We start from the raw sequence: 125,095 nt of genomic DNA, 5'->3' as shown, positions 1-125,095 counted from the left end.
CATGTACTTTTAACTTGATGGTAAATAATAAGGCTTCTCTCAACCACACGGCAATGACATAGCACATTATATAGATCATATGGGCTTCCCAGTACGTTCTTACTTTCCTTGTGAAGATAGATACGTTACATACTTCTGACGGAGAGTCTTCGGTAAACGGCCGATCAACTTGGATAACGTATCCGACGGCTCAGATTTCACCACATACGCCGTGCACATTCACCCTCCGTGTACTGAAGAATTTTTGTACTTCTGAGCAACTATTTAGCTAGGATTCTGGATGCATTGATCATCATCGAATCATATGAAAAATTAGTTGCGTGTGTTAATTTGAAATAGCATAGCGACGAACATGAAATCTTTCAAAGAAATGTAGACATATATGAGGTCGATTCACCAATTATACAATACGCTAAAATGTCCACGAGTCCATCGTGCTTGTCCTAGTAGTACTCTCTTATATCTGTAATCTAGAAAGTAAAACAACAACCCAACAGTTTTATTGAACAGCAAAAGCATTCGATTTTTTCCCACTGTGCATCAATTATTTCTGTACTATCCCACATCACCCAACCCTATAATCTCTTTCCATTTTATAGTGTAATAATTGACGGTCGAGATATACAGGATCGATGTTGGAGCCTAGCTGCCTCTAATGAATAATTGTAGTTAGTATAGTAAGTTAACAGACTACTTTGAAGGTGCAGAGATCTAGCTATATGCCATTTTCATGAATGGTTCAGTCTTGCTAAAGAACAGATATCAATGAAATCATCCATGGCTGTTTGTTTGTGTTTGTCATGTTCGATCGCATCAGATGCCTGATAATTGGAATCCGATTCTCTCTGTTTGATCTGATGGAACACACAACTAGCTAGCTTGTCCTGCCAGTCACCATCTTTCAAATTATAACCACCGGCCTTTCAAATATCCTATAAATTGTTCCACTTAATTGTCATTTTCGATTAATTGATAACACCAATACCTCAAGCAACTCTTGATTCTGAACACAACGACCACTGTAAACCGAGCAGATAGGCACACAAGACCAATGGATATATAGAACCAGAATGAAACGGATCAATAAGTCACCTCTCTTACAAAAGCAAGTTTGGAAAGCAAAACAAAGAGAGAATCCCGAATGTATGAAGTTTCTTGTGAAGACAATCCCAGAGACAATAACAGTCTTCATCCTTGTTTACTAGAGATATAGCTTGTATACAATCAGACTCAATGATAAGAGGAAAATCTAGAGCAAATTTCTGATAGCGAAGAACCTAGTTGCTAAGACCAATAATAATACTCCAATATGCGGGAAGTACCAAGTTGCGAACTAGAGATTATGCTCCTTAGACAAAAGATAAGAAACAAAGGGGTTTTATAGGTAACCTGTAGGCCTAGGAGTAAAAAGAAAACTCCGGCCCAAACAAGGGGGGCTCATGGACATCACCAATTTCTAAAGGCTGCCCAGCCGAGGAGCAATAAATAAGTAGTAGGCGGCACAGAAGATAAATCTAGGGTTAGGTTTTGGAAGGATGGGTGGAGCAGCAAGGTTTCGGGCGAGGGCGAAGAAGAGGGCGGAAAAAGAAGGGGAGAGTAGTAGGAAAGCCTATGAGGCCCGGGAAAGGAAGAAACCCGACGAGGCTGAATCATTGCTGTATCTATGCACTTCCGAGATCTACGACCATAAAGGTTTAGCTGGATACCGTGTCCAGGTCATCAGATTGAGCGACTTGTTCATTCCTTCCGATACTCCCATCACCATATTTGGCCCCAAATCCAACTCCAACGAGGTGCTACAACAAGTTGCTTATTTAGACGGCGAACACGTTCCCGGCCATATGGGTTTTGGTGTCTTGGGCTCTCGAATTGTTCTGGCCGGCGGCTGGTTTCTCAATCCGTGGATGAGACGCAGACCAAAACCAACCTATGTTTTGGAGACTGATCGAAGTGTGGAACCCAACCCCAGGTTCATCAGCACCAGAGGTACTCCTAATCCTAAACCCCCCTATATGATTCCGGAATTGGAACCGGAAAAACCTCGTCCGTGGATGCGGGAGGTCGACGGTAAGCTATACGCTCTCTCTGGCGATTACATGGAAGTTGCGGTTTTTGAGGTATTTGACCCCAAAACCAATCGTGTGTGGGCTCCTCTCCCCAGTCTTCCACTTGGGAATGATAGGCCTCCCTGGAAAGCGCTTTCTTCATCCTCCTGTGCAGTTGTAGGCACCAAGATCTTGGTCACACTTACGTTAGACTCTAGGGAGACAGTAGTGAAGATACTCTGCTTCGACGTGGCTCACCCTGAGAGATCATGGACTAGACTTGAACCTCCCTGGTGGCAGTTTCATAGTTCTTTCCCCGAATTTTACAACGAGGTTTTAGTGTTGGACTTGGAGGATGACGACTGTGAGAAGCTATTGTTTACTTATGATTTTGCTTATTGCCAAATACGAGTCTCCAGCATGAAGCTGTCCAATGAAGGTGAACCTAATTGTATTCAACCGCTAGATGAGATAGATTTGCCTGATGAGTTTAAGAACATGGATGATTTTTTAGCAACTTCATACAGCTGTGCCCATCTTGGAGGTCGAAGGGTATGCTTTTCATTTGTGCATTTGCTAACTCTTCTCGTGTTCGCTTTCGAATTTTCCTATCCGATTTCTGGATCATTCTCTGTCAAAGCCCTGGGTCATCACCTGTTCAAATACAACTCGAGTGAGGAACTTTCTTCTGTCAAATTGGGTGGTTGCTTTGTGCTGTAACTTCATCGCTTGGTAAGCCCTTTTATTTACTTAATCATAAGCATTCCATATTTCATGATTTCTAGTACTAAATTTGTTTCAAGGTATGTAGATTTCTTTTAATCAAGCTTTTACACACACACACACGCACAAACACATATAGATATACATATATATACACACATGTTATCAAGCACATGTAAGCATCTAGAGTGTAACAATGTCAATTTAGGCATACAGTTTTTAAATCCTATTGTCGTCCATGATCTTAAACTTGAGTTAAATGGACACTGATTGAGTCATCAATTTCAAACAGTATATCAATCATACCCATCAACTATAATACACCATCCTCTTCATTAGGGCCGTGTGTTAGGTAACTAAATTGAGCTTTTTGAGCTGCTATTGAACATTATGAAGATTGTTGGTGGAACAGAAGCTATCTGTGGTTTTTATTCTTAGATATCGGCATAGACCTTGTTGGTGCTGTGTGTGCCTGCTACTGCAGTAGATGTGGTTAGGATCGAAGAAAACAAGTTTGCTCTAAAGGGGATTAGTCAATTTAATTTAGATATATTGTTTCGCTGTCTAAATAAGCCCTAAAAGGGATTAGTCAATTTAATTTAGTCGCACTAGATTAAAGAATTCATCTACTCATCTGTGTTGATGTAAACATCTCTACTTGTTTGCTTATTCAATCAGTTTCGACCCTTCTTTCAAACAGTCTATGCATGGCTGTCAATGTGACTGTTATTTCTTTGTTATAATGGGAGTACGCCCTAAAGGATTAGCCCATTTAATTTTATGGGAACATAATTTTAGTGAAGAAGTGTGACATGGCGCTGATGTGCCTGACCTATTTCCGGCCGTTGGGGCAAGTGCCTAACCCTGATGGGCAGGAGGGCAGGGCTTTCGCCCCAAAAGCTGGGCCATGAGCCTTGTTGGGGCGGCTGTCTCTGCAGATCTTTGTGGTATTAGCATATGTTTAAATGTAAATTAGAATCTTGAAGGCTGAAGAGGGAAAAGGTTCCATGTAATTGTCTACCGAATACTTTCAATTGACATTTGTCTTGCTCACACTCCAATTGATACCTTTTGGAACTGTAGCATCCAAAGCACGACTTGAAATTTTTCATGTAAGTGTCAACAGAATAGTTCCAACTGACAAGTGTCTTGTCTCTCGGCCCGATAGCCCCTTTTCAAGATCTACATATATTTACAGATAAAGTGTAAAATCATTTTTTACAGATATTTCTTCACTTTATTGGGGATATATCCTAAAATTCTTCACTTTATCGGAGATATATCACAAATATCGTAGACCAACGAGCGACTTTCAACCACCTAGAGTATTTTTTTTTGTTTTTATAAACCTATTATAACTTGTGGTGTATAGGTTGAAGACAAAATAAAAAAATTAATTAAAAAAAAAAAACGAAGAAACAGACAAAAAAAAAAAAAATCTTTTATTTATTTATTTATTTATTTTTATCTTGAAATGACCATTTTAACCCTCAAAAGTCAGAGTTAACGTCTAATTTGGACGGAATATGAGAAATTGGACACGACTGATTGAAATTGGAAAGTTTGGGGGGTAAAAAATCAAAATTGAAAGTAAAGAGGGTGAAATGATGACACCCCCAAACCTCAGGGGGGTAAACTGTAATTAATCCATTTTATTACCATAATGAACTAAGTCTCCAACATAGAGCACTTCCCCTTCAAGCTTTTGTTTTTTTGATACGATTGCCCCTTCAAGCTCTTACATCATAATTTGCATCACATAACTTAGTGTTTTCCTAACCAAAATATGAGCAATTTGTTTTTCTTTCAAGACACAAATTCTAATTCCACCTTCAATTTCCCGGCGTCATCCATCCCGGCACCCACCTTCAATTTCTTTTTCCTTTTTCTTCTTAAGAATAATGGGAAGTTCCACTTTCAAAGCGGGCCCAATTTTACTCGAAAACAAAAAAAGAACAAGAAATCTTACCCATCTCCGAAGGAAAGAAGCAATTGGGAAAAAGAGCGTGAGCTGGAAATCGGGACAGTAAAATATAATAAATTATTTTTTAGATGTGAACTATTAGCACTTGTGGCCTAAGTCCAAGACAAGCCGAGGGTATTGAACAGCTTGTTCTGCTTTTGACATATACTTGCAACTTTTTTAACAAGTGAATACTGTTTCACCCTACTCAAACGAGTTTATATGCATTATTATTATTATTATTATTATTTTTAAAAGCAAATTGAAATCAGAGATGTCAAATCACTAAGTGCATTATTTGAGTCTATTCCCACAAATCTCCACTGTTATAAAACAGAGTCTTCAAACTACTCTAATCACCCAAAGTAGTTTGCAAGTGCTGTGCATCAAAGCGAATGCACAATAATGAATAATCACTCTGTATATCCTCTACGTTGAAACTTGAAAGCGACTTCTGTGTTTGTTAATTTTCGCATGTCACCGGCGCGCCTCGTCTCTTCTTTTGGTAGGTAGCCTAAGCATGCTACATAAATCCATAATTTGATCTATATATTTACCCTTCTTTAGCCTAAACCTGATTATTTAGAAAGCGTCGAGGACTAGGAGGTCTGGATGGAGCTGTTCAAAGAGCTAATGACCCCAACTACTCTTGTAGCAAAACACCGAGCTAGGGTGTGATACGAAAAATCCAAGGTTCACGGGTTCTTCTCCTCTGTCACTCAGCTCTCATCAATTATTGGCATGCCAACCTTCCATGCAGGCACACTTTGTTTCGGGTAATTTTTGGGGTGGGTGTAAAATCTCGTGAAACCCAATTTCTTGACCACATGCCCATAACTGCTCGAACAATCTCGACCCAAAAAACTTTTTGTGAATTTTCATAATAGAAAAGGAAGAACACTTGGAAGAAAACGTTTTGTTTTACATTTTGATGTTCCATGAGTTCATACACCTTCCATAAATCATGCTTAACACATAAAAACTTCTTTAATCCTTTTGCGGAAATTTTTAAGAGAAAAGTGTGTTCATTAGGTATGACATGGTTTTACACAGGGGCGGAACCAAATGGTGGGCTATCTAGGCTGCAGCCTCAAAAACCTCAAAATATATGTATATTTCCTTTCAGCCCATACCCAAAGGAGAAAAGAAAAAAAAAAACTATCTGGAGACTGGAGCTACTCGACTTGAACCCACAAACCCCCAAACCTTTTGTGATAAACCACACTCCCCAAATTTTTGAAATTTCAAACCGCCAGCTATCTTCACAGATCATCATCATCATCGTCCTCCTCACCTCTCTCTCTGTTTCTCTCTCTCACCATTTTCAATTTCTGTTTTTTTTTTTCAATTAATTTTGAAATTCCATCAGAACCAGCCAACGTGGAATTTCAATCTGGGAGAATGGAGGTGCCGAGGTGGTGGGTTTCCGTTTTTGATTCTTTGGATTTTTGTGGGGGGTGTAATGTGATGAACACCCAAAAGTTCCAAATCTTTGACTCTGTTCCTGCCTAGCTAGAGTGGAGGTGCAATTAGAGTTGCTTTTGTTTGTTTAATTGTTTGTTTGTTAGACTCTGGGCAGTGGCGGATTTTGATTACAGGACTTGACCTTTTGTGTTCTGGGTCATCGTTGTTCTTGCTGCTTTATACATTCCCAAAACTGGGTTTCAACTTTCAAGGTTAGCACAACTTTTGGAATTATTCTGTTTAGGTTCATATCTTTCATGATATATCGCATTGGCTTGAAGTTGTGAGTATATACCTAGGCACCTCTATACATTCAATTTTGTAAAGAGAGCTGTGAGCTGTCGTCATTGTACCAAAAAAAAATCTATAGAGAAATTAGTCTAATTTAACTGATTGTCTAATTAGCCTAGACAGGTTTTGGATTCTGGATCCGTCACTGGTTTTACACCTCATCAAACTCCAGTTTAGAATGGTTTGCATGAAGCACGCGAAATTGAGAAAATGTCTTGGAAATTGGAGGTTGATAGCAGATTTTGGGAGGCTTCCACCATTTCTCTAAGTCATCTCATCTCATATGAGTCTTTAATATTCAACATTTTAACAATAATGAGAAAGGAGTATGAGAGTATGAGACTCACTCGATGCGGTCAAAGTGAGTGAAATCATGTGATTTTGTGATGGTGTAAATGGGACACTGGGACCAATGTTAGCAGGGACTGGGTCAACACAAACTCGCCCACAAGTTTCTGGGTTAAACCATGTTATTGGTCATTAACTTTATCAAGGGCTCAAAGCCCACCATGACAAAAAACTGATTTAGCCATTTAGGTTCGTTTTCGGTCTAATTTAGGATAATTTAGCATAAATCGTAAAATAGTTGCAGCTTTTAAATTATAAAAACTGTTTTTTTTATCAATTTCTATAAATAACAACTTATATCAGTTGCTTTATTAATTTTACCAAACACATTTTTGTTACTTAACTTATAAATTAAGCTACTTTATGGTATGCCAAACTGGGTCGAAATCCTTTTGGTGACACTTTTCCACCTCCTTCTTCATTCATCATCTGCATCAAGTGATCAAACCATTCAACCTCTTCTGGCTTTTTATCGAACCCGTGAAAAGGATATAATAACCCGCACGCGCCTTGGCCAGCTTACCAACTGGACTACACAAGATTCTATGCATCGATGGGGAACTAAATTAATTATATTCATTTATACCTATATATACTCGAAACTCAAAGTCGGAGGCCTCCAATTTTCGGAGGCCTTGTGCGGTGGCTTACTACTTGCACACCCTCAGGGCCGCCCCTGCATGTGGCTAGTGTTGTACTTAATAGTGTCTGTTTTGTTTTCTTTTTAAAGCAGACACATTAATTTCATTAATAATGCAAGATTATATGATAACCGTCCGTTGCATGAACATAAAAATATATACATAAAAATCAATTTATCTTATTTGAGATTAGCTTAACAGAGTTGAGAATGTACATAAAATCAGAAAACGTACAAAAACATAATGATCCTTTTTTTTTTTAAGTGGACTTCTTCTTCTTCCCAAATTTGAATGATCAGAATCTGGAGCTTGCTTGAGACTGTTTTTAGAAAAGAAACGTAAAGGAACTTGATTGGTCCCATTCTCACTGAACTTTTAATTCTTCACACGTGTTCTTATTGTATAGTATACCCATGCGGCCATGTTGGAGTGTTATGGGCACTTGGGCAGGGCAGAGTTCGCCAGTTCGGGGCCACCCTGCAATGACTCAATATGTGTCAATTTTTTTTTTTGAGAATTAAATAAACCTTAAATAAATGTGGCACTTAACTAATGAAAAAACAATATTTACAAAAACACATATATATATAAATAATGAAAAAAAAAATTACTAAAAAGAAGAATATTAATAATTAAAAAAAATGAGATAAAACAACATAACGAAAGTCAAGTTTTAATTTATGCATAATTATGTAAATGGTGTTAGGCATCCCCGCAAATGCTTACAAGCTCAGTAGAGTAAAACAAAACTAAAAAAGAAAAAGCCCAAGTACATTATCGTAATCCCAATATCATCTGCAAGGAGTTCAAGCTCATTAGCGAAATCCTAGCCACAATCGCACCGTGCACCGTCCCCAAACTTACAAATTGATGTAGAGGAATTGAGAAGTTAACTTATTATTTTGTTATTTATCAAAGTATTTTTCGGATGTTAGAAACTATTGACATCCACGTTAAATGATAAAGTGAGTTTTATTATTGAGTATAAAAGTAAAGTCAGCATTTAATTTAAGCTCCCTTGTGCTATGATTTTTCTTTTTCTTTTGCCAAAGTTATTATAGTCAATTACAGCTTCACAGCCTTCACTGTATGGTGCACTGCAAATGTCGTTCAGGGAAGGAAACAAAATCCAATAATTCAGACTGGTTTTGTCGAAAAAAAATAATTCAGACTGGTTTGGCTTTATTGTAGAGAATTTCCAATCCTCACGGGAAGAGAATAGTACATGACATCAACTTAGGGGTAAAAGAGACAAAAAACTGTTTTACCTGACTAAATGATTGTAAGCCACGAAACTTACAATTATTTACCATTCTACTCTCAGCCTTCGATTTTAGATCCTATGGCGAAGTTCTTTAAAAGGGTAACTGTATAGCACAATACTTACTGTTTTGTGTTGTACCCAAATAAAATTTTTCTTTTTTCTATTGGTTCATCGTTGACATTGATGGCAAAGGCTACATACGGTGCTCTGGAAATACCTATATATATATACGAAAATTCTGCTATCCACCTAGGTGGTGCTCACCTGGTGACGTGGCAGAACGAGAGCCACTAATTTCATTTCGGTTTCTGGACTTCTCACGTAGGGTTCAGAATTTGCCGTTAGTCCATTATAGCCATTATTGGGTCAGGGTACTGCGCCGGCTTCGGGTCCAGCGGGTTGTTGGTGCTCCTTACGCCGTCGATTCGGATTTCTTGGAGACATTTGGGATTCATTGGATCTCCATGGCAATTTTTAAGATCTCTAGCGCCTTTAATAAGAGTTTCAATTAACTACCAGAAAACATGCTTTCTAAGGTCAACTTTGAGTTTAATTGATCTGTTTGAGACATTATTCTGCGAAATGAGATTATTCTGTTTTAGACATTGAAACTGAAAAGCACACATAAGATTAACAAAAGAAAGCACTCCATTTCATTCCATCCGACATTCGTCTAACTATGATAAACAGTCGAGGGAACCTTCCTTTCCTTTTAGCCCACAGAAAAAACGAGTTCCCAGTAAACATGAGGCATATGCCAGCAATGCTGCAACATTAAGAGTAAACCAGAGTCACTAGTAGAAACGGGAAAAAGAAAGAAAAAAAAGAAGTAAAAATCCCAATTATGGTATCTGGTATACAAAGAACAATAAAAACAATAAAACAATTAACCAATTAAACAAAGAAGTGTATTCTAGCAAGCCTTGAAGAAACCCAGAAACAGAAAGAAGAAAAGTCCCAAATAGGGAAAAAAACCCTAAATTTTGTAATTGAAAATCAAACAAATGAGAAAAGAGAGAGAACCCATACTCTAGATGTGCTTCTTTGCTTCCAAGTCTCCAACTTTTGACATGAAAACTTCAAGGGAGGATGAGACCATAAGAGAACTACAATTTTCATGAGAGGAAGAAAAAAAGAAAGCTTGGGTTGCAACAATCGTGCAACCTGAGACGAGTTTCTAGTATCAATAACGAGAAGACCTGGATTTTGGGTAGAGAACCAGACTTTGGTTGCATCGCTGGGAGTCGGGTTGGAGAACTGGATTTTGGTCGGAGCAGTCGAGACGAGAACTCTGGCTTTGTCATTGACTCAGAGGAGTCGGGTTGAAGCACAGAGCTATATATTTGACCCGCGATTGTTTGTGGAAAATCTCGATCTGAGCCGTTCAATTTCATTTAAAGCAATGGACGGCTGAGAATGACACAAAAGCAAGTAGTGTGTGTGTGTGTGTGTATATATATATATATATATATATATATATATATTTAAAAGAAACGCATAAGAGTGATGAGATCATCTTGTCACATGCATTGCTCAAAAGAAATAATACTCTTTCTTGCTCAGAAGCAAGTAAAATATCTATCTTCACATGAAAAGTAAGAACGTACTGGGAATCCCATATGCAAAGTAAGAAGACTCCTAATCTCAGAGACAATAACTCAATCAGCTGCTTAACAGTCCTCATTCTTGTTTACTAGAGATACAGGTTGTATGCAATCAGACTCAACGATAAGAGCAAAATCTAGAGCAAATTTCTGATAGTAAAGAACTCAGTTGCTAAGAGTCTAAGACCAATATGTGGTAAACCGTAAAGGGAAATATTGGAGTAATATGTGGGAAGTACGTACCAAGATACGAACTAAAGCTTATGCTCCTTAGACAAAAGATTTACCGTACCATATTTTAAAAGTATGGGTTGGGCTATTGTTAGTAGATCCGCCACTGATGTCGACTGTCGAGCATAAACGAAGGAGTTGCAGAGTACGTAGGTACAAGATAACCTAGGTAGACGGGGAGGATTGAAGATACTGAAATAAATAAATAGTGTGAAGCTGACAGTGCAGAGGTAACCTGTTGGGCTTAGAGTAACAAGAATATTTCTAAAGGCGGTCCAATTTAAGCCCGCCTAGGAGCTATAAATACTGAGCAGAAATCATAAGATAAATCTAGGGTTAGGGTTTCGAAGGATAGACGTACGGATGGGTGGAGCAGCAAGGTGTCGGGCGAGGGCGGAAAAAGAAGGGGAGGGTAGTAGGAAAGCCTACGAGGCTGAATCATTGCTGTATCTTTGATGATCTCTTGGATGCCAATGGAGTGAAGATTAAAATTGTACCATGTTTTAGCAAAGTTTCACTTACATTTTAGTTCTTGATCAAAAGCACCAAAATAACAAAAAATTATCCCACTTACCTCAGCAACAGTTTTTTCTTCCCACCTACACAATTTAACAACAAATGACTATTTTGCCCTAAACACAATTAATAAATTACAGCTTCACCACTCAATATCAGTCTCTCTGACTCTCTCTCCTCTCTCCCCCATCTCTCCCAACTGACCTCCGGTTCTCTCTCCTCTGGCTTCGGCGATCGACCCAGTCCTCTCTCTCCTCTGGCTCCGGCGCTCTACACGACCCTCTCTCTCTCTCCCCTCCAGCTCCGGTGACGACGCAGCAACTCGGAAATCGGAGGAATTCGGCTTCGTTTCTGGTTTCATGTGGTGTCGCCTTCCGTCCTCACCGCCCTCAGGGGCATCGCCGCGGACCTCAGCGCCGCCCTCAAAACGATGTCGTCTTACTCCAAAGGCAAAATCTTCGTCCTCATCCACTGCCTCTCCCTCTGCAAATCCCTCAACGAAAACACCGTCGCCGTCTCCGGCTGGCTGGCCCTCCTCGACTCCGCCGTCGAGGACCTCCTCGATCTCCGCAAAAAAAATCGCCGATCTCTCCAGAGACATGAAGCAAGCTCAATTCAAAGTAAGTGAAGTAATCCAAGCTCTGTAAATCAATTCCTCATTGTTGTTCGAAATTGAACCTCTCAGTATTGAAATTTAGGTCACAGAGAACAAAGAGAGAACTGATTTGGACCAGGCCGATCCCGTCACGGCAAGGCAGACGACCATCATCCACGGAGGACGTCAGCGACATGGAAATGAGTGAATTAGATCGGGTTTCGAGGAGGCTCTGGGCTCGAGCTCCCGGAGGACGTCAGCGACATCATCCACGATCTTTGCCTCGCCGGAAGACTACTTCCGGTCTCGGGTCTGCAGTTGGAAAGATGGGAGAAGATGACATGGGTGCCCAGATCATTTTCTGGTGCCCAATCAGTTTTTTTTTTTTTTTTTAAGTAACGGGATAGTGAAAGAAAAGAAAATTTTGAATGTCTATTGGGGGGCAATAGACGTTTTGAATTGATGTAATCTCCTCTTTTTTTTATAATCAAAGTTTTATTTGTCTAAATTTAGGGAGATTAATTCTTATTCTAGCGATTGAAAGTCCTATTGGAGGGCAATAGACGTCTATTGGGGAGCAATACATGGCTGATAGTCATCTATTGAGGGGCAATACATGGCTGATAGTAGTCTATTAGGGGGCAATAGAGGTCTATTGTCCCTCTATTGGGGGGCAATACATGGCTGATAGTCGTCTATTGCCCCTCTATTAGGGAGCAATAGAGGGGCAATAGATGTCTATTGGGGGCAAAAAAACTTTCCGGTGAGATTTTCAGCAAATTCCGGTGGGCGGTAGCCGGTGACTGGAATCCGGCGAAAGTTGACCGGAATCCGACGACCGTTGACCGGATTCCGGCGGCCGGTGACCGGGCTCCGACGAAGTCTCTCATGGTTTCTCTCTCTCTCTCTCTAAGTAATAAAGGGGTGAGGGTAAAATGGTATTAAAAAAAATTAAAAAACAAAAAAAAAATCTTAATGGGGTATTAGGGAAGACCTCCTTAGAGTGTTTTAGGTAAGAGGGAATTAAAAAAACTTAATGGGGTAAGTGGGAAAAAAATCTCTAAAAATGGTGTAAATGGACAAAAACCCAAAAATCAATCATTCTCATACAGGAGAAAAGATCCTATTCCTAAAAGAAATAAACTTCATATACATCGCATCCAATTGTGAAGACACCACGATCCCTTGTGAATAAAGGATTGATTAATTACTTGTGCGTCAAGTATAGGAGTGTGCCTATAAATAGGCAACAAACTTTGCATGTTCTGTCATTCTCAGAAACTCTCTCTCTTGTTCTCTTTCTCTCACCAAAAAAGCGCAAGTAATCAATTTTGGGATATATAAAATCAGAGCAGCCATGGCTTCATCGTCTGAGGAACCACCACAGCAGCCACAGTCAGTGAAGGACTGTCTTTACAAGACCAAGCTCATTCAATTCTTGGACCACACTGCCCCTATCGTCCTCCAGAACGACAATGGCCCCTGCCCTCTCCTCGCCATCTGTAATGTTCTCTCCCTGAGAAACAACCTGAACTTGAGTGCAGACACTACAGAAGTCTCTCAAGAAAAGTTACTCACACTCGTTGCTGAAAGATTAATTGATTCTATTGATAATAAAGATGCTGTTGCCGATGCTATCGATCTACTCCCTCGCCTTGCAACCGGAATCAACGTCAACATAAAATTCACAAGGATAAGTGATTTTGAGTCTACTCCAGAACGTGTAATATTTGATCTGCTAGACATCCCACTATATCATGGCTGGATAGTTGATCCCGTGCTAAATGAGACTGCTAATGCAATTGGGTCCAAGTCCTATAATACTCTTATGGGGGAGCTTGTTGCACTGGAAACACAAAATATGACTGCAACACTCGGTGTGCCTTCCCCAAGCCTTTCTAAAACTAGATCTTTTGTTAAGTCTCTACATTCAGCTTCTTCTGATGAACCAAAGGTAATTAAAGCAGGAGACCGTGAAGAAGAAGCAGCGTTGTTAATGGCCTTACAAATGTCTATGGGTGAGCTTTCAACTTCAGTGGGTGATCCTGAATGCAGTAATTCTCATCAGTCAGAACTGTCTGTACAACAAGGGGAATTGATCAGGACTTTTTTGAAGAACAATGCTAGTCAATTGACTTACTATGGCCTTTTCTGCTTACAAGATGGCCTTAAAGAGCAGGAGCTCTGTGTTTTCTTTCGAAACAACCACTTCAGTACCATGTTTAAGATCAATGGAGAACTTTATCTTTTGGCAACTGATCAGGGTTACCTCAATCAGCATGATTTGGTGTGGGAAAAGCTTAATGAGGTGAATGGAGATACATTGTTCATGACTGGCAATTTCAAGGAATTTAAAGTTGAAAACCAATCAAATGAAAATTGGACCACTGCCGACTACCTTGCCAGCATTGATAGTGCAGCTTCAGCAGGCTTCGATATAAATTCCGATCTGCAATTGGCAATTGCTCTGCAACAACAGGACTACTGTAGCGGAAATTCAACGAAGCTTGACGATGGAGAAAAGAGTGGTCTAGTTCTGACTCCTCCTCAAGTTCTTGAAGGGTCCAAGAAAAAAACTGTTCTTGTCAATTTCATGGAGTACTGTAGGGCTATGGTTAGGGAGCCGGATCATGTAATGAGTTTCATGCTTGCGGAATTGGACACGAGTGGATCGCTTGATGAACAGCTCAGGTTAGTTGTGAAGGGAAGATTTTTGCCAAAGAAGTTCGGAGCAATCTTGCGGAAATATGTCAATCAATATGTGATTTGCTTCGCATGCAAACGTACAGACACTCGACTTTCGAAAGAAAATCGGCCCAAGTACCATCTTATATGCGAGTGGTGTTGTGCTTCGCGATCAGTTGCTCCTATTAAAGCTGGTTTTGTTGCCAAAGTTGGAAAAAGGAACGGTGCGGCATGATATGTTCTGAGACTTGATTATACTAACCAATGGCTATTACTCTTAAATCAGTTAAGAGCGAAATTTGAGTTTGAGTGAGGATCTAGTTTTGGTGTTTAAGTTTTAGTAGATTAAACCTTTGTTTACCTATTGTTATTGATCAATAACATGCAAGTGTGCGAGTATCTTTCTAATTTTTAGCTTTCGGTAAATGTTGCTTTTCCAAACCTCTTTGGTTTGGTCACCCTCTTTGTATTTCTTGTTTTATTCTTGAATAAATTTTGAGAAATTATATTTGCACATAAGCTGAATTTTTGTTTCAAATGGTCATGGGATCATCATGATATTCTCTCTGTTCTGCCTGAATATAATTCAACTAGTCACTGCTCAACGAGTGCGTGGTCGAGATCAGTTGCATCTTTATAGTGGTAGGAAGGAGACTGCTGTTTATGCTACCGACGTAAATACTGGAGTTGTGATTCGGTGAGAAGTTTTTATTGAGAAACTTTCCAGAATCCAGATATTTCATAGTTCTGTTAAACTCGACTTAGATGGGCTTGCCACTCTTCAAGTCCGTGCCTTTGATAATGAAGAAAATGTGTTTTCGTCACTGGTGGGATTGCAATTCATGTGGCAGCTAGAAACCAATGAACCACTGCATCACCTTGTTCATGTTCCTCTTAAGGACTCTCCCCTGAGTGACTCTGGTGGATTGTGTGGAGACCTAGATGTCCAAATAAAACTTGAAGATAGTGGTGTATTCTCTGACATGTATGTTGTAAAAGGAATCGAAATTGGGCATGAGACTATTTCTGTGCATTTGCTTGAGCCACAATACAAGCACATGGCTGATAAGATTGACCTGACTGTACGTAGCAGAAGCCATGTCACTTGATCCTCCCTCACCTGTACTTGTCCTAGTTGGCGCTGCTGTTCGTTATAATCCGAAAGTTATTCGTGGGAACAAGGCTCAAGTGCTAACTTGGCCGTCTCCACATCATCAATGGTCTTCATCAAACTCTTCAGTTTCTCATGTTGACTCTATGAAGGGCTTGACAAACGCATTGATCCTAGGGGTAACAAATGCCATAGTTGAAGATACAAGGGTCAATGAAGCTGCTGTAACAATGAAAGCATCAGATGGTTCCTACTTTTATAGATGTGATGCACTCAGTTCCTTCATAAAGTGGAAAGTAGAGAGTGGGCCTTCCATCATTGTCAAAGGGGAGGCATCTGATTTACACATGTTAGGGAATGCTGAGTTCCATAGATCAAGTTATGGTTCTCCATGTTCATGGGCAGATTTATATGCTTCTGCTTCTGGTGGAGCTACTTTTCATGCTACATTGCCTAATGAATATCACAACTTTGAAAGCTCTTTTCATGGACCTATTATCTTAAAAGCATCTTCACTGATTGCGGCATATCCACCACTTAATGTTCGTCAGGCTGGTGATGAAAATCATTATGGTGGTTACTTTTTTTATTTGACTCTAACAGCTAGAAACTGATAATCCATTGGTAAAGTTGGATAAGATGTACCTTTTCCCTGGAAGGCATCTGTATGTCATGCTTCTTGGTGGTCTCGAACAGTGGGAAAATGGTGTTGAGTTTGTGGAAACTGTGGAGATCTTAAATAAAGAACATGGTCACATTGATGGTGCTTCTGTGCAACGGTTATCTGAGACCTATAGTAGTCTGTACAGAGTTTCATGTGAGATGCTTGGAAGTTGAAACCTATAGTATTGTTCGTGGTAATCTTGTTGGGGATGACCATCCTATGCCTGCAGTGGCTGACGTGTCGTTGTCTCTTACATGAAGCATTCCTACCTCAATTGCTTTGATAGCTGATGAACCAGTAAATCAACTTGAAGTTATAAGGACAGCAATTCAGGGAGAATTCGTGTCACTCCCATTACTGTGGCAAATGAGCGCACCATTAGATTAGCTGCAGTTGGCATTACTAGTAATGGAGAAGCTTTTGCAAACTCATCATCTCTTCATTTGCAGTGGGAACTTAGCATTTGTGATGGGATGGCCTATTGGGATGATGTTGATAATTTACAGAGATCAAAGTACAGTTCGGAAAAAATTTTGAGCCTGCAAAATGTACTTGTCGGGCCTGTGTATTGTTCGTGATACTGTTATTGGTTTCCACAATTCCATGGTCAACATAATACTATACCATTGCTTGAGAGTTCAGAGAATGTTCTTACAGATGCTATTCGTTTGCAGCTTGTTTCTACATTAAGGATTAGTCCAGAGCTTCATTTGGTAGTTTTTAATCCCAATGCTAAGGTGAATGGTGAAACTGATAATCTGATATATATGGTAAAACCGTAAAACTGATATGTGTGTGTGTGTGTGTGTGTTAAAGATGCACTCAAAAAAGTCTGTAGGCAGCAGCCAACATTGACCACTGTTTTCCTTTACTTCCAACATACACAATAGAAGCTTTCTTAAGACTCAAGCTAGGCAGTGAAGGCACTACGATTCCTTGTGAAAAAAGAATTAATTAATTACTTGTGCGTCAAGTATAGGAGTGCCTATAAATAGGCAACAAAATAAACAGAGCAAATTAGCAAAGCAAAATTGAAGCACATAACAAAACAATGATGAAAACAAATTAGAAGCACCAATATGCAGCAAAGCAGAGGCAGAGACATGCAGGGAGGCAAAGAGCACAGAGATGGCAGCATTGAGAGAGTTTTGTTCAAGATCAAACATGGAAGACAACCACAATCTGAGAGAGCTTTGTTTCAGATCAAACATGGGGGAAAACAATCTGAATGATAAGAAGGATAAGGTGGCTCAGGCTGCAGCCACCTTCGATCCTACAAAAAAGAAGAAAAAGAAGAAGGCAATTGCAATTGAGGAATCGAGTACTAGTACTGATGATTCCTCCATGAACAGCTCGACTTTGGAGAAGACAAAAACTGGCGAGGCTGACTACGAATATGAAGAACTTCTTGATAGGTTGCTGATGAAGCTTCGTGACAACAATCCGAAGCTTGCGGATGGAGAAAAGTGTGGTCTAGTTCTGAGTCCTCCTCAAGTTCTTCGTGAAGGGTCCAAAAAAACTGTTCTTGTCAATTTCATGGAGTACTGTAGGACTATGGTTAGGCAGCCGGATCACGTAATGAGTTTCATGCTTGCTGAATTGGGGACGAGTGGATCGCTTGATGGACAGCTGAGGTTAGTTGTGAAGGGAAGATTTTCGCCTAAGAATTTCGGAGCAATCTTAAGAAAATATGCCAATCAATATGTGATTTGCTTCGCGTGCAAACGTCCAGACACTCGACTTTCAAAAGAAAATCGGCTCAACTATCTTAGATGCGAGAGGTGTTGTGCTTCACGATCAGTTGCTCCTATTGAAGCTGGATTTCTTGCCAAAGTTGGAAAAAGAAACAGTGCGGCATGATCTGTTCTGAGACTTGATTATACTAGCTACTAGCTATTACTAGTAAATCAGTTAAGAGCGGAGTTTGAGTTTGAGTGAGGATCTAGTTTTGTTGTTTTAATTTTTGGCAGATTTATCCTTTGTTTACCTATTTTTATTGATCAATAACATTAAGTGTGCGAGTGTTTTCTGTACTTTTTTTTTTATTTTTTTTTAGAATGGAGTGTTTTCTCGTACTTGATACTTACATAGATGCAGAGATAAAATAATATTGTATCCAAAATGAGGATCTCCATCCACTCATAGATACAAGATTACAAGTGAAGTTGACGAACGTGAAAAAATTGTGCAGAATTGATCGCATGTGCACTATAAATTTCCTAACAAATTAATATCCCATAAATAGGTTTCCTTTGCTGCTCTGCAAATCTCATTGATGGGAGCAATGAGATTGATGATTTTCTCAGCAGTTTGATTATTAATATATTAAAAAGTTTGCACTGTCTTGTTGTGTGACTTGTGTCTGATATTCTTGGACTTGGTTTAATTGAGCTAGAAGACAAGGTGATATTCAATTGCTGTACTGCTTTTTCTCTCATAATGCAAAGTTTGGTAGTACTTGGATATGATGCTGCAAGGGCTCATTGGTTTAATTATGAAGCATGGCGATGGTGGCTCCTTTTACATGTTGCTGCATAGTCACCTATAAGTTCCTTGATTATATGGTGGACTTGTGACACTGGTGTAGTTTTTCAATCTCTTGGTTTGTTTCTTATGGCTAGTGCTAGCATATGCGGGTGTTATAACTGCTATAGCCACCCCACCCATACATCCTACTATAGCCTTGCTTTGCTTTTTCTGTTAGTTTTTCCTCAGCTTTTATTTCACCTCTCTGGGAGGGGTTTTGGTTGATGTCCCCCTCTCCCTTTTGTATTTTATGTTTTAATAAATTTTTAAATACAAAAAAAAAAAAAAAAAAATCCCATAGAACCACTGAAGTAGCCTCCTGCTGATTCTCATATTACTCATTTTGTTCTTAGAGCATTGAGAGGTCCAACATTTTGGGCTCTTGGCTCGCTCTTCTCTCCGGCGGGCCAAGTCCATAGATGAGCGAAATTCTACGACACAAGGTCTTGACATACGAAGACTTCATGAAAGGGATACAAAACAAAATGATCGATGATGATGATCCTTCGGTGGCGGTGTAGCAATTTGGCACTGACTATGACTTTGGGTCTTTGGCGCTTAATGGTCGAGTAGTCGACAAAGTAGTGCTAAATAATATACCACAAGATTTGATAATCCAGCGCCAGTCACAGAATGCCAACTCGAACATGTATTATTAGTTTATTACAGAGACCGGCCGGGCCAAAAGTTAAAGAATGGTGTACTACAAGCAGAAAAAACAAGACCATTATTTGGTGGAGAATTGATTTTGATCGATTGGGATTGAAAAGACGGAACAAATATTAACCAGCTTGTCTTTGTCGGGTGATGCGATAGGTATCAAACTGTCAACTCGTTCACGTTTCGATGGATCCGCGTGCAATGTGATGGAATCCAAGTGAGTCATCCCATGTTGAATAACAGCTACCACGAACTAATCTGGGTTTAGAATAATAATATGTGGTTGGTTGACTAGTTGCTATTTGCTAATTGATCGGGGATGACGTTCGATCTGTTGTCATTGTTTTTTGGTTCTTTTCTACTTGGATATATGATTGTTTACTCAACTGCTAATATGCTTTTACGCTTATTACCAATATTACGTGCGAAGGTAGATCGATACTATTTTTCTATGGCCAAAAACAAATGATCGAGCCACCTGTTTGGAAGGGTCCGACCTGCTTCTCAGTTCTCAAGCCTGAGGCAGGGCTCTCCTCATTGGGATATAAGAGCAAAAATCAGTAAAATGGAAAATTCTATACTCCGACCATATAAGTGAACTAACAAATTCAGCAGATTTCAGTAGCTGATGTTTATAAATATTTTTTTTTATAATAATAAAAAATATATACTTGAATCATTAATTTCTATTTATGCAAGTAAAGTGAATACTTTCTCTCATTAAAATTGCTAAGAAGAAGAAAGCTTGGTCCACTGAAGTTGATATATCCCATTACTCCTCCTTGATTACCCTAATTTTTTTTTTCTTTCATTCATTGAACTTGAAAAGCTGATGCTTGTTGTCACATCCATCTATCTATCAAAAGACATGTGTTTGTGGGAAAGTATTGATTATTACAGATTATTGTGTAAGATTTCATAAATTATTAGTGTTATTGTCACATTCACATGTATGACAGCGTGAAAAGTCATTGTTAGAGATGACTGTATGAATAAAAATTATTTTGCAAATTATAATTTTATTATTTTTGACAGATATCTGTTTATAAATAATATATATATATATATATATATATATATATATATATCAATGAAAATCAAAATTTTTGATACATATAGAAATTTGTGAGAAGATATAAGTGTGGCAAGTTCAGTGAATAATAGTGTGAGCATGTTTTTATGTACGACTGAGTAATTCAGTCCACACAAATGTCTGTATCTAACTTTTTTTTTTTTTTATGACACTGTATCTAACTATCTATAAATTTAAAATTTATTGATCATTTATCAGTGCAAAAGTATATATGTTAAAAATCTGTCGGTGTTGCTCATTTGGCTAATAGTGACCCTCAAATTTAAACAAAAATAGAAGTAACTATGCTCATTAATGAGCATTCATCATAAAATAATTAAACGACAATGTATGGTCTGCATGTTTAAGTTATTTTTCTGTTTTGGGAGGTGCATTTGGACTGGGCCCTTACTATATAATATGATGAAGACATATGGTACGTGCATCTTCTTTATATCTATCTTGGGCAGGACAATATCAAAATGATAACGGTGTGACATATGGTTTGCTTACTTTCCACATGCACATTAAAGGTACAGCTTTTCAAGAAAATATAATTATAAATTTGGTATTATGATTCTATACAAAGTTAGAAAACTAATAACAAACAGCATGTATAAAATTTGCTTCTCGCGATATTCAAATCAACAGATGATATTTCTGATAAAGTTACTAATCTACACTATGTTTAAAAGCATCGATTCTATTTTTTTTTTCTTGTTTGAGAATGAGAAACAACTTTTATTTAATAGACCGAACGAATATAAAATATAAAACAAAAAAATTGGTAGTGGAGAAAAGATCCCTAGCTTCCAATTATAGTTGATGCAATCCGTGAATTAATCGGGACCAATCTCAAGCCAACTATGACACTCATTCAATCAAGCTTTAAGTCAGCCTCCGGCCCCAAGCATCAATTCTGTTTGCCATAACGTAAAATGAGAAATATTATCAATACTTTTTTAATCGTGAATCATTAGCTTAGTTCCCGCTCGGAGTTCCGGTTAAACTTTGGAAAGAGGAAAGAGAATTAAAGAAAATGCGGTTTTCTTTTCCAACAATTGTACCTATTTCATTTATGACACGTGATTTGCCCCATTGGAAGGCGCACAGTAAAACCTGCGGGGCTGCAAATATAGAAGTTAGAAGAGAGAGAGACGTGAGCCATGACGCCATCTGACTCCGACTACGATCTTCATCGCTTTCAACCTCGTCCTCTGTTCCAGTCGGCTCAAATACTCTCACCTACTCTCTCTGCTCTCTTCAAACAACCAAAGAGAATGAAACTTCATCTTCATCACCTTCATCAACCTTCATCTTCTTAGAAATTAAAACAAACAAACCTAGCTAGACAAGAAAGGAACAAAGATTACAGATATTCTACATTCCTCTGTTTCCAAAGAAAGATTTGGTTGGTGAAGGCTTCGGGTTTCTTGGGATTCCTGGTCAGTCCCACACCCAATTTGTTTTGCTTCTTCTTTATTATTATACGCTGTGTATAAAAGTTGTTGGTATTGCTTTGAATGCCAGCCTCTGTTTTATTCATTGGTTTTGTTTATTAGTGCAGAACAAAAACGAGATTGTTTTCTTTCTCTTATTTTAAACGAAAGAAAAGCCGTATGGGATATTTGATTTAAGCTTTCACGTGTGTAATGTGGGGCTGCTTATAACTTGCCCATCTCTGTTTCTTTCTTTCTTTCACGTTCATTAGTATGGTTGAATTTCTCAGCTTCAACATTGCTGAGTGATGAATTGGGTTGCTTTGTAGGATCATAGTTTCTGCTTCTGTTGCTTTGTTTGAAGTTTTGAACTAGTTGAGCTTCTGGTTCTTATTAAGGTACATACCCTTTATTATTTTTTTTAGCTTATTTTGATATAAAGCTAATGTGTTTCTGCTTTTTTTGGGTTTTAATTATGACAAAGAATCTAGTTTTATGCCTCATCTGTAAAGTTCATTGCTTTTGTGTGGCCTTTTCAATTCCCACCCAAAAAGGCAAAAAGCTTATCTATGGGGTTCTTTGGTTATTATATGTTTGTTAAGGCAAATTTTCTTATTTTTTCTTCTTTAATTGCATGTCTTCTTAGAGAATTAGAAGGATGATGGAGGATTTGTGGGTTCTGTATTGTGGGGAATCTGCTCCTTCCAGTTTTGACTTTCTGGGCCATCCTTCTTCATGCACCAATCACTTGTTGATAATTTGCTTGGACATAGTTCTGTTAGTAATGCTCTTGTTCACTATGTTTCATAAGTCATCATCATCCAAATCAGCTCACATTCCAGCCCGGTTTCGAGGCTTTTCCAGTTTGCAAATAGTGTCTGCCATTGTCAATGGCTGTCTTGGATTTGTGTACTTGTGCTTGGGAACCTGGATTTTAGTACAGAAGCTGAGGGATTCAGGATCTGCTTTGCCTTTGAATTGGTGGTTACTTACTTTGTTTCAAGGGATAACATGGCTGTTGGTGAGTTTGAGTCTGAGCATCAGGGGAAAACTACTTGCAAGGCAACCTTCGAGACTGTTGTCTATCCTTGCATTCCTGTTTTCTGGAATTGTCTGTGCTCTATCGCTCTTCGCAGCCATTTTCGGAAAAGAAATATCTGTGAAGATAGTTCTAGATATCCTATCTTTTCCAGGAGCAGCATTGTTACTGTTATGTGTTTATAAGGGTTATATACATGAAGAGGGTGATGAGAGCCTCAATGGAAATGGCCTTTATACTCCTCTTTATGGTGAGTCCAATGTCACTAGTAAAGGTGAAGATCATGTTACTCCATTTGCCAAAGCTGGATTTTTCAGTAAAATGTCACTTTGGTGGCTGAATTCATTGATGAAAAAGGGTAGGGAGAAAACTCTTGAGGACGAAGATATACCAAAGTTACGCGAGGAAGATCAAGCAGAAAGCTGTTATCTGCTGTTCTTGGAGCAACTGAGCAGGCAGAAAGAAATTGATCCGTCTTCCCAACCATCAGTGTTGAAGACGATAATCATATGCCACTGGAAGGAGATTTTACTATCTGGCTTCTTTGCTTTACTTAAGATAGTCACTCTCTCTGCAGGTCCTTTGCTTCTCAATGCCTTTATTTTGGTTGCTGAGGGAAATGAAAGTTTCAAATATGAAGGTTACGTGTTAGCCATAACACTTTTCTTTTCAAAGACCATTGAATCTTTATCACAAAGGCAATGGTACTTAAGATGCAGGCTTATTGGTTTGAAAATTAGGTCTTTGCTATCAGCAGCCATTTACAAGAAGCAATTGAGATTATCAAATGCTGCTAAGTTGACACACTCTGGTGGTGAAATAATGAATTATGTTACTGTGGATGCTTATAGGATTGGAGAATTCCCATTTTGGTTCCATCAGACTTGGACAACTAGCCTCCAGCTTTGTTTTGCTTTGGTAATTCTTTTCCGTGCAGTCGGCCTAGCCACATTTGCATCATTGGTAGTGATAGTTTTGACTGTTGTTTGTAATGCTCCACTTGCTAAGTTACAACATAGGTTTCAAAGTAAGCTTATGGTGGCACAAGATGAAAGACTAAAGGCATGTTCAGAAGCTCTTATAAACATGAAGGTACTAAAACTGTATGCATGGGAAACCCATTTCAAGAATGCAATAGAGAAATTGAGGAAGGAGGAGCATAAATGGTTATCTGCTGTACAGCTAAGGAAAGCATACAACACCTATCTCTTTTGGTCATCTCCTGTTTTGGTCTCTGCTGCAACATTTGGGGCATGCTATTTTCTCGGAATTCCATTGCATGCAAACAATGTTTTCACTTTCGTCGCAACTTTGCGCCTTGTTCAGGACCCCATTCGATCTATACCTGAGGTTATTGGGGTTGTCATTCAAGCCAAGGTTGCATTTGAGCGTATTGTGAAGTTCCTTGAGGCACCAGAGCTGCACTCTTCAAATGTCAGGAAGTGCAACATGAAGAATGTAGCACATTCCATTGTTATTAAGTCAGCTAGTTTTTCATGGGATAATTTATCAAAGGCCACACTGAGAAATATAAATTTAGAGGTTAGCCCTGGTCAGAAGGTGGCTATATGTGGAGAAGTTGGCTCAGGAAAATCAAGCCTCCTCGCTGCAATTCTCGGGGAAATTCCAAATGTTGAAGGAACTGTAAGTTGCTATATTTCTTTCCATCTGCAATTCCCACAGGCTTGTATTCTATTATCACAGTGACATCTCTGAATGCAGTCAATCTAGTCTTTTATTTTCTTGAAAAATAGATAAACATTGTAAAGTACTCTTTATTGACTTTCAGATTCAAGTTTTTGGGAAGATTGCCTATGTTTCTCAAACAGCATGGATCCAGACAGGGACAATACAGGAGAATATTCTATTTGGTTCTGCTATGGATAGTGAAAGATACCGAGAAACGCTTGAGAGATGTTCACTTGTAAAGGACCTTGAGTTACTGCCCTATGGTGATCTCACTGAAATAGGGGAGAGAGGGGTCAATCTAAGTGGTGGTCAGAAGCAGCGGATTCAACTTGCTCGTGCTCTCTATCAGAATGCTGACATATATCTCTTGGATGATCCATTTAGTGCTGTTGATGCACATACTGCTACTAACCTATTTAATGTAACTACACCTTGTCACTTTCCCTTTTGATTAAGTACTTCTGGCTTTTGGTGAAAGCTAACTTTCACATTGGCAGGAATATGTTATGGAAGCACTTTCAGGGAAGACAGTCTTACTTGTGACCCATCAAGTTGATTTCCTGCCTGCATTTGATTCAGTCTTGGTTAGTCTAATACGCTAATTTCAAATCCAGGCTATTTTTTTCTAAAATCTATTACTCTTATGCTTGAATCAATTTAATTGAAATTTATATATCGTCAAAGGCTAGTCCCTTTTTCATTCTATGTTTAATTTGTTGAAGATTACGATTAGTAGAAGCTATTGGTCCAAGACAATAATTTCATGTTAAATATTGTTCACAGTTGATGTTGGATGGGGAAATCCTTGAAGCAGCTCCTTATTATCAGTTATTGGCCTCGAGCCAAGAGTTTCAGGACCTTGTCAATGCACACAAAGAAACTGCTGGTTCTGAAAGGCTTGTAGATGTCCCTTCTGTCCAAAATTCTGGAACATCATCCAGAGAGATTAAGAAGGCTTATGTAGAGAAGAAATTGAAAGGAAATAAAGGTGACCAGTTGATTAAGATAGAAGAGAGAGAAATAGGAGACACTGGTTTGAGGCCATATAAACAGTATCTGAGACAGAACAAAGGCGTCTTGTACTTCTCAGCCGCTATTCTTTTACACCTGACATTTGTTATTAGTCAGATAGCACAGAACTCTTGGATGGCTGCTAATGTTGATAATCCCAATGTTAGCTCATTGCAATTGATCGTGGTTTACCTGTCGATTGGATTTTCTGCAACATTTATTTTGCTGTTCAGATCTCTGTTAACAGTTGTTTTGGGTCTTGAGGCATCAAAGTCTTTATTTTCTCAGCTACTAGACTCTCTATTTCGTGCACCCATGTCTTTCTATGACTCAACGCCTCTGGGAAGGATACTAAGTCGGGTATGCATTTTAACTAGAAACTTTAATTATAGACTGCGGAGTTAAAAGGACCTAATTGTTTTATGTACTGCATTTTGATTGTTTAGGTTTCATCTGATCTAAGTATCGTAGATCTTGATATTCCATTCAGCCTGGTCTTTGCTTGTGGAGCTACCATAAATGCTTACTCCAATCTTGGAGTACTAGCTGCTGTTACATGGCAAGTCCTGTTTGTTTCCATACCAATGGTCTTTCTGGCAATTCAGCTACAGGTATGCTATTTGAGCTTCTTTTATATCTTGTTGGAATTTGAAATTGAACGAGCAAAGCATGTTCTTTTGCGTGGAAACTTCTTTATATGACACAGCATGTCTTCCTTTCAGAAATATTACTTTTCCACTGCCAAGGAGTTGATGAGGATCAATGGAACAACTAAGTCTTTTGTAGCAAACCATCTAGCAGAGTCTGTATCAGGCGCCATTACAATAAGAGCTTTCAATGAAGAAGACCGCTTCTTGGCAAAGAATTTTCACCTCATTGACACAAATGCTAGCCCATTTTTTCATAGTTTTGCAGCAAATGAGTGGTTGATTCAACGGTTAGAAATAATTTGCGCAGCAGTTCTCGCCTCTGCAGCACTCTGTATGGTTTTGCTTCCAACTGGAACTTTTAGCTCTGGTAAGTTTTCCTAAATTTTTCTGGAAGCCAGTGACTGGACTTATAGTTATTATTCTTATATAAATTGCTACGTAACTGCAGGGTTTATTGGAATGGCTCTTTCTTATGGTCTTTCATTAAACATGTCATTGATCTATTCAATTCAAAACCAGTGCACTGTAGCAAATTACATAATTTCTGTTGAAAGACTAAATCAATACACACATGTACCAAGCGAAGCCCCTGAAGTCATAGAGGGAAACCGTCCACCTCCCAACTGGCCTGTTGTAGGAAAAGTGGAAATACAAAATTTGCAGGTAAAACTGGTGTCTTTAGCATTGAAAACCAATCGTTTATGTTGAAGAAGGTTACTGAGACTTATTTGATGTCAAAACAGATAAGATATAGGGATGACACACCACTTGTTCTTCGAGGGATCAGTTGTGTTTTTGAAGGAGGACATAAGATTGGTATTGTTGGCCGGACAGGCAGTGGGAAGTCTACACTAATCGGTGCTCTATTTCGTCTGGTGGAGCCAGCCGGAGGGAAGATTATAGTCGATGGCATTGACATCTCTACTATAGGACTTCATGATCTGAGGTCAAGATTTGGAATAATACCTCAAGACCCTACTCTCTTCAATGGGACTGTGAGATACAATTTGGATCCCTTATATCAACATTCAGACCATGAAATATGGGAGGTATTACTCAAAATTATTTTGCTTGTTTTCTGTATTCCTTCTCGGTTGATTATTTTTATCAGAGAGCTATCTTTTCATTTTGAAGGTTCTTGGGAAGTGTCAGCTTCGGGAGGCTGTTCAAGAAAAAGAAGGCGGCTTAGACTCTTTAGGTAAGGTTTTGGTGTATCAGTTTTGCTTTTGAAATTGTGATCAGCAACATTAAGTGATGACCTATTTGCCTCCTTCAGTTGTGGAAGATGGATCAAACTGGAGCATGGGGCAAAGGCAGTTGTTCTGTTTGGGCCGTGCTCTTTTGAGGAGAAGTCGGGTATTGGTGCTTGATGAAGCAACAGCTTCCATCGACAATGCAACTGATATGATTTTACAGAAGACTATACGGACTGAATTTGCAGATTGTACAGTTATTACAGTAGCTCACAGGATACCGACTGTGATGGATTGCACAATGGTCCTTGCCATTAGTGATGGTGAGTTTCATTGGTTTAATGCACAGCTAAAGAAACACAATGTCTATTTACCTATTACTGATAGCGACTGCGAATGTTGCAAATCATTGCAGGGAAAATAGTGGAGTATGATGAGCCAATGAACCTAATGAAAAGAGAAGGCTCACTATTCGGGCAGCTTGTCAAGGAATACTGGTCTCATCTCCAGTCTGCAGAATCACATTGAACGCGACAATATTTCTTATGTAGCCTTTCTGCTATGGTAAACCAGGAAGCAGGATCAATGTAAACTATAACAGCAATTGCTCGATTGAAAAAGTGAGGCTGGGAGAGGAATGGCGAGCAACCTGAGGATTAGGAGATCATATATATTCTGGATTGTTTGAAGAAGGTTGCGAGTAGTCACTACCACATTCCTACAAGGCGATGACAAATAATCGGCTCTTAGCAGAGATCATTGCTAGTTAGAAACTCAAATCACTTATCAGCTCATAATCAGTCACCAAAAACAATGTAATATCCAGTATATAGTATATCCATGATGAATTGTATTTTATCATTGTATGTATCAAGAACCATGATGAAGAATGCAAAATGTAAAAGTATTTTTGAAACATTAGAGTCCTACAAATATAATACGAGTATCATGCCCCCTTGATCGAAAGAATTAACTGAGCTAACATATTAAGCAAGTGATTAGAGGATAAGCTGGTGTGGTTGGATTCTTCTGATGGGAGTTTATCTTTATCTATAGCCTATGAGTTCAAGAGGAGTAAACAGGCAATTGTTCTTTGGGATAGATGGGTTTGGCGTCAATGCTTTCGTCCTCGAAACTCTGTTACTCTATGGAAATTTCTTCATGGTAAGCTTTTAACAGATGATCTCTTACTTCAGCGAGGCTTTTCTTTTGCTTCTATGTGCTCTCTCTGTCATGCATCTGCTGAGACTGCCCACCACCTTTTTTTTGAGTGCTCTCTCTCTGAAGGTATGGTCTGCAGTTTTATCTTGGTTTAAAGTCAGTATTCATTTCCTGGATATATATGATTTCTTCTCTTACCCACTGCAACATGGTTTTGGTACTCAATTGCAATTGCTATGGTGGGGAATGATGGGAGCTGGCTTCTACTCTCTTTGGGAGGCTAGAAATTCTATCCGTTAATTTTGATGAGCGTCGCTTAACTACTGATTATTTGATTCGCTCTATCAAGCAGCAAATTCGAGAGGTTGATTCTTGGGGTTTAGGAATTATGCGTAACTCAGTAGATGAGCTTTGTATTTTCAGTGCTCTTAGAATCAGCGGTAGAGCCTCAAGATCACATCAAATTCGTGAGGTAAATTAGCATGCTCCTTGTGCTTTTCAATTAAAGGTTAATACAGATGGTGCTGCTCGTGGGACGCCTGGACTCGCGGGCTATGGAGGTATTTTTCGTGATCACTTGGGTAATTGTATGGGTTGTTTTGCTGGTTCCTTGGGTATTGCTACTGCCCTAGAAGCAGAGCTTCAAGCCATTATTCATGCAGTTTCAATAGCATCAGGAAAAGGATGGACTTCTCTCTGGATTGAGTGTGATTCAGCGGTAGCAATTCACTTTCTTGCCAATAAAAATTACTCAGTCCCTTGGCGTCTAAGTGTTGATTGGGTCAATTGTTGTACCATTCTCTCCTCTATGCAGATTCAGTTTTCACATATTTATCGAGAAGGGAATCAAGTGGCTGATTGCTTAGCTAACTATGGGGTGGATCATGAGGGGCATTATTGGTGGGACTCTTGCCCTCCTTGTGCATCAGCTGCCTTTGTTCACAATCTGCAAGGGTTACCGAATTTCGGTATTAGCTAATTCTGAAGTGCTTGATTGATTTCATGCAACGGTGGTTTCTGCTGCATGATTGCTCTATTCATTAGTTTGTAACTATTTTAGCTCAGTGCTCACTTTGAGTACTTTATTTCATTTTGTTTTCAGAGAGGTTTTGGTTCTTGTCCCCCTCTCTCCTCTTGTGTTTTCTTTTCCTTTTTTAATAAAATAAAATCGAGGGATGGGCGGTGGGTTCCCGGTTGCGATGGCCCCCTTTCTTTCGAGATTGTGGGTGGGTGCCAGTCACCCCATATCGGCTGTCGCAGAGGAACTAATATCGCCTAATCCTCTATTTAATTGAAAAAAAAAAAAAGATTAGAGACTCCATTCTATCAAAACTGAGGTTGCACCTCCTCACTAGAACAAGTTTTTAACCACGGTGAATGCTTCTCGAACCACTCTGTCTATTACATCATTCGATAATAATTTGAATAGAAAAGAGAGAATATGCCGACATATAAATGCCGAGTCATACGTAGGCCATGACGCCATTTGTGATTCCGACCCGGATCATCGTCCAGCTTTGTCCAAATTGGTGACTCACTAGAGTACAAGCTCTTTATGACTAAAACAGCAACGCATGGCCACAAACCCAGACATTATTCACCAATCCGTGTCATGATCAGCCTCTGGACCCAATAACAATTAATTGTTTTGCATGAGCCACAAAACTGAGATCCTCTTCAACAATTTGATTCGTTATTGGCCCTCACATGTTTGGTGAAATGATTGCCCCCTCACACATTTCTTTTTAAATCACATAGAAATTTACTAGTAGTCTTTCAAGTTAGGTTTCATGTCCTCCTCTCTCTAGTTAGTCATTTTTTCTTTCTTCTTTTTTAATAAATCCGGGGGGATGGATTTGTTCACTCTCATTCAAAAATACTAGTTCGAAGACGTAAATTCTTTGACTACTGAAAACTTGGTTGTCAAGCTGAAGCATAATATATAGTGGCATTTCTGGTAATACGGACACCCACTTCTTAACTAGTTGTATTACCATATTGTCAAGTTGTTTGATTCGTTTTGAGTGCTTTGCCATATTGTCATGTTGCTGTAATTATTGGTACAAAACAAAAGCAAGATTTAAATGCCGACTGGATCTTAACTCATTTTCACGTGTGTATTGTGGAACTTTTTTTATAATAAGTTGCTGATCTGGGATTGCTGTTTTCTTCCTCATTTGTAGGGGATGGTTGAATTTCTGAGCAGTAGAGCTGTTGAGGTCAGAGAGTTTGCTGAGTGATAAATTGGGTTACGTAGTAGAATCATAGTTTCTGACTTTCTGCTGCTACTGCTGCTTTGTGTGGCCTAAGAGAGATGACCTTCTGTTCTCTTGGGCCAGTTCTCTTTGGTATGCTCTTTACATTTCTCTACTCATTATGATAAAACGATACTGTCTTTGATGCTCTTTGGTTTTAGTTTTGATAACAAGCTTTCATGCTTTCTGGGTTGTTTTGGTAGTTTTGAGTTTGTCATGCAAATTTTCTTAGTATATTTTCTTGTGTTGCATACTATGCAGAGTAAGAAGAGCACTAGAGGTCTATAGTAACTGAAAAGGATGATGGAGGACTTATGGAGTGGATTTTGTGGGGAATCTGGAGGTTCTGAGAGTTTGAGTTTTCGGTTTCTGGTTCATCCTTCTTCATGCATTAATCACGCTTTGATAATTTTCCTAGACATAGTTCTTCTTGTGGCGCTCTTGTTCAGTATGTTTATCAAGTCATCAAAAAGAGTTCATGTTCCAGCACGATTTCTAGGCTTTTCGAGTTGGCAAATAGTCTCGGCCATTTTCAATGGCGCTCTTGGATTTGTGTACTTGTGCTTGGGAGCCTGGAATTTAGAAGAGAAGCTGAGGAATACACATACAGCTTTGCCTTTGAATTGGTGGTTACTTGGTCTTTTTCAAGGCTTCACATGGTTGGTTTTGAGCTTAACTCTAAGCATCAGGTTGCAGCAACTTCCAAGACAACCTTCAAGACTGTTGTGCATCCTTGCTTTTTTGTTCTCTGGAGTTGTCTTTGCTCTATCGCTCTTCGCTGTCATTTTCAGAAATGAAATGTCAGTTAAGATAGTACTAGATATCCTGACTTTCCCAGGAGCAGCATTGTTGCTGTTATGTGTTTTCAAGGGGTATAAGTATGAAGATGGTGATGAGGTCAGTGACAATGGCCTTTATGCCCCTCTCAATGGTGAGTCCAATGGTATTAGTAAAGGTAATGATCATGCAACCCCATTTAGCAAAGCTGGATTGTTCAGTAAAATGTCATTTTGGTGGTTAAATTCATTGATGAAAAGAGGTAGGGAGAAAACACTGGAGGATGAAGATATACCGAAGTTGCGCAAGGAAGATAGAGCAGAAAGTTGCTATTCGATGTTCTTGGAGCAACTGAGCAAGCAGAAACAAATTGAGCCATCTTCCCAGCCATCAGTATTAAAGACTATAATCCTATGCCACTGGAAGGAGATTTTACTATCTGGTTTCTTTGCTTTGCTGAAGATACTCACTATTTGTGCTGGTCCTTTGCTTCTCAATGCCTTCATTTTGGTTGCGGAGGGAAATGAAAGTTTCGAGCACGAAGGTTATCTGTTAGCCGGAGCACTTTTTGTCTCGAAAACCATTGAATCCTTGTCACAAAGACAGTGGTACTTCAGGTGCAGGCTTATTGGTTTGAAAGTTAGGTCTTTGCTGACAGCAGCCATTTACAAAAAGCAATTGAGATTATCTAATGCTGCTAAGCTGGCACACTCAGGTGGTGAGATCATGAATTATGTTACTGTGGATGCTTATAGGATTGGAGAGTTTCCATTTTGGTTCCATCAGACTTGGACTACTAGCGTCCAGCTCTGTTTTTCTTTGGTAATTCTTTTCCGTGCAGTCGGCCTGGCTACATTTGCAGCCTTGGTGGTGATACTTTTGAGTGTGATTTGCAATGCTCCAGTTGCTAAGCTACAACATAAGTTCCAGAGTAAGCTTATGAAGGCTCAAGATGAAAGGCTCAAGGCTAGTTCTGAGGCTCTAGTGAACATGAAGGTCTTAAAGTTATATGCATGGGAAACACATTTCAAGAAGGCAATAGAGAAGTTAAGGAAGGAGGAGCACAAATGGTTATCTGCAATGCTGTTAAGAAGAGCATATAGTACTTATCTATTTTGGTCAACTCCTGTTTTGGTCTCTACTGCAACATTTGGGGCATGCTATTTTCTCAAAATTCCGTTACATGCAAACAATGTTTTCACTTTTATCTCAACTTTGAGACTTGTTCAGGACCCCATTCGAACCATACCTGATGTTTTTGCAGTTGTGATTCAAGCCAAGGTTGCATTTGGTCGTATTGTGAAATTCCTTGAGGCACCTGAGCTGCAAACTTCAAATGTCCGGAAGTGCAACATGAAGAATGTAGCTAACTCCATTGAAATTAAGTCAGCTAATTTTTCATGGGAAGAGAATTTATCGAAGCCCATACTGAGAAATATAAATTTAGAGGTTAGACCTGGTGAAAAGGTGGCTATATGTGGTGAAGTCGGCTCAGGCAAATCAAGTCTTCTAGCTGCAATTCTTGGAGAAATTCCAAATGTGCAAGGAAATGTAAGTTGCTACTTTTCCCTGTTCTGTTAGCATATTAATCTTTCTAAATGGGGTCAATCTAGTTGTCAATTTCTTTAAAAAGAACAATATACATAAATATAACCATAGCATTTTCTTTATCGACTTTCAGATTCAAGTTTATGGGAAGATTGCCTATGTTTCTCAAACAGCATGGATCCAGTCAGGAACCATACAAGAAAATATTCTCTTTGGTTCTTGTATGGATAGTCAGAGATACCGAGAGACGCTTGAGAGATGCTCACTAGTAAAGGACCTTGAGCTGCTTCCCTATGGTGACCTTACTGAAATAGGAGAGAGAGGGGTGAATCTAAGTGGAGGTCAGAAGCAGCGGATCCAACTTGCACGCGCTCTCTATCAGGATGCTGATATATATCTCTTGGATGATCCATTCAGTGCTGTTGATGCGCATACTGCCACAAACTTATTTAATGTAAATTTACTTTCCAAACTTCGGCTGTGCCTTCTTTGATTTACTTATTGCTTATACTGAAAGCTAACTTGTACATTGGCAGGAATATGTAATGGAAGCACTTTCAGGCAAGACAGTTCTACTTGTGACCCATCAAGTTGATTTCCTGCCTGCATTTGATTTCGTTTTGGTCAGTCTTCTCTAACTCTAAATATTTTCATTATTTTGTATGCAAAACCAATATATTAATTGTTGAGTGCATTTGATTTCGTTTTGGTCTTGTCCTGCATGTTCTGTGCTATTCATGTTTGTTATCATTAGCAGAGCTGTTGGTCGATCGCAATGATTTTAAATTTGAATTTTGTTAACAGTTGATGATGGATGGGGAGATCCTACAAGCAGCTCCTTATCAGCATCTATTGGCTTTAAGCCAAGAATTCCAGGACCTTGTCAATGCGCACAAAGAAACTGCTGGTTCCGAAAGGCTTTCAGATGTCACTTCTGCACAAAATTCTGGAATATCATCTAGAGAGATTAAGAAGAGTTATGTTGAGAAGCCATTAAAAGAAAATAAAGGTGACCAATTGATTAAACTAGAAGAGAGAGAAACAGGAGACACAGGTTTTAAGCCATACATACTGTATCTGAAACAGAACAAAGGGTTCTTGTACTTCTCAATTGCCGTTTGCCTCCACTTCACTTTTATTATGAGTCAGATTGCACAGAACTCTTGGATGGCTGCTAATGTTGATAATCCGAGTATTAGCACATTGCGGTTGCTTGTGGTTTACTTATCAATTGGATTCTCCGCAACATTTATTTTTCTGTTTAGATCTCTTGCAGCAGTTGTTGGGGGTCTTGAGACATCAAAGTCGTTGTTCTCACAACTACTAAACTCCCTTTTTCATGCACCCATGTCATTCTATGACTCAACACCTCTGGGAAGGATACTTAGTCGTGTATGTATTTCAAATAGAAACTTTGGTTTATGAAGTACAGACTATGAGGCATAAAAGATACTAATAGCTTTATGTACTGTACTGTTTCATGTTTAGGTTTCATCTGATCTGAGTATCACAGATCTTGATATTCCATTCAGCATAGTATTTGCTTGTGGAGCTACCATGAATGCCTATTGCAATCTTGGAGTATTGACTGTTGTTACCTGGCAAGTCTTGTTTGTCTCCATACCAATGGTCTATGTCGCAATTCAGCTACAGGTGAGATTCTTTCATATGTTATCTAAATTTGAATTTGAATTGAAAAGACCAGAGCGATTTGTTTTGTCTGAATAGAAAATGATTCAACATGACATTTCTTATTTTCAGAAATATTACTTTTCCACTGCAAAAGAGTTGATGAGGATCAATGGAACAACTAAGTCCTTTGTAGCAAACCATCTAGCAGAGTCTGTATCGGGAGCCATTACCATTAGAGCTTTCAATGAAGAAGAGCGCTTCTCGGCAAAGAGCTTTCACCTCATTGACACAAATGCTAGTCCTTATTTCCACAGCTTTTCTGCAAATGAGTGGTTAATCCAACGATTAGAGATAATCAGCGCATCGGTTCTTGCCTCTGCAGCACTTTGTATGGTTTTGCTTCCTCATGGAACCTTTACCTCTGGTAAGCTTCTCTAAATTTTTCTGGAAGTGCCTGGAGCTTAAGCTACTGGTTTTTTGAGAGTTTTGGCATTGACTATGTTACTGCAGGGTTTATTGGGATGGCACTTTCTTATGGTCTATCACTAAATGTGTCCTTGATCAACTCAATTCAGAACCAGTGCACTATAGCAAATTACATCATTTCTGTTGAAAGACTAAATCAATACATGCACATTCCAAGTGAAGCCCCGGAAGTAATAGAGGGAAACCGTCCACCGGCCAACTGGCCTGTTGTAGGAAAAGTGGAGATACAAAATTTGCAGGTAATTTACTAGCGTCTTTAGCATTCAAAACCAATCGTTTATGTTGAAGAAGGTTACTGAGACATATTTGATGTCAAAACAGATTAGATATAGGGATGACACACCACTTGTTCTTCGAGGGATTAGTTGTGTTTTTGAAGGAGGACATAAGATTGGTATTGTTGGCCGGACAGGCAGTGGGAAGTCTACACTCATCGGTGCTCTATTTCGGCTGGTCGAGCCAACCGGAGGGAAGATCATAGTCGATGGCATTGACATCTGCACTATAGGACTTCATGATCTGAGGTCAAGATTTGGAATAATACCTCAAGACCCTACTCTCTTTAATGGCACCGTCAGATACAATTTGGACCCCTTATCTCAACATTCAGACCAGAAAATATGGGAGGTGAGAATCAAGTTCTGTAATGCTTGTTTCCGGTAATGTAGCTTTTCGGTTGTTTATTTGGACTAAGCCGAGATTTATCTTGTGCATTTTGAAGGTTCTTGGAAAGTGTCAGCTTCGAGAGGTTGTTGAGGAGAAAGAAAAAGGCTTAGACTCGTTAGGTAAGGTTATGTTGTTCTATTAGTATCAGTATGTGGTGTGTACCTTTTCTTTGTAAATCATGATCAGCTTCTGTTACAGTTGTGGATGATGGATCAAACTGGAGCATGGGGCAAAGGCAACTGTTCTGCCTCGGGCGCGCTCTTCTAAGGAGAAGTCGGGTATTGGTGCTTGATGAAGCAACTGCATCCATCGACAATGCAACTGATACGATCCTGCAGAAGACTATAAGGACTGAGTTTGAAGCTTGTACAGTAATTACAGTAGCTCACAGGATACCAACTGTGATGGATTGCACAATGGTTCTTGCCATTAGCGATGGTGAGTTAATTCGGTTTAATGTTCATCTAAGAAAATCCATATCTTTGCATCCATTAGTGTTAATGAAGCAAATGTTTTCCATTGTTTTGCAGGAAAGATAATGGAGTATGATGAGCCAATGAGGTTGATGAAGAGAGAAGGCTCGCTGTTTGGGCAGCTTGTCAAGGAGTACTGGTCTCATCTCCAGTCTGCAGAATCTCATTGAATGAAACAATATTTCTTGTGTAGCCATGAAAATAGTGAATCAGGAAGCATGATCAATGTAAACTATAGAAATAAAGCACAATGGTTAGAAGGTGGAGATAGGAAGACCATATTCCTAAATTAAATCTTATGAAATTGGTTAATTTTAGGGTAGTGAAATTCACTCCCTATTTTATAAAAGGAATACTGACTGAGATGACCTGCAGAATCACATTAAGAATTTATCGGGGCTATAACCGAGTAGCAAGTAGCAACAACACAATTCATAAATAGCACAAATAGAAAGATCATATTCCTAAAAAAGCTGCCTTCTAAAAGGACAATGTTCAAGTATCCCTTTTTACCCAAAAACGTATCCTATTATTAATAAGCTGATGGGCACTTTCACAGGATTAGAAAGTACCTTTCACACAAGTACAATAACGGAATAACCAATGAGGTTAATTAGTGCCTTCAGAAGCAAAACAAATACCAGCAAGAATACTATTTCTTGTTATCAGGGACCTCCAAGCACTGCATTTTCGATGTCCTCTCTGCTCAGTGCATAGCTAAACCTCCTCTCCATATCCTTTTCAAGATTTCCAGGTCCAGTCTTTAGATACCTGCATCACAAGTGCACTCTTCAACATTCCTAACATTCAATATACTAATATAGTAGAACAGTCTAAAGCATCAATTTCAATCAATGATATAGAGCACAGGTATGAAAACACAGCAGGGGAGCGTTTTCTATAGGCAATATGATTAAGACACAGTAGTCATCAAGAAAGGAAATTGTGAGCTGCCTCAGGCAGTAAGAGACTAAAGCATCTTTATTCTCTTTTTTTTTTTTTTTTGGTCTGAAAAGCATCTTGATTCTCAAATTCTCTCTTTTCTGCAATTATTACTAGGTCATGCGGAATAGAAATTCCCAAGGAATGGAATCAATTATGGACATCTTGATTCCTTAAAGATCATGATTATGTCCTTTGTGAGAAGTTAAATCCCTAATCTACTGAATATGTATCATTTTGATGTTGAGATCGATAATAACTTCTCAATCATACTTGCAGTAATATGAATAGTGATTCTAAGACAAGAAATTATGAGGCATTAAGTGCACAATGTGTTGATGATACACCATACAAACCTTACCGTACACAATTACCACACTTGTGTTCATGAATGACTGACCCTGACCCTAGCTCTTGGAGCTCATAGAGAGACTTGAAATCAATATCGTGTACTGCATTTGTTTCCTTTTCCTATGACTAAACTAAATATACTGTTGCAAACACCAGTATAGGCATATACGGCATACTATGTATTTTATCAACCAACATGATCTTCCTATTTGATAATAAGCTAGTAACAAACTCAATCCTCAAAAAAGTGATCAAAACTCCACACGTACAGAGCCAAAACAACTTATTAAAATCATAAGAAATTGCTTTTCTTTCTTTTCTTTTTCTGGAAAGTTTCCCCATTTACTACGATAAAGAATTGAAACCTTGTCTTGTAGTAGTTACGCTTTACAATCTAACCTGATCAAGCTTTTATGAAATTCAAACAAAAATGCTATATTATTCCTATTCTACGTTTCAGAGGAACCCTTGTCCTCCAGCTTAACTGATCAGCTAGGTCAAGCTGATATAGTAACTCACCCACTCACACAAATTGAAAGTTCCAAACTTGAAACTGCAATCCCATTACCATCAGCAAACTATGATTTAAACATACCCCAAAATAAAAACTTTACATCTTCATGACGAATTTATCCCGAAAAGAATTCTATTACTACAGCAGCAGGTAACATTTGCTGTTCTACACCATTCGAAACCGCAACACAACACCTCCGATTCGTAAAAATTTCGACTCAAAACCTCATCAATTCCGGACCTTTTCTAAAAAATTCAAAAAAATACGAACACTACTAGTACACTACATCCCTAACCACCAACTATCAGCAATCCAAAAACTCAAACTTAGAGAGATTGAGGGAGAGAGAGAGAGCAGAAACCCTAACCTGACATAGAGATCGGTGACGTCGAGAGAGAGCTGGGCATGCCACTCGGGCTTTTCGATCAGCCAAACGGCCCGGTCCTCTCTGCTCTGGAAAAACCCCAAGCTTCTCAGCCAGGCCTCAATGCAAGGAAGACTGTGAGAGTACAGAGGCTTCTTCTTGTCCGGTAGCCTCTTCAGCCACTCGTCCTCCGGCGCCGCCGAGACCTCCTCCGCCTCCGACGACTTCGAAAACACCGGAGTCGCGAGCCTTCTCGGAGACCGAACGAGCCGAAACGACGTCGCTTTAGGAGAAATTGAATAGCGAACAGAGTAGTTTGGATTTGAGAAGAAGATGAAATTCGAAACGGAGAAGAAGACGGTCGACATTTTTCAGAGAGAGAGAGAGCTTTCAGCTTTGAGCTGAGTAGGATAACAACAAACTCGTTATCTAAAGGCAGTTATTAATATCAGCCGTTGGATCATATATAACAGCCGAGCCAAAGTGAACATCAAGGTGATTAAACTCGGCTCAATTACTTTTTATCCAGTTTGGCTCAATTACTTTATTGAGTCAAGAGTTTAGACTTGAACTTGGAAGATTTTTTTTCAAGCAGCACAAGCTCGACTCGACTTGAATATATTTATTTTTAAGAAACTCGAGCTTGGCTCCGTCCCGCTTGAGTATTAGACGAATTCGAGCTTGAATTAGTGTCGGCCAAATTTGGCTAAATTGACTCTAAATTAATAAAATCAAACAAGAAGGAGAAAATTTTAAATCAAATAATAATCTAAATTAGTAAGTTAGAGTTTGATTCAATTGTTGCACACATCTAATTTAATTACTGCACAAGTGTTGTCATTTTCTATTACACGGCCATGCTTAAATTTTTTTTGAATTGAAAAGAAAGATAATAAAAAATTATTGATTTTTATTAGAAAACTCGGCTCATTTTCTTGACAAGCTTATATATTTGAGCTTAAATTTGAGTCATATATATTATGAACACGAGTCAAGCGAACTAAAAACAAGTCGGAATACAAATCGAATTCGAGCGGTATCGAGTCTATTAACAGCTTGATGAGTATGATATTATGAACAAAACACGTTATCTAAAGGCAGTTTTGATATCCGCCGTTGGATCATATTGTAAGGCGGTGATTTGAAAACCGAAGTTAACCCGCCAAAGACCAATTTTCATTTCCCACCAAAACCTCCACGACGTCGTTTTGCTTCTTCAACCCCATAGTTGCTATAGCTCAGTGAGATTTGTGTTCAGATGGCGATGGCGGCGGATTCAAATTCCGGCGATCCAATCTCCGACTACGGCCGAACCCAGCGGATCGAGAACGTGGATGAGGCATTTGGTAGTAGAGACATTCAATTGAGTTGGGTTGATGTTAGGTATGAATTGGAGTGTGGTGAGAATGAGGCTGGATTGAAATGTGGTTTTTTTTGAAAGGGGGATTAGCTCCTCTGATTCGATTGTGCTTGGTTCGGCTCTTGTTCCGTTTGGTTTGATTTATCCAGAGATTGGGGTTTCGTCGAAGATTTTTGGGGATCATAGTAAGAAGGTTAGAGCACAATTGAATCTTGGAATATCAGATGTGATGAATATCTTGGCATGGAGCTTTTCTCAGGTATATGCCAAATAATCTCTGGAAGCTATTAGGACGCTTAACCAAAGGTGGATAATCATAATCATTACTAGTGTCTGATAAAGAAAAACTACAAAACATGAAAAGTCTAATTCTCTGTCATCTGCAAGCATCTCCTTATTATCAGTTATTGGCCTCGAGCCAAGAGTTTCAGGACCTTGTCAATGCACACAAAGAAACTACTGGTTCTGAAAGGCTTTCACATGTCCCTTCTGTCCAAAATTCTGGAACATCATCCGGAGAGATTAAGAAGGCTTATGTAGAGAAGAAATTGAAAGGAAATAAAGGTGACCAGCTGATTAAGATAGAAGAGAGGGAAATAGGAGACACTGGTTCGAGGCCATACAGATAGTATCTGAAACAGAACAAACGGGTCTTGTACTTCTCAGCCGCTGTTCTTTTACACCTGACGTTTGTTATTAGTCAGATAGCACAGAACTCTTGGATGGCTGCTAATGTTGATAATCCCAATGTTAGCTCATCGCAATTGATCTTGGTCTACCTGTTGATTGGATTTTCTGCAACATTTATTTTACTGTTCAGATCTCTGTTAACAGTTGTTTTGGGTCTTGAGGCATCAAGGGCTTTATTTTCTCAGCTACTAGACTCTCTATTTCGTGCACCCATGTCTTTCTATGACTCAACGCCTCTGGGAAGGATACTAAGTCGGGCATGCATTTTAACTAGAAACTTTAATTATAGACTGAGGACTTAAAAACGACCTAATTGTTTTATGTACTGCATTTTGATTGTTTAGCTTTCATCTGATCCAAGTATCGTAGATCTTGATATTCCATTCAGCCTGGTCTTTGCTTGTGGAGCTACCATAAATGCTTACTCCAATCTTGGAGTACTAGCTGCTGTTACATGGCAAGTCCTGTTTGTTTCCATACCATTGGTCTTTCTGGCAATTCAGCTATAGGTATGCTATTTTAGCTTCTTTTATACCTTGTTGGAATTTGAAATTGAACGAGCACAGCATGTTCTTTTGCGTGGAAACTTCTTTATATGACACAGCACGTCTTCCTTTCAGAAATATTACTTTTCCACTGCAAAGGAGTTGATGAGGATCAATGGAACAACTAAGTCCTTGTAGCAAACCATCTAGCAGAGTCTGTATCAGGCGCCATTACAATAAGAGCTTTCAACGAAGAAGACCGCTTCTTGGCAAAGAATTTTCACCTCATTGACACAAATGCTAGCCCATTTTTTCATAGTTTTGCAGCAAATGAGTGGTTGATTCAACGGTTAGAAATAATTTGCGCAGCAGTTCTCGCCTCTGCAGCACTCTGTATGGTTTTGCTTCCAACTGGAACTTTTAGCTCTGCTTAGTTTTCCTAAATTTTTCTGGAAGCCAGTGACTGGACTTATAGTTATTATTCTTATATAAATTGCTACGTAACTGGAGGGTTTATTGGAATGGCGCTTTCTTATGGTCTTTCATTAAACATGTCATTGATCTATTCAATTCAAAACCAGTGCACTATAGCAAATTACATAATTTCGGTTGAAAGACTAAATCAATACACACATGTACCAAACGAAGCCCCTGAAGTTATAGAGGAACCGTCCACCTCCCAACTGGCCTGTTGTAGGAAACGTGGAGATACAAAATTTGCAGGTAAATACTGGTGTCTTTAGCATTGAAAACCAATCGTTTACGTTGAAGAAGGTTACTACTGAGACTTATTTGATGTCAAAACAGATGAGATATAGGGATGACACACCACTTGTTCTTTGACGGATCAATTGTGTTTTTGAAGGAGGACATAAGCTTGGGATTGTTGGCCGGACAGGCAGTGGGAAGTCTACACTAATCGGTGCTCTATTTCGTCTGGTAGAGCCAGCTGGAGGGAAGGTTATAGTCGATGGCATTGACATCTCTACTATAGGACTTCATGATCTGAGGTCAAGATTTGGAATAATACCTCAAGACCCTACTCTCTTCAATGGGACTGTGAGATACAAGTTGGATCCCTTATATCAACATTCAGACCATGAAATATGGGAGGTATTACTGAAATTTATTTCGCTTGTTTTCTGTAATATTCCTTCTTGGTTGATTATTCTAATCAGAGTTATGTTTTCATTTTGAAGGTTCTTGGGAAGTGTCAGCTTCAGGAGGCTGTTCAAGAAAAAGAAGGCGGCTTAGACTCTTTAGGTAAGGTTTTGGCGTATCAGTTTTGCCTTTGAAATTGTGATCAGCAACATTAAGTGATGACGTATTTGCCTCCTTCAGTTGTGGAAGATGGATCAAACTGGAGGATGGGGCAAAGGCAGTTCCGTGCTCTTTTAAGGAGAAGTCAGGTATTGGTGCTTGATGAAGCAACATCTTCCATCGACAATGCAACTGATATGATTTAACAGAAGACTATACGGACTGAATTTGCAGATTGTACAGTTATTACAGTAGCTCACAGGATGGTCCTTGCCATTAGTGACAGTGAGTTTCATTGATTTAATGCACAGCTAAAGAAAAACTATGTTTCTATAGCTATTACTGATAATGAAGGAAATGCTGTGATATATTACAGGGAAAATAGTGGAGTATGATGAGCCAACGAAACTAATGAAAAGAGAAGGCTCACTATTCGGGCAGCTTGTCAAGGAATACTGGTCTCATCTTCAGTCTGCAGAATCACATTGAACACAATAACATTGCTTATGTAGCCTTTCTGCTATGGTGAACCAGGAAGCAGAATCAATGTAAACTTTAACAGCGATTGCTTGCGTGAAGAAGTGAGGCGGGGAGAGGAATGGCGAGCAACCTGAGGATTAGGAGATCATATTCTGGGTTGTGTGAAGAAATCGCTACCTTAATACTCGCTACCATATTCCTACAAGGCGATGACAAATAATCAGTTACTTAGCAGAGATCATCGCTAGTTAGAAACTCAAATCACTTATCAGCTCATAATCAGTCACCAGCAACAATGTTATCTCCAGTATAGTGTATCCATGATGAATTGTATTGTATGTATCAGAAACCATGATGAAGAATGCAAAATGTGAAAGTATTTTTGAAACAATACAGTCCTACAACTATAATATGAGTATTATAATACATAGTCATACCCCCTTGATCGAAAAAATTACGAGTATTATGCGTAAATTAACTGAGCTAACATATTAAGCAAGTGATTACAGACTCCATTCCATCAAAACTGAAGTTGCATCTCCTCATTCGAACAAACTTTTAACCACGGTGAGTGCTCCTTGAACCACCAAGTCTATTACATCATTTGAGACATAATTTGAAAAGAAAAGAGATAATATGCCGACATATAATTGCCGAGACTACTTGTTAGTCGTTTTTTCTTTCTACTTTTAAATAAATCATTCCAATATACTTGTAGTCTTTCAAATCAAGACGTAAATTCTTGACGAGTGAAATGGGACACCAACTTGGTTGTCAAGCTGAAGCATCATAGTGGCATTTCTGGTAATACGGACGGCCACATAATAACTAGTTGTGTATTACCATATTGTCAAGTTGTTTGATTCGTTTTGAGTACGTGCTTGCTCTGTTGTTGTTTATTCCTTGTTTAACCTCATGTTGCTGTAATTATTGGTATAGAACAAAAACAAGAGATGTTTTTCTTGTATTTAAATGCCGACTGGATCTTAACTCATTTTCACGTGTGTATTGTGGAACTTTTTTTTATAATAAGTTGCTGATCTGCGATTGCTGTTTTCTTCCTCCTTTGTAGGGTTTGGTTGAATTTCTGAGCAGTGGAGCTGTTGAGGTCAGAGAGTTTGATAAGTAATGAATTGGTTTACTTAATAGAATCATATTTCTGCTGCTACTGCTGCTTTGTGTGGCCTAAGAGTAAGAGGACCTTCTGTTCTCTTGGGCCAGTTCTCTTTGGTATTCTCTTTACATATCTCTACTCATTATGATATATAGATACCCTCTTTGATGCTTTTTGGTTTTAGTTTTGACAACAAGCTTTTATGCTTTCTGGGTTGTTTTGGTTGTTTTAAGTTTGTCATGCAAATTTTCTTAGTATATTTTCTTGTGTTGCATCCTATGCAGAGTAAGAAGAGCAAGAGAGGTCTAGAGTAATTGAAAAGGATGACGGAGGATTTATGGACTGGATTTTGTGGGGAATCTGAAGATTCTGAGAGTTTGAGTTTTCGGTTTCTGATTCATCCTACTTCATGCATTAATCACGCACTGATCATTTTCCTAGACATAGTTCTTCTTGTGGCGCTCTTGTTCAGTATGTTTATCAAGTCATCAAAAAGAGTTCATGTTCCAGCACAATTTCTAGGCTTTTCGAGTTGGCAAATAGTCTCGGCCATTTTCAATGGCGCTCTTGGATTTGTGTACTTGTGCTTGGGAGCCTGGAATTTAGAAGAGGAGCTGAGGAATACACGTACTGCTTTGCCTTTGAATTGGTGGTTACTTGGTCTCTTTCAAGGCTTCACATGGTTGTTTTTGAGCTTAACTCTAAGCATCAGGACGAAGCAACTGCCAAGACAACCTTCAAGAGTGATGTGCATCCTGGTTTTTTTGTTTTCTGGAGTTGTCTTTGCTCTATCGCTCTTCAGTCATTTTCAGAAATGAAATGTCGGTTAAGATAGTACTAGATATCCTGACTTTTCCAGGAGCAGCATTGTTGCTGCTATGTGTTTTCAAGGGGTATAAGTATGAAGATGGTGATGAGATCATCAGTGACAATGGCCTTTATGCCCCTCTCAATGGTGAGTACTCCAATGGCATTAGTAAAGGTAATGATCATGCAACCGCATTTAGCAAAGCTGGATTGTTTAGTAAAATGTCATTTTGGTGGTTAAATTCATTGATGAAAAGAGGTAGGGAGAAAACTCTGGAGGATGAAGATATACCAAAGTTGCGTGATGAAGATAGTGCAGAAAGTTGCTATGAGATGTTCTTGGAGCAACTGAGCAAGCAGAAACAAATTGAGCCATCTTCCCAGCCATCAGTATTAAAGACTATAATCCTATGCCATTGGAAGGAGATTTTACTAACAGGTTTCTTTGCTTTGCTGAAGATACTCACTATCTGTGCTGGTCCTTTGCTTCTCAATGCCTTCATTTTGGTTGCAGAGGGAAACGAAAGTTTCAAGCACGAAGGTTTTCTGTTAGCCGGAGCACTTTTTGTTTCGAAAACCATTGAATCCTTGTCACAGAGGCAGTGGTACTTCAGGTGCAGGCTTATTGGTTTGAAAGTTAGGTCTTTGCTGACAGCAGCCATTTACAAAAAGCAATTGAGATTATCTAATGCTGCTAAGTTGACACACTCAGGTGGTGAGATCATGAATTATGTTACTGTGGATGCTTATAGGATTGGAGAGTTTCCATTTTGGTTCCATAAGACTTGGACTACTAGCGTCCAGCTCTGTTTTTCTTTGGTAATTTTTTTCCGTGCAGTTGGCCTAGCTACATTTGCAGCCTTGGTGGTGATACTTTTGAGTGTGATTTGCAATGCTCCAGTTGCTAAGCTACAACATAAGTTCCAGAGTAAGCTTATGAAGGCTCAAGATGAAAGGCTCAAGGCTAGTTCTGAGGCTCTAGTGAACATGAAGGTCTTAAAGTTATATGCATGGGAAACACATTTCAAGAAGGCAATAGAAAAGTTAAGGAAGGAGGAGCACAAATGGTTATCTGCAATGCTGTTAAGAAGAGCATATAGTACTTATCTCTTTTGGTCAACTCCTGTTTTGGTCTCTACTGCAACATTTGGGGCATGCTATTTTCTCAAAATTCCGTTACATTGGAGCAATGTTTTCACTCTTATCTCAACTTTGAGACTTGTTCAGGACCCCATTCAAACCATACCTGATGTTTTTGCGGTTGTCATTCAAGCCAAGGTTGCATTTGGTCGTATTGTGAAATTCCTTGAGGCACCTGAGCTGCAAACTTCAAATGTCCGGAAGTGCAACATGAAGAATGTAGCTAACTCCATTGAAATTAAGTCAGCTAATTTTTCATGGGAAGAGAATTTATCGAAGTCCATACTGAGAAATATAAATTTAGAGGTTAGACCTGGTGAAAAGGTGGCTATATGTGGTGAAGTCGGCTCAGGCAAGTCAAGCCTTCTAGCTGCAATTCTTGGCGAAATTCCTAATGTGCAAGGAAATGTAAGTTGCTAGCTACTTTTCTCTGTTCTGTTAGCATATTAATCTTCCTAAATGGGGTCAATCTAGTTGTCAATTTCTTTAAAAAGAACAATATACATAAATATAAACCATTTTCTTTTTCAACTTTCAGATTCAAGTTTATGGGAAGATTGCCTATGTTTCTCAAACAGCATGGATCCAGTCAGGAACTATACAAGAAAATATTCTCTTTGGTTCTTGTATGGATAGTCAGAGATACCGAGAGACTCTTGAGAGATGCTCACTAGTAAAGGACCTTGAGCTGCTTCCCTATGATGACCTTACTGAAATAGGGGAGAGAGGGGTGAATCTAAGTGGAGGTCAGAAGCAGCGGATCCAACTTGCACGCGCTCTCTATCAGGATGCTGATATATATCTATTGGATGATCCATTCAGTGCTGTTGATGCACATACTGCCACAAACTTATTTAATGTAAATTTACTTTCCAAACTTCGGCTGTGACTTATTCTATTTACTTCTTCCTTATACTGAAAGCTAAATTGTACATTGGCAGGAATATGTAATGGAAGCACTTTCAGGCAAGACAGTACTACTTGTGACCCATCAAGTTGATTTCCTGCCTGCATTTGATTTCGTTTTGGTCAGTCTTCTCTAACTCTAAATCTTTTGTATGCAAAATCAATATATTAATTGTTGAGGGGTAGTCCTGTCCTGCATGTTCTGTGTTATTCATGAATGTTATCATTAGCAGAGCTGTTTGGTTGAACGCAATGATTTTAAACTTGAATTTTGTTAACAGTTGATGGTGGATGGGGAGATCCTACAAGCAGCTCCTTATCAGCATCTATTGGCTTTAAGCCAAGAATTCCAGGACCTTGTCAATGCACACAAAGAAACTGCTGGTTCCGAAAGGCTTTCAGATGTCACTACTGCTCAAAATTCTGGAATATCATCTAGAGAGATTAAGAAGAGTTATGTTGAGAAGCCATTAAAAGAAAATAAAGTTGACCAATTGATTAAACTAGAAGAGAGAGAAACAGGTGACACAGGTTTTAAGCCATACATACTGTATCTGAAGCAGAACAAAGGGTTCCTGTACTTCTCAATTGCCGTTTGTCTACACTTCACTTCCATTATGAGTCAGATTGCACAGAACTCTTGGATGGCTGCTAATGTTGATAATCCGAGTATTAGCACATTACGGTTGCTTGTGGTTTACTTATCGATTGGATTCTCCACAACATTTATTTTTCTGTTTAGATCTCTTGCAGCAGTTGTCGGGGGTCTTGAGACATCAAAGTCTTTGTTCTCACAACTACTAAACTCCCTTTTTCGTGCACCCATGTCATTTTATGACTCAACACCACTGGGAAGGATACTTAGTCGGGTATGTATTTCAAATAGAAATTTTGGTTTATAGACTAGGAGGCATGAAAGATACTAATAGCTTAATGTACTGCATTGTTTCATGTTTAGGTTTCATCTGATCTGAGTATAACAGATCTTGATATTCCATTCAGCATAGTATTTGCTTGTGGAGTTACCATGAATGCCTATTGCAATCTTGGAGTATTGACTGTTGTTACCTGGCAAGTCCTGTTTGTCTCCATCCCAATGGTCTGTGTCGCAATTCAGCTACAGGTATTGCTATATGAGGTTCTTTCATATGTTAACTGAATTTGAATTTGAAATAGTAGAGCAATTTTTGTCTAAACAGGACATGATTTGACTGCTTTGACATGACATTTCTTATTTCCAGAAGTACTATTTTTCCACTGCAAAAGAGTTGATGAGGATCAATGGAACAACCAAGTCCTTTGTAGCAAACCATCTCGCAGAGTCTGTCTCAGGAGCCATTACCATAAGAGCTTTCGATGAAGAAGAGCGCTTCTCGGCAAAGAACATTCACCTCATTGACACAAATGCTAGTCCTTATTTCCACAATTTTTCTGCAAATGAGTGGTTAATCCAACGATTAGGGATGATCAGTGCGGTGGTTCTTGCCTCTGCAGCACTTTGTATGGTTTTGCTTCCTCATGGAACTTTTACCTCTGGTAAGCTTTTCTAAATTTTTCTGGAAGTGCCTGGAGTTTAAGCTACTGATTTTTTTGAGACTTTTGGCCATGACTATGTGACTGCAGGGTTTATTGGGATGGCACTTTCTTATGGTCTATCATTAAATGTGTCCTTGATCGACTCAATTCAGAACCAGTGCACTATAGCAAATTATATCATTTCTGTTGAAAGACTAAATCAATACATGCACATTCCGAGTGAAGCCCCGGAAGTAATAGAGGGAAACCGGCCACCAGCCAACTGGCCTGTTGTAGGAAAAGTGGAGATACAAAATTTGCAGGTAAATACTGGTGTCTTTAGCATTCAAAACTAATCATTTATGTTGAAGAAGTTTACCGAGACTTATTTGATGTCAAAACAGATAAGATATAGGGATGACACACCATTTGTACTTCGAGGGATTAGTTGTGTTTTTGAAGGAGGACATAAGATTGGTATTGTTGGCCGGACAGGCAGTGGGAAGTCTACACTCATCGGTGCTCTATTTCGGCTGGTCGAGCCAACCGGAGGGAAGATCATAGTCGATGGCATTGACATCTGCACTATAGGACTTCATGATCTGAGATCAAGATTCGGAATAATACCTCAAGACCCTACTCTCTTTAATGGCACCGTCAGATACAATTTGGACCCCTTATCTCAACATTCAGACCAAGAAATATGGGAGGTGAGAATCAAATTCTGTTATGCTTGTTTTCTGTAATGTAGCTTTTCGGTTGTTTATTTGGACTAAGCCGAGATTTATCTTGTGCATTTTGAAGGTTCTTGGGAAGTGTCAGCTTCGAGAGGTTGTTGAGGAGAAAGAAAAAGGCTTAGACTCGTTAGGTAAGGTTATGTTGTTCTATATGTATCAATATGTGGTGTGTACCTTCTCTTTGTAAATCATGATCAGCTTCTCTTTCAGTTGTGCATGATGGATCAAACTGGAGCATGGGGCAAAGGCAACTGTTCTGCCTCGGGCGCGCTCTTCTAAGGAGAAGTCGGGTATTGGTGCTTGATGAAGCAACTGCATCCATCGACAATGCAACTGATACGATCCTGCAGAAGACTATAAGGACTGAGTTTGAAGCTTGTACAGTAATTACAGTAGCTCACAGGATACCAACTGTGATGGATTGCACAATGGTTCTTGCCATTAGCGATGGTGAGTTAATTCGGTTTAATGTTCATCTAAGAAAATCCATATCTTTGCATCCATTAGTGTTAATGAAGCAAATGTTTTCCATTGTTTTGCAGGAAAGATAATGGAGTATGATGAGCCAATGAGGTTGATGAAGAGAGAAGGCTCGCTGTTTGGGCAGCTTGTCAAGGAGTACTGGTCTCATCTCCAGTCTGCAGAATCTCATTGAATGAAACAATATTTCTTATGTAGCCATGAAAATAGTGAACCAGGAAGCATGATCAATGTAATGAAACAAAGAGTGTTTTTTCTTTTCTTCTTCTAATGGCTTCGAATTTGATTGAGATGAAGGTTAAAGAAATACAACTCAATTCGGATGTGATTATACGTACGTCTCCATATTTGGATCCGTCAATTCACCATAAATGGAACGAATTAGGAAGAAGATGTAGATAAGAGAGGAACTAATAAATAAATTTTTTGTTTTTAAAAAAAAATTTAACATTTTTTTTTAACTGAGATTGAGCAATGAATTGCAGATGGTTTAGAGAGGAAGAAGAGATGAGTTTGTAGAGACATTTGTTTATATTTAACGCCTCCTAGCCGCAAGAATTGGCAAGATCAAATTAGTTTTGGGGCAAAATAGTGGAGCATGATGAGCAAGAGAGGTTGATGAAAGAGAAGGCTCACTATTTTAGGCAGCTCATCAAGGAATACTGACTGAGATGAGCTGCAGAATCACATTGAAAGAATTTCTCGGGGAAATGTAGCCTCTTTGCTATCACCGAGTAGCAAGTAGCAACACAACACAATCATAAATAGCACAAATAGAAATAGTGAACCAGGAAGAAAGAAAGATCATATTCCTGAAAAAGCTGCCTTCTAAAAGGACAATGTTCAAGTAACCCTTTTCACCCAAAAACATATCCTATTATTAATAAGCTGATGGGCACTTTCACAGGATTAGAAAGTAACTTTCACACAAGTACAATAACGGAATAACCAATGAGGTCAATTAGTGCCTTCAGAAGCAAAACAAATACCAGAAAGAATACCATTTCTTGTTATCAGGGACCTCCAAGCACTGCATTTTCGATGTCCTCTCTGCTCAGTGCATAGCTAAACCTCCTCTCCATATCCTTTTCAAGATTTCCAGGTCCGGTCTTCAGATACCTACATCACAAGTGCACTCTTCAACATTCCTAACATTCAATATAGTAGAACAGTCTAAAGCATCAATTTCAATCAATGATATAGAGCACAGGTAGGAAAACACAGCAGGGGAGCGTTTTCTATAGGCAATATGATTAAATCACAGTAGTCATCAAGAAAGGAAATTGTGAGCTGCCTCAGGCAGTAAGAGACTAAAGCATCTTTATTCTCAAATTCTCTCTTTTCTGCTATTATTACTAGGTCATGTGGAATAGAAATACTATACAGAGTCCCAAGGAATGGAATCAATTATGGACATCTTGATCCTTAAAGATCATGATTATGTCCTTTGTGTGAGGTTAAATCCCTAATCTACTGAATATGTATCATTTCGATGTTAAGATCGATACATAACTTCTCAACCATACTTGCAGTAATATGAATAGTGATTCTAAGGGGAGAACCCTCATATGTACACATTGTTGATTATTTACCATACAAACCTTACTGTACAGAATTACCACACATGTGTTCGTGAATGACTGACCCTAGCTCTTGGAGCTCACAGAGAGACTTGAAATCAATATCGTGTACTGCATTTGTTTCCTATTCCTATGACTAAACTAAATACACTGTTGCAAACACCAGTATAGGCACATACAGCATACTATGTATTGCATCAACTAACATGATGTTCCTCCTATTTGATAATAAGCTGGCAACAAACCAATACTCAAAAAAGTGATCAAAACTCCACACAGAGCAAAACGACTTATTAAAATCATAAGAAACTGCTTTTCTTTCTTTTCTTTTTCTGGAAAGTTTCCCCGTTTTCTACGATAAAGAATTGAAACCATGTCATGTAGTAGTTACGCTTCACACAGAATCTGAACATGGTTATACCAATCCCTTTTCTATGATTGAATCATGACTCATTTCGAGCTCAGTACTCCTTAGAATGATCTAACTTGATCAAGCTTTTATGAAATTCGAACAAAAGTGCTTATATTATTCCTATTCTACATTTCAGGGGAACCCTTGTCCTCCAGCTTAACTGATACAGTAACTCACCCACTCATACAAATTGAAAGTTCCAATCTTGAAACTGCAATCCCATTACCATCACTATGATTTAAACATGCCGAGAAACTTTACATCATCATGACGAATTTATCCCGAAAACAATTCTATTCTACACCATTCGAAACCGCAACACAACACCTCCGATTTGCAAAAATGTCAACTCAAAACCTCATCAATTCAGGACCTTTTCTCAAAAATTCAAACAAATACGAACACTACTAGTACACTACTACATCCCTAACCACCAACTATCAGCAATCCAAAAACTCAAACTTAGAGAGATTGAGAGAGAGAGAGAGAGAGCAGAAACCCTAACCTGACATAGAGATCGGTGACGTCGAGAGAGAGCTGGGCATGCCACTCGGGCTTTTCGATCAGCCAAACGGCCCGGTCCTCTCTGCTCTGGAAAAACCCCAAGCTTCTCAGCCAGGCCTCAATGCAAGGAAGACTGTGAGAGTACAGAGGCTTCTTCTTGTCCGGTAGCCTCTTCAGCCACTCGTCCTCCGGCGCCGCCGAGACCTCCTCCGCCTCTGACGACTTCGAGAACACCGGAGTCGCGAGCCTTCTCGAAGACCGAACGAGCCGAAACGGCGTCGCTTTAGGCGAAACGGAGAAGAAGACGGTCGACCTTTTTTTTAGAGAGAGAAAGCTTTCAGCTTTGAGCTCAGTAGAATACTAACAAACTCTTTATCGAAAGGCAGATTTGATATCAGCCGTCGGATCATACATACGCCCAAGCCGAAACAAATACTGAGGTGATTAACAATTACTATTTATCGAGTTCAAGAGAAATTTAAATTTGAATAATTTTATCAAGCAAGAGTTTGGCTTGAATATTAAACGAGTTTGAAGTTTGAACTTGAATTAGACTCGATTTGGCTCCGTTGATTCTAAATTAATAAAATTAAACAAAAAAGAAGAAAAGTTCAAATAATTCAAATTGATAGGTTGGAGTTTGATTTAATTGCTGCACAAATATATATTAAAATTGGTTGGCTCCAAAATCAGTCGGGTGCAAACTGTCTCTTTTGAGTGCGCGAGCGTGCCAGTACCGTGGGGTGCAGTCGTCGGGGCGTCCCTTGACCTGACTTCTTGATCAAACGCTGTGGACGAGGAGAGCACCAACCTCGTCACAAGGTTCTTTTCTATGCCTTCCGGAAAATGACTTCTTGCCTTACGGGTAAGGGCTTTGGTTGTGGTCTCGTCGCGTTCACCGAATCGATACATAGTATTGTAGACTAAGCAAAGCAATCACTGGGAAGTTGGTAGAAAGCACAGGGTTTGCTAAAGCGTGACTTTAGCTTCGCTGGGTTGCGAGGGCGTTACCCTTACTTCGCTGGGTTGCAACTAGGTTGCAGGTAGGTTTGCTCCGGAGAGGCTTTGATAATCTGTTTGATTAGTTGATTGAAGAGTTGTCCCTAATTCGTCCTTGAAACCTGGTATTTATAAATAGGGTTTCGACTGTTCCTTGCCATAGAAGGATTATTGATTGAAGTTTCTTATTCAGTCTCCGCTACCTGACTCCAATAAGGGCTCGTTTTCCTTATGGAACTCGGAATTAGTGAAGCTGTAACCCAAACCCAAGTATGCTTATTTTTAGGCCGCAGGTGTCGGCCCGCTACGCTAAATCCCCTAAGGGATCTTGCCAAAAATACTTTTGGGCTCAAACATTGCCCCCCAGGCCTCGAAGTCAAAGTTCCCCGTCTTGACTGAAGAGGTCTTAAGTCAGCCTTCGTACGTCGCTTTAAAGCCACTTGCATTGGCTTCATCGATAAGTACAAAATTGAAATCACTTGACTGATCATGTATATAGGCCTCTAATTAGGCCATGAAGTATGAATGCCACCAAGTTACCTTGGCGTGCAGTGAGACAGCTAATAATCAAAGTGGCGCATTAACTAATTGATAATCATGTGATGAACATGACTACCTGATACTTTGATCGCGGATGCTATTAACTATCTCTTGCAATCCGCCATGAAGACTTGGTCTGATATGTTAAGATAGAATGGATGCTTCCAATAATAAAAGGCCACACATATTGGCCTTGTTGGTATTAAGACACTTAAACAAGTCTTAACTTGTAAAGTATTTACATTCCCCCCCCCCCCCCCCCCCCCCCGGTTTTGATATCCAACATGAACTGCTTACTGCTTAGGGCTGGCGAAATTTGGAAAGGGTATAGGGGGAGTGTATTCCATGCACCGTCAGTGCATGAGTACTTGCAATATGAATGAATGTAATTTTTTTGATATTAAAATATATGAAAGGATGGATTAGATGAGTGACTGTTATTTTTTTAGAGATTAAAATAAAGTGCACTGTCGATGCATACAATCCTCTCCAGGGTATAGGACACCAAAACTCTAGCGTGCTCCCCCATACGAAGGACTAGAAGAGGCTGCTTTTGATCGCGAAGGAGCAGCTTTCGCGGCCCTTAACATGCTGGGTCGCGAAATATATTTTTTATTTGGCTTCATGGAATCTTCCAGCCGCTCGTGACACTTCACTACTATCATTTTTCTTTCTGGACTCTTCGCGCGCAGTAACCAATCTCTTTACAGAATGATTTGCACCCGTGTCACTATTGCGAAGGCTTCTTCCATCACGTCTTTCAATGAAGGCTGGGTGTCTTCGGCAAGTGCTGACAATTAAACCAGCTAGCATCATCTTATAATTATTTATGCCAAAGCTGAGGGACACGTATGGCTCCAACAACTAAGCAACCCAAGAATTATCATGCGTGCACCTATAATGCTGCATGTACCCATGTTGGAACGATTAAGCCAGTTAAACCAATGCTATCAAAGCCACCACTTCGCTGGCCCTACATCTGTAGGAACTTTGCCATCATTCAATTAAAGAGCATATATGCTTTTGACAACAACCTGATGATCATGTGACATGTGACAGCCTTGTCCCACCTCCACAGGTTTAGGGTCATGCCTTACCCACCACCATTTGTAGCTAATAGAACGACTGGGCCATGACCCTAAATAATTGCCAACAGGGAACTGCATGACCCTTTAACACGTGTCATGACTTGGAGAAAGAAAGCTGAGAGGCTAGGCTATGGCCACGTGCTTTTGGCCATTAAAGAATGGTGATCATGACTCCATCTGATTAGCACAGGTCTCTAGCAAAGATCAATCATATATTATTACCTGCCCCATATGTTGCTCCCCCACGTGAAAGGGACGCTTGTGGCCTCGAACATGTAGCCTTCGCAAATAATCTACAGCTCTCCTTCTTAATTATATATGAGTAGCAAACACACATATATTAACCACCAGTCTTCCTTTGTGAACCACTCTTCGCGAGGCCATGTAATCAAAGCCACTTCGCTGGCTTTAAGAAACAATTCGCAGCCTTCTATTTTCGCCACCAATTACTGGCAAAACATGTTGACACCATATTAGACCTATAATATGCCTCTTGTATATGTGCCCAGGCCAAAACCAATGGCTTCTAAGTATATCAGAAAGTTCAAGCCACTGTTAGGCAAGAACATAATTTTTGCATCCTCCGCGACGCACCAACCTGAATCTCTTTTTGTGTGTGTATATATATATACACAAAAAGTTTGGCTCACTGGGCGTGCCAAAATGTTTGGCTCTAAAACCAACTTGGTGTGCAAACCGTCTCTTTTGCTGTTGTGATTGCGCGGGCGTGCCAGCACCGTGGGGTGCAGTCGTTGAGGAGGCGCGGTTATGTTCATATATATATTCGCGAGGACTTTGCGAGGACTCGTACAACAGTCTTTAATTGCATGAATATATAATGTGTAGCCCCTACGTAACCTTGATTCATGCATGGCTTTTGACCGTTTGTACGTCCATGATCCTTCCCTTAATTGAACCATGCATGAATCATCATATATATATATATATATTAATATATATATTCCTTGTTAACCACTATGAAGCACGATTGCATGCTTACTATCTCTCCCACGTCCAACCATCCTCAATTGCATGGGAAAGCATTGATTGCTTACATATGATTGGCTGGTGGCCCACCTTGTTAATTGAACCAACCAAAGACCTTAATGCATGAGTAGTCTTGAACATGGGTAGCGAAGTATTCGCCATGTTTAATTGCATGGACCATATATATGGCCAACTTGATATTCGCGAGCAAACCAACTCGTCCGCATTCACGTCCTTGATTGCAATTTATGGGGATCCTCGATAATTACCTTACATGGCTCGCGTAACCTCGGCCATATATGTAGCCTGCATATTTATCTTCCCGTCTTGCGCAGTTTTGACAACCAAGCAAATCACCATTAATTATCAAATCTTGATAATTACTAGTAAATCAAGGAATATCTAGATTTGCCTCAAGATTGCTTGGTCTCCAAGTAGACTTTATTTAGCCTCTAAACAATATATTCCGAACTTGTAGGAAATAAATAGCTTGGGCCACCGATATTGGCCCGGTTCTCTTCGAGTCCCCCTTGTCGGAAAAAGATGTTAATTTTGGGTTCAAACATTGCCCCTAGACCTCGAAGTCAAAGTTTCCCGTCTTGATTGAAGAGGTCTTGAGTCAGCACTTTTCTTGCAATAACGTCGCTCCAAAGCCACTTGCATTGGCTTAATTGATATCACTGGACTGATTAAGTATAGACCTCTAAATAGGTCATGAAGCTAGAATGCCATAATCTTGATAGACAAAGACTCGCGGATGATGTACTCGCCATAAATCTTCAAATTGCTCCATAAAGGATCATCAATTTGGATGAAAAACTTTATTTTTAGGCCACTGAAATTGGCCTTAAAGAGCTTAAAACACTGCATAAGTCTTGAGCAAGAATATTGGCAAAGTAAAACTTTGGTAAAAACTTAAAACCCACAGGTGTTGGCCTTGTAAATACTAAGACACAGGAATCTTAATATGAAGTTTGGCGTTAAACTCACGCCACAAAAATGCTGTATGTGCCCCCCATGCGGAGGATTAAAAGAGGTTGCTTTTGATCGCGAGTGAGTATGCAGCAGAGGGCAAAGCAAACCATTCCAGCGAAATTTTATTTGTCTCACATACTCTCAGCCTCATGGAATCTTGAAGCTGCTCGCGACACTTTGCCGCGATGAAAATGGGTTCCGCCGCGAATGTTTGCTAACTTGATGGTATCATTATACTTTCTGGACTCTTCGTGCGCGGTGACCAACCTGTTTGCAGAGTGTTTACACCCGTGTCATTAATCCTTGTAACCCCATTTCGTCTTTCCATGAAGGCTAGGTGTCATAAGCCCGCTCCTTGTTGCTTATAGATTGGCAGGTGTTGACAATTGAACCAACTTTTAATACCGCATGGCCACGTGCTCTTCCTCTTTATATGTGGCTCAGGCATCATGATCATGCCTCTGTAGCAGCTTTATACAAATATAACCATCAGGCCCATCAATAAAGCCTATCTTGTCCTTAGTGGATAAGAAGTTAAGAACGTGCTGTAGCCATTTCATACCATCATGCATCATTTTAATATAAGCCACCATGTAGCTATATATTTAATATATATAGTGTCAGAATGCACCACCTCCCTCACTACTGCTTCATAAATTTCTTCTTGATCATGACGGTAGCCTTTCTCAATTATATATAGCCAGCCAACTGAACATCTCTGACTCAATGAGTATATAATATAGCCAGCCAACTTGACCAGTATTTCGTACTCCATTGACTTCTTGGATACAAAGATCATACTGCTGCCATGATTTTTCGTTGTTGGTTCACCATCGATCAAGAAGACTGCAAGAGTCTGATGGCCTGATTATGTACTCCTTATCTCAAATATATTTTATATATATGTTATGTAGGCAAAAGCCACAAGTTGGCTCTGAACCTCTGAAACTTCCAAAAAAGCCTAGAGCTATGCAGCACCCCATGTATAGCGAACACAGTATTTTCGATTTGAGAAGAAGATGAAATTCGAAACCGAGAAGAAGACGGTCGACATTTTTTAGACAGAGAGCTTTGAGCTCACTAGAACTAGAATAATAACAAACTCGTTATCTAAAAGGCAGATTTGATATCAGCCGTTGGATCATACATACTATTTATCGAGGTTATTAAATTCGGCTCGATTACTATTTATCGAGTTGAAACTTGAATAAATTTTTTCAAGCACAGGTGGCACAAGCTCGACTCGACTCAAAATTTTTTTTCTTTAAGAAACTCGAGCTTGGCTCCGTTCGGCTTGAATGTTAGATGAATTCGAGCTTGAATTATAGTCGGCCTAACTTGGCTAAGTTGACTCTAAATTAATAAAGTTAAACAAGAAGGAGAAAATTTTAAAGCAAATAAAAATCTAAATTAGGAAGTTAGAGTTCGATATATTGTTCCATACATCTAATTTAATTGTTGCACAAGTATTGTTTTTTTTTTATACGCTACACTTAAGTTATATTTGAATTAAAAAGAAAGATAACTAAAAATTATTGATTTTTATTAGAAAACTCAACTCGTTTTCTTATCAAATTTAATATTGAGCTCAAACTCGACTCATTTATCGTATAAACACGAACAAAATGAGCTAAAAACGAGTCGAATACAAATCGAACTCAAACTCAAACTGTGCCTATATACCATTCTCAAAAAAAAAAAAAAAAAAAAACTGTGCCTATATACAGCTTGATGAGTAGAATAGTACTCAACGACAAACTGGTAATCAAAAGGCGGTTTTGATATCCGCCGTTGGATCATATTGTACGGCGGTGATTTGAAACCCGAAGTTAACCCGCCAAAGGCCGCTTTCCCAATTTTCATTTTCCCACCAAAACGAAACCTCCACGACGTCGTTTTGCTTCACTCCCGCTACTTCTTCTTCAACCCCCAAGTCACTATAGCTTAGTGAGATTTGTGTTTCAGATTGCGATGGCGGCCGATTCAAATTCCGGCGATCCAATCTCCGACTACGGCCGCACCCAGCGGATCGTGCTCCTAATCGACCTAAACCCACTCCTCCATCTCCAAGACCCAACCCCATTTCTCACCTCTCTCCTCTCCTCCATCAAAACCCTAACCTCCTTCCCTCCTCTCTCTTTCTCTCTCTTCGCCTTCAGGCCCTTCTTCTCGTCTCTCTCTCCTCTCCTCTCCTCCTCCAAGCTCCCCGCTTCCTCTCTCTCCCTCTCCTTCAACCCCCCGGACTCTACTTTCCTCTCGCTCTCTCAAACCCTAGCCTCTCTCTCCTTTGACCGGAACCCTAGCTTGACCGGATCCGACTCGCCGCGGGCTTCGTTCGTCGCGGCGGCGATGCGGCAACTCGTCCACGACTACGCTTGGGACGCGCCGATCTGCGATCCGGCGACCGGTACGTTTTCGAATTGTGGTGCTTTGAGGTCTAATTTGGTTGTCCTGTTTTCGCCGGTGTGTGGGTCTTTGAAATTTGTGAGTGAGTTCTTGAATGTGGGAGTGGGTGATGAGTGTTTGGGAGATTTGAATGCGTTTTGTGAGAGATTTCGAGCGGTTTTCGAGAATGTGGATGAGGCATTTGGTAGTAGAGATATTCAATTGAGTTGGGTTGATGTGAGGTATGAATTGGAGTGTGGTGAGAATAAGGTTGGATTGAAATGTGGTTTTTTCGAGAGGGGGATTGAGAGTTTAGGATGGGGGTTTTGCTCCTCTGATTCGATTGTGCTTGGTTCGGCTCTTGTTCCGTTTGGTTTGATTTATCCAGAGATTGGGGTTTCGTCGAAGATTTTTGGGGATCATAGTAAGAAGGTTAGAGGGCAATTGAGTCTTGAAATATCAGATGTTATGGGGATGCCTTTGGAGGGCAAGTTTTGTGATCTTGAGTTGGCTGAGTTGAAAATGTTGCCTAGAAGTAGAGCTGATGATGGTTTGTTTTCCGTGGAAAGCATGAAGTCGCAAGCAAGAGGTCATGAGGTGAAGAGGCTGTTCTGGGGAAGTGTTGGCAATGGAGTGTCGAAGATTCAGGTTAAGGCTTTGCAAAAGGACAGTGAGTTTGTGAAATTCAAGGGGCGGTTATCGGATCCGATTCTTGTCTATGAAGTTTCAGGAAGAGATGGGAAAGAAGTTTGTGGTGGTGTTTTTGTAGATAAGGTTCTTGAAATGCTATCAGTGGAATTGGGTGAGTTTTTACCGAGGAAATTGGCGCCTGTTTGGCAGATTGTCTTGAGTTTTTTATACAGGGACGGTTGCTGGGCATTGGTGTCTATTTCAAATGATAGTGGTGTATCGCATACTGGAATCCTTAAGCCTTTTACAATTTCTTCAGCTCTTTTGTTTATTTTGGATGAAGGATTTCACCCTCACAAAAAAGGGCATGGCATTGGTGCAGTGAATGTGGGTCAATCTCGTCCAAAGATGAACCATAAGATATGCAAACCTGATGTTGATTTGAACAACTTGTGCGGGTCTCAAACTGAGCCTACACCATCTGATAAGCATTCTGCAGAGATTGATGGAAAGAAGAAAAGTAGCAAAAGAAATTCACATTCACTCCAAGACCTCACCTGGAGTGCTTTCTGTAAGGCAGCATTTGAATATTCAGACTTACATTTGGAAGAGGTTTACTTTGCCAGGCAACGCAGCAGCTCAAAAAAGTTGAAATTTCTGAAATGCTGGATGAAACAGATAAAAAAAGTGAAGTATCCAATAACGGAGGAGTCCAAGGCACACCAGGAAAACCAAAAGGAGATGGGCAATAGGTTGGATGTGTTGCAGCAAGAGAGTGAACAACCGATGTCATCATCTGGTTCAGCTGGAGAAAATTCTTTGACTGTGGCTTTGGGAGTACAGGATGAAGCTGCTCAGGAATATAGATTAGAAACCTCGGAAGCTTTTTTCAGTAATTTCTCCAATAAGATTCGACAAGGGCTTGAATCTGAAGCAGTAGACTTGGGGGCTTTCGCACATCGGCTTGTGAGTCAATCTATATCTTTGTTGAATCAAAAGCATAGCACAACAACCCCTTCAGAGAATCAAACTCTTGTAAAATCTGACAATATTGATGATTTGGTTGCTGCTGAGCTGTTAGAACTTTTACTCAGAGATCCCAAGGATATGGTTGCAACGCACAAAAGCTATGACCCATCTTTTCAAGCATCTGATCCAGGATCTGAAGGATTTACTTCAGAAATAATAGTTCGAGAGTATCCTTTCACATTTATCACTTAATCTTTTTCTTTTCTTTTATACTGTGCATAATCAATTCTTATATTAATACTACGAACACTTTGTCTCTGGTCACTGTTACACTTTTCCTTCACTAGCACAAAGATATGAATTACAGATATTTTTCCGCATGGAGATTTTACAATCAGAAGTTGGAGCAAGTATCAAAGATTCTGTGAAACAGAAGTTTGTGAAACATATTTGCATGCTTTTGGAGACCATTCGTGTTCGATGTCATCTGGAGGGAGGCTTCTTTGGTGACTGGACCCTAGAAAATTATGCTGGAAAGATTATAAAAAGCAGGTAACATGTGTAAATGTAATTACCCATAAGTATTATTTTCTGATGAAATTAGTATTAGTGAGCATTGAAATGGTAGATATTCAGTTATTCACTATGAAAGTCCAATATCTATTTATGTTTTGCCTGTTAATGATATTTTTATCAGTAATTTGGATGAAACATGTAGTAGTAAAACAATTATGTGAATGTCTATTGGCTCTAAGTGATTGATTTGTAAGCCTTCCCCAAAGGCCTTTAGGGGTTTTAAGAAGAAGGGAAAAGTATCGGAAGTCAAAATGTTTATCTTCTTATTATAAGTACAAAAATTGAAGACTCCTTATCAGGCCGTTGAAATAAGGCTGAGTTTACAGACAAAGAAAAGCTAAAAACCTCCTTTGCATAAAAGGATGGCAAAGGCATAATCTTTGCTGACGATTATCAGGCCAGGGAATAAAGCTTGACCACCATTGTGTTCTTTATCGTTCAGTATGATGGAAAGAACCAAATAAAGCTTTCCACTTTGTATGCTTCAGGTTTTCATTATCTCATATTTGTATATGAAACCATAATCTTTACCTTTAATTCCTACATGAATGGTTTGTTAAGATTTTCCCCTCTAAGTGGATGAGTGTTCTACGGAGACTTCATGGATTTCTCCAAAAGCCTAAACAATAATTCATTCAATCTACTGTTTACATCTCAACAAAGACACATTCTGGTGCCAATTGTTCCACCTTCCTGGATAAAATGAGTCATTTAAAAATCATGTTATATTCGCATCTTTTTCATTGTGAAATTTAAGGGAATTGATTTCTATATTTTCAGATGACTTTAGCGACTTTCCTAATTAATCTAGATTTGCAGCCTTTTTTTTTTTCTGGCACTGTATGTATACATACAACTTTTACAACAGTCTTCTGTATGTTTGTTGCAATAGTCAATTCCTTTATTTTTCTGACCAACTAAAATCTGCCTCAATTCATGTGAAAACACTGCATTTTTGTTTGAAGAAGTATTATTAGGCAGGTAGCTTAATGGTTTGAATTCTGAAATTTTCAGGTACTGTCAGACTCTTGAAGATGTGGTTCATAAAATTTACACAAAAATGGATCTGTTGCTGTTTGATGATGAGGAAGAACTCTCTAATAATCTATTCAACAGCGAGGATAGCAATCAATCCTACAGAGAAAAACCAGGGAAAGATGAGGTGGGTGAAAATAGTAGAATCAAGGAATTAGTATCAGCAGAAGATGAATCCCCTGATCTGGGAAAACATTACAATGGAAGACCAAGTGCTCAAGTGGTTAAACAAGAGGAGCATGCTCGCAAGTTGATTGAAGCTCAAGAGAGTAGAGAGAGGGCTAGGAGATTTGCTTCTTTTACAAGTAGGGTAGCTGATTTGCAGCGAGTTTGGGCCCCAAAACAGCCTAAGGCGTTCAAGCCAAAATCAAATTCTCTTCCAAAGCCGGCTAAGAGGAAGGACCATACAGATTCCTATTATGAGAGAGTATTAGAAACCCCAATGACAGAAAATAAACGAATCCACATCGATGATGAAGATTACCAAGACTATGGAAGCCGTTCTGTTTCTAAATCATTGTTTCAGGATGACTAGTAAATGGAGCTGTAGCCTCTCCTTAGATGCAATGGCATGGAGCTTTTCTCAGGTATATGCCAAATAATCTCTGGAAGCTATTAGGATTCTTAACCAAAGGTGGCTAATCATAATCATTACAAGTGTCTGATAAAGAAAAACTAAAAAACATGAAAAGTGTAATTCTCTGTCAACTCTAATTGTGTTACCAATTTGCTGTAAATGATACAAATTGAATTTTACTTTATTGTGATATTAACATGCAAGTGTTGCATTTCTCAGCTTGTTGTTCGTTTGCTCAGTCCATACATAATATACTCCTGAAATCTGAGCAATAAAAATTAAGCAAAAGATACTACTTGCTCCTTTTTCCTGCTTGTTAATAGGAAAATTTTGGTTTTATAATGCATGGTGTTCAAGTGTCAGCAAATCATTATTCTCAGAGATTTCAGACTGCCGAGACATGAATATGTGATTGTATGTGTGTAATAATGTTAACCCAGAGAGTGCTCATTATAGTTCAACATATTGTATATGAGAGTTTTCAGACTACATATATAGCATATCCTCCTAGCTTGCTCATGGCTCATCTATTGTGTTCATCTATTTTATATGCTGGTGATTGCCATATTACTGCTATGCTTTGTTTTCATCATCCTCCTCGTTGTTATTCTTCTCAACCCTGTTGTCAGTTTTCTTACACTCAAATGTATATATATCTTCAAAACATCAAGAACAAACATTGTTTATTCCATACTTACCCTGTCAAAACCTTTCAACATATTATAGATTGGAGTCATTGGACACACCAAGTAGCAATATTGATACTGTATATCCGATAAATTGTCACTTGAATATGCCGAGTTTTAAGAATTTATGGTTAATTGGTTTAGAATTTAGCAAATGATTTGTCAGTTCTATTACATTATCTTATGGTACGGAGCAACTTTCATTTGGTTATGATTTTCTTTCTTATTTAAATAGATTACCAAACGAGATGGATTGACCCTCCTATAATATCAGATGATTATGGCTATTGAAAGCTACTGCGTTTGAAGAAGGTGATCTAGAGAGCCACAAATGCTCTCATTTGTTGAAGAAGTTTTGTCACATAGTGGACCAGCAAGATCAACGCCATGTGAAAGGTCAGATCTTCAAGCCGGGGGGAACTCCAACCCTTGCAAAAAAGAAGCAAACAGCTGCATGAATCATGAGCCTTGAACAAAAATGGCCACTTCTCTTCATGTATCACTCTTTGCCCCAATCTCATCGCTGGTTCTAATCAAACCCTCTCACGCCGGCAGTGTAGCCGTGTTCTCTGGGAAAACCAGTTATGGAGGAATTCTTAAGTCAAACTTGCGCCACCAGAAAATACTCTCATGTGAACAGCTTTCCTCAACGTATTCAGCTGCAGTCAAGTCCCACAACTGAACCTGGCATCTGCAACCCAGCCTCCAATGCCCCGAAATCACATTCTGCCAAAGCCTAGGACTTCAGGTGTTCCTCTCCATTGGTGGTGGATATGGAAGGTACTCTGGCTTCTGCTGCTGATGCAAGATATGTAACCAACTACCTTTGGAACAGTTTACTAGGCAGCACAGGAAATGGCAGAGACAACTTTGCTTCACGTCCCTTTCGGGACGGCCTCTTGGACGGCATATGGCATATAGAGCATGGCGCAACTCAATGCTGGGATGACTATCTCAAGGCGTATAGCAGCCCAAGAAGACCTGTTTAGGAAAGCACGTAGGAAAGCAACCGAATGGATATGCTATAATCATACGAAGTCATCATGGTGGAATGGAAGATGACAAGAGTTATGTGCATCTCTTTTCTATAGAAACATTTTATTATAGATCAGATACACTAAGTAACAATCTTGATATGGTGTATTCAACAAACCGTCACTTGTGCCAGAGTGTTGAGAATTTAAGGTTGATTTAGAGTCAAGCTGACGTTGTTTATCATTTTGATTACATTGTCCTACTTACGGAAGCAAATTTCATTTCAGTATGTCAGGGTTTTCTTCCTTCCTTTGTAAAGAGATTACCAAAACGAGAGGGAATGACCCATTTATAATATCAGATGGTTATGGCTATTAATAGTTTAATACCAGTGCTTTGGAAGAAAATTATCCACTATAATATCAGATGGTTATGGCTCTCATGTATCGATGATGATAGCATCATGTATATGGACAAAGTGGAGCAGCACCCCTCGTCTTTTGGTCAACCCCATATGAAAGCAAATCGTTTCATCTGTTGAACTAGGCACAGAGGGCGTAGCTGTTGTGCTGATACACTATATTTTTGGTCAGCAAACAGCACATATGTGCCACTACAGAGTAACAACCGTCCCTATTCAACTAATAAAAGCCACATGTGGTTAATGGGTTTGGCCTTAAGCCAGATCATCTGGTCAAATTTTCAAGCCTATGAGCAACTCCAAACCCCTATAAAAAAAGAAGCAACCACTATCATCAACCTCAGCAAAAATGGCCACGTCTCCTATTCCCTTGTCCTAATCTCATTTCTGGTCCTAATCCAACCCTCTCACGGTGGTGGCATAGCCATCTATTGGGGGCAAAACGGGAACGAAGGAACCCTAAAGCAAACGTGCGCCACCGGAAAATACAAGTACGTGAACATAGCCTTCCTCAACGTCTTCGGCAGCGGCCAAACACCACAAATCAACCTAGCAGGCCACTGCAACCCAGCCTCGAATGGTTGTGCCGCTGTTGGCCCCGAAGTCACATTCTGCCAGAGCCTAGGAGTCAAGGTGTTCCTCTCCCTCGGCGGCGGCATCGGAAACTACTCTTTATCTTCTGCTTCTGATGCAAATTATGTAGCCAATTACCTCTGGAATAGTTTCCTGGGCGGAAAAGGAAAAGGCACAGACAAATCTACTACTACACGTCCCTTCGGCGACGCCGTTTTGGACGGGATAGATTTCGACATAGAGCAAGGTGCAAATCCATATTGGGATGACCTTGCACGTTATCTCAAGGCGTATAGCAAACCAAGAAGAGCTGTGTACTTAGCTGCAGCTCCTCAGTGTCCATTTCCCGATGCGTTCGTCGGCGGTGCGATTAGTACGGGGCTTTTCGACTATGTTTGGGTTCAGTTCTACAACAATCCTCCATGCCAGTATAGCTCAGGTAACACTGACAATATTCTAAACTCGTGGAATAAATGGACTACGTCTATACAAGCAGGGAAGATATTCCTGGGGTTGCCGGCGGCTCCAGCGGCGGCTGGAAGTGGGTTCATTCCGGCTACGGTGCTGAATTCTAAGATACTTCCGGTGATAAAGAAGTCGTCGAAGTATGGTGGCGTGATGTTGTGGTCAAAGTATTATGATGATCAAAGTGGTTATAGTTCCTCCATTATAAAAAATGTATGACTTTTAATTAGTTCCTAAATAATGAGGATGAATAAATAAATTGGACGCTCTTATCTTTCCAATATGCTTCTTTTTTGTCAAAGTCAATGTTTTTTTTTGTTTTTTGTGTTAGATGAGATGATCAACATCTTACACATTCTCTAACCCGGGCGGTTGCCAGAAGTCAGCATGGGCTTCTGGTTTGACTGAATAAGAAAGTCAACATTAAGACGGCAATTAATAATTGATAATTTGGTGTGTATTCATACATCTGTGTATATATAGTAGAGCTTTACTTTGAAGATTGCTCAAACAAATCAAGTAAGAATATATGCACATAGGAACACAATCACAGAGAACTGGATCAATGTTGAGATTACCTTTCACCTTATCTCAAGGCGTATAGCAAAAGCTCCTCAATCCATTTCCTAATGCGTTTGTCGGGATAATTATTAGTGGAGGGCTTTTCGACTATGTTTGTGTTTAGTTCCACAACAAGGGAATCCTCCATGATGCTAGTTAACTCAAATGAAAACATATGGTAAGAAAAAGCAAATTAAACTTCTATTAATTGTATCTATATAAATTTGCATAGTGGAATAAATTAAGAAAATTTAAAATAAATTAAAAGACTTAAATGAAAAAAAAAAAGGTTGATTTAGAAACTAATAAATAAATAAAATAAAATAAAAACAAGAGATTTCGAAATGACACTTATTTTGTAGATATTAAAGTTAAGAATTCATGCAATCAATAAAAAAAATACAGAAAAATTTATAATTTCCAAGTTGAGAATACTAATCCAGGTAATTAATGTCTAGTAGGAATTCCTCATTTGCAATTTTTTTCTTTATAATTACTCCACAGACTCAAAGAAATTCATCACTCTTCTTACGGCGTCGTTTCCGAAATCCCACGTACTGACGCGGGGGAAAAGAACCAAATACAAAGTCGAGAAAAGAGTGGGAAGAATCCAGAAGCATTTCTCACAAAAACCCTAGCATTTATTATCACATTTCTTGTGGGCGGGATTTATACAATCACAAAAACGCTCGAGTTCCTCTTTCTCTTCATCTTTGCTCTAGTTCTCTCTGACAACCCTAATCTCAAGTTGAAGCTCTGCAGTTTTGCTGTCTAATCTCACAAGCAAACCTTTATTAATTTCGATCGCACCATCTACAATGGCTAATGTTTACATTGGTGATGATGCTGAGATATTCGCATTCCACGTAGAGATCAACCAGCTTCTTAGCTTGATCATCAATACTTTTTACAGCAACAAAGAAATTTTCCTTGGCCAACTTATAAAAAATTCCAATGATGTAAGTCTCTAATCTCTTTCTCTATTACAATATTTCAGTCCAATGCTTAGTTAAATGAAACGCTATGCTTCAAAAAGTTGCAACTAAAGGCACTCGTTTTGTTTAGGATGTGGATTTGTAGGATTTTGAGACTGATGGAATTTGGTTTTGTACTTTTTAGGCCTTGGACAAAATTAGAGTCGAGAGCCTTACAGATAAGAGCAAGCTTGATGCTCAACCGGAGCTTTTCATCAGGCTCGTCCCTGATAAGACCAACAATACCCTCTCCATCATTGATAGCGGTATCGGCATGACCAAAGCTGGTAACTACAAAATTTAGATTTCTTTGAGTTATAACTTACATCCTGCTGTTCTGTGTTTTACTAAGAAAATCCAAGTATTTGGTTACAAAAGATCATTAGCTGTTAGTTGTGTTGTAATCTTCTGTTGAAATTTTCCATTAACTATTTAATCAAGAGAGTTATGATTTGTGAAGTCTGTTGTTTTTTTGACTTTGTCAAGGGGAACCCAAAGACTTCCTAGGCCCAAGATAAACCCCTTCGGCGCATGTGAAATGCTCCAACTGTGCATTGCAGCACAGTGCCTCGCATGTGAAAGTCTGTTGTTGAAATTGTCTATCACATGATTAATCAAGAATAACTATATTTGATGCTATAAGAAGTAAACAATTATCTAACCGTACAAACTAAATAACCTTTTGCGATTTATGAAGGTCATTGGGGGTTCGACCTAATTCAAATATACTCATGTATATGTAGATTTGGTGAACAACTTGGGTACAAGGTCGGGGACCAAGGAGTTAATGGAGGCATTGGCATCCGGAGCGTCTGATGTGAGCATGATTGGAAAGTTTGGTGTTGGCTTTTACTCGGCATATCTTGTTGCGGAGAAGGTCATTGTGACTACAAAGCACAATGACGATGAACAATACATTTGGGAATCCCATGCTGGTGGTTCCTTGACTTCCTTCAATTCACCGTGACAAGGGATGTCAATGGTGAGCAGCTTGGAAGGGGAAACAAGATTACCCTCTTTCTCAAGGAGTACCAGGTGAATATCTAAACCAATTTGTGGACGATGGTTCCATATGATTGAATGGTTTACTGATTGATTCTTTGTTACGTTGTGGAGCAGTTGGAATACTTGGAAGAGATGAGGATCACAGACCTTGTGAAGAAGCATTCCGAATTCATCAGCTATCCCATCTACTTGTGGATTGAGGTCGAGGATGCCAAGAAGGAAGAGGAAGGAGCTATTGGGGAAGTTGACGAGGATAAGGAGAAAGAATCAAAGAAGAATAACAAGAAGATTAAGGAAGTTTCTCACGAATGGGAACTCATCAACAAGCAGAAACCCATCTGCCTGCGCAAGCCGGAGGAGATTACCAAGGATGAGTATGCTTTATTCTACAAGAGCTTGACCAATGATTGGGAGGACTACCTTGCAGTGAAGCATTTCTCTGTTGAAGGCCAGCTAGAATTCAAAGCCATCCTGTTTGTTCCAAAAAGGGCTCCATTAGACGTCTTTGAGTCCCGGAAGAAGATGAACAACATTAAACTTTATGTCAGGAGGGTGTTCATTATGGATAACTGTGAGGAGCTCATGCCAGAGTACCTTGGATTTGTCAAGGGCATTGTTGACTCTGATGACTTGCCACTCAACATTTCTCGTGAGATGCTTCAACAGAACAAGATTTTGCAGGTGATCAGGGAGAACCTTGTGCAAAAGTGCATTGAAATGTTCAATGAGATTGCGGAGAACAAAGAAGATTATACCAAGTTTTATGAGGCATTCTCGAAGAACTTGAAGTTGGGGATTCATGAAGACAGCCAAAACGGAGCCAAATTGGCTGACCTTCTCCGATACCACTCCACCAAGAGCGGTGAGGAGCTCACAAGCTTGAATGAAAATGTAACCCGAATGAAGGATGTTCAGAAGGTGAGAGCAACAAGGCAGTGGAGAACTTGGCTCCTCATCAAGAAGAAGGGCCCATCAATATCTTTCCATGGTGGATCATGCAATTAACGAGTATGGTGAGAAAAAGATTGTCTGCTACAAAGGAAGGTCTGAAGCTCGATGATAAGACTGAGGAAGAGAAGCAGCAGAAAGAGGAGAAAAAGAAGTCTTTTGAGAATCTTTGCAACACAATAAAGAACATTTTGGGAGACAGGGTTGAGAAGGTGGTTGTATCCGATAGAATTGTGGATTCGCCTTGTGGCTTGGTGACTGGTGAATATGGAGAGGAGTTGAAGGATCAGGCAGGCAAGAAGACCATGGAGATTAACCCTGACAATGGGATCATGGAGGAGTTGAGGAAGATTGCTGAAGCTGACAAAAACGACGAGTCCACCAAGGACCTGGTGCTGCTGCTGTTTGAGACAGCTCTGTTGACATCTGGTTTCAGCCTTGATGAGCCAAAATATTTTGCCTCAAGAATTCACAGGATGTTGAAGCTGGGAATAATGGCGTATAAAGATGCTGACATGCTTGCTTCGGAGGATGATGATGCTGAAGAGAGCGAGTCAGAAGAGGTCGACTAAGCTTGAAAGTATTTGCAGCAATCAATCGTTTTGAGTATGTTGATGTGTCCGGTCTTCGCTCGTTGCAATTTTGGTAATGGCTATAATTTTGTGGCTTCAATGGAATGTCAACAATCTGGGTTGGTTTGATCATGTCGTTTCTTTTGAGTTCCAGCAAGTACACTGTATATTTTTGTTCCTTGGTTAAGACTGCAAAGTTTCATGAATTTATTTCCTGATTTGAGGAAATCAAATGCCAGTTTATTGTGGTGCACATAAAACTAAGTTGAGTCCAAATTTTCACGACACGGGATTTGAACTAATTTTAAGAATGGGTTGCTCAAACAAACCAATTAAGCAAATAGGCAATTAAGAGTGTTACTTACACTAGACGTTTAATTCCAAACAAACATTCACTCATTGTGCTGCTAAAACATTATCACAATAAACTAAAAGGGGAAACAATAGGAGTAAAAAAATATAGCACATAGGAAAACAACCAAAGCACGAAGAACATCATCCGTGGATTCCAATGGAAATGCTATAATCTTCGTGGTGCACGGGCAGATAACAAAGTTATGTAGGCATCTCCTATCTCTGTAATCTAGACTTTGCGCACTTGAATATTGTGAGTGGACTGGAGCCGCCAAATGGGCTGTCTGCCACTCTGAACGAGTGCGACCTCTTCTCCTGCCTTTACCATTCCTTGCTTCTGTATATAACATAAAAAGAAAATGAATAATGTGGTGTGGATCAATCAAACAGTTGACATGTAATCCATTTGTAAAGGCTTTTAGATGGTTGGCATTGCTCGGTTAGTTCAAAACTACAGTATTGGCCTTGGCTAAAAGTAAAAAGTGTCTGCCAAGAATGACCCTAATATGAACATGCCCACTTGATAAACCCCAAAAGGTTGTACGAAGTTATTAACAAATACCAAGTTATAGTTTATGGCAAACGTATATCTAATCAATGTTCCATCTAAACCTTACCTGCAGCACGGCCAAGGCATTAGTGAAGCTTTTTTCAGCATCATCTACAAACTCCATGTATATGGGACATACACCTTCATACAGAGCCAGTCTCTGTTGTATCCTCTTACTGCATGGTCATCAAAGTACAGGTATTGTGATTCAGTCAAATATCAAATTCATATTCCTAACTACAGTAACGTATATGACAATATCACAAACAATGCCTTTTTGACGAATAACATGAAACTCACTCGTTTGTAAAAGCAAATATTGTCCCAGAAGGACGAAAATGGCTCAATAGAATAGCCATGAAACCAGATCTAGTGAACACGACGATTGAGGTTCCAAGAGTATTGGACATCATGGTTGCATGGTAAGCAAACATCTCGCTCATATGATTCTACAGTAATGAGAAAAAATATATAAATATAAAAAAAGAAGTTCAGATGGAGGACACTGCAGATAAAAAGCTGAATGACGACATATATGTTACCTAACCTTAAAAGCTTTGCCAAGATTGGCTGGCATGTGGCCACCTGCGACGGTTGCCTCTGTCCGCAGAGCAACAGTGTGCATAACTTTCACGGCTTTCAGCGGATACCTGCATGGATATGAAACCTGTATTGAATATCCCACACTCTAAAAATTACACTGTAATCCAAACCTTCCCCCTTAAGCATAATTCCCCAAGCCACGACAACTTACTTTCCATTAGCAGTTTCTCCCGAAAGCATAACTGCATCAGCACCCTCCCGGACAGCAATGGCAATGTCTGATACCTCAGCTCTGGTTGGGGTTGGGTGAACAATCATGCTCTCAAGCATATTTGTTGCAACAATAACAGCCTTCCCCATGCTACGGCATAGCCTGATTATCTCTTCCTGCATTATGAGATAAAAAGTGGAGTTAAGGATGTAACATTCTATATCAACTTATTGCTATTATCAACCATATTTGTTTGCCATATGTTTGTCGTTAACTACCTGCAGAAGTGGGACCTCTTCAACAGGGAGTTCTGCACCAAGATCTCCTCTTGCAACCATGGCCTAAAGTAAGACGAGCATATGTTAGATAAATCAGGTAAGTAAAGTGTCTATAACCGGGATCTATAAGTTAACTTGCTAACTATACTTATAGTTTTGCTCAAATTATATTCTATATGTAAGAGACAACGTTGATAATTTATTGATCCAAGTCTATAATGTTGTTCTTAATAAATCAGGATCCAGGACAACTAGCTTGCAAATAGTTTTCTGTGCAGGAAGTTTATACCCCATCAGATGCTGTGATAATCGAATGCAAATTTGGGATCGAGTCTGCACTTTCAATTTTTACAATAACATGTATATCCGCATTACAGCCTGCAACATTAAATGAAACATACAATTATTTGTAAGAATTAAGTAAAGGCTACACTATTCAACTGTATTTCTTGAATGTATGATAATAATGTTGGAATAATTACTTCGCAGATAATTCTTCAATTCATGAACAACTTCTGCATCTTTAACAAACGAAACTGCATAGAAGTCAACTTTATTATCCACTCCAAATTTGATATCTTCCCAATCTTTCTCTGCAACAAATTAGTTTAGACAAAGGAAGTCTGTTAGCAAAATAGATAACTCCTGAACTTGCAAACTCTTAATAAATAAAAGGAAATAAACATATTATAGAAATATAAAGGAATGAGTTAGGAACCGAACCAGTGATAGAAGCCAATGTTGCACTTTTCCCTCGCACATTCAAGTGCCGCCTAGACTTAAGTTCTCCTCCATCGACAACTTCACATTTCACTGAGTCTGCTGTCTTGGACTTCACCAAAAATGACATCATACCACCTATAGAACAAGTCATGAATCAGTACTCAGAATGCAACCATGAACTTAAATGTTTAACAGAAAACTATGATTTTGCATACCATCAACCAGAAGCATGTCACCCACTTCCACATCATTAACAAAATCATCATAGTTCACACTAACACACTCTGCTGTTCCAACCCCTCTCTGAATCGTAAAAGTAAATTCCTGCCCAGGGGCCAAATTAATTGGCTGGGGCAGATCACCACTCCTAACCTCAGGGCCCTGATACATAACAACACATTTCTTAGTGGAACAGCCCCAATAATTTGAAAAAGTAACACTTAATATGTTCAGTATAACCTAATAACAAGACAATACGCGAAAGTTCACCTTGGTATCAAGCATGATTGCAATGACATTGTCCTTGGATTGCTCATTATATTCCTTAACCAAGTCAATAACCTTCTGATGAGACGCATGATCTCCGTGGGACATATTCATCCGCGCAACATTCATCCCCGCCTCAGCCAACTTCCAGATCATTTCACGAGTGTTGGTGGAAGGACCAATTGTGCACACAATCTTGGTCTTACGTCTCACTGTTGGCTTTGACCACATCCCCACTGAAGTGTCACCATATTGCTGAATCGTCTGTAATTGCTGGAATTGCTCCTCTATCTGACCAAATAACAGAAATCTAGTAAGCCATACATCCTATATCGCATTCACATTCAGCTCGAACAAGCTTAACATCTAGAAACCAGCTTATCCACTATCAATTTACCATTCCAAAACAAGAATTCACCCCTCTCCTCGGTTCTAACGCCATAATACGAAACTAAATTTTAATTCCCTTCACTAATTAGAGAACTAAAAAGACTAAGCTCTACATCCTAAATTGCATTCACATTCGGCTCGAACAAGCTTAACATCTACAGCTTATCTTCTATCAATTCACCATTCGAAAACAAAAATTCACTTTTAAGTTTCAATTAGAGAGCGACGAACCTTGGGCAAGTCCTCGGGCGACATCGGAACGACCTCGGTCTGTAACGGCCGCTTGGCGGCGATCTCAGACCTCATCCTTCTGCCGCCGACCACTTTCCGGCTGGTGCTCTTCTTCTCCTCATTCGCCAGAACTCTGGAAGCGAAGCTCGGCGGCTTGAGCTTATCGGAGCTCCGTCCCTGGGCGGATCCGGACCCGGGGCACAGGATCGAGCTCTGAATCGCTCTCATAGCCACCACCTGAGCCATTTTTTTCGGTTTGGAAAAAGTGTGAAAGGTATGGAGGTTTTGGAGAGAATGAGTGGAGTTAAAAAGCGAGGGGTGGTGTTGTAGAAGTCGCCGGAGAAAACTAGGCGGAGGTTTTGAGGGGGGCGGAGACTGAGAGCGGTTTGGGGGGGCTTTGGTCGTATCGAAGAAAAATGGAAATGTAGCGCTAAAGAAGAGATCTTTGGGACCCGTGAGGGGGACGAGAAGCTGACAGCTACCAGGCAATTTTTGGTTTAACCCTAATTTTTGAAGGGAGGATCAACTGTTTAACTGATAGTAACTAATGAAATATTTGAATACGGAATGATATATAGCACCCACGTAGATTTGTACCGACAGAAACAGATGGCTAGATAACATTAAGTGCTGATTTTTATTTTATTTTTGTACTTAGGATTAAGATCACATATTAGGTGCTGGATCACTTATACTGGCAGTGCAATGGACAAATAGGAATGAGAGATCAATTCTAAAGCTAAAGAGTTAGTTATGTTGGTAAACTAATTGTCTCTATTACGGTGTTCAGAGTTACAATTTTAGAGCGTTTTAACACTTTTCTTATTTTTTAAAATGTGTTTGTGGTGTGAACAAGTATCGATAAAGTGTTATGATGATTTGAGTTCGTGATATTACGATGGCGTGTTTAATTTGGAGTTGTTGCTAACTTATACTGAGATAAAATCCAAAATTAGCCATACTTATTGTAATAAATGTAAATGACTCTGAATATCCATGAGTAAATATGATTTTCTCAAATTTAAACTATAAATTTTTTAAAAAGTAAAAACTTTATTTTTAGTCGAAAATTGATGTTTGTCAATTGTTAAGACACACGTTTTTTTTTTTTCATGAAAAATTAATTTTCTTCAATATTTTGATTTTATTAATAAATGGAAAAAAATAAAAAAGGAAAATGCAAAATACTTAAGCTACTCCAGCAGTAGCAGATCCTAAACCACCAGAAGAGCGCGGGAAATTCATATCTATATTGGCGCCACTACGTGTACCCCTAAACACCAAACCCTCTCTCTCTCTCAGATCTAATCGCCTCCCCCTAAATCCCTCATCTCTCTCACTCTATTCGCAAATCCCTGAACCCTAATCTCCAACAAGATATGGATTTGCAAGGCTTATCGGTGATCTGCAACGGCCTCGGAATCGCCCTGGACGACGACGACGGAAACCGGATCGGTTACAGGAAGCACAAGTACTGCTTAGGTACGTTACCGATCTCTCCGATTACTCCCCGATTACTCTCCGATTATCAATACTATGGAGTTCTCTTAGATTAAAGTGCCGATTGCATCAGATTATTAGGGATTGTTTTTCTGAGATGAAATTTGATCTTCAGTTTTACTGTAATCGATTGTGCCTATTGATGTTTTAGTTACCGCTACGAAGTTAATCTGTTGCTCTATGTATAGTTAAGAGTTACATTTCTGTGATTGAGTGATAGTAATTTGGCTTATTCTGCATTTTGGCTCAAATTGGCAAGGAAATGGACTGGGTTGGGTGAATACTGAAGTTTCGATTTCTATTATGTTCGACAGATAATTTGAAGGATCTGCTGAGATTCTTGAGGCGCGATGATCCGCAGAACCGGGATGTTTTCAAGGAAGTATGCAAGTGGAATATTGTATCTAAGGATTTGATACCTATTATTGAGCACTGCCAAGAGGATCGTAGCTTGGTTTTAAATGCAGGCAAGTTCTTGTAATGTGATTACTGCGTGAAGTTAACTTCCGAATGGCATTGTTTAATTATTCATTTGCTTTGAATTTGCAGTGAAGGTTCTGGTGTTCTTAACTATGCCAGTTGAGCCTACATCAAATGACATTTTACAACAAATTGAATTTCTATGGGAGTTGAAGTCTTCAATTACGTCTAGTGACATTGTTGCGGTTATAGTTTCACTTCTGGAAAGTCCACTAGAAAATCTGGAAAGGTGAGGAAAAATTATACGTGTTTCTTATTTGGTATCATTGGTTCACTGGAAAGGTGACTAATACTATGCTACACAGTGATGTGTTCACAGAGGACGACTGGAAATTGGTGCAGCTGGTACTTACTTTATTCCGAAACATTTTATCCATTCAAGACATTTCATTGCAGCAGAAGTCTGGGGGTACTGCCAGTCAATTTCTATCACGCAGAGATAGCTTTCTGGAACTTTTGTTTCGTGAAAATGTGATGGACTTGGTTTTAGCCATAACACAGCATATTGGTGATCATCGTAGTTATCTCTCTCATGATAACTTGCTTCTATTGGAAATTTTCCATCATACATTTATAGGGCAAGAGCCAGAGTTGATTGCAAATGCATATTCAAAAGGTGCTAAGGTTGGTGTCCTTTCATATCTTTCTTACAAGTATATTTCTTGGTAGCTAGCATCGAAAGCGTAAATAAAGGTGATATGATTAATTTTTCTTTCTTAAAAAGGTTTGATGTGTGACATAGAGCCACAAGAACCAAGTTTTTTTTTCTTCGTTGTTAATTAAAATAGTGTAACAAGTGCAAATTGAATTAACATTTTTCCTTTTCTTTCTTTATATTCCTAACTAGTTATGCAATAGCCAATAGGTAATTGCTGTTTTCTGATATTCTAGTTATGACCTGTCTTACTAGGTGGAAGAAGATACTATAGATTCTGTAAATAGTCTCAAGTCTATTATGGAGGAAGAGAAAGAGAAAAAGAGACTAAAAGTTAGTCGTCATTCCAATTTTGGTGGGACATTTATTCGGCTTACCATGGTAGGTATTTTCACTAAGGGCTGATGTTAAGCTAGAGTTTTTATTATATTCTTCTTTAATGCCAGCTATGCCTTGGCAGGATGGTTCTAAGGAAGTTGTCAAGGGAAGACCTACTTCTGCTTCTTGTAATACCCTACAGAAATCACAAAATCGTCGAGGTCCAATAAAAAAGATTGCTTGGGATCATGGGATATTACCTTCAACAGAGGATAAGATTTTGGAATTGCTTCATGATTTTGTTAACCAGTTTTTATCAGGGGGTTACAATGGTACGTCTTTCTTAAATTTGGGTTCTATTACATGCTTTTGTTACTTAGTCTAGATCTATTGTCATGCTATTGTATTTTGACTAATTTATCCACATGTGTATCAGTTTTAATGCAGTCAATTCGTCAGGCTATTGAAAAGGAGCACCACTCAATCCAGAAGAGTGATGTCATTGTCTTCTTTCAGGTTGCACAGTTTGTTACTTCTTTCCAATATCACAGGCATTCAATTTCTAAGGTGAGATATGATATCTAAGATGATTTTTTTAGGTTATTTCTAAATGGCCACTGTCTTTGCCTTATTGGTTGTCATGAGTGCACAATATTCTCCAATGGTCTTGACTGAAAAATGGGGTTTATTGTAACCAACAAAAGGATTTTCAAACTCCTTCCATTTTATGGGGATACTCCCAAGGTTCTTATCTATTTATAAATGCTTGTATTTTAATTTTAGCAAGAACATATAGCATAATAAAGATGAAAATGTGACAGCCATTTTAATTTTTCACCTGTATCTTCTATGCTGCAACAGCCAAGCCTGAGAGCTGAAGCAGGCACAATTGAAGTTCCCGCCGGTAAAGAGGCTGATAGAACATTCTTTAGAGGTGATATATGTGGACCCATTGCGACCTCAATGAATGAGTCGATGTTCCAACTAGTCATTTCAAAGTGGCGTTATGCATTCGATGGGTTGAAGGAAACACATGACTACAAGTTTCTGTCTGCAGCTGGTTCTCTTATGAAAGAAATGGTGGGCACACTCTTTCACTAGCTTTGATGTTATAGGCATATTCTTTGGTCAGCTTAATAAATGAATGCTTTGATATTTAAAATTCACCAATCAGTAACACTTATGGTTGCCTAAGTTATATGTGCCTGCACATTGAATTAGTCATGTTTGTTAATTTACATTACATTTCACCTGATTAACAACTTCAATATCTTACATTTGTTTCCTCAATGTCTTGAAATAACATAAAGCCAAACATTTGGGAAGCATGGTTTAACAATCTTTGCATGCAAACTTTTTGTCATTGATGTAGTAAATTGACCCTTTGTTTCAAACTGCTGTTGCTACCTTGTACCAATTACTAAAGGGATATTGGTGTAATGATGGAGAAACAAAATGAACTTTAAAAGGAAAAATTGCAGTTTGAGGTCCATTTGAATGACAAATTTTAAATTGCCACTCTAATGCTTCTATGGAATTAATTGACACATGAAATCAGGCGGGCCTATAACTGTTCTATAATTATGCCCTGCAATATCCTTCTTAACCAACTTTTCTTGCTTGCAGATTCGCATGCTAGATTTGGTGCTTAAGTTATTGCCAGAAGACTCCAAGGAGCCTCAAACAGCTCGCATACTTCTGTACAAGTTATTTTATGATCAGACTGAGGAGGGAATGACCCATTTTCTCTTAGGGTTGCTGAAATCGTTTGACACTCACAAACAACCAAGAAGGTGATTTTCCTTTCACATCTACTACAACACTTTTTTTTCATGGTTGTTGCTTGTTTGGCATTAGTTTAGGAATCCCAGTTTAAAAAGGGGAGATGATTCAGCTTCCTGTAGAGCATCATGTTGACTGATCAGTCTGATCTGATCATCAAGATCAAAGCAATACTCGCCTTTAACATTAATGTACTAAAGTTAAAATACAGACTAGTGAAAAGATTTAAGATCCATTTTGGTCTTGATTGAGAACTTCTTCTAAAACTAATTTCAGTTTCTGACCTAAATGTTGTTGCCATCTTCACAAGTGTTCCTTATCAGTGATCTTGCAGATCTGGTAGAGATGGTTTATAAAGTTTTACGGCTCATGGAAAACCTTCAAGCATCTGGAACATTGAGGGTATGTCACATTGATAATTTTGGATGGGGAGTGTTTTTTTTTTTTTTTTTAATATTACTTGAATGTCATTTTTGAAGTGTGAGGTTAGATATAATTATTATAGAGATATGTTCAGTTCATATTTCCTTGATTGGAGCCAGAAAGTCTGCCACAGTCTTTCAAATCGGATATTTGTAAAAGCATATGTATATGCTTTGTCTTTAGTAATCCAACTATCATATCTGTCCTCTGTAATATGTCTGAAAATTACTAAATATCCCGCATTTGAACTTTTCTTTTTTCTATCATCTGAAATTTTTTAATGATTTATGGTTTATGTATTATTGATACTCAATTTAAGGATATGGTATGAACTTTTATTGTATCCTTAGTTCCTTACTGAAGCTATATTTCTTTTGTGGTTAAGGTTTCTAAGAAGTCAAGGAAGGGGAGGAAGAGGAGAAAACTGAGTGAAAAGGAAACAGAAAATAAGCTCTCAGGAGAGCATGATATGGCTCAGAAAGAGACTGACATCTCCAATGGTGAACAATTAACAGATAAGAGTGTAACTGAGAAAAGAAGCCTAGACACAAGTCCTAATGAGAAACAAGACATCAGCATCCCTGGCCAACCTGATGAAGGCAAAAACTCTTTGTTGGAGACAGAAAACTTCTCGGGCAGTCAGGCACAGTTAGATCACAAAAATTCTGGTGATGCAAATGGTGATCTTTGTTATAGTACAGGTGACTCTTCTGGTGATGAGCAAGTAGCTGCAACTACTGAAGTCGATTTTAAGGTGTCAAGTTTGGTTTCTGCTTTTTCAAACAACAGCATCATCCAGAAATTGTGTTGGTTGCTTAAGTTCTATAAGAGTAACTTGACCAGAACAAACCACTACATAGTATGCATGTTGAGAAGGATCAGTGAAGACCTGGAGCTCTCTCCAATGCTGTATCAGGTCAAACTTGAACATACTCATTTTTAGACAAATTTTGGTAGCCATTTACAGTTCTTTCCCCGTCTCATTCTATTCTATTTTTTTTTTCTTTTTTTGCAGTTATCACTCCTCACTATATTCTATGATATCCTAGCTGAGCAGAATTCATCTCCTTGCAATGAATATGAAAACATTGTTGGTTTCTTGAAAAGTTTGGTCAGGAAAATGCTAAAAAAAATGAAACATCAACCCTTACTTTTTGTGGAAATTCTCTTCTGGAAGACTCGCAAAGAGTGTCATTACATTAATGCTGAATATTTATTGCATGAGCTTGGCCAATTGAGGAATGAAAGTAGAAACTGGGGAGATACTTTAGAGGATGGAGATATGGGTCGATCAATGGACAAGGGATGGACAGCTAGAAGTCTAGCAGATGCACTTGGTGAAGATGAAGCTGATGTTGTGCTCGACTTTGGACATAACAAGTAAGAGATGCTTCTAAAACCAGAATATTCACTTTGTCATCATTATGTTTTGATGCTACCAGTTTTCTACTAAATTGGAAATATTGGTCGGTGTAAAAATTATTAAGCAAGTTAATGAGTTATAATGTCTGGCCTTGCTGGAAAGTGGTGGAGGGTTTATTTTTCTTATTCATATCTTACTTTACTGGTTTACCCTGTTGCCAAAAATAAGAAGGCAAAGAAAGAGAGAACTTTTGTAAGTAAATAAAGATATGCTCATTTCTTTTCCTTTTTTTTTTCCTTCTCTACAGCAATGAAGAAAATCTTGGAAAAGTGAAAGGTGATGCTGCATCTACTTCAGATAATGAGATTGATGAAAGGTAAATCATGACAAGTACCTTCCTCATACTTACAACTCCTAATGAGCAGTATCATGCTATTATTAAAAGAATATTGTACTTAGGTAGATAGATTTTCTTGTATTGAAACCTTGGTGCATTTGGCAATTGCAGCGGGGGCCAGTCCATGAAAACTGAAACTCGAAGGGGTCCTCTAAAAAAGAAAAGACTAGTTATTGGAGAGGAACAGGAGATGAAAATTAAGGATCTGTATGAGAAGTATGTTGCTCTGATCCAACTCTTTTATTACGAAAAACCTTTTTTTATTTCTTTTTCTTTTTCTTTCTTGAGCCTTAAACATATGTAGTGGCTATGATGAGTGTTTTACCAGAATTTTGAGTTGTGCTTATACAGTTCAATAGCAGTGTAGCCCTACTTAATTTATCATCCACCTTACTGAATTTCCTTAAAAATATGGCCAATTTAGATTCAAGGAGAACCACAATTGTAGTCACCTAATTGCTGAAGCTCTTGATCCTGATGGGAAAATTTCATCAACTCAAATTTCCAACAAGCTTAAACAGCTTGGACTCAAAGTTGCACGAAGGAGAAGATTGCGCCATGCACAGGAATCTGCTTCTGCTGAGCCTAGTCAAACTGATGGAGATGGAGAAGTAGAGGAAACAGTTATTACTCATCATGAATCAAAAACTCGGCCTTTGTAAGTACATTTTAATTTCTGAGTATTACAGTTTGATTACTGTTTACTATACTCTAAAGTTTTAGATGCAGTAGTGAACTCACTGGCGCCATCTTTTTGTGTAAATTTTGTTATTCATTTGCTCTTTCATTTGGGAACATGTCTTCATGCTTTCTGTCCTGTGTTGTTGCTGCACTGCTCGTACTGTTGGTTAATTTTAACTTCAAATTTTTATAGGCACACAAGAAAAAGAGTCCGTGGCTTAAGCGAAGAACAGGAAGCTCGAATTAGATCTCTCTATGATCAGTGAGTGTTACTTGGTTGCTTGCTAGACATTTTTTAACATGATCCCCATTCACTTGACAGGTGTTTTGAGAAGAAAAAAAAAAAAAAACCAATGCTGTAGTCCATTATATACTAGTTTATAGTTCTAAAGAAAAGAATTATTCTTTGATCTACGTACCCAGGTTTAAAGACCATAAAAGTTGCAACCACATGATTGCCAATGCAATGGATGGGGATGATAAATTGACAGCTCCTCAAGTTTCTCGTAAACTTAAGCAGCTTGGGTTATGCATTCCTCGGAAGAAGAGGTCTGGAGCTAACATGCCGACGAGGGATCAGGACCTAAATGATTCTGACACAAACGATGCCAATGCCTCTGATGATGAAACATTGTTATCATTAATGAACAGGTTATTTCTGTTCCTGTCTGTATGCCAATATTGTTTTCAACTAGTAGATTTTATTTCACTGCTACTAGTTTCTCTAGCTTATGTTGTCATTGTTGGGGCGCTTGGACAGCACCGGCACATGTCAAACTATAATTACTGTTCTTCTAAGATAATTTTTCAACATAAGGAAAACTCATTCGATCAGTTTGGTCTTTAGATCAACTCAGATTTGCCTTTTCAACCATTCATTGCAGACAATTGCCTAATTGAAGTCAACTATTATTCTCTCTTTTCTCTTATAATATAGGCAATCTTTACTTTGCATTACAAAACTGTTTACATATTATTATATCATTTTTTCTTGTGATTAATCAACGAGAGATTCTTTAAGCTGTTGCAATTTTTAGGAATCATCCCCACTCATTTTTGTGGACATTTACTTTGGACTTTGGATTATCTTCCATTGGACTATTGTCATAAAAAGTTTTGAGCACTCATATGAGTGCTCCCTCTCACAGCTACTCATCAATGCTGTGCATGTGATGTGGTTCTTGTGAGATAGGGTTGTGTATACGCCCCACCCATGAATATTTTCTCCTAGTATTACTAAATACTTCACATACGGTAGTAACTTCTTTCTCTTCTCTGATTCATTGTTGCTTTCTGCGCTTACAATGTATAGATGCATAGAAACCTACCGAGTATGACAATACTTTTTGAACTTTTAGGGGCAAAAAGGATAATATCAGAATTAGTGAGGTACCAGAACAGATTACCAGAAGAGAAGTGTCAGAAGAGGAGTCTGATGATGAAATGCTAAGCTCTGTTCTCAAGTAAATCTCTTTTGCCATTAAGTATATGATTCTTATTGTTAGGACAACTATGTCTTTTTATTAATTTGCCTTTTGGTTGCAGGAAAGCTAAGGGATCCCTTTTTAAATTAAAGGATCAAAACCTCACAGCCATCTCGATTCAGGGAACAGCAAGAGGAAATGCTTTAGAAAATAAGGTTGAAGAAGCTGTTGTATTTTCTGGCAGGTAATTGAGCTTCATTCAACTTTCTCTAAGTTTTATGCTTAATATCTATACCCAAGTCTGGGAAGTGTTTAGTCTGGCCTTTCTCATGTGCTGAAAAATGAACTACTGGGAAAGGAGGGTGGTACCCAGTCGTAATCTAAGTGCAAAAAGGTTATATATATTAACGAAATAGTCGCAGTAATAAGCCTTAATATACAATTGGTGCTTGGTTCCCTTCATTTCACCCACTAATAACTGTATAAAGAATGATTATGATTATGCTTAGCAGAGCTTCAATAACCTTCCTTTCATCTCTTGTTCAGTCTTTTTTAACTCAATGTACATTTCTTCTCAGGGATGTTAACGAGCAATCCTCTGGGTTGGGACATGCCAAAATTCACGATGTAGATACTTTCAATCATGCGAGTCCCAATGGCACTGCACAAGCTGAAGTCACAAGCACCGGCAGTGGTAATCTATTAGATGCTACACCTGTGAAAAATGTAGAGGATTTGGAACATCAGAAAATTGGCATTGACTTGGAAGATTCAGGGGATGAAGCAACTCATAGTGCATTAATACAGAGTGGTGCGAGTAGAAAGAAGATGAGGATGATGGTGCTCGAAGATGAAGATGATGACTGAGGTCAGGGTTCGCTGTGCTGAAGGGTATGGAAAGGATGGTTTGGTCTCTGTTGGAGTTTTTGTATGTATAGCGTGATATATCGTTGCATCTCTCCTTGTCTGCAAGTGCTGAAGGAAGAAAGCAATTCATATTTCTTGAAACTGCAATTGAGAGATTATTGTGTAAGGGGACTCATCAGTAAGATTGTATATATAGGTTTGGATAATTGTCCCCAGATGAAATATATACTCATAACGTCACTTTTATGACCATCAACAATTTTATATAAAGTATTTTATCCAAATGTGCTGGACTGCTGGTGTGCTTAAGCCTCAAGTAGACCAAAAAAGTTTGATCTCTATTTGTGAAGGATCGATGATTATCAGTTCTGCATTAGGAATTGTAAACCAATTTTGAACATAATATAGCTTCTTGGGACTTACTTGAAAACAAAATGTTATGAAATTACCTTGAATCATGTTTTCCGGTTTGGATTAGGAGAAGTCTGTAACCTAATCGTGTGCTGTACGTGCACGTGAGTCCATTAGTACGTTATCAGTTAATTAGGTTTAAACGTTAATTAAATGCATTAGGGTTTGGTTAATTCTGGCCGCTATCTGTTGCGCACTTGCGCTATACCTCCGCTTTGTAACCCTAGTCGTTGCCGTTGAATACAAGTTGTTATTTCTTTCTTCATTTGTTATTGCTGAGGAATTTTCGTTGGCAAACTGACTATTTCGACAAATTTCCTTGCCAAGACTGACTATGATGAACAATGACTTTTTCCAACGTCTAGATTCCTTTTCTTTTGTTCTCGAGTTGTAATCTTGATTCCCTGTCCGCACGACAAAGTTTATAAAGAAGATTAGCACGACACAGTTCACAGGATCAACAAATATCATAAACTGTAACTCAGCAGTCAACTTTCAGATGTAAACACAGAACAAAATGATATATAGCTAGCTAGCTACCCCTTTAAAGTTTAAAGTCATTGCCATCTCTTGCTTAGTTTCAAGACCATACTTATATTCGTGCCATTCGTAGTTATGAGTGGTGGATCATCCATACATTCTGGTTCTGTGTTGGCTCGGCTTCTATGGCTGGTCATCGTTTCGACTGCTGCTACCTGTTGTTGTCCTTCCAGTGCTGCTGCTGGGAATATCAGTACTTCGAACGATGTTATTGTTCGGTGTATGGAGAGGGAAAAACATGCTCTTCTTCAGTTCAAACAAGGGTTGGTGGATCGCTCATATGCTCTAGCCTCTTGGGAAAGCAAGGAAGACTGCTGCGAGTGGAGCGGAGTTACATGCGACAACCAAACAGGTCATGTCATCATGCTAAATCTCTTCAATCTTCCTTTAAGAGGTGAGATTGGTCCCTCACTACTTGAGTTGCCATATCTATATTACTTGGACCTGGGTGGTAATTAATCTTCTTAGTGGAATGATTCCCAAGTTCATTGGTTCTTTGAGTCGGTTGAAAGTACTCAAACTTGGATACAACAGATTTAATGGATCCATTCCTCCCCAACTTGGCAATCTATCCAATTTGCATACTCTTGATCTTTCATGGAACTCTGTTACTTCGGAAAATCTCGAGTGGGTATCTCAGCTTTCATCCTTGAGATACTTGAACATGTCAAATGCTAATTTCTCTAGTGCTGTAGATTGGCCCCAATCTATAAGCCAGCTCTCTTCTCTGATAGAGCTTCAGTTAATTTCATGTGATCTTCCTGATGTTGATATGGCATCACTTTCCTTTATTAATTCTTCCACCTCTCTCCAAGTATTTCATCTCCCTCGTAATTTCCTCATCAGTTCTTCAGTATTTTGTTGGATAGGCAATGTCAGCAAGAGCCTTGTTTCCATTGACCTGTCTTATAATCAACTTAAAGGTCCTATCCTAGATGCTTTCACAAACATGGATCCTCTGTTATCTCTTGACCTCTCTTATAATCAACTTGAAGGTGGCATACCAAAATCCTTTCGAAGCCTATGCAGATTGGAAACATTGCATTTATTGTCAAACAATTTTTCTGACAGTCTTGAACAATCTATAGGCAACTTGTCTTGTGCACAGGATACCCTTAAGTCACTGTACTTGGGTAAAATCTGTGGTGGGGGTCATTTCCTGATGATCTTACAAGGTTTGTATCCTTGGAAGAATTGGACATTGACAGTGCCACTATGAGCGGGTCGCTCCCAAAGAGTTTTCGGCAACTATCCCAGCTAACAACCTTGAGTCTAGGCCATAACCGGTTAAGTGGCTCATTCCCAGATGTTACAGGTCTTTCATTGTTATCAAGGATAGATCTTTCCCATAATCAACTGAATGGCTCTCTACATGAGAGTTTAGGTCAACTTTCCAGCCTTACACATTTAGATCTTTCTCGAAATTCTCTGAATGTTGTCTTAACTGAAGCCCACTTCTTGAACCTGTCTAAATTAACTACAGTCTCTGGATGTTTCTTATAATCCAGCTCTTTCTTTCCATGTGAGCTTAAGTTGGCATCCACCTTTTCACCTTGGTGAATTAAAGATGGCATCTTGCAAGGTCGGCCCTGCTTTTCCTAAATGGACTCTAACACAGAGAGGACTTTCTACACTTGATTTGTCTAATGCTGGGATATACCTGATATTTTTTGGGATCTGCCTTGCAGCTTATCTCTGTTAAATCTCTCTATCAACCAAATCCATGGAAAGTTTCCGAATCTCCCATCAAGATACTGCGCCTTTCCTTTTATTGACCTGAGTTCCAATCGGTTCTCTGGTACGCTCCCACCATTTCATCCAGCTGTAAGAGCATTGTGGCTCTCCAAAAACAACTTTACAGGGGACCTATCTTCCATATGTTCAACTCCGGCTCCAGATTTGTTTATACTCGACCTTTCTGATAATCTGCTATCAGGGGAGCTCCCTAATTGTTGGGTTCAATTTCAAGGACTGACCGCGTTGAATTTGGCGAACAATAGTTTCTCTGGGAAAATACCAAGCTCATTTGGTTCTTTAAGGTCTCTTTATCAATTACAATTACAACGTAACAATGTTTCAGGTGAACTGCCTTCTCTGGAGAACTGTACGCAGTTGGCTTTTCTTGACCTCGGATTCAATAACTTATCAGGAAAGATACAAGCATGGATAGGCAGCAGCCTTAAAACGTTGTGGGTTCTACAATTAAGGTCAAACCACTTCTCTGGAAGCATTCCCTCAAGTATATGCAGTCTGCCTCTCATTCGTGTTTTGGACCTCTCTCAAAACAATATATCTGGAGTATTGCCACATTGCCTCAACAATTTGACAGCTTTCTCTTCGGTTTCACTGGAGGTGGATGACTTCCCATTTTCTTCTGATTTTGTTTTACAACTTATTTGGAAAGGAACAGAGATGGAGTATGGGAAAAACGTTAGGTATTTGAGGATCATTGACATTTCAAGCAATAAATTAGCTGGGGTGATTCCGGAAAACATAACATATATGCTTGGGTTGCGTTCTCTTAACCTTTCAAGAAACAGTTTGACCGGGGTGATTCCTGGAAAGTTTGGTCAGTTGGAGGTGCTAGAAGCTCTTGATTTGTCAAGAAACCACCTATCCGGTAGTATTCCTGATAGCTTTAGGAACTTGCATTCTATAGCTGTCTTGAATTTATCGATCAACAACTTGTCAGGAAGAATTCCATCCAGCACCCAACTTCTGACTTTTACTGAATCTTCATTCGCTGGAAATGTTGGACTTTGCGGGCCACCGCTAACAACAAAATGCCCCGGAGATAGACCGAGTGAAGATCCAAAAGTCACTGGTGGCACTGAAAGTGATGGTTTCATAACACCAGGGTTTTATGCCGGCATAGGGATTGGATTCTTCACAGGATTTGTGGGAGTCTGCCTTGCTTTACCGCCTGAGACTTCTTGGAGATACGTACAGCAGTTTTTAAGGCAAAGATAACTGAAGATAAACGGTAAGCTCTTCATTATTTCTGTCGTTGATTGCTTATACTTACATTTTTGAAGGTTTTCAAAATAATAAACTAGCTCCATATATAATATCTTGCTTGTTGGATAGCATTACTTACTTTGTTTTGAATAATGATACAAGCTGCTGTCATGTATGGAGATTATGCGGGCCTCTGATGTGGGTGGTTTCAGATCCAAGGTGTCTTTGCTTTCTCTTTCAGCAAGTCAAGGTCTCAGATGCTTGTTGGTTTGTATTACTATTCTGAATAATGGAGAACTGTCTGGGCCTATAAGTGTAGTAGTCTTGGTCCAAGTATGTACAATAATGAAAGACGTACATGTTCTTTGATATGTGTTCCTGCTATTAAGGTTTAACTAGCATTTTATTTTAGGATGTTGTTTGATTGTAATTTGGATTCATGCTTTATTTCTTCCGATTCTAAAGCTCGAACTCCTTGTGAATAGTGCTCCGACCAATTAGCCTTTTCATGTTTGTCATATTTACCTTTCCATCCTAGCTTCTTTTCTTATCAGTTCCTACTCGAAGCGGTGGTGTGAGTGGATTAGGACTGAAGAAGAGAGAGAGAGATCCACTTCTGGTAGCGAAGAGAAGGAGATCGACCAAGTGGTGTAGAGTTCATCAAACACTGGACTCTTCATCGATAATCACTGTATATTGAATCCCATTTTCTCAACAACACAGCAAGCAACTCATGTCCATAACTTTTCCGATCGAGTTCTATCATAGCATCTCCTGTTCACTATCAACCTATTGTTTTCTTATTATTGGCTTCTCTATATTGTAAGTAGCCAATTTCTTTGTTCTTCAATTTGAAATCTTTACTTGATCGATATTTAACCCAGTACCGATTGATTGCTGATATGTGTTTGTTGCTTGCGCCTGTAATCTCATCTGGGTTTTATCTGTTTTGGGTGTATGGGGACGTTAAATTGGGTGTCTGTGGTTTTGTTCTTGGTGGTTTGCAAATTTGGTTATTGGGTTTTGCTCTTGATAATTTCTGCACGGAGATTTTCTGTGGATTGCAGAAAGGTTGGAACTGGGTTCTTTGTTTGTATGCATTCCTGTATTGTTCTTTGTTTTCCCTAAATGCATGCAATGAAAATGAAATCGCAAAATAGGCAGTCCAAGGCCCTTGAAAATAAAGAAAGGCATAAAATGAAATTAAACATTTTAATGTTAATCTTTACAGTCATTTTCATTGCTAAGACTTGCAGATTTGGTCTTCGCATTGCAGAAAGACTCTGTTGTTATGGACTAAGCAAGTGAGAGTTAGCTCTGGGAATGGGATGCCTCTTGAAGATGGCCATATCTGGAGAAAATATGGGTAGAAGAAAATTCTAGGAGCCAAACATCCCAGGTACATAAAGACTTTCCTTAATCCTATTCTGCTACAATAAGCCATACATCCAATCATTGCAGTTGTGCTAATTGATGGCATACCTTTTTAAAAGGCAAAGTATAATACATTAGATAAAATACAGTACTTGCTTACTATGTGTATCTTGAAAACTGACAAACAGTAGCTTTCAAAGGCATACTATCCCAGCTAGCTCCTTCACGTGGTTGAAATTGAATCAGTATTAGTGTATTACACGTAACAACACCCAGCAATGTCCAAACTTTTTTCAATATTATGTAGATATATTGGGGAGAAAGTTGCTTAATATATTTTTATTTTTTGTCTGCAAATGGCATTGGCTTTTCAAATGTTCATTGTTATTATGTGTGTGTGTGTGTAATTTGATGATCTATTCCCCTTTTGCTCCGCCAAACTATGATCTATACATGTTATTACTCAGTAATGTATTTCCCCCTATCTTTTTGAATTACACTTTCTGTTTGGATTTTGTGTAAGATTTTAAAAGTTATTAGTGTTTTGCTTTTCAGGTAACTTTGATTTTGAAGCATAGGAATTGATCATTTGAAGCTGTTTTATGCCATATATGTCGACAGGAACGACCAGGTGCTGTCTTAATATTCATGACTGAGTGGGAGGATATCAGCTGTTTGGGGATCAACTTAAACCCCATCATTTTACGTGATCCCTAACAGGGTATTGCTTATAACCTGCCATGGGTCAATGGCCACATCTGAACAGGTTAGTCTATTTCAACATCTGCCTTTACATCAGTATTAACTCATGAAGCTTCAGGATATCATGGTACTCTTACACAGTCTCACACCCACATTTTTTGTTCCTTATTCCAGGTACCTCCATTTTTAGTTCCAAAGGTGTTCACACAGATATTCTCCTTCATCAATGTTTAGTTATTCAACAGGTATCAAGTCTATGCTGATACTTGAGGTTCCCCTTGATTGGTATACTGTTTAATACAAATACATTATTTGTTACTATCCTTCATATATTCATATTTCTCTGTAGCATTCTATTACGATGAGACTGCTGTTTGTTTAGTAATGGGGAATATGTAAAAGCTGGTTTGGCTGAAAGCAACAGATGAGGTGCCTTGAAATTATTTCCACCTTGCCTTATTGTATTATAAACTCTTACTGAATAAACGAATATGCAGTATGCTGGTTCAGGTTGGGATGAACTAAGCATAGTAGGCAAGCCTTTGGATTCCTGGTATCTTTTAAATCTTATGTTATACCATTGCTTTCTACTTCCAGTAACAATGGTGAAAGCAATAAATAGTAAAGTTGTCCTGAAATTTTACATTTTCTTTTCAGGTCACATCAAAAACCCGAAAAGACACTTGATGAAATAAGCCATGACCTGTGCTCAGTAAGTAATGTGTAAGCAAGGAATAAGTTAATACGTTGCATGTTGCTGTGGGTAACTGTCCATGTAAATACTTTGGTTGCAATATTGCGTTTTGCTTCCTGAGAATAGAAAATTATATGTCGCGCGGTTTTTTATTTTATTTTTATTGCAACATTGCATGTTGCTTCTTGAGATATTGAGAAATTCTTTGGTTATTGTACTTGAATTCTTCAAACATTGCATGTTTCCTTTCTCCGTCATTTATCACCCGGATACAGAGATAGAGCTGAAGATTCAAATTACTGAAGCAAATTCAGTATATAGTGTTATTATTTCTCTCATGTTTATTATCTTTTAAACTCTGTCTTTGAGTTTAGGACTTCCCTGTAAAGAACCTTTTTTTTTTTTGGTGTCTGTAAAGAAGTAGTTATTTTATTTTGACGTCCTACTCTCCTCTACTCTCTGGTCAGAAAAAGTTCTGATCGTTACACTATTTTTGAGATTCAAAAAAATTAGAGGCTATTTTGCAGAAGAATCTAAATTATATCTTATGTTTTAGGGTGTTTGATGGTAATGCCGTAATGGGTTGGATTTGTCTTTTGTTTGGACATCTCATTATGTAATCCCATAATCTTATTTTGGTTTGGTGGAGAATCTTTTCTGTTTTGCTATTGGGGCCAAAGCCAATTGGATATTTGATATGTGTTTTGTGGTTTTACACTTTACCCTGTTCTAAGCTGTAAATGCCAAGGACTAGAGTCACCCAACTAGCAAATTATGACTTCATTTTCGCATTGGCTCTTATTTTCTTCTGTTTTTTTTTTTTTCATGAACCGTCTCTAGCCAATCTTTTATTTGATTACAAGTTATTGATGAATTGGGTACATTGTTTGACAGGAAAATGCCGATTTCAGCTTTGGACCTGCGTCAGTATCTATCTCTAAGCTACTTGGATTGCTTCCTTTCGGCCTATGAAATACCTGTAAGTGGGGAATAAGAGGACTGACTTAGTACGTGCATTGTCTGTTTTATTGCATCAAAGTCCATTGCTGATTGCAATTTTTTTTTCTTTTTTCTTTTTTTGGGTGCATAAACCAATATGTAGAATGGCAAAGCTTGGACTATGCAATTGTTGGATGTGGCATGTTTGCTCCTTGCGGCCAAAATGGAGGAGTTTAATGTCCCACTCTCCCTTTACAGGTCAGACTTTGGTCTCATTTTAATTTCATCTTTCTTAAACTTTCTAATTTAGTTGTTTTAAGTCCTAAAAATTTGAGCTTTCACACAGGCAAAATATGTATTTGAGGCTAGAGGTATTCAAAGAATGGAGCTACTGGTTTTGAGCACATTGAGATGGAGAATGCAAGCAGTTACTCCATTTATTTGAACTATTCTTATTTAGTTGCTGAGACGTTAGTTCCTTACTCCATTTATTTGAACTATTCTTTTATTGTATCCTTCGATCCTTACTGAAGCTATATTCCTTTCGCGGTTAAGGTTTCTAAGAAGTCAAGGAAGAGGAGAAAACTGAGTGAGAAGGAAACAGAAAATAAGCTCTCAGGAGAGCATGGTACCGTTCAGAAAGAAACTGACATCTCCAATGGTGAACAAGCAACAGATATGAGTGTAACTGAGAAGAGAAGCCTAGACACGAGTTCTAATGGGAAACAAGACGCCAGCATCCCTGGCCAACCTGATGAAGGCAAAAACTCTCTGTTGGGGACAGAAAACTTCCCGGGCAGTCAGGCACAGTTAGATCACAAAAATTCTGGTGATGCGAATGGTGTTCTTTGTTCTAGTACAGGTGACTCTTCTGGTGATGAGCAAGTAGCTGCAACTGCCGAAGTTGATTTTAAGGTGTCAAGTTTGGTTTCTGCCTTTTCAAACAACAGCATCATCCAGAAATTGTGTTGGTTGCTTAAGTTCTATAAGAGTAACTTGATCAGAACAAATCACTACATAGTATGCATGTTGTGAAGGATCAGTGAAGACCTGGAGCTCTCTCCAATGCTGTATCAGGTGTCAAACTTGAACATACTCATCTTTAGACAAATTTTGGTAGCCATTTACAGTTCTTTTCTCATCTCATCTCATTTTTCTTTTTCTTGCAGTTATCACTCCTCACTATATTCTATGATATCCTAGCTGAGCAGAATTCATCTCCTTGCAACGATGAAAACATTGTTGGTTTCTTGAAAAGTTTGGTCAGGAAAATGCTAAAAAAAATGAAACAACGTGGAAATTCTCTTCTGGAAGACTCGCAAAGAGTGTCATTACATTAATGCTGAATATTTATTGCATGAGCTTGGCCAATTGAGGAATGAAAGTAGGAACTGGGGAGATACTATAGAGGATGGAGGTATGGGTCGATCAATGGACAAGGGATGGACAGGTAGAAATCTAGCAGATGCACTTGGTGAAGATGAAGCTGATGTTGTGCTCAATTTTGGACATAACAAGTAAGAGATGCTTCTAAAACCAGAATATCCACTTTGTCTTCATTATGTTTTGATGCTACCAGTTTGCTACTAAATTGGAAATATTGGTAGGTGTAAAAATTATTAAGCTAGTTAATGAGTTATAATGTCTGGCTTTAATGGAAAGCGTTGAAGGGTTTTTTTTTTTTTTTTGGTTCGAATCTTACTTTACTGGTTTACCCTGTTGCCAAAGAAAAGAAGGCAAAGAAAGAGAGAGAACTTTTGTAAGTAAATAAAGATATGCTCATTTCTTTTCCTTTTTTTTTTTCTTTTTTTTCTTCTACAGCAATGAAGAAAATCTTGGAAAAGTGGAAGGAGGTGCTGCATTTACTTCAGATAATGAGATTGATGGGAAAGAAGATTATGACAAGTACCTTCCTCATACTTACAACTCCTAATGAGCAATATTGTGCTATTATTAAAAGAAAAGAATATTCTGCTTAGATTTCATTGTATTGAAACATTGGTGCATTTGGCTATTGCAGCGGGGGCCAGTCCATGAAAACTGAAACCGGAAGGGGTCCTCTAAAAAAGAAAAGACTTGTTATTGGAGATGAAGATTAAGGGTCTGTATGAGAAGTATGCTGCTCTGATCTAACTCTTTTTCTTTTTCTTTGTTGAGCCTTAAACATATGTAGTGGCCATTTTGAGTGTTTCACCAGAATTTTGAGTTGTGCTTATACAGTTTAGTAGCAGTGTAAGCCTACTTAATTTATCATCCACCTTACTGAATTTCTTAAAAAATATGGCCAATTTAGATTCAAGGACAACCACAATTGTAGTCACCTTATTGCTGAAGCTCTTGATCCTGATGGGAAAATTTCATCAACTCAAATTTCCAACAAGCTTAAGCAGCTTGGACTCAAAGTTGCACGAAGGAAAAGATTGCGCCATGCACAGGAATCTGTTTCTGCAGCCCAGTCAAACTGATGGAGATGGAGAGGAAACAGTTATTACTCATCATGAATCAAAAACTCGGCCTTTGTAAGTACATATTAATTTCTGAATATTACAGTTTGATTATTTTTTACTATACTCTAAAGTTTTAGATGCAGTAGTGAACTCACTGATGCCATCTTTTAGTGTAAATTTTGTTATTCATTTACTCCTTCATTTGGGAACAAGTCTTCATGCTTGCTGTCCTGTGTCGTTGCTGCACTGCTCTTACTGTTGGTTTATTTTAACTTCGTATTTTTATAGGCACACAAAAAAACGAGTCCGTGGCTTAAGCGAAGAACAGGAAGCTCGAATTAGATCTTTATGATCAGTGAGTGTTACTTGGTTGCTTGTCAGACACTTTTTAACTAGATCCCCATTCACTTGACAGGTGTTTTGAGAAGAAAAAAAAAAAAAACCAATGCTGTAGTCCATTATATACTAGTTTATAGTTCTTAAGAAAAGAATTATTCTTTGATCTACCCAGGTTTAAAGACCATAAAAGTTGCAACCACATGATTGCCAATGCAATGGATGGGGATGATAAATTGACAGCTCCTCAAGTTACTCGTAAACTTAAGCAGCTTGGTTTATATATTCCTTGGAAGAAGAGGTCTGGAGCTAACATGCTGATGAGGGATCAGGACCTAAATGATTCCAACAATGTGAATGCCTCTGATGATGAAACATTGTTATCATTAATGAACAGGTTATTTCTGTTGCTGTCTGAATGCCAATCTAGTTTTCAACTATTAAGATTTTATTTCACTGGTACTAGTGTCTCTAGCTTATTTTGTCACTGTTGGGGCACTTGGACAGCACCAGCACATGTCAGACTATAATTACTGTTCTTGTAGGATAATTTTTCAACATAAGGGAAACCTCATTTGATCAGTTTGGTCTTTAGATCAACTCAGGCCTTCAACCATTCATTGCAGCCACAGCCTACCATGTGGTTTATTAATTTTTTATTCTATTTGGTATTTATACTCTTAGACAAAGTATAGTAAATTGGGCATTTTCTCATTCGAGTCAATCGCCTAAATCAAGTATTATTCTCTCTTTCTCTGATAATATAAGCAATCTTTACTTTGCATCACAAAACTATTACATATTTATTATATTATTTTTGCACATTTTAGGAATCATCCCCACTCATTTTTGTGGACTTTAACCTTGAAGTTTGGATTATCTCCATTGGACTGTTGTCATAAAAAGTTTTGAGCGCTGATATAAACACTCCCTCTCACAGGTACTCATCAATGCTGTGCATGTGATGTGGTTCTTGTGAGAGTTGTATATGCCCCACCCATGAATGTTTCTCCTATTATTACTAAATACTTCAAATACCGTAATAACTTCTTTCTTTTCTCTGATTCATTGTTGCTTTCTCCACTTACAATGTATAGATGCATAGAAACCTACCAAGTATGACAATACTTTTTGAACTTTTAGGGGCAAAAAGGATAATATCAGAATTAGTGAGGTACCAGAACAGATTACTGGAAGAGAAGTGGCAGAAGATGAGTCTGATGATGAAATGCTAAGCTCTGTTCTCAAGTAAATCTCTTTTTCCATTAAGTATACGATTCTTATTGTTAAGACAACTGTGTCTTTTTATAATTTGCCTTTTGATACAGGAAAGCTAAGGGATCCCTTTCTAAATTAAAGGATCAAAATCTCACAGCCATCTTGATTCAGGGAAATGCTTTAGAAAATAAAGTTGAGGAAGGTGTTGTATCTTCTGGCAGGTAATTGAGCTTCATTCAACTCACTCCAAGTTTTATGCTGAAGATTTATACTCAAGTCTGGGAAATGTTAAGTCTGGCCTTTTTCATGTGCTAAAAAATGAACTATTGGGAAAGAAGGGTGACACCCAATTGTAATCTAAGTGCAAAAAGGTTATTTTCGTTAATGAAATAGTCACAGTAATAAGCCTTAATATACAATTGGTGCTTGGTTCCCTTAATTTCACCCACTACTAACTGTATAAAGAATGATTTTGATCATGCTTAGCAGAGCTTGAATAATCTTCCTTTCATCTCTTGTTTAGTCTTTTTTAACTCAATGTACATTTCTTCACAGGGATGTTAACAAGCAATCCACTGGGTTGGGACGGAAATAAAATCTTTCAATCACTACCAGGGTTGTTTCGATAAAATCTTTATTTCTTTTTCTTTTTGTTTCTTGAGCCTTAAACATATGTAGTGACTATGATGAGTGTTTTCCCAGAATTTTGAGTTGTGCTTATACAGTTTAGTAGCAGTGTAGGCCTACTTTTTTTTTTTTGGTTGAAACTGGAGAACTAAGAAAGGCAAAAAGCCTTCTTAGTTCCAGATTTTATTGAAATAAAAAAGAGTACAAAGGAGGGGAAACAAAGCCAACCTCCGAAACCAAAAAGATAACTATACAAGCGACTTATCGAAAACGAAACTTTGGTAGACCTAAAGATATTAGTGTAGGCCTAATTAATTTATCATCCACCTTACTGAATTTCCTTAAAAATATGGTCAATTTAGATTCAAGGACAACCACAATTCTAGTCACCTTATTGCTGAAGCTCTTGATCCTGATGGGAAAATTTCATCAACTCAAATTTCCAACAAGCTTAAACAGCTTGGACTCAAAGTTGCGCGAAGGAAAAGATTGCGCCATGCACAGGAATCTGTTTCTGCTGAGCCTAGTCAAACTGATGGAGATGGAGAAGTAGAGGAAACAGTTATTACTCATCATGAATCAAAAACCCGGCCTTTGTAAGTACATAAAAATTTCTGAGTATTACAGTTTGATTACTTTTTACTATAAAGTTTTAGATGCAGTAGAGAACTCACTGATGCCATCTTTTAGTGTAAATTTTGTTATTCATTTGGGAACAAGTCTTCATGCTTGCTGTCCTGTGTCGTTGCTGCACTGCTTTTACTGTTGGTTAATTTTAACTTCATATTTTTATAGGCACACAAGAAAAAGAGTCTCTGGCTTAAGCGAAGAACAGGAAGCTCGAATTAGATCTCTTTATGATCAGTGAGTGTTACTTGATTGCTTGCTTGACATTTTTTAACTTGATCCCCATTCACTTGACAGGTGTTTTGAAAAAAAAAAAAAAAAAACCAATGCTGTAGTCCATTATATACTAGTTTGTAGTTCTAAAGAAAAGAATTATTCTTTGATCTACCCAGGTTTAAAGACCATAACAGTTGCAACCACATGATTGTCACTGCAATGGATGGGGATGATACATTGATAGCTCCTCAAGTTTCTTGTAAACTTAAGCAGCTTGGGTTATATATTCCTCGGAAGAAGAGGTCTGGATCGAGCTAACATGCTGATGAGGGATCAGGACCTAAATGATTCCAACACAAACAATGAGAATGCCTCTGATGATGAAACATTGTTATCATTAATGAACAGGTTATTTCTTTTCCTGTCTGAATGCCAATCTTGTTTTCAACTATTAAGATTTTATTTCACTGCTACTAGTTTCTCTAGCTTATTTTGTCACTGTAGGGGCACTTGGACAGCACCAGTACATGTCAAACTATAATTACTGTTCTTCTAAGTTAATTTTCCAACATAAGGGAAAACTCATTGATCAGTTTGGTCTTAGATCACCTCAGATTAGCCTTCAACCATTCATTGCAGCCAACCTACCATGGGGTTATCACCTAATTGAAATGGGCATTTTCTCATTCAAGTCAATCACCTAATTGAAGTCAACTATTATACTCTCCTTCTTTGATAATATGGGCAATCTTTACTTTGCATACGAGACATAATCTTCATAGAAGATTTATTTTTCTTGTTTTAATACATGGCAGCTATGAGACAATTACCCAATCAATGGCTATTAGCGTTTGCCAAGTGGAAGAGAAAAAACTATTAGCAAAGGTATTATTAAGACTAATTTATTGGAATCTCTAACCTAAGACCGACGGGAGACACCAAACAAGAAACAACAAATCTGAAGTAAGATTATTTTACTAATTGAGGCCTGCTCATGCATAATGCATAATGCCGGCCTTCCACACTCGTTTATATTTGCATTCATATTAAACTGCAACTCAATACTCAACTTATAGTCTTATAGATGTAATTAAACATAGATGGAAATGATATATAGTTAGCTCTTCAAAGTTTAAAGTCATTCCCATCTCTTGCTTAGTTTCAAGACCATACTTATATTCATGCCTTTCGTAGTTATGAGTGGTAGATCATCCATACATTCTGGTTCTGTGTTGGCTCGGCTTCTATGGCTGGTCATCGTTTCGTCTGCTGCTACCTCCTGTTGTTGTTCCAGTGCTGCTGGGAATATCAGTACTTCGAACGATGTCAATGTTCGGTGTATGGAGAGGGAAAAACATGCTCTTCTTCAGTTCAAACAAGGGTTGGTGGATGGCTCCAATGCTCTTGCCTCTTGGGAAAGCAAGGAAAACTGCTGCGAGTGGAGAGGAGTTGCATGCGACAACCAAACAGGTCATGTCATCATGCTAGATCTCTACTATAATTCATCTGATATTAATGATAATACTCCTTTAAGTGGGGAGATTGGTCCCTCACTACTTGAATTGCCATATCTATATTACTTGGACCTCGGTTTTAATTCTTTAAATGGAACGATTCCCAAGTTCTTCGGTTCTTTGAGTCAGTTGAAAGTACTCAAACTCGGATCCAACAGTTTTAGCGGAACCATTCCTCCCCAACTTGGCAATCTATCCAATTTGCATACTCTTGATCTTTCATGGAACACTGTCACTTCTAAAAATCTCGAGTGGGTATCTCAGCTTTCTTCCTTGAGATACTTGGACATGTCATATCTTAATTTCTCTTGTGCTCTAAATTGGCCCCAATCTATAAGCCAGCTCCCTTCACTGATAGAGCTTCAGTTAGAATCATGTGATCTTCCTGATGTTGATATGGCATCACTTTCCTTTATTAATTCTTCGACCTCTCTCCAAGTATTTCATCTCCCTCTTAATTTCCTCAGTTCTTCAGTATTTTGTTGGATAGGTAATGTCAGCAAGAACCTTGTTTCCATTGACCTATCTAATAGCAGGATTAAAGGTCCTATCCCAGATGTTTTCACAAACATGGATTCTCTGTTATCTCTTGACCTCAATTGTAATCAACTTGAAGGTGGCTTACCAAATTCCTTTCGAAGCCTATGCAGATTGGAAAAATTGAATTTATCGTCAAACAATTTTTCTGACAGACTTGAACAATCTATAGGCAACTTGTCTTGTGCACAGGATACCCTTAAGTCATTATACTTGGGTGGAAATATGTGGTGGGGGTCATTTCCTAATGATCTTACAAGGTTTGTATCCTTGGAAGAATTGGACATTGACAATGCCACTATGAGCGGGTCGCTCCCAAAGAGTTTTCGGCAACTATCCCAGCTAAGAACCTTGCGTCTACCTCATAACCGGTTAAGTGGCTCATTCCCAGATGTTACAGGTCTTTCATTGTTATCATGGATAAATCTTTCTGATAATCAACTGAATGGCTCTCTACATGACAGTTCAGGTCAACTATCCAGCCTTACAGAAATCGATCTTTCTCGAAATTCTCTGAATGTTGTCTTAACTGAAGCCCACTTCTTGAACCTGTCTAAGCTACAGTTTGTGGATGTTTCTTATAATCCAGCTTTTTCTTTCCATGTGAGCTTAAGTTGGAATCCACCTTTTCAGCTTATAAGTTTAAAAATGGCATCTTGCAAGGTCGGCCCTGCTTTTCCTAAATGGATACATACACAGAGACAACTTTGGGCGCTTGATTTGTCTAATGCTGGGATATCAGATTCAATACCTTACGAGTTTTGGGAACTATCTTGCAGCTTATATCAGTTAGATCTCTCTACCAACCAAATCCATGGAAGTTTTCCGAATCCATCAGCAAGGAACCGCACCATTGCTTCTATTGACTTGAGTTCTAATCAGTTGTCTGGTGCACTCCCACCATTTCTTATGAGTGTAGGTTCATTACTGTTGCTCTCCAAAAACAAGTTTACAGGAGACCTATCTTCCATATGTTCAACTAGGGCTCCATATTTGTATATACTCGACCTTTCTCATAATCTGCTATCAGGGGAGCTCCCTAATTGTTGGGTTCAATTTCAAGAACTGATCGTGTTGAATTTGGCAAACAAGAGTTTCTCTGGGAAAATACCAAGCTCATTTGGTTCTTTAAAGTATCTTTCTCAATTACAATTACAACGTAACAATTTTTCAGGTGAACTGCCTTCTCTGGAGAACTGTACGCTGTTACTTTTGGTTGACCTTGGATTCAATAACTTATCTGGAAAGATACAAGCATGGATAGGCAGCAGCCTTCAAAAGTTGTGGGTTCTACAATTAAGGTCAAACCACTTCTCTGGAAGCATTCCCTCAAGTATATGCAGTCTGCCTCTCATTCGTGTTTTGGACCTCTCTCAAAACAATATATCTGGAGTATTGCCACATTGCCTCAACAATTTGACAGCTTTCTCTTCGGTTTCTCAGGAGGTGGATGATTTTCCATTTCCTTTCTCAGATCATGATTTTGTTTTACAACTTATTTGGAAAGGAGCAGAGACGGAGTATGGGAAAAACTTTAGGTATTTGAGGAGCATTGACATTTCAAGCAATAACTTAACTGGGGTGATTCCGGAAAACATAACATATATGCTTGGGTTACGTTCTCTTAACCTTTCAAGAAACAATTTGACTGGGGTGATTCCTGGAAAGTTTGGTCAGTTGGAGGTGCTTGAAGTTCTTGATTTGTCAAGAAACCACCTATCTGGTAGTATTCCTGATAGTTTTAGGAACTTGCATTCTATAGCTGTCTTGAATTTATCGATCAACAACTTGTCAGGAAGAATTCCATCCAGCACCCAACTTCTGACTTTTACTGAATCTTCATTCGCTGGAAATGTTGGACTTTGCGGGCCACCGCTAACAACAAAATGCCCCGGAGATAGACCGAGTGAAGATCCAAAAGTCACTGGTGGCACTGAAAGTGATGGTTTCATAACACCAGGGTTTTATGCCGGCATAGGGATTGGATTCTTAATAGGATTTGTGGGAGTCTGCCTTGCTTTACCGCCCGAGACTTCTTGGAGATACGTACAGCAGTGTTTAAGGCAAAGATAAGGAAGGGAGTTCAACTGAAGATAAACGGTAAGCTCTTCATTATTTCTGTTGTTGATTGCTTATACTTACATTTTTGAAGGTTTTCAAAATAATAAACTAGCTCCAGAATATCTTGTTTGCTGGATAACATTACTTACTTTGTTTTGACATAATGATAGAAGCTGCTGTCATGTGTGGAAATGTACTGGAGAACTTGGAAGTTTGATTATTCGGGCCTCTGATGTGGGTGGTTTCAGATCCAAGGTGTCTCTGCTTTCTCTTTCAACAAGTCGAGGTCTCAGATGCTTCTTGGTTTGTATTACTATTCTGAATAATGGAGAACTGTCTGGGGCTCTAAGTGAATAGTCTAGTCCAAGTATGTAATGAAAGATGTACATGTTCTTTGTTATGTATTTCTACTATCTACTATTAAGGTTTAACTAGCATTTTATTTTAGGAGGCTCTCTGAGTGCTTATTGTAATTTGAGTTTCATGCTTTATTTCTTCTTATTGTATTCTATGGTTTCATTAATCAAGACTTAAGAGCATTTGCACTAGCTCATTTCAAAATAAAAAAAATAAAAAATAAAAAAAAAGCATTTTATGAGCTTTGAGTTTCAACAATGCATTCCATCAGCTCAGATTGCAGTAATGACCAACTGACCAAGGGATTAACCACTATTAAACAACTGTTCAATGATTCATGTTAACCTATATAGGAATATATCTAATTAGTCGAACCTGTTCAGAAACTCAGTAGAGGAAGTGAGCAACTTATGACGAATCTGAATTACGAAATGCCTAAATTTAAATGTAGAAATACAGATCAGGCTAAATTCTAGCCTCCACAAAAAACCTATATTATTACAAAATATTTTAATGAGATCTTTAATAAAAGCCTAATATCAAATATGTTGCATATGAGACATAATCTTTATAGAACTTTTTTTTTTCCTTCTTGTTTTAATACATGGCAGCTATGAGCCTATGAGACAAAATTTAAATCAAATAGTATTACTTGCCATATGAGACATAATATTTATAGAACGTTACTAACTTCCGAGATATGGCTTACGGTGAGAAGGAAAAAACTAAAAGTTGATATATTCGCAGAATATTCTTTTTCCATGAGCCAAAACTGAATGGATTCTCGGCTTACGGGGACAGATAGCAAAGGTATTAAGACTAATTTATTCAAATCTCTAACATAAGACATTCAGGAGACACCAAACAAGAAACAACAGATTTATGGTAAGATTATTTATCATATTTATGATGCATAATGCCTTTCACACACTCGTCAAACTTGGATCTGACATACATAATAAACTGCAGCTCAATACACAACTTTCATATGTAATTAAACATGGATGGAAATGATATATAACTAGCTCTTCAAAGTTCAAAGTCATTGGCATCTCAGCGTTCTTAGGTTCAAGAGTCAAGACCATACTTATATTCGTGCGGTTCGTAGTTATGAGTGGTAGATTGTCTTGTTTTGACATAATCTTAGAAGCTGCTAGAGTGTGGGGAAAGGATCTTACTCGAGAGCTTGAAGTCCGAGCAGGCTCTAATGCGGGAGGTTTCAGTTTTTTGAAGTCAGGGTTTCTGAGGCTTGTTTGTTGTCTATGGTTCTGTATAATGGAGGCCTATTTTGGTTATCTATGTATCAAGAATCAAGATCAATGATAATGGCACCTCTGCAGGTCCTCAAATATTCCATGCTACTAATAATCTACTGAAAAACATGTTTATTTTAATATGATTCTACCGTGGTTGAACAACATTATATAATTTTCTAGACTCAACAAACATTCCAACAGCTCAGACTATCATAAAGGCAAAGGCAATAATCACCAAGTCAAAGAATGGCTACGCTTTATTCAGTTATGTAAACAAGCATGAGAATACAGATGACTAAAACTCAACCTGTTCAGAGGAACCAGTAAGGAACCTCGTTCAACCTCAGGCACACCAAGAACAAAGAGACAGACTTTGATTCTGTTACTCGGACGGAGTCATCCTGTTAGAAAATTTGGCCAAGTCACAAGCATATATTAGCTGATCAAAGAGTTATTTCTTTCAATTTGTATGTCTCCCAAATCTGGTGAGACAATAGTCAACATGTTTTTAAATATCCCGAGTTGATCTTATGGAACTTTCAGGCATATGAACTTTTCCAAAATGGAGTTTCATTGCACCCGAAAAAGACAAGAAAAAGAAAAAAAGAACAACTCTTATCCGGCAAAATCATGATGCTCCTCAGCTTATTCTGGAATCTTTTTTCTTTGAGATAAATAATGCAGAAAGGCAAGCACATTAAAATGTCATTGAAAAATAACAACGATCATAAAGTTCCAGAAAATGAATTTCCGCAGCCAATAAAATGCGAAGAACAAATTTTTATACCTTGTGGACTGAAGAGGATATTGGATTCCTGTCAAACTATAACTGATTTTCATTCATACATGGAAATGCCCATACTTTCAACAACATTCAGCCCACACTGGCACAATGGCATCAATCACTACGTCAAAGAATCGGTATCCTCTATAAAATAAAACTGTTCAATGATTTACACCCACATAATAATACAATGATCTGAACCTGTAATGGACTCATTCAGCCTCAGGAACATGAAGAACAAAAAGATATAATCAGAAGATTTATAATATAGATGTTACTCGGACAGAGTTATCAGCAGATCCTGTTAAGAAAATGGGCAAAGTTGGGTGCCAATCTACAGTAGTTATGGCAGCACTGTGTGGGAGAGTTCTCAACCCATTTGTAGCATGACCTCTAACCTGAGCCAAGTTAAGAAAACAAAGACTTGAATTAAAACATAAGCATCACCTACATCCTCAAAATATGGTAATAAGGTAAATCCAAGACCAATTTGACTTCCAAACCATAAACGAGTGCGATCCATATTGGATTGGAAGGTTCAAAATGTTTAGCAGACACAAGTTGAGTCCAACATACATGAAAAGCTACTATAAAAAAAAATAATAATAATAAAAAAAATAAAATAAAAAAAGAGGTGGGGGAGAGAACAACCTGATAAATGGGTGCTCTTACTGAAGCAGAAGTTACCAATAGTCTCCTCCCATTAGCATCCAAAGCCATTTCATGTCTGCAATCTTTTGAGCTCTCAGGGCCACAGAACCTACAGTATGGAAAAAAGTAATGTTAGTGTCCTGGTGTAAGCATATATTTTGTTGATGGGATCATAAGACTGGTGTGCCGCCAATATTCAAGTATTCAACTATTAATATTGTTGTGGCAAAGAATAAAGTACCTGCTACAGTTCCTTGACCAAAGGACTTGACCTTGGTTTTGCAAGCTCCATTCAAAAATCTGACAGTTCAAAACCAGTAAGTGAGTTCAAATAATAAAGGAACAACACTTCAAATGCACTGGTTAAACTTCATGCCCAAAATGACTTTTAAATTTCTTGCCTTTCCATCCACTCCCAAACTGAAAATGCTAGTCTCATCAGGCCCAAAAAGAATGGAGCTTATAGCAGAGTCATGTGCAGGCCACCCAGTTATTTGTTGACCCGCAGACATATCTGTGGCTTGTTAAGGAGTTCACTGTTATCATATATCTACAGTTCTACACTCATGTAGCAGTACAGGCAACCTCAGCTGTGCAAAAATTAGAGCACCCACTTACTAAGACAAAAAGCATTATCTGCTTAATGCCCTTGAGAGGGTGCTTCAATCATCTTGGAAAAGTAAATGGAAACCCAGTAATGCAAAGCTGTCTAAAACAGGGATTTCATATTCATGTAAAAATAATTAACAACCTAATTTCAGATGATTTAAATAAACCCCTAACATAAGTGTGAGGATACCAAACATGTGAATCATTCCATCAGTTGCAGCGGCTGCTAAGATCTTCCCATTGTGATTGAAACTAAGAGATGTAATTGCAGGTGGATCTTTACCAAGAGGAAGGACTGTCTTCATGAAACCCATAAGGTTAACAAGGCCTATAAATATAGGGGAAGTTGCAAGCATATATGAGGTTTTGGTACAATCAAGAACATACCATAGCCTTCCATGTCCTCATGTTCCACACAGTTAATGAAGCAAAACCCAGACTATCAACATAACTCGTTCCATGCCTACAAAGACAATAGAGTCCTGATTCAGATACTCATGAGGATATATATAATTATATATCACCCAAAGACAAACATAAACGCAACTATAAATGGACATGAATTGTAAGTAGAATCTTTCCAGTGACCAAACTATCTCATTTCAACACCACGTGCTCATATTTTACTAAATTGAACAGAGCACTTCAGTCAAAAACAGTGGTAAGATAAGATCAGGAAAAGAGCATACCCCTTGGATGCTGCAGCAGAAACAAAAATTGGCTCTACAGGGCTGCATTTTATATCCAACACACTGCAAGAGGAAAAGAAAAGGTAAACAGCAGCACCAAGAAGTATAGGCTTGTAACAGTGGTGATAGGAAGAACCTTGGAAATTGTCCACTTGTCTGAAGATCACAGACAACTCTCTTTGCATCGACATTCCATGCTTTAATGCCTCTATCAGCAGTGCCTATGAGAAGCTTTTGTCAAAAGAACAAAAAACTTAAAAGTCCATATATTCAATCTCAAATAATCAGATTATGATTCCAATGACAAGCAATAAATGAATGACTCATATAAATCTAATCTGCATACCAATCGGTCAGATTTACATTCCCAGTCAAGTGACATAATCTTGGCTCCACAATAAATGGTTGCATTTCTGGATGCTGGAGTTGATGAGTCATATGTCCATATCCTACATTAAGTCATTAAGTATTAATGAAAAAGTAAATACAGATTGTAAATTTAAATCAGCTAGAAGTTGAGAAGTTGAACAATATAGTAGCATACATGATGGGTATATATCACAAGTAACCAAAGGAATAATGTAATACCTAGGCAGCAGCCAGCAGCCAGATGTAGGAAATGAGTGACGACAGTTAATAGGTCACCAGGAAATGGACATATGATATAGTGATATATATGAAACACAAACTAAAAAACTTGGACACCCCCAAGCTATAAAGTTTATGTTTACAAACTTTAACTACTGTACCCAGACATACCTCACTGTACCATCGTCAGATGCACTGGCTATATTGTTTCCAGATGCAGAGAACCGGCAGCAACTGATCGGACTTGTGTGGCCCAAAAATGTCTCCTGGAAACCATGGTCATCTGAAAGTTATAGTCCTCCAATAAAAGATAAACTAGTGAAAGTAAAGGAAAATCAGTTATGATTATCAGGAACCAGTCATGCTTTAAGAAATTTACCTGAAAGTCAACTTCAACTTCAGGGAAATCTTCTACACGGCTTTCCGTGCCATTTTCTGCCACATCACATTCAATTGTTATACAAACGATAATCTACAAAACAGCTACTGCAGTGTCTTTATGCACAAGGGAGAAAGAAGTCAGGTATAGAAGTTAACCACCATTATAGGAACCATCCTGGAACAGTTGAATGGTATCACCAGTTCCACCAACTCCCACACGAAGACTCGATGAATAGTTTGAATCATTATTGGACTCAGATATTTTTAATTCTGGTTGAATTCCAATGGATCCAGCACCCTGATCTCGACCAACCTCTGCTTCCCCGATTTGAAAAGTAGCAAGAGGGCTAGTTTCCTGAGCATCTTTAGATGTAAGATGATTTTCCTCGGGCACTACACTTGATGAGCTCTTGGTTCGTTCGATGCTTTCATCCACTACTGATGAAGCATTACTGAGTTCCAAAAAAATATCAGAAAAATAAATAAGCCTGCACCAAATCTATACAAATTACTGAAAAAGAGGACTTGAGAGAGAATATAACTATGAAAACTATTACCTTCTTAACTGGTATATCTGACCATCTTTTTCCTCCAACAAAGCTTGAAGTTCTGACAACTTGAGATTCAGTTGCTTGATGTCTCTTTTTAAACGGTTAACAGTAGTCTTCTCTGAGCTAATTTTCAACAAGGCTGGCATACGTGGTTTAGTTAAGGGCATTTTCTACATACATTAGTCATAATGTGCCATAAAAAGGGATGAACCAATGAAAAACTGACCAACAGCAATTCATCTAAACAAACTGGTTTTGATATGGGAGTTGGGAAGTTCTGATAATATTTAGCATATATGGAATTTGTCGACATATGAACACAGAAACATAAGTAGCCTGCTCTCAGATGACAAGAATATATATATATATATATATATATATATATATATATATATATATATATATATATATATATATATATATAACAGAAATACTATATTGAAGGATATGAGTACCATTGAAGATCTCACTAAAAAAATTCCTCACAGATAAACGCAAGGCCTCATACCATTCCTTTGAGAAATATATACGAAACTCAGGATCAGCGCTTGGCTTCTTTACATATGGAATGGCTGCACCACACAGACAAGAATATAACTCTATGACAAAAGTAGTTCACTAAACTGAAACAAACAAATGATAGACAAACCTACCAAACCATGGAGTCCAATCCTGGCTCCTTTGCAACAAATCATTCCCCTTCATACCAAAGAACTCCAAAACCTTATCCCTCCTCCCTGCATTTACGGCATTTACAACATAGTACCGCAAAATAGAGACCTCCATCTTCGACAAAGTAGCCAAAAGCACAGTCTCCGGCGATGAAGAAAGACACTGCTTGAAGAAACTCAACAACCCAACTAACTTCTCTGCCTGAAACTTCGGTACATACACCGAGAATATCAACTCCATTATCTTCTCCACCTGAAACCCCTTGCCAATATCCGTCGACAACTCGGAATCAAAAGCTTGCAAAGTGCTAGTAAACCCCCTAAACACTAGAAACTCCCTCACAAGCTCCTCAGCATACTGCATATTCTCCATCCTGCCCCTACTACACCATCAAAAACCAAATGTTCACCTTCTTCAATTCTACACTAAAATCGTAAATTTGATCACTATATTACTAAATCACAAAATTGATAACCAAGCTCTGTATGACATAATTGAAGAAAAAATTGCAGAAAAATTCAAATTTCTCTAGTTTTAGCTCACATTTAGAAACAAGCAAGTATGATAAGATGCGAGGCTCAATAAAGCATTGATCTTGAAGAAAATAGAATACAAAGTTCGAAGCTTTAAGGGTTTAAAGAGATCTAGGGTTTACAGTGATTGAAATTTGAGGAATTGGGAATGATAGAGAATCGTACCTTGCAGTTGGGTATTTCGGGATTGCAGCGAACTGTGAATTTTGTTGATCTGGGTATAGGAAATTGAGAACTTACCTAAAGGTCTAATTTTTACAATGGAAAGTTGGAAACTGGGTTTGGTATAGCTTTGTGGAGTGAGAGATACAAAGTAAAAATTGGATTGGCGCTTAAATTTTTACTTGGTAAGTATTCTTTTACCGGACTTATCCACCAATTTTCCCTTTTTGCCTTTTTTGTTCTCTGTGAGATTTTTGGAACATCTGTGATTCTTTTTTCAAAAGAATTAAAAAAAAAAAAAAAAAAAAAAAAAAAAAGTGGTTCTATAAGGATATTCAACCAATTAATGTTGTTGGGTGTGGGTCTTTACCTTTCGTTAAGTTACAGATCGCGGTTTGGATGGTCAATTGTGGTCTTTGTTTTGTCGCGTGTATGGTGTTGAGTTTTTAAAGTGATATAGTCAATAGCATTTTCTCTCTTTAAGGCAATGATGACCGGATATTAATGGTGGTAGAAAATGGAGGGAGTTTCTAATAACATATTCCTAGTAAGGACTAAGGACGCGTTATATATCACTGAGTTCAGAGTTAAGTGTTATGTGATTATCAGACGTTCCGCGATCATTCATTTATAATCATTGATGATGTATATACTCGTATGAATGTTTCACTGACAATAAATGCACGATCACAAAGAGAATATTAACGATAATAAACCGAAAAACGATGAAATGATTACGTCAAAGTTAGAAAAATATATTAAAAAATTTCAACCGCCAGTAGTCAGCAAAATTGAACGATACCTTTAATGTCACGGTACTCAAAAATAGTAAATTTTCTGCTTTAGTTTTCGCGAATATCGTTACCAATTCAAACTGATCAAATGAGAACCCAAACCTACTTGTCATGACTATTTTCCCTTATTACAAATCTTCCTTGCCTCATGAACAATCCTTAAGTAACCCCTAAAAAGGCAAAAGACTTGATTGTCACCCAGCCCTGCACCTGAAAAGAAGAAAAATACACAACCCAAGACAGAGTAGCCCAAGGCACTGATTATTCCTCATTATTCCTTTCCCTCATTAATTTAGACCAAGCCACGGCCACCCATCCAAAAATGGAAATAAAGGTCCACTCTTGCTGACACTTTTAGATTTACACCCCCCCCCCCCCCCCCCCCCCCCTCTTTTTGCAATTGGAGGACATTCCCACAACTACAGAATCTCTTTTCGCAACACGACGTCGTCTCGCCTCCGTTTGGATCCTCCCTCAGAACGGTTCTCAGGTCAGGTCCCCTCTCCCTCTGTTCATCTCTTCAAATTGGGATTTGGGAATGCGATTCCTTCCCTTTCCTTGTAGGAAAGATTGTTCCTTTTTTTTCTTGTGCATTGTGAATTTGAGACTCTAAAGCCCGTGAAGAACAGGAAAAGCCCCAATTTCCCAATCCCTATAGTAATAGGACTCTTTGTTTGATCATTCTATATTAAAGCCAACAGATTTGGTGTTAGGAGTTCAATTCGCATCAGGGTTTTGGAAATTGTATACCAATTTGTGTTCATTCTCAAATTAGGGTTTTGCTGCAGTTTAGGGTTTTTGTAGATGGATTCGGATTTGGAAGGAATTGAGGCTAGGGAGAGTAGGCTGCGCAATGCTTATGAGAGTGCTAATGCTCAAGCTTCGTCGATTTTGCGGTTCACGCTGCAATGGAAGGAGCTTGAGGAGCATATTGAGTACACTAAGGGGTTGTTTAAGGCCCGATTCGAGGAGGTTCGGAACCGGGAGAGGGAGATTGGGGTGAAGGAGAAGGAGATGGAGGAGGAAGAGGTGAAGTTTAAGGCGGAGAGGGACTCGAAAGCGAAGGATTTGCATAGGATTCAGAGGATGGTTGAGGAGAAGCAGAAGGAGATTGATGGGATGGAGAAGCGGTTTTCGGAGGTGGAGGATTTGGTTAGGGAGAAGGAGGTGGATTGTAAGTTGGTTCGGAAATGTATTGAAGAGGGGCAGAGGAAGTTGGGTTCGGTGGAAGAGCAGATTCGGGTGAAGGGGATGCAGTTGAAGTATGTTCAGGGGTTGGTTGAGAAGCAATGGAAGGAGCATGATTTGAAAGAGGAGAAGATTCGGGCAATGGAGAAGAAAGAGAAGGATTTCGGTTTGCTTGAGAAGTCGATGGAGGAGTGGGCCGGTAGACTTGAGGCAAAGGAGATGGAGCTTCGGAGATGGGTTGAGAAGCTTGAAGGACAGGAGAGAGAGGTTGGCTCTAAGATTGATGAAGTGAATTTGATTGATAAGAAGGTCCATGAATGCCTGAAAGAGGTTCAGTTGAAAGAACAGAATTTGTATTCCCTTGAAAAGTCACTACATGTACAATCGTGTGGACTTCAAAAGAAAGAGAGGGAGCTTGAAATCAAGCAAGAACAAGTTTATTCAGATGTGGTTCGAAAATCCACGAAAGTACACAGCCAGACTTTGAAATCGAAGGAGAATTCTCATCAATTGAAAGTTGAGGAATCAGAAGATACCATTCCTGCTGCTAACAATGGGAATCGGGATGGCAGAGGCTTGCAATTGTTAATGAACCAGCATTTGAGGAGGAATGATTTGATGCTTAAAGAAATTGACGATACTCTTCAAAGGTCATCAGATCCAGCGAAACTGGTGTTGGATGCAATGCATGGTTTTTACCCTTCATATTCGGCTGTGGAAAACAACAAGTTTGAGTTGACAGTTATTAGGAGGAGTTGTAATTTTTTGTTGAGGGAGTTAAAAAGAGTCTCTCCAAATATTACTCCTCAATTGAGAGGAGAAGCTATGAAGTTAGCAGTTGAGTGGAAAGCTAAGATGCATACTGACAACTGGTTGGAAGTATTGGGTCTTTTGCTGCTTCTTGCTGCTTATGATTTGAGCTCTACTTATGATGTGAAGGAGCTTGAAAGTCTTGTTGGTATAGTTGCTCAGCACAACTATGACGCAGCTGAATTATGCCTGGCTCTTGGTATTGGAGACAAGGCACCTGATCAGGACACACAGGGTCAAAGCACTTCAAAAAGAAATACAAGCAGCAACAATTGTTCCCCTGATAATAAAATTGAGAAACCTGCAGATTCTCCACTGGCCAATATTCAACGGACTACCACCACAAATACAGATTTACCGAACCCGCAGGTGTTACCAAATGAGCATTTGAGTACTGGGAATCCTTTGATGATTCCAGCTGTTACAGATGGTTCCTGTCAGTCATTAGTTGGTTTAGCAGGTAAAGTGGTTGCAGCAGGTGTGGTTCAGGAGCTTATTGCAAACAAGCAACTGCTTCAGGCCGTTGTGTTTAGTTGCACCCTCAAGTTAACTGACATGTTTCCCCCTGTGCCACTGTTAAAAGAATGTGCAGAGGGTGCGATAAGGAATGGCTCAAAGGCAGTAAAGGACCTGAAAGATGTGATTGGATGCATCAAAGATTACAACCTAGAGTCTGAATACCCATCCAAGGACATTGAATTGCAACTTCAGAAGCTGGAGAGCCTAATAGTGGATCGGGAAGCTGCATGTCTTGACGCCAAGCCAGTTAAACAACAAGCTAAGAAGAAAAGATGGAGGAAACGTGATAGCAGCACTTATGTCTCCGATTTTCAACCACCACAATCAGCGAAGAAGAAACACATCAAGTGTTACCATTGCAATGAGCCAGGGCATGTTCAGAGCAACTGTCCCCAAAGATGCTGAAGGCTTATGAATTGGTGGTAGTTTTGTTGTAAGTTTGCTCAGCATTTCAGGACAGAGAGTTTTGGAATCTTTTATGTACAGGCCTTGTTCTTTATGTAATTATCATGATGGTTTTTCCTTAAATTTTCTTACTGTTTATAGATGCATATTGGTGTCTCTTTCCTTCTTTGCTACCTAGTTCATTTGTTCTTGCAAGAAGTTTAGTTCCACAAACACTTGATGATCTTGACTTTAGATTGACCAAGATCTACATATCTATGGCAGACAAGATATTTACACCTTTCCAAGGCCTCTCTCTTTTTGTTACATACATGCCTCTGCTTATGGAAAGTGTGGTTTACACCTTTTGCAGATACGAATATGATAAATATATTTGTTTCAAATCTGTTGTGCAACCTTCACCTTATATAGAACAAGCGGCAAGCGTATAACTGAATTACAGTGAAAGCGAACAAACCCAGAGCTGTAAAGTAAATATAAACCTTGCGTTTGAAGAGCTGAAAGACATCAGGTCTTACAATTTCATGCTCTGTAGGCACTTCTTGTTCATGACCACTGCACTTTTCTATCTTGATGGAATGACTGAGCTTATAACTGGCTGCAGGTGGGTGTTTGGCTTCTTGTATCTTCTTGAATATGAGGTCCTGCTCCATATAGTTCATATCTAGATGGTACTGGGTCCTATAAAACATAGTCACAGCATCTAGGAAAGCCATGAAGAAGATTACAGATGAAACTAGTATCATGGAGAAGGGAACCCACCATTGATTTCTGGGAGTACTAGACGGTGGTGACGACGAGGAAAGTACAATCCCTATGGAAAACAAGCCTTGCAGCAGAACATAAGCGATGGTTAAGTTCTGAGCTCTCGTCTCGTGGTACCATACACGTTTTTCTTGCTTTTCGTTGATGATTCTCAGTTCCTTGAAGCTTTCCTCGAGCTCTTTTAAGTTCATGATGAGCTGCTCTCAGGAGCACTATTGCTAGTGATCACCAGCTTAGGAAGCAAGAAGCAAACTAGACCGACACTTAATGGCATGATTAGGTTTGAAGTTTTTCAATATATAGAACCAGACAGTTTATATTTTAATTTAGTGCCTTTCGATTCAGGTTCATAGTAATTACCAGGAAATTATCAACTTGGTCTACGCGGCTTTGTGCCTTTCGACTCTGCTTCGTTCACACAGAAGTCGTTGCTGAACATATGACTTTTTCAAACCATGGCACAGCCAGACATTTTATATAACGTAACTTTCATATGAATTCTGAGGATAATGGGAACTAACTGAATTTGTACTTTGTTCAAGAGTATGGAAATGTCACTCACAGCATTCAAATTCTAAAAAAATTAGACACCATACCTTGGAAGTTATACAAATATTATATACTGAAAGTACATAAATCGCGCGTTTATATTGTTCTAGAGTTTAAATATATATCTCACTACATGCAAATTCCAACCAAAATACTATTCAAAAGCTTTGTAAAGTACGTATACAAATTAATTTTAACACTTTCAGTCGTAGAGATTATTGCTTTGAAAACTCACTGAAACAATTAAAAAAATGTAACGACTACTTCGATCACCACGATATATAGAATGAAACATATACTTCACAATCTTTTGATCCTCTGGGAAGTTCCAAAATGTACTTTCGGAAGTTTTCTTCGTCTCCGGTCAATGAACCGGTCCAATAGAATGAAATAATCATCTTCTTCAAAACAAATGCATTTTCTAGCAAATACTTGAATGCATTTTCCGACGAAATTATTTCATTTCCATACACACGAAACTCTATGTTCTTCAAATGTGACAGACACAAAGGCAGTGGTTCTATATCAAAGGGTAGATAAATTCCCTGAGTGGATCATTAGAAAATAGATTAGACGCACATGATAGGCAAGATTCATATCAGATAAGTGAGATAATTAACATTAGTAGAGCAAGGCTCACTTAGTACACGGCACAACACCCGGGATAAGTCCATAGCCTCTTACCTAGACATCGCCTTCTATTAAGGTGAGCCTAGCTAGGTTTGAAAAGTGATGAACTAATACGTTACAAAGGTGAAATCCCGATCCAATTTACTTAAAAGGGAATAGGAATCCATCTTTGAGTATTGTTTAACACTCAACCTTTCAGTAGCTCCTCATGAATCAATTCAATTGGATGAGCCTAATTGTGAAAAGTGAATAAACTCGACGGTACAAATATAACTCCTACTTCACAAGTTCTAATAAAAAAAACACTAAACAGACAATGACAAAAAAAAAGGTGTTATCTTGTGAAGTAGAAAATCGGGTCATTGTCTGTTTAGTGTTTCTCGGTGGTTCATCGCATTCGTCTATATTCAAATTTGCTTCAGTGTGAAAGGTTTGGACCTTGTTTTCTTATTGTTTGATGAACTGGTGCAATAAACAGAAATCTTGGCTCAACTACTGTTCTCAATGTTGATTTGGGACTTAGAAGTGAGTTGTACATCTTAAAAGAGCAGTTCATGAGTCATTCGAATTGCTTCATCCTAGAATCTTGGTTCGAAGAAAATGAACACCTTTCAGCCATCGGAAGAGTCAATGGCACGAGAATTGGAGGTCGGGTGGTAGTAGAGCATTTGTGTTGTTTCGAGTCGTGTGGTTTTTGAGTTTTTATTGAATAGTTATGAACCATAATTGAACATGAAAGTAATTGCAACAACACTATGCATTCAACCTGCTTGTGATGGAAGGTCTACATTAAGGATTAACAGTGCTTCAAATTTAATTCAATAGTTGACAGTTAAATATCATGCGGTAAAAGACCATATGTGTATATTTCAACAACAAAAGAGATAGCTTCCAACATAAACAAACTTATCAAAGAAAATAACTACATCTTTCATAAATAACAATGCAGCCGGTTACACAAATTGGGGAATGATCTATTCACTTCATTGTAAGAGCGTGCATAATCTCTTGATTTGTCATGGACACCAAGATTCCTGAGAAACCTAATGAGATCAAATATGTTGTTCGAATTGTATGAGATCTCCTTCTATTATATATCTCGCCAACAACGGGCACTCAATCAAGGAGTTTATTTTTCAATCCAATCTCGATACATTTTGAACTCACCTCCTTCTGCTGCAATTTCAAAAGTACGATATCTACATAGCGTTTTTGCTACTAACAATGTATGATCAAACATAATGAGATACTTCATTCGTTTGGCCGATTTCATTAAATACGGATGACTTAAGAGTTGTCTAACAAATATATCATACGTCCTAAAAACAAAGAAAATAAAATAAGCAAATAAATAACAAACATGACATTGAGTCATAACGCCAATATGTACATCATCTATTAAATAATGAAGATATCATACCTGAAATCGCCTTCAGTATAATCAAAAAACGCCAAGAATGAATTTGTCTCATCTGATTCTCCCAAAGACTTCAAAACAAAATCCTTGAGAACACTCTACAGTCGGTCCAATCTCTTCAATTCATAAAAACCAGAATTGTTTAGGTATCCATCAATCCCCTTAAACGTAGATATCATGTTTAGGTATTCAATCTCTTCAATTCATAAAAACCGATATCTATGTAGCGTTTTTGCTACTAGCAATGTATGATCAAACATAATAAGATACTTCATCCGTTTGGCCGATTTTCATTAAATACGGATGACTTAAGAGTTGTTTAACAAATATATCATACGTCCTAAAAACAAAGAAAACAAAATAAGCAAATAAAAAACAAACATGTCATTGAGTCATAATGCCAATATGTACATCATATATTAAACAATGAAGATATCATACCTGAAAACGCCTTCAGTATAATCAACAAACGCCAAGAATGAATTTGTCTCATATGATTCTCCCAAAGACTTCAAAACAAAATCCTTGAGAACACCTCTATAGTCCGTCCAATCTTTCAATATCTTCAATCCATAAAAACCAGAATTGTTTAAGTATCCATTCCCTTAAACGTAGATATCGTGATTTTGCTGCAATTTCAAAAGCACGATATCTACATAGCGTTTTTGCTACTAGCAATGTATGATCAAACATAATTAGATACTTCATTCGTTTGGCCGATTTCATTAAATACGGATGACTTAAGAGTTGTCTAACAAATATATCATACGTCCTAAAAACAAAGAAAACAAAATAAGCAAATAAATAAAAAACATGACATTTAGTCATAACACTAATATGTACATCATCTATTAAACAATGAAGATATCATACCTGAAATCGCCTTCAGTATAATAAAAAAATGCCAAGAATGAATTTGTCTCATATGATTCTCCCAAAGACTTCAAAACAAAATCCTTGATAACACCTCTATAGTCTGAAAGATTATCTCTTCAATCCATAAAAACCAGAATTGTTTAGGTATCCATCCCCTTAAACGTAGATATCGTGCTTTTGCTGCAATTTCAAAAACACGATATCTACATATCGTTTTTGCTACTAGCAATGTATGATCAAACATAATGAGATACTTCATTCGTTTGGCCGATTTCATTAAATACGGATGACTTAAGAGTTGTCTAACAAATATATCATACTTCCTAAAAACAGAGAAAACAAAATAAGCAAATAAAAACAAACATGTCATTGAGTCATAATGCCAATATGTACATCATATATTAAACAATGAATATATCATACCTGAAATCGCCTTCAGTATAATAAAAAAACGCCAAGAATGAATTTGTCTCATCTGATTCTCCCAAAGACTTCAAAACAAAATCCTTAAAAACACCTCTACAGTCGGTCCAATCTTTCAATCTCTTCAATCCATAAAAATCAGAATTGTTTAGATATCCATCAGTCCCCTTAAACGAGTTATCAACACTCCATGCCTTATCAAAAATAATTTTGATCTTTATGGTTTTAGTCTTCAGGTCTTCAATCAAAGCGTAATTACATGTCTTGCTCAAACCCTCACGCAACAGTTTACGCTTATGTATATAATTCACAGTCTTCAAAGAGTTTCTGCATCAAACAGTGAGTTTAGAAAATAATACATATCATTTAAAACAATATAGAAGCCAATATGTCTGTGAGTGTGTTTGTATATATATATGACCATACCTGACTGAATCCTTCCAAGTATCATTATCAGGCAAAGCCAAATGATCAGAACACTCGCTAAGTAGATTGTCAAATCGCTCGTAACATATAATCCAAGTATCATCATCTTTCCGATGACTAAGAAACCAAGGCTTTAGAATTCCATCATCATTCATTTTCCATGCTCCATGAAAACATTTTTGGGCTACTTCTTCTTTAAACTTGAAAAATCTTGCTTCTTTTTCGGTACCATTGTCAAATGTGATATTGCCCTCATAATAGAGTCTTAGGCTTCAGTATTGACATATGTTGTATCGAATAAGTCGAACCCCTCACCTACAAAAAAAATAAAAAACAAACAACATCAAGTTGTACCACATGCATTGTGAAATATCTACATTTTTTTTTTAATAGTAATCCGTATACATATTATCGGTTAATACCATGCAACCCTACATACCTTATATGTGTTCAATAAGAAATTGTTCTGACTCCCTGCAATGCGCTCTACCAGCTCCCCTTGCTCGACTAGAATCCTTTCTGAATTTACTAGGGTGGCAAGTTCCGCGAAATATTTAATGTTGTGTGAATGGAAAGCTTCAATTTGTATCTTCTTATTGTCATCTTTCATGGATCGCAGGTCACCATGATAATCCTTCATATGTTTTAGTGCCAACAATTCATCTACAATATTTCTATCTACTTTAGTCATCTCCTCTATACTTGCTTTAGGTATTTTATACTTAACAATATCCGAGTACTGTATGCCCAATAACTTAATATCAGGTGTGGTTAAATTCTCACGGTCATAAGACATGGACTTTGACCCGAAACGGTAAATACCAGAAATCTTCAATCCATGTGGATTGCAGTTCATAAGTGCAAACACATGAAACTTTAGCTCTCTTCTTACTATACTCAAAAATGCTCTAGTTATCACATCCGGCATACCTTTTCCTAACCTCCTTATATGCCTAAGCTTTTCATGACGAAACGACACATGTACAAAATCACATCTAACGGCTTATATTGGTTTTTGTAAATACTTACTTATTTATCTTTTTTTTTTTTAATTCATCCTGTGGCAAAAAAAAAAAAGTCACGGTCTTAAACGTAGATATCGTGCTTTAAATGTAGCGTTTTTGCTACTAGTAATGTATGATCAAACATAATGAGATACTTCATGCGTTTGGCCGATTTCATTAAATACGGATGACTTAAGAGTTGTCAAGCAAATATATCATACGTCCTAAAAACAAAGAAAACAAAATGCGCAAATAAAAAACAAACATGTCATTGAGTCATAACGCCAATATGTACATCATATATTAAACAATGAAGATATCATACCTGAAATCGCCTTCAGTATAATAAAGAAACGCCAAGAATGAATTTGTCTCATCTGATTCTCCCAAAGACTTCAAAACAAAATCATTGAGAACACCTCTACAGTCGGTCCAATCTTTCAATCTTTTCAATCCATAAAAACCAGAATTGTTTAGGTATCCATCAGTCCCCTTAAACAAGTTATCAACACTCCATGCCTTATCAAAAATAATTTTGATCTTTATGGTTCTAGTCACCAGGTCTTCAATCAAAGCGTAATTACATGTCTTGCTCAAATCCTCATGCAACAGTTTACGCTTATGTATATAATTCACAGTCTTCATAAAGTTTCTGCATCAAACAGTGAGTTTAGAAAATAATACATATCATTTAAAACAATATAGAAGCCAATATGTCTGTGAGTGTGTTTGTATATATGTATGACCATACCTGACTGAATCCTTCCAAGTATCATTATCAGGCAAAACTAAATGATCAGAACACTCGCTAAGTAGATTGTCAAATCGCTCGTAACATATAATCCAAGTATCATCATCTTTCCGATGACTAAGAAACCAAGGCTTAGAATTCCATCATCATTCATTTTCCACGCTCCATGAAAACATTTTTGGGCCACTTCTTCTTCTTTAAACTTGAAAAATCTTGCTTCTTTTTTGGTACCATTGTCAAATGTGATATTGCCCTCATAATAGGGTCTTGGGCTTCAGTATTGACATATGTTGTATCGAATAAGTTGAACCCCTCACCTACAAAAAAATAAAAAACAAACAACATCGAGTTGTACCACATGCATTGTGAAATATCTACAATTTTTTTTTAACAGTAATCCGTATACATATTAACGGTTAATACCATGCAACACTACATACCTTATCTGTGTTCAATAAGAAATTGTTATGTCTCCCTGCAATGCGCTCTACCAGCTCCCCTTGCTCGACTAGAATCCTTTCTGAATTTACTAGGGTGGCAAGTTCCGCGAAATATTTAATGTCGTGTGAATGGAAAGCTTCAATTTGTATCTTCTTATTGTCATCTTTCATGGATCGTAGGTCACCATGATAATCCTTCATATGTTTTAGTGAAAACAATTCATCTACAGTATTTCTATCTACTTCAGTCATCTCCTCTATACTTGCTTCAGGTATTTTATACTTAACAATATCCGAGTACCGTATGCCCAACAACTTAATATTAGGTGTGGTTAAATTCTCACGGTCATAAGACATGGTCTTTGACCCGTAACGGTAAATACCAGAAATCTTCAACCCATGTATTAGACTCAAAATGGCTCTAGTTATCACATCCGGCATACATTTTGCTGTTACTATGATGCAATGGTATATGTGTAGCAAGGAAGAGGATCCTCTCCTAACCTCCTTATCTGCCTAACCTGCCTAAGATTTTCATGAAGAAACGACATGTGTACAAAATCACATCCAACGGCTTATACTTGTATTTTTGTAAATACCCCCCCCCCCCAAGTTTCTTCTTTGCCAGTTCAGATCTCGTCTATCCATCTCATGGAATGAAATTTGTAATGCTTGGAATCTTCAATTCCATAGCAAACTTTGGTTCCCAAGATGGGTTCATCTTGATTGATTAAAAGGAGAAGAAAGGAATAATGAGAGAAAAGCAGAGAGCTAATTGTTTGGCGTCCATGAGGGATTTGAGGTTTTTCTGGTGGACATTATTTGGGAACACTTGTTTTGAACACCTATTGAAAACCCAAGGATGTGTATTGTGTAATCATTTGAAGCAGTACTCATGGCGACGGGGAGGGAAGTGAAAAGGAATGTACAGATGAGTAGATAAGTATATATGACAGCAAGAAAAAAGCAATGGCTTGATTTTGGTGGAAGAAAATAGCTAAAGAGAGTCTCATCTCACTAAGAGAGCCAGAGAGAGAAAGGGTAGACTGGGCTTAGTAGATGTGGGAGTACTTTGGTTGCTTCAAGGCTAGTAGCTTCATATCTGAATCAATGGATTCAATCTAAATAAACAATGATTAAAAACATCAAATTATAACAAGAAAAGAAAAGCAAAGGCAAGAATGACCATGATTTTAGATGAAGATGATACGTTTGTGTGGAGGGGTTAAACAAGATTGGGTCTTGAGCTTGTTGAAGCAGACAAAGCAGGATTACTCCCGTAGTCTGAAACTGTGAACCTTCAGTCCTTGGTCGCGAATAGAGGAAGGATTGAAAGTATAGTGGGCAAATCAATATCAGCTGTCATATTTGCCTTTGTACACGTGTCGCTTCGTCATGAAAAGCTTAGGCAGGTTAGGCAGATAAGGAAGAGAGGATCCTCTCCCGTATCGCAAAACCCATCCTGCACCAATCGTTCAAAAATCATATCTTTCTCTACAACTAATATAAAGAGTGCATCGACACTGTTTATATTACGAATAAATCTAATCCCTGATGGAATAGTTATTCCGGTTGGGTTAGGAAAACCATTATAATGCTGGTCACCCACATCAAAAGAGATGTCACCGTAAACGACACCTTTTTCATCTGCAGATATACGAAGGCTTGATGGAGACGATAGGAACCTATATATATGTAGTGAGCCTATATATATATATATATATTCTATTAGTGGGCCTTTATATATTCTGTTAGTGGGGACGATATGGACCGATATATGTAGTGGGCTTCCTGGAGCCCAGACAGTAAAGAATGGGTTTAGATATTCAATCAGTTGAAAGTTGAAACCCTAATAAAAAAAAGTCAATGCAATCTTCTTCATCTTCTTCTCTTCTTTTCTATTCAAAAGAAAGAAAAAATATATATATATGGCTAAATACAAATTACTACCCTGTGGTTTAGGTCCAAAATCAATTCAGTCCCTGAACTTCTAATTTCATCAAAAACACCCCTGTACTTTCAATTTTGATCTAATAGGTCTAATTTGTTAGTTTTCCGACAATTGAGTTATTTAAGTTGTTAACGTGGCTCATATATGGCCTATGATGATGTGGTATCGAGGTGGTCTGCATAGTTAATTTAGGAGTGAGTCCTATTATTAAAAATAAATAGCTTTTCAACAAATAATCCAACTATAACTTGAACTCATAACAGAATATTAACGAATTTGACCTATTAGATCAAAATTGAAAGTGTAGGGGTGTTTTTGATGAAATTAGAAGTTCAGGGACTGAATTGATTTTAAATCTAAACCAAATGGTACTAACTAGTATTTAGCCTATATATATATATATATATATATATATATATATATACAGTCCGGCTACACTAAGGACGTCCTTAGTTTTTCTTAGGTACGGATTTCCGGTTTTCACCCACTTTCCGATCAAATTTTCACATCTTAACCGTTCAGTTTTTAGGTGATCATTAAGGCAAATTGGTGATCATTAAGGCAAATTTTCACACCTCTGCAAAATTTCAGCCAAATTGGTGATCATTAAGGCATCCAAAACTGCAAATTACAACAATGTAAACGAACGGTTCTGGTTCGACAGATTCGGTTCGTTCGTGTAAATTGCAGTTTTGGACGCCTTAACGATCACCAAATTGGCTGAAATTTTGCAGAGGTGATCCATACATTAGGATCTAAAAACTGAACGGTTAAGATGTGAAAATGTGATCGGAAAGTGGGTGAAAACAGTAAATCCGTTCCATAAGAAAAACTAAGGACATCCTTACCTGAGAAAAATCCTATATATATATATATATATATATATATATCTTCTTTCTTTGTTATGCATGGAGTCCTTTATATGGAGCACGATCCCAATCATTCTTGCTTCAAAATAGAACAATGAAGAACCATCGTGCTCCAAAATGATTGAAAATTATTCTTCTTCTTTTTTTCATTCTCATATTGAAAGGGTTTGACGCCCTTGTTCTCTATCTTTAGGTTAATTATTAATTATTTTACATATCAGAATCAGAATGAGCAACATATATAAGCGCGTCCGATCTCTGTCCTTTCGGTACATTCCCACTCTCTCTCTCTCTCTCTCTCTGTGTGTGTTTGTGTTTCTTTGTGATACGATGATTTTGGTTTTCACATTCTAGCTTCTTTTGATTTCTATTGCATAAGTTGGGAACGGAGATGATCAACCAGGTCTTAATCCAAACAAGGTGAGTAGCCTTTTAACTATAAATAAGTGAAGTACCCCTTTGTTCTATTTTTTTTTTTTAAATTTTATATTTCTGATTAGTTTTTCCGTGCAGCACAATGAACTCCACCGAATCTCATCGGATGTCCAAAAGCGCATTCAGTATCTTATCGTAAACGCAATTAATTGGAGTCACTTTGCAGAGATATAATATCGTAAACGCAATTAATTGGAGTCACTTTGCAGAGATACAATATCATAAACGCAATTAGAGTCATTACTGAACCAGCAACAACAAATCAAGAGGGTAATGATCATCTTCCCTGCTACCTTTATTATATATATCTGTGTATAATAGTTTGTGACAATTATTAAGTTATACATTCAATCAAAAAGTAAAACAATTTTCAGGACTCTTGAGTAATGTTCGATCATTGGGGAGACTGTTTTATTTGCGCATTCAGTAATTTGTACCCTCCGGTATGAATCCATGTTTTTTTTTTTTTTTTTGCAGTAAGGGGATACCTGATTTTTGGCTCTATGCTTTGAAAGCCTATAGTGCGATAAATAAATATGTGAGATCCTAATATAATTTGTATCTTTAATGTTCATAGTCTGAAATTGTATGTGAAATCAATAACTTTATTATTTATTTATTTTTTAATTAGATTGAACACTATGATGAAGGAGCTCTCAAACATCTTGAAAACATCAGGTGGCTTAGGACAGAAAACCTTAAGGTTTTCAAACTGGAGTTCTACTTTCGTCGAAACCCCTACTTCAAAAACTCCGTTTTGACCCTAACATATCATATGCTTGATGAAGATGAGTCCATTATAGATAAAATAATAGGGTAAGTTTGGTTCGTATCTTACTATAATGCTAAATAGTCTATTTTGTTTATGTGATTGGTTGTTTGTATTTAATCAATAATAATTTGGCTAACATGTAACTTGACACTTGTAGGACGGAAATTGAGTGGTATTCAAAAAATCGTTTGACGAAAACGTAGAAGTTTCTTCGACCTTTTTAGTCCGCCTGAAGTCCATAATAACTATAAAGTAATATGGTCATTTTGATTTAAAGGTGTAATTTTTTTTTTTGTAAGTATTTGTTTGTAGTGTCTTACTTCATCTTCCTCTTTCTTCTCAACAGGACCGAGTACTCAAATATATGTTGCAAGGAATTTATTTCATTGGGTGAGTTCGTAACTTGGTTTTTACCCATGGATAAATTCATGAACTTAATAGGATTGACATCACGCTGTATACTTATAAACTTTTTTTCTGGTCGGATCTGTTAGAATCCTTTGAATTTTGCTATTTTTGGCGGAGTGAAGTTCTCAAATAATTTAGTACTTTGATGACTTGTTTTCTTCTATTATTGGTATTATCATTTTTTGCTGCTCCATCATTCGGGATGATATAATCTCTCGTGCTGTATTATGGGGGAGGCTTCGCTAGAGCAGATGATAGAGATCACAACAAGGCATTCATGTTTCCTCAATAACCCATCACTGGATGTCCAAAAGCATGTTGACCATCTCAGAAACATTCAGGTAGCCTACTCTCCTATCTTTTGTTATTTTGAGGTGGTATACTACTCGATCAAGACGATCCTATGTTTTATTCTTTGGGACTGATATTGAAGCACCGTTAACCTCACTTGCTTAGTGGTTCATTCTGGAGTGCTAGCTACCAGTTGATATTAATATTAGTACACATAAAAACAATGTGAAATTAAGTTAATTAACAAGAATAAACCGTAATCCCTGCAGCATGATTCACAGGGATGCCATTAGACTTTTTGTTCTTTTCTTTCTTCAATTTTGGAGGTACATTCTTATAAGCTTATAGCAATCCGCTTCTAGATTGGGAAGTTTGAGTATACAATATCATTCATACAGAAACTACACATACATAGTTCCAAAACAAGATTCATGTAACAGAACTTAGCATATCATGTATAGTTATCAGTCTCCTTTTAGCTATGGCATACAATTTTTGTGCAAATGAACAATTGCATAGGACAGTGTTCTCAAGGCTGCCTTCAACTTACAAACAGAACATAACAAAGAGATTAAGGCCTACGTGACTGTAATGCCACGGATCAAGAAAATAAATTAAGCACAAAACTTGTAGCAAACAAGGCCTTTTCTTCTATAAAAGAATCACAACTCTTTCATACTTCATCACACACAACCTTTCCCACCAAAAGTTACACAAACTAGCTTTTCAATCCACTGCTTTAGATGGCTTCAATTTTAGTAGCAGCATTGCTATCTTTAGCAACACTACTACTTCTGGCAGTTGGGTCTAATGCAGGCGGAATCGCGATTTACTAGGGCCAAAATGGAAATGAAGGCACATTAGCACAAACATGTGCCTCAGGGAACTACAAGTTTGTAAACATAGCTTTCCTTTCATCATTTGGCAATGGCCGAACCCCTACCATAAACCTTGCGGGTCACTGTGACCCGTACAGCAATGGATGCACCAAGTTCAGCTCGCAAATAAAGTCGTGCCAAGCCAAAGGCATCAAGGTCATACTATCTATTGGAGGTGGTGCTGGAGGCTACTCTCTAGCTTCACCCAGAGATGCCCGCCAATTTGGTGCTTACTTGTGGAACAACTTCTTGGGAGGACGCTCCTCTTCAAGGCCGTTGGGAGATGCTGTTTTGGATGGAGTTGACTTCGACATTGAAGGAGGGAATGACCAGTACTATGATGACCTTGCTAGATACCTTTCGGCGCAGAGCAAGAAGGGCAGCAAGAAAGTTTACTTGA

At 38.4% G+C, this 125,095-nt stretch overlaps 14 protein-coding genes and 4 pseudogenes across 38 annotated transcripts; 13 read left to right on the top strand and 5 right to left on the bottom strand.

Moving 5' to 3' along the window:
• Positions 1–13,025: 13,025 nt before the first annotated feature.
• On the top strand, positions 13,026–14,802 carry LOC133718415 (uncharacterized). The gene has a single exon (XM_062145248.1). It carries the CDS (start codon positions 13,043–13,045, stop codon positions 14,603–14,605), a length of 1,563 nt encoding a protein of 520 aa, XP_062001232.1. The 5' UTR covers positions 13,026–13,042; the 3' UTR covers positions 14,606–14,802.
• A 2,216-nt stretch (positions 14,803–17,018) lies between these two features.
• LOC133717430 (eukaryotic translation initiation factor 2 subunit beta-like) lies at positions 17,019–18,190 on the top strand. Its single transcript, XM_062144139.1, has one exon. It carries the CDS (start codon positions 17,274–17,276, stop codon positions 18,003–18,005), a length of 732 nt encoding a protein of 243 aa, XP_062000123.1. The 5' UTR covers positions 17,019–17,273; the 3' UTR covers positions 18,006–18,190.
• Positions 18,191–21,575: 3,385 nt separating this feature from the next.
• LOC133717251 (ABC transporter C family member 10-like) lies at positions 21,576–28,342 on the top strand. Its single transcript, XM_062143937.1, has 13 exons — positions 21,576–21,848; positions 22,172–22,240; positions 22,489–24,525; positions 24,671–24,991; positions 25,068–25,154; positions 25,354–25,941; positions 26,028–26,192; positions 26,304–26,598; positions 26,680–26,894; positions 26,975–27,280; positions 27,366–27,429; positions 27,508–27,747; positions 27,840–28,342. Exons 3-13 carry the CDS (start codon positions 22,501–22,503, stop codon positions 27,950–27,952), a joined length of 4,419 nt encoding a protein of 1,472 aa, XP_061999921.1. The 5' UTR covers positions 21,576–21,848; positions 22,172–22,240; positions 22,489–22,500; the 3' UTR covers positions 27,953–28,342.
• A 1,965-nt stretch (positions 28,343–30,307) lies between these two features.
• LOC133717249 (ABC transporter C family member 10-like) lies at positions 30,308–36,737 on the top strand. Of its 2 annotated transcripts, none has more exons than XM_062143935.1 (13): positions 30,308–30,542; positions 30,769–30,933; positions 31,102–33,168; positions 33,299–33,619; positions 33,702–33,788; positions 33,970–34,557; positions 34,654–34,818; positions 34,927–35,221; positions 35,308–35,522; positions 35,605–35,910; positions 36,005–36,068; positions 36,148–36,387; positions 36,480–36,737. In XM_062143935.1, exons 3-13 carry the CDS (start codon positions 31,141–31,143, stop codon positions 36,590–36,592), a joined length of 4,422 nt encoding a protein of 1,473 aa, XP_061999919.1. In that variant the 5' UTR covers positions 30,308–30,542; positions 30,769–30,933; positions 31,102–31,140; the 3' UTR covers positions 36,593–36,737. The 2 variants fall into 2 exon arrangements, with proteins under 2 accessions (XP_061999919.1, XP_061999920.1); XM_062143936.1 differs by lacking the exon at positions 30,308–30,542 and adding an exon at positions 30,565–30,645.
• A 122-nt stretch (positions 36,738–36,859) lies between these two features.
• Positions 36,860–39,019, bottom strand: LOC133717253 (uncharacterized). The gene is made up of 2 exons (XM_062143939.1): positions 38,597–39,019; positions 36,860–37,193 (listed from the first exon to the last, which is right to left on the bottom strand). The coding sequence occupies exons 1-2, from the start codon at positions 38,959–38,961 to the stop codon at positions 37,088–37,090; spliced, it is 471 nt and encodes a 156-aa protein (XP_061999923.1). The 5' UTR covers positions 38,962–39,019; the 3' UTR covers positions 36,860–37,087.
• A 1,271-nt stretch (positions 39,020–40,290) lies between these two features.
• On the top strand, positions 40,291–43,063 carry LOC133717252 (ABC transporter C family member 10-like; annotated as a pseudogene).
• An 810-nt stretch (positions 43,064–43,873) lies between these two features.
• Positions 43,874–50,200, top strand: LOC133717248 (ABC transporter C family member 10-like; annotated as a pseudogene).
• Positions 50,201–50,350: 150 nt separating this feature from the next.
• LOC133717002 (uncharacterized) lies at positions 50,351–55,839 on the bottom strand. The gene is made up of 3 exons (XM_062143624.1): positions 55,768–55,839; positions 52,065–52,423; positions 50,351–50,686 (listed from the first exon to the last, which is right to left on the bottom strand). Exons 1-3 carry the CDS (start codon positions 55,837–55,839, stop codon positions 50,581–50,583), a joined length of 537 nt encoding a protein of 178 aa, XP_061999608.1. The 3' UTR covers positions 50,351–50,580.
• A 2,708-nt stretch (positions 55,840–58,547) lies between these two features.
• LOC133717105 (uncharacterized) lies at positions 58,548–64,967 on the top strand. 3 transcript variants are annotated; one of them, XR_009849405.1, is made up of 4 exons: positions 58,548–60,863; positions 60,991–61,188; positions 62,227–62,834; positions 63,785–64,967. XR_009849405.1 is itself a non-coding variant. In XM_062143756.1 (3 exons), the coding sequence occupies exons 1-3, from the start codon at positions 58,624–58,626 to the stop codon at positions 62,780–62,782; spliced, it is 2,994 nt and encodes a 997-aa protein (XP_061999740.1). In that variant the 5' UTR covers positions 58,548–58,623; the 3' UTR covers positions 62,783–63,128. The 3 variants fall into 3 exon arrangements, 1 of the variants encoding a protein (XP_061999740.1); XR_009849404.1 differs by having other exon boundaries at positions 63,746–64,966; XM_062143756.1 differs by lacking the exon at positions 63,785–64,967 and having other exon boundaries at positions 62,227–63,128.
• Positions 64,968–65,149: 182 nt separating this feature from the next.
• On the top strand, positions 65,150–66,227 carry LOC133717001 (hevamine-A-like). The gene has a single exon (XM_062143623.1). The coding sequence runs from the start codon at positions 65,150–65,152 to the stop codon at positions 66,161–66,163; it is 1,014 nt and encodes a 337-aa protein (XP_061999607.1). The 3' UTR covers positions 66,164–66,227.
• A 1,096-nt stretch (positions 66,228–67,323) lies between these two features.
• On the top strand, positions 67,324–70,237 carry LOC133717000 (heat shock protein 83-like; annotated as a pseudogene).
• A 113-nt stretch (positions 70,238–70,350) lies between these two features.
• Positions 70,351–74,230, bottom strand: LOC133714586 (plastidial pyruvate kinase 2). Its single transcript, XM_062140731.1, has 12 exons — positions 73,771–74,230; positions 73,153–73,440; positions 72,879–73,044; positions 72,664–72,798; positions 72,423–72,533; positions 72,230–72,318; positions 71,941–72,003; positions 71,663–71,838; positions 71,456–71,558; positions 71,209–71,357; positions 70,976–71,084; positions 70,351–70,695 (listed from the first exon to the last, which is right to left on the bottom strand). The coding sequence occupies exons 1-12, from the start codon at positions 74,014–74,016 to the stop codon at positions 70,588–70,590; spliced, it is 1,743 nt and encodes a 580-aa protein (XP_061996715.1). The 5' UTR covers positions 74,017–74,230; the 3' UTR covers positions 70,351–70,587.
• Positions 74,231–75,021: 791 nt separating this feature from the next.
• Positions 75,022–93,801, top strand: LOC133714583 (uncharacterized). 14 transcript variants are annotated; one of them, XR_009848734.1, is made up of 20 exons: positions 75,022–75,252; positions 75,585–75,737; positions 75,820–75,979; positions 76,056–76,374; positions 76,661–76,786; positions 76,866–77,055; positions 77,160–77,290; positions 77,585–77,803; positions 78,350–78,516; positions 78,829–78,907; positions 79,314–79,844; positions 79,944–80,308; positions 80,599–80,667; positions 80,800–80,904; positions 81,113–81,346; positions 81,563–81,631; positions 92,448–92,795; positions 93,100–93,183; positions 93,299–93,379; positions 93,572–93,801. XR_009848734.1 is itself a non-coding variant. In XM_062140723.1 (20 exons), the coding sequence occupies exons 1-20, from the start codon at positions 75,150–75,152 to the stop codon at positions 83,658–83,660; spliced, it is 3,765 nt and encodes a 1,254-aa protein (XP_061996707.1). In that variant the 5' UTR covers positions 75,025–75,149; the 3' UTR covers positions 83,661–83,981. The 14 variants fall into 14 exon arrangements, 1 of the variants encoding a protein (XP_061996707.1); XR_009848733.1 differs by having other exon boundaries at positions 93,299–93,392; XM_062140723.1 differs by lacking the exons at positions 92,448–92,795; positions 93,100–93,183; positions 93,299–93,379; positions 93,572–93,801 and adding exons at positions 81,793–82,020; positions 82,728–82,832; positions 82,915–83,037; positions 83,372–83,981 and having other exon boundaries at positions 75,025–75,252.
• A 212-nt stretch (positions 93,802–94,013) lies between these two features.
• LOC133714584 (receptor-like protein EIX2) lies at positions 94,014–101,352 on the top strand. 9 transcript variants are annotated; one of them, XR_009848748.1, is made up of 8 exons: positions 94,014–94,080; positions 94,237–94,458; positions 95,205–95,309; positions 95,390–95,500; positions 96,269–96,502; positions 96,702–96,770; positions 96,926–97,157; positions 99,975–100,105. XR_009848748.1 is itself a non-coding variant. In XM_062140730.1 (7 exons), the coding sequence occupies exons 2-7, from the start codon at positions 94,265–94,267 to the stop codon at positions 97,065–97,067; spliced, it is 855 nt and encodes a 284-aa protein (XP_061996714.1). In that variant the 5' UTR covers positions 94,014–94,080; positions 94,237–94,264; the 3' UTR covers positions 97,068–97,239. The 9 variants fall into 9 exon arrangements, 6 of the variants coding, with proteins under 6 accessions (XP_061996714.1, XP_061996710.1, XP_061996709.1 ...); XR_009848746.1 differs by lacking the exon at positions 99,975–100,105 and adding an exon at positions 97,565–98,086; XR_009848747.1 differs by lacking the exon at positions 99,975–100,105 and adding an exon at positions 97,944–98,082.
• Positions 101,353–103,380: 2,028 nt separating this feature from the next.
• LOC133718183 (uncharacterized) lies at positions 103,381–108,276 on the bottom strand. The gene is made up of 16 exons (XM_062144993.1): positions 108,098–108,276; positions 107,381–107,781; positions 107,177–107,299; positions 106,734–106,875; positions 106,336–106,628; positions 106,175–106,230; positions 105,967–106,061; positions 105,554–105,656; positions 105,344–105,438; positions 105,208–105,270; positions 104,906–104,981; positions 104,709–104,817; positions 104,311–104,423; positions 104,151–104,209; positions 103,910–104,018; positions 103,381–103,656 (listed from the first exon to the last, which is right to left on the bottom strand). Exons 2-16 carry the CDS (start codon positions 107,769–107,771, stop codon positions 103,519–103,521), a joined length of 1,965 nt encoding a protein of 654 aa, XP_062000977.1. The 5' UTR covers positions 107,772–107,781; positions 108,098–108,276; the 3' UTR covers positions 103,381–103,518.
• Positions 108,277–109,275: 999 nt separating this feature from the next.
• Positions 109,276–111,966, top strand: LOC133718180 (uncharacterized). The gene is made up of 2 exons (XM_062144991.1): positions 109,276–109,378; positions 109,677–111,966. Exon 2 carries the CDS (start codon positions 109,693–109,695, stop codon positions 111,808–111,810), a length of 2,118 nt encoding a protein of 705 aa, XP_062000975.1. The 5' UTR covers positions 109,276–109,378; positions 109,677–109,692; the 3' UTR covers positions 111,811–111,966.
• A 195-nt stretch (positions 111,967–112,161) lies between these two features.
• Positions 112,162–112,872, bottom strand: LOC133718181 (uncharacterized). The gene is made up of 2 exons (XM_062144992.1): positions 112,573–112,872; positions 112,162–112,491 (listed from the first exon to the last, which is right to left on the bottom strand). The coding sequence occupies exons 1-2, from the start codon at positions 112,764–112,766 to the stop codon at positions 112,209–112,211; spliced, it is 477 nt and encodes a 158-aa protein (XP_062000976.1). The 5' UTR covers positions 112,767–112,872; the 3' UTR covers positions 112,162–112,208.
• Positions 112,873–124,560: 11,688 nt separating this feature from the next.
• LOC133718189 (hevamine-A-like) overlaps positions 124,561–125,095 on the top strand; it is an 897-nt pseudogene continuing 362 nt past the window's right edge.

The sequence above is a fragment of the Rosa rugosa genome, chromosome 6 (assembly GCF_958449725.1).
Source record: "Rosa rugosa chromosome 6, drRosRugo1.1, whole genome shotgun sequence".
NCBI lineage: Eukaryota > Viridiplantae > Streptophyta > Magnoliopsida > Rosales > Rosaceae > Rosa > Rosa rugosa.
This window is presented reverse-complemented; position numbering and strand designations above follow the sequence as displayed.

Coding starts and splice junctions, on each gene's coding strand:
- LOC133718415 (XM_062145248.1), top strand. CDS start 13,043: ATGGCTTCATCGTCTGAGGAACCACCACAGCAGCCACAGTCAGTGAAG.
- LOC133717430 (XM_062144139.1), top strand. CDS start 17,274: ATGGCAGCATTGAGAGAGTTTTGTTCAAGATCAAACATGGAAGACAAC.
- LOC133717251 (XM_062143937.1), top strand. CDS start 22,501: ATGATGGAGGATTTGTGGGTTCTGTATTGTGGGGAATCTGCTCCTTCC. Junction 24,992..25,067: donor CTGCTACTAACCTATTTAAT/GTAACTACACCT, acceptor TCACATTGGCAG/GAATATGTTATGGAAGCACT. Junction 27,281..27,365: donor CAGACCATGAAATATGGGAG/GTATTACTCAAA, acceptor TTCATTTTGAAG/GTTCTTGGGAAGTGTCAGCT.
- LOC133717249 (XM_062143935.1), top strand. CDS start 31,141: ATGATGGAGGACTTATGGAGTGGATTTTGTGGGGAATCTGGAGGTTCT. Junction 33,620..33,701: donor CTGCCACAAACTTATTTAAT/GTAAATTTACTT, acceptor GTACATTGGCAG/GAATATGTAATGGAAGCACT. Junction 34,819..34,926: donor ATGTCGCAATTCAGCTACAG/GTGAGATTCTTT, acceptor TCTTATTTTCAG/AAATATTACTTTTCCACTGC.
- LOC133717253 (XM_062143939.1), bottom strand. CDS start 38,961: ATGTCGACCGTCTTCTTCTCCGTTTCGAATTTCATCTTCTTCTCAAAT. Junction 37,194..38,596: donor GTCACCGATCTCTATGTCAG/GTTAGGGTTTCT, acceptor CTTGTGATGCAG/GTATCTAAAGACTGGACCTG.
- LOC133717002 (XM_062143624.1), bottom strand. CDS start 55,839: ATGGCGAATACTTCGCTACCCATGTTCAAGACTACTCATGCATTAAGG. Junction 52,424..55,767: donor TGGTTGGTTCAATTAACAAG/GTGGGCCACCAG, acceptor AGAGTTTGTTAG/TATTCTACTGAGCTCAAAGC. Junction 50,687..52,064: donor GTCACCGATCTCTATGTCAG/GTTAGGGTTTCT, acceptor CTTGTGATGTAG/GTATCTGAAGACCGGACCTG.
- LOC133717105 (XM_062143756.1), top strand. CDS start 58,624: ATGGCGGCCGATTCAAATTCCGGCGATCCAATCTCCGACTACGGCCGC. Junction 60,864..60,990: donor TCAGAAATAATAGTTCGAGA/GTATCCTTTCAC, acceptor ACTAGCACAAAG/ATATGAATTACAGATATTTT. Junction 61,189..62,226: donor GGAAAGATTATAAAAAGCAG/GTAACATGTGTA, acceptor TGAAATTTTCAG/GTACTGTCAGACTCTTGAAG.
- LOC133717001 (XM_062143623.1), top strand. CDS start 65,150: ATGGGTTTGGCCTTAAGCCAGATCATCTGGTCAAATTTTCAAGCCTAT.
- LOC133714586 (XM_062140731.1), bottom strand. CDS start 74,016: ATGGCTCAGGTGGTGGCTATGAGAGCGATTCAGAGCTCGATCCTGTGC. Junction 72,534..72,663: donor AACATTGGCTTCTATCACTG/GTTCGGTTCCTA, acceptor AATTTGTTGCAG/AGAAAGATTGGGAAGATATC. Junction 71,839..71,940: donor AAGAGGTCCCACTTCTGCAG/GTAGTTAACGAC, acceptor CTCATAATGCAG/GAAGAGATAATCAGGCTATG.
- LOC133714583 (XM_062140723.1), top strand. CDS start 75,150: ATGGATTTGCAAGGCTTATCGGTGATCTGCAACGGCCTCGGAATCGCC. Junction 81,347..81,562: donor GAATCAAAAACTCGGCCTTT/GTAAGTACATTT, acceptor AAATTTTTATAG/GCACACAAGAAAAAGAGTCC. Junction 82,833..82,914: donor ATGCTAAGCTCTGTTCTCAA/GTAAATCTCTTT, acceptor TTTTGGTTGCAG/GAAAGCTAAGGGATCCCTTT.
- LOC133714584 (XM_062140725.1), top strand. CDS start 97,931: ATGCCTTTCGTAGTTATGAGTGGTAGATCATCCATACATTCTGGTTCT.
- LOC133718183 (XM_062144993.1), bottom strand. CDS start 107,771: ATGGAGAATATGCAGTATGCTGAGGAGCTTGTGAGGGAGTTTCTAGTG. Junction 106,876..107,176: donor TGAGATCTTCAATGGTACTC/ATATCCTTCAAT, acceptor TAACTAAACCAC/GTATGCCAGCCTTGTTGAAA. Junction 105,439..105,553: donor AATGTAAATCTGACCGATTG/GTATGCAGATTA, acceptor TTTTGACAAAAG/CTTCTCATAGGCACTGCTGA.
- LOC133718180 (XM_062144991.1), top strand. CDS start 109,693: ATGGATTCGGATTTGGAAGGAATTGAGGCTAGGGAGAGTAGGCTGCGC.
- LOC133718181 (XM_062144992.1), bottom strand. CDS start 112,766: ATGAACTTAAAAGAGCTCGAGGAAAGCTTCAAGGAACTGAGAATCATC. Junction 112,492..112,572: donor AGTACTCCCAGAAATCAATG/GTGGGTTCCCTT, acceptor TATGTTTTATAG/GACCCAGTACCATCTAGATA.